This window comes from Dromiciops gliroides, chromosome 2, assembly GCF_019393635.1.
Source record: "Dromiciops gliroides isolate mDroGli1 chromosome 2, mDroGli1.pri, whole genome shotgun sequence".
NCBI classification, from domain to species: domain Eukaryota; kingdom Metazoa; phylum Chordata; class Mammalia; order Microbiotheria; family Microbiotheriidae; genus Dromiciops; species Dromiciops gliroides.
Window position 1 is genome coordinate 675,950,111 of NC_057862.1, and position 144,179 is coordinate 676,094,289.

The 144,179-nt window shown below is 39.3% G+C and overlaps 2 protein-coding genes and 4 pseudogenes across 2 annotated transcripts in view; 4 read left to right on the forward strand and 2 right to left on the reverse strand.

Moving 5' to 3' along the window:
* The first annotated feature begins 16,704 nt into the window (after nucleotides 1-16,704).
* Nucleotides 16,705-23,252, forward strand: LOC122739614 (annotated as a pseudogene).
* A 268-nt stretch (nucleotides 23,253-23,520) lies between these two features.
* LOC122739615 lies at nucleotides 23,521-27,959 on the forward strand (annotated as a pseudogene).
* Nucleotides 27,960-31,052: 3,093 nt separating this feature from the next.
* On the reverse strand, nucleotides 31,053-45,463 carry LOC122739616 (annotated as a pseudogene).
* Nucleotides 45,464-46,704: 1,241 nt separating this feature from the next.
* Nucleotides 46,705-83,519, reverse strand: LOC122739618 (annotated as a pseudogene).
* A 2,335-nt stretch (nucleotides 83,520-85,854) lies between these two features.
* On the forward strand, nucleotides 85,855-92,218 carry LOC122744311 (zinc-alpha-2-glycoprotein-like). The gene is given in 7 exon segments (XM_043989763.1): nucleotides 85,855-85,939; nucleotides 88,725-88,985; nucleotides 89,914-90,180; nucleotides 91,663-91,764; nucleotides 91,767-91,801; nucleotides 91,803-91,941; nucleotides 92,076-92,218. Coding segments are annotated over 7 exon segments (1,032 nt in total).
* Nucleotides 92,219-142,631: 50,413 nt separating this feature from the next.
* The window catches only part of LOC122739619 (zinc-alpha-2-glycoprotein-like), a 16,408-nt gene continuing 14,860 nt past the window's right edge, over nucleotides 142,632-144,179 (forward strand). Inside the window, exon 1 of the mRNA XM_043981284.1 lies at nucleotides 142,632-142,716. Within this exon, the coding sequence (XP_043837219.1) occupies nucleotides 142,632-142,716 (85 nt within the window). The remainder of the gene's footprint in view (nucleotides 142,717-144,179) is intronic.

Consider the following 144,179-nt stretch of genomic DNA (forward strand, 5'->3'; position numbering starts at 1 on the left):
TCATCTCCTTTTTTTGCAGGGCAATTGAGGGTTAAGTGACTTGCCCAAGGGTCACACAGCTAATAAGTGTCAAGTGTCTGAGGCCATATTTGAACTCAGGTCCTCCTGAATCCAAGGCTGGTGCTTTATCTACTGCACCACCTAGCTGCCCCCAGTTCCAGCTCCTTTGGAAAAAATTCTTAACCCTCTGGTTCTGCCTCTAGTAGAAATCACCCTCAAGGAGCTGAAAGAAATTAGAGGCAGTGGGCTCAGCGGACTCTCTCAGCCCTGGCCTTGAGCATGGTCCTCCCCATGGGAGGGTCCTCTCCCTCCTCTAGCTTCCTCACAATGTCTTTTGAGTGTGTCATAATCTAACTTGGGCCCCACTTCTTTGTGCCCATGACTCAGCTCCCTCCCCCAAGGGCACAGACCAAATATCCATGCATCTTTAAACCTTGATTTCCAATCTGGTGGCATCTTAGTGGGCACTATTTATATGATGAAATATTTCTCCTTCAAGTCCCACCTACAAGGACTCTACCCAGAGAAGGAGGAAGCTTGGGCCTCAGGCTACTTCACACTTGGACTTAAAATATCTGCCATGATGCCATGCTTTACCACATACTCCTCCCAACATAGTCCTCTGAATCCCATCCTGAGTCCATACTCCATGTTTTCTGGGTGAGTGAAAACTCACCATCTCTAGTTACCTACCCAGCTACACTCCAACCATCTTCTTACCTTGGAAAACAAGACACTGTCCCCTTCCCCAGCTTACCTCTTGGTTGGGAATAGTAATCAAATTAATACTATGGACAACAGCTACATTCCTTAGACTGGATTCCACTATGGTACCAGGAAACTCAGAATTCTTAGAGATGACATCATTCATTAGAGATTTCATATTCACATTATAGTGGTACTTTCTATACCTTCTGTCCCTCTGACTGAGGATTGGCAAGTGAAACAAAGAACTCCTCCCAAAGACTCCACTTAAGGAAGGCTCCCAGGCCAGCCATGTTTTCATTTCCCACCAGCTGCATTCCTTTGGACTGGACTCTATGATGCCCCCATGTCTGGTACCTTCTCCCTCCCCATTTCCCACCTTTTGACTTCCTTTTGTGAATTGTCTTCCCCCATCAGACTGCAAAATCCTTGAGGGCAAATACTGCCTTTTTTCATATTTGTATCCCTAGCACTTAGCACAGTGCCTGGCACATAGACACTTAGTAAATATTTATTGCCAGGCTATCATTCTTTGTCGATCAGTTGCCCTAAGATTCCAGATCAAAACCTCCTTTTCTAGCCACCATTCTCCTATGTGTACTGTTTTCTATCGCTGAAACAAAAACTATTTGAGTGGAAAAGGACTAGATTTGGGGGGTATTTGTATACCAGTGGTTAGTAATGCCTGGCATATAATAATTTTTTTCATTCATTTCTTCCAGCATCACTTGACATGGAATTGTATGTGCTGGAGGACTGGGGTTTTACTGTGGAGAACAAGGGCAGTACCACCACATCTCCAAGTGTCTGTCACTTTCTTACCAACATCCTTGGGCAAATCATTTACTCTCCTTGTGCCCATACTCTTCGGCTGTAAAATGAGAGGGGGTTCAACAAGATGATCTCTAAGGCCTCTTCCAGTTCTCAAGTGCATATTCTAAGGTCTATAACATCAAAGAGAAATAACTTCTACTTTTTTAGTAAACATTTTTATTTAAAGTTTTGAGTTATAAATTCTATCTCTCTCTTCTTCCCATCCTTCCCCTTTCCCTGAAGCAGTAAAGAATAAGATATAGGTTATACATGTAGAAGTACAATTATGTAAAAAATTTCCATATTAGTCATTTTGTATAAAAAGACTCTAATAAAAGAAAAAATGAAAGAGAAAGTGAAAATAGCATGCTTCAGTCTGTGTTCAATCAATATCAGTTCTTTCTCTGGAGGTGGATAGTATTGTAACGATTGGAATGACGCCACCTGCTGGAGACTTACTGTAGAAGAGTTCTGCCCATGAAGCGAAGGTCTTTGAGGGCAAGACCAGGAGTCTTTTCTTTGGCGTCAGGAAGTGACGTGGGCTAGTGGGAGGAGGAAGGAAGAGACTGGCGCTCAGTCTCACTCTTGGGCCTTTGGACTCTGGTGGAGAGTGGAGCTAGAAATGTGCTCTCCCTTTAATAGATAGGAATCTAGGCCTTTCTCTCTCTTTACCAAATTCTTATTCTCTTTAATAAATGCTTAAAAGTCTAACTCTTGCTAAAGCTTATAATTTATTGGCGACCACTCATTAGATATTTTAGACAGTTTAGCTAGAATTTTAGCCCTTAACAGTATGCTTCATCATTAGTCTTTTGAGATCGTCTTGGATCATTGTATTGCTGAGAACAGCTAAGACATTCACAGTTCTTCATCAAACAATACTGTTGTTGCTGTGTGCAATGTACTCCTGGTTCTGTTCACTTCACTGTGCATTAGTTCATGTCAATATTTCCAAGTTTTTCTGAGATCATCTTTTTTGTCATTCTTATAGAACAATAATATTCTATTACATTCATATGCCACGGCTTGTTTAGCCATTCCCTAATTAATGGGCATCTCTTTGATTTCCAATTCTTAGCCACCAAAGAAAGAGCTGCTATAAATATTTTTGTACAAATAGGTCCTTTTCAGGGGCAGCTAGGTGGCGCAGTGGATAAAGCACTGACCGTGGATTCAGGAGGACCTGAGTTCAAATCCAGCCTCAGACACTTGACACTTGTGTGACCCTAGGCAAGTCATGTAATCCTCATTGCCCCACCAAAAAAAAAGTGATAAGTAGTGAAACAATTGAACCTGGGATTGGAATCCAAATAGGTCCTTTTCTCTTTTTTGGAAGTTTTTGGGATATAAACCTATTGTAGAATCAAAGGATATGCACAGTTTAATATCCTTTGGGCATAGTTCTAAATTGCTCTCTAGAATGGTTGGATTTGATCACAACTCCACTAGCAGTGAATTAGCATCCCAGTTTTCCCACATTCCCTCCAACATCCAACATTATGCTTATTTATCATATTAGCAACTCTGATAGGTACGAGGTAGTACCCCATACCTATTCCACTGATCCACCACTCTATTTCTTAGCCAGTATAAGATTGTTTTGATAGTTACAGCTTTATAATCTAGTTTGAGATATGGTATGGAGGAAATAATTTCTAATTATCCCTGTGGGATGCAAGGATCTGAGCCAATGGTCTTAAGAGGCCAGAATGGGGAGAAGAATAGGATCTGGGCTGAGCCTATACAGAAAATCAAGAGGTCTAGGAGCTCATGGATAATTTGCTAAGGTCAGAAATAACTGAGTATTGTGAGTTATGGGAAGTGGGGAAGGGACCGGGTAGGGAGTGAGGGGAATTTCGTAACCTGCAGCTTTTCCTAGAATGAATAGGTTTTTATTCAGAAAGCCAACAATGACAGAGGCAGAAAAGTGATCTCATCTTCTCTCCCCACTCCATCCCCACAATCCTCAAAACTCCTCCTCTCTCATGCCGAGAGAATCCAATTTCTCTCCCTCCTCCTGAACCACAAACCCCTCTTTTAACCAAAAAGTCCTTCCTCTCAATTCTCCACATTTCTCAGGAAACCTAAACTGTCTCTCTCCATACAACCTATAAGCTTCCTCCTTCAGAATCACCAGTTTGCTTCACCAATCACTCTTGAAATCATAAAGATCATTCTTTTATATATTTTCATTAGATTGAATTGAAGACCTGAGCCGTCTCTACTGTTCCTTTCCTATCAATATGCAGCTGTCTTAGCATCCCTTAGCAGAGAGTCTCCAACTACCAGGACTCCATTCTGCCTCCTCCATCAAGTTAGAGGGGAAGGGGATAAGGGTGGAGGGGTGAAGAAAGGGAGGTCACATTGGGGAATGGGCAGTCAGAAGCAAAACACTTTTGAGGAGGGATAAGGTAAAAGAAGATGGAAATAGAGTAAATATCATAGGGAGGGAAACACAGTTAGCAATAGTAATGGGGACAAATTTGAAGCAGAGGCAAAAGTAATGTAAAATGAGGAACATGATGATGGTGGTGGTACTTACTTTGCTGAGCTATTGTGACGAAAATTCTTTGTCAGGTATAACATACTATATAAATGTTAGCTATTATTGTTGCAATAATCAACATCATGGGTGTTGTGTAAGGAAATTTCCCTTTAAAGTACTACATAAATGTAGTTTACTAAAAAAAAAAAGAGCAGGATGCTATCAGAAAAACCTGGAAAGAGTTACAATGAGTTGATGCAAGTGAAATGTACTGTATACAAAATAACAGCAATATCATAAGATGATTTGCTGCTAACAACTTAGTTATTTTCAGCAATGCAATGATCCAAGACAACTCTGAACGACTTATGAAAAATGCAATCCATCTACAGAGAAAGAACTGATGGTACCTGAATACAGATGGAATTATATGTTGTTGTTAGTTCCTTTCTCTAAAGTTTTTTTCGTCTGCTATGTTTTGCATGATTATACATGTATAACTTATTGAATTGCTTGAGTTCTTAAGGGGGGGTAGGGAGGAAGGAAGAGAATTTGGAACACAAAGTTTTAAAAATTGATGTTATAATTTGTTTTTACATGTAAGGTTGGAGAAATTTTAAATAAATAAATGGATAGATGGAAAGAGAGAGGGAGAAGGAAAGAAACAAAGAAACAAGGAAAGAAGGAGGACAGTCTGAAAACATGTTTCTTTTTCCCTAGGAATAGGGCCAGGACTCCTATAGCTACAATGAGTTGCTTGAATACATCAGTATGCCTACTGATCTTTGCTTTCGGGTCTCTGAAGATGTGAAGATATGGCTATCCATGGCAAGCATGACATTCAGCTGGAAGATCATTTGAGGAAGACCTACCACCTAGCCATGGCATTGCCTCAGAAGCTGATGGAGAGGAACAAGAAATGTTTTTAACAGATTAACTATTAAAAACTACATGGGGGGGGGCAACTAGGTGGCACAGTGGATAAAGCATTGGCCTTGGATTCAGGAGTGCCTGAGTTCAAATCCAGCCTCAGACACTTGACACTTACTAGCTATATGACTCTGGGCAAGTCACTTAACCCTCAATGCCCCTAAAAAAACCCAACTACATTGGGGAATAAGGTATTTCTATGAAATCTTGAGGTGATTGGAGATCCAAGCTAGCACACTGATAGAGAGCCCCCTTCCCATCCCAAGTAATGGAAAGAGGAGGCATGTTCATTGATTGGATAACTATGTAGCATTGCCATTTACCAAAGCACTATCATATGTTGAATGAAGTGAGCAGAACCAGGAGAACACTGTATACAGTGGCAGCAACATTGTGTGACTATCAACTGTGATAGACTTAGGTCTTCTCAGCAGTATGATCCAAGACAATTCCAAAGGACTAATGATGGAAAATGTTCTCCACTTCCAGAAAAAGAACTGATGGAGTCTGAATGCAGATCAAAGAATACTATTTTCACCTTTTTTTGTTTTCTGTGGGTCTTTCTTTTGTTCTGTTTCTTTCACAGCATGACTAATGTGGAAATATGTTTTACATTATTGCATATATCAGATTTCTTGCTGTCTTGGGAAGGGAGCAGGGAAGAGGGGGAGGGAAAAAAATTTAGAACTCAAAATCCAATCATCTTTACATGTAATTAGAAAAATAAATACTATTTTTAAAAGACTTTATATAAATTATCATTTTTGATCCTCACAACAACCTTGTCATGTATTTTTTTGAAATTTAATTGCTATTGGTATATACACAAGTTTTTGCATAACTGTATATTAATTTATCCATATTATACCAGTAAAGAATTGACCTCATGTCTCTCTAACTTCTCATGGTATCAGGCCATGTGGTAGAGAAAGCAGGGAGAGAGCTTCAGCATGCCAGGTGGAGTGAGCAGGAGAAAAGTCCCAAAAGACTCATACTGTCCTAAACAATAGCCCTTTGTGGTTTCTTCCAAAGGTTTTTATCCTGTTTTCACTGAGGCAGGTTATTATACATTTATCAAAACTAACTGGTTAGATCACTTAATTCCATTGGTTGATATGACCTGAAGGAGAATCTATGCTAAAATGAACTCTAGAGATGGTATCAGGAAAAAGAATGCAAAAAACCCTCACTCAAGTTGCTCAAGGTAAAGTCCATCATCTAGGTGTGATTTAATCCCACCAGTCCTTCATTGATCTAGACAAAAGAATCTATCTCCATTTCTTTTGTTCCCTTGAATCTGTACCAGATAAGATTTAATAAAATTTCTCAAGGAGAACTGAACTTTCTGAAGTGGGGAGTGGAAGGGAGAAAGCATTGAGAAACTGATCTCTGAGTATCCCTGTTAGGTAAGTAGAATTTTTTCTCAGACTCATGGCTTCATCAGTGTAGATAGCAATTGTCCTGCCATTTAGAGAGATCCCTGGGGCACTGAGCAGTTAGGTGACTTGGCCAAGGTCACACAGCCAAGAGGTGTCTGAATCCGAATTTGAGCCCAGATCATCATGACTAGGAAGCCAGTGTTGTTCTCTCCAGTTCATGTGTCAGGAATATGCAGCTTAGAGAAATTAAGTGATTTAACTAAATGTCACATGTGGAATTTGTACCCACATCTTCCAAATTCCAAGTCCAGCACTCGATTCACTATATCATGTTGTCCTTCTTGCCCATTCTCATGACACGTTCCTGTGACAAATTTTCAGCTCACTAGAAGCTCTTATAGTAGTTTTCTTTCTTTACCCAAGATGGGGAAGCAGCAAAGTGTGATGGAAAGTGTGTGAAGTTTTAGTCAGAGTCCCTGTCTTGAATTCCCAAACTTCAACTTACTGTGTGTCCTTGGGCTAGTCATTTGACTTCTCTGAAGCCTCATCTGTTTGAGGGGTCCATTCTAGGTCTAAACCAATGGTCCTACACTTTAAGAACTGCATTTTGGATTTCATAGCAGTACTCATCGCAATTGGTGTTGAGATTTTGAGAGCAGAGAAAACAGTCAATCAAAAAACATTTATTAAACATTTACTGTGTGCCAATCGCTGTGCTACAAACTGAGAATACAAATATGAGCAGAAATAAAGAACGTCCTCCCCAAAATGCTTCCATTCTGATGGGGGCAAAGGACATATATGTCCCTATATATGCATCTCAACTATACTATTCTCCTTAGGAAAGTTTCCATCATCTTTTCATCAGTGGTTCAAAAGGATTATAGGACAAAGATTCCTATATGAGAGCAAAGTTGCTGATTAGTCTGGCCATTGGGGTCTTTGAGGATGAAGAAGATTTAGAGCCCACAACTAATATGTCACTAGATTGAAAGACTAATTGAGTGACACCTGTCCCCAATCCAGGAAGAACAGGACTGAGAGGAACATACAAGAGCTTGATATCCAAGGGCTCTGTAAGGAACCCAAGATAGGACTTCAGATTAGGGTGTCCTCAGAAAACTCCAGCTGATATACCAGTGGAGAACCACTATATATCAAGGGGTCAAGAGACTACCAATCTACAAAATGACCCTAGAGAAAGAGTTCTTAACCTGGGACTTGAGAACTTCTGTGTGTGTGTGTGTGTGTGTGTGTGTGTGTGTGTGTGTGTGTGTGTGTGTGCACATATTTGGGGGTTATGTGTGTATATTTAGGCACAGTAGATAGAATACCAGTCCTATAGTCAGGAAGACTCATCTTCCTGAGTTCAAATCTGGCCTCAGACACTTACTAGCTTCATGACCCTGGGCAAGTCACAACTCCGTTTGCCTCAGTTTCCTTATCTGTAAAATGAGCTGGAAAAGGAAATAGCATACCACTCCAGTATCTCTGTCAAGAAAATCCAAAATGAGGTCACAAAGTTCACAAAGAGTTGGAATATGACCAAACAATAATTATAGATACACACACGCATATATAGCTATATATTTGTATATATATATAGTTTATATAATATATATTTATATATTATAAAACTATATTGGGGCAGCTAGATGTCACAGTGGGTAAAGCACTGGCCTTGGATTCAGGAGTACCTGAGTTGAAATCCAGCCTCAGACACTTAATACTTACTAGCTGTGTGACCCTGGGCAAGTCACTTAACCCCAATTGCCTCACCAAAAAAAAACTATATTAAAATACACTGAATTATAATCTTAGGTATTTAGTTATGCTTTAAAAATGTTATTCTGAGAAATGTTATTCTGAGATTTTATCAGACTGCCAAAGGTTAAGAAGCCTTTCTAAACCATGTTGGGCCACTACGAAGAGGACAAGCCCTAACTATTTGCTGGCCATAAGGAAACTAGCTGGGGTCTGGTGAAAAGGGGTCAGAAGCATAGGAAAGCCAAAGAATCAGGCCCCAAAGACCTTGTTTTACATTTTAGCACTAGGGAGTAGGGCATTTAAGGAGGAACTAGGTCAGACAACAGGAAGAGGGAATTGAATTTGGGATACATTTTTCAGCGGGAAAGGCTGCCTCAGATGGATGGAGACCCCTGCCTAGATGGTGGAGAGGGGCTAGGATAAATCCTGGTCACTGCCCTCAGCTCAGTAAGCCAGGCCTGCTCCAAGGTTCATGCCTCTCTGTCCCTTCCATCCCTGTAGTCCATTTGTTAGGAACAAGGCTGCTTGAGGCATCTACCAAGGCAGCCCTGGTGCTTGTAACAAGACATTTCATATTTCTCTTTCTCATAAAGCCAGAGCAATTGTGATTTAGGCACAGTCTAGGATGCTGGGAGCACATGGCGCTCTATTTTTCTCTCTCCTGCAGTGAGTAGCTGTTCTTCCAAGTGCTTTTCTGCTGTAGGGCTTGAAACAAGCAGCTGAGACCTATGCACTGGGGTTGGGGAGGGGGGAATTTTCTGTGCTTCATGTTTTTGTTGCTTACCCAAGCAATGCAGGATGTGGCCTAGCCTTTTCAGGTCACTGGGAGAAGCAAGCATCCTGGGAGAAGAAATACTCTCTGTCTATGCTGATATGAGCAAAGTACTTGCTCGAAAATGTTGGGCTGAGAATCTCTTTTCTATAAGAAGCAGCATTAAGGTGGGACTGCAGATTTTCACCTACAGCATGCTGTGAAATATGACTAATGCAGAAATATGTTTACTGTGATTGTGCATGTATAATCTATATCAGATCGCTTTCTGTCTTGGGGAGAGGGGAGGGAAGGGATGGAGGGAGAAAAATTTGGAACTACAAATCTTATAAAAATAAATGTTTACATGTAACTGTAAAATAATAAAATACTTTTTTTATTTACAAAAACAAACAAACATGCTGTGAACACTCAAAAAGTCTTTTGAAAATTAGCAATGCCAGGAGTCCTCTCTCTCATATTCCTGAGAACAGGTTAAATTGGCTTTCTAAAGCCAATTGTTGAATTTTCAGTGTGAGACTTACACCTCAAAAATTACTACAAATCAGGGCTTGATTTTTTCTTTTGTTTGAAACATAAAAATGGAGAAGAATATGATAATAATTCAGATCAAACTTAAAAATATATCCTGCTTACATTTTGGAGTTGGTTTTTCCCAGAGATCCAGTTGTTAAACGTTAAGCAGCACATACTTGCCTGGCACCCATAGGTCCTGATGCTCAGCTGACTAACCAAGTTATTCTTGTTCTCTGTTCAAGCGACACACTAAAGAATGGATCTGAGGGTAGGAGATTTAGATCATAAAGAGGTTACTGAGGTCATTTAGTCCCTGTAATGCTCTTTCCTTCACTCTACCCATTGACTTCATTGGCTTCCTTTAATTCCCAACTAAAATTCCATCTTCTACAGAAAGCCTTCCACAAGCCCTCTTAATTCCACTTATTTATGGCTTGTTTGTCTATATTTAGTTGCATGTTGTCTCCTGCACTTAATTGTAACCTCCTTGTGGGCAAGGACTGTCTTTCACCAATTAGTGTATCCCCATCATTTAAAAGCACAATGCCTGGCACATAGTAGACACTTAATAAATATTTATTTTATTTATTTTTTGCCAGGCAATGAGGGTTAAGTGATTTGCCCAGGGTCACACAGCTAGTAAGTGTCAAGTGTCTGAGGCTGGATTTTAACTCAGGTCCTCCTGAATCCAGGACTGATGCTTTATCCACTGTGCCACCAAGCTTGCCCTTAATAAATATTTATTGAACTGAACCCTGTCATTTTACAATAAGGAAACTGAGGCAGAGAGAAATGAAATGACTTCCCCAAGTCCACTCAGACAGCGAGCATCAGAAGTGGGATTTAAACCTAGATCCTCTGATGCTAGAGAAGCCACATTTTTCATCTGACAATCTAAATGAGTGATGTTCTTGACTATTCTCCTCACAGCCTCCCTATGGGTGGATAGAATGCGATCCTGCCTCACCTTCATGTCACTAGATGGATGGATGGATGGATGGATGGATGGATGGATGGATGGATGGATGGACCGATAGATAAGAAGGTAGACAGTGAATGATGGACAGAAGGAAGGTAGATAGATAAATGATAGATAGGTGATAGATAAATGGATATAAAGGTGATTAGATGGATAGGTAGATAGATGATAGATACATTCAGATGGATATAAATAGATGAACAGAGGGATGAATATATAGGTGATATATTGATAGATAAATAGATGGCTAGATGATAGATGATAAACAGACAGACAGACATATTGTTGTCCTTTGTTCTCAAAAAGGACCAAAATAACATCACTATATTGGAGTTAAGTTACAGTGTTTTCGATTGTTCATGATCAGACCAATATGAGGTCAGAATGCTCTAGCACAGATTGGACACAAATAGTTCACATGAACATTTGGAGTAAAGATGTGACTAAATTTGCACATCTCGCATTTCTTTTTTTCTGTAATAAATTCATTTATTTAGAATTTTCCCCTAGTTACATGTAAAAACAAAATTTCACATAGATTTTTAAAAAAAACTTTGTGTTCCAAATTCACTTCCTCCCTCTCTCCCCACCCCTCCCTAAGAACTCAAGAAATTCAGTATAAGTTATACATGCGCAGTCATGAAAAACATCTCTACATTGGTCAGGCTGTGAAAGAAAACAGACAAAAAACTTTAGATAGAGGAACTAATGAAAAAAATTTACTTCAATCTGTTTTCAGATACCATCAGTTCTTTCTCTGTAGATGGATTGCATTTTTCATGAGTCCTTCTGATAGCATCCTATTCATCATTTCTTTCACAGTTACTATTGCTAACTGTATTACCCTCCATCTTATTCCCTCCTCTTGATATTTACTCTATTTTCTTTCACCCTATCCCTCCTCAAAAGTATTTTGCTTTTTACTGCCCCCTCCCTTCCTTTGCCTCTCCTCCCTTATCCTCTTTCCCTCTCACTTTCCCACAGAGAAAGATATATTACTATACCCACTTGAGTGTGTATGTTATTCCCTCTTGGAGCCAATTCTGATGAGAGTAAGCTCAATCACTCCCCCACTCCTTCCCCATCTCCCCCTCCACCCCATAATCATTTTCTTGTTTCTTTTATGTGAACTACTTTACCCCCGTCACACCTTTCCCTTTCCCTTTCTCCCAGTGCAATTCTCTCACCCCTTCATTTTATTTTAAAGATGTCATCATAGGGCAGCTAGGTGACACTGTGGACAAAGCACCCTCCCTAGACCAAGGAGGCCCCGAGCCCAAATCTGACCCTAGTTTTGTCATCCCACCCTGCCTGCCTGAAAAAAGGATAAACAAAAAATAAATGCTTTACAGGTATCTTCCATTCCTATTCAATTCACACGTGTGCCATCAGTCTAAGTATATTCCTTTCAGCTGCCCTAATACTGAGAAAGTTCTTATGAGTTAGAAGTATCATCTTCCCACGTAGGAATGTAAACAGTTGAAGCTTTTAACATACCTCATGATTTCTTTTTCCTGTTTGCCGTTTTATGCTTCTCTAGGGTCTTGTATTTGAACATCAAATTTTCTATTCAGTTAAGGTCTTTTCATCACAAATGCCTGAAGGTCCTCTTTTTTCATTGAAGTCCCATTTTTCCCCTGAAAGATTATACTCAGTTTTGCTGGGTAGGTGATTTTTGGTTTTAATCCCAGTTCCTTTGCCTTCCAGAATATCATATTCCATGCCCTCCAATCCTTTAATGTAGAAGCTTCTGGATCTTGTGCTGTCCTGGGTGTTTCTCCACAGTACTTGAATTGTTTCTTTCTGGCTTGACCTGAGAGCTCTGGAATTTGGCTATAATATTCCTGGAAGTTTTCCTTTTGGGATCTCTTTCAGTAAGTGATAGGTGGATTCCTTCACTTTATGTTTTACCTTCTGCTTCTAGAATATCAGGGCAATTTTCCCTGAAAATCTCTTGGAAGATGATGTCTAAGCTCTTTTGGGGATCATGATTTTCAGGTAGTCCAATAATTTTCAAATTATCTCTCCTGGTTCTATTTTCAAGGTCAGCTTTTTTTCCAAGGCGATATTTCACATTGCCTTCTATTATTTCAATCTTTTGGTTTTTCTTTATTGTGTCTTGATTTCTCATAAAGTTATTAGCTTCCATTTGCTCAATCCTAATTCTTAAGCAAGTATTTTCTTTAGAAAGATTTTCGATTTGGCTTTTCAAACTGTTGACTTTTTTCATGACTTTCCTTCATCATTTTCATTTATCTTTCCACTTTTCCCTCTATCTCTCTTACTTTATCTTCAAAGTCCTTTTTGAGGGCCTCTATAGCCTGAGACCAATTATTACTTTTCTTGGAAGCTTTGGATGTGGGAGCTTTGACTTTGTTATCTTCTTCTGAGGGTGTATTTTGATCTTCCTTGTCACCAGAAAAACCTTTGATGGTCCACATGATTTTCTGACTGTTCATTTTGCTAGCCTATTTCTTGACTTTTAACTCCTTCTTAAAGTGGGGCACTGCTTCCAGGATACACTGTCCCAAGCTTCAGGGGGTCCCAGGTGGTATGATTTAAGGAGAGGCAGGTTTTTCACTCACCTGGCCTGTGCTTTTGTCTGTAAGTAATCACAGGCCTGCTTGCTCTTTATCCCAGAAACAAATTTAATTCACTGTGGTTGTAAGCTCAGCATGCCTTTGCCCCTACCCCACTGGGCCACCACCACTTAAGTCTGCCTACTGGTTCTGAATGTGGGCAACATAACAGCATTCCACCTCAGATCCAGCAAAGACCCCTGTAATCTCCCCCTGGCTAACTGCTGGACCCCTTCACCAGTACATGAGCTTTAACTGATATGGATGATATGAGCACCTGTATTTCCTTGGTGTTAGTTGGAATTTTTTGCATGACATGGGAGACACTGGCACAGTACCACCCAGCATGGAGTGCCCTCATCAGAATGAAGTAGCTCAAAAGTTCAATATGCACAAATTTAGAGAATCGAAGCAAAATGTTCATGTGCATTATTTGTGCTCAATCTGTTGTAAAGTATTGTGAGGTCATATGCATCTGATCAGCCACAGAAAAACTCACTGTAACTTGACTCTAATATAGTGATATCATTTGGTCTTCTTCAAGAATGAAGGACAACAACCAACCGACCAACCATTTGTAAGTACTTAGTAGAGTACCTGGCAAATAGTAGGCTCTACACAAATGTTAACTATTATTAGCATTACTATTATGTCATGCTGGCTTTATCTAAAACATATACAAGGTAGGCGGGGATTTATGGAACAGAATACAGGGGAGAGGGAGGAGAACAAAACAAAAATAAAGCCTAATGTATAAGTTGGTACTTGAACCAAACATTATGGGAAAGTGGCAATTCAAGATCTGGACCAAGAAATATTACCCTGGGTACATGAAACAGAGCTGTACAGAAAATCAATATCCCCTAAAAGGTTAAGGAGGGAAATACAGAAAACTGTAAGGTTTTCTCCATGGATTTTTAAACTAACTCTTCTTCCTCCTTGAAGTTCCTTAATACCACACTGAACTTTACTCTGTGGCCAGGTTCTCTCCCAGACCCCTCACTGACGTAGGACTTTGTTCACTGATGATGATAGTGGTCAATGGTTGACTCTTAGATATTGTAACCAGCTCTGAGGCCATCTCTCCACTAGGGGAGGTGACCAGGATTCCAGTGACTACAAAGACCAAGAAATTGGAAGTGGAAAAGAGCTTAAGTGTCAGGAGAATGGCTTCTCAGATCAAGGCCCTTGAGTAAAAAAAAAAAATGAAGGAGAAAGTCTTTCTTTAGTAATTATAGGGACTTTTCTATGTGTTTTAGCAGGGGGAGGGTATAGGAGCACAAGGAAACTGTAGTCTGATTTACTTCCTCCCTTTATCACCAACCATCTCTCCCTCTTCCCCCACTTTCATTTTTGCTTTTGGTTTTTTTGGTTTTGGTTTTTGTTTTTGCAGGGCAATGAGGGTTAAGTGACTTGCCCAGGGTCACACAGCTAGTAAGTGTCAAGTGTCTGAGGCCAGATTTGAACTCAGGTCCTCCTGAATCCAGGGCTGGTACTTTATCCACTGCAGCACCTAGCTGCCCTCCCCCACTTTCCATGAAGCATCCATCACTCTCCTCAAAGTCATGGTTTGTCACTTGAGGTGAGAAAACTTCAGTCTATAGAAATATACAAACAAACTCCATGGGCTCTAAAACTCAGTGTATGTTATTGATTCTTCCTGAGTATTGTGACCATATGTTAATCCAATATTTCTTGAAAATCCATTAATCACCTAGGCCAGAGATATCTACCATGACAGATACAAAAGGAGGAGAAGGCCTGGTCAGCCTTTGTCCTTTAGGAACTATAAGGAAGAAATGATTCACAACATTCCTAAATGGTTAAAATATCTCCATATTAAACAGTGACACTACCTATAAAGGGTCAAAGAGTTAACTCAGGGTAACTTTTTCAGCTCGCAAAGTGTCTACTTATTCTAACCTTAGACAGGAAAATTCCTGTGACCTGTGTCTGACAAAGGCATGCCTCAGATAATAAATAGATAAGAGTGCCGATGGTTCCATTAAAACCTTCACACCAATTGGTGTCCTCTGAAGAATTCAGGCAATATGTAGCATGTACTGGCTTAGGAGGCTTTCTTAGGGACTTACACTAAACTAGGGATCACAAACATAGATCCATAGGGGAACCCATCCAGACCCTCCACAGGTGCACTGCTCTGCTATAAAGAGGCCTGCCCCCAAGCTCTTTCCTCCTTTTATAGGATTATTGACTTTCAGATTTAAAAGGAGCCTCGGTGACTGCCTACTCCACACCAAACTTGAAGAAGAATCCCAAATATAATACACTGACAAATGGTCATCACTCTTCACTACCAAGAACTCAGAGCTGAGTGGATAGAAGTTGTGTGATGGATGAAATGTGGAGGGGAGAGACTTGAGGCAGAGAGGTTAATGAAAAGGTTACTGCAGTGATCTAAGAGGTTTGGGTGTATGGAAGAGAGAAGAGGATTCATATGGGATTTAGAGAAGGTAGAAATGGACGGTATTGACAACAGATTGGAGATGGGGGGAATGCCATGGAGGAGTCAAGGATGACTATGAGGCTGCAAATCTGCAGAACTGAAAAGATGGAAGTGCCTTCAGAAGTAATAATAAGGATGAGAACAGGGGACGATTTGGGGGAAAAATAATTAGCCCTGCCTAGGATTGTGAAAAGTCAGTAGGTAACGCTTTTTACATTATTCTCATAATGCCACCTGCAATGACCCCACAGATTTCAGCTAACAAGCACTGAATAAGCACATACTATGTGGCAAGTGCCATGCTATATGCTAGTAATACAAAGACTCAGGGATGAGCCAGGGTGGCACAGTACACAGTCACAATTGGGAAAGCCAAACATCCGATGGTGAATCTACAAACACTGGCATATGCCATCTAAGATTCAGTGCCCTAATGTTGGAGAATAACCCAGAAGTCTGGGGGCCACAGAGAGAAAATGACAACTAAATAGCCTTGTAACAATGCCAATAATGTCAAGAGAGGTGGGATGACCTCTCTTTGAATTCTGCCGTAGACTTCCCCTAGCAGTGTCATCCTGGAAAAGTTATTTAATCTCTCTCAGCCTCAGTTTCTTTGTGTGAAAAATGAAGATAATAATAACACAAATCTCACAGCAATATTGTAAGGATCAAATGGCATAATATACGTGCAGACCTTTGCCAACCTAAAAGGGCAAGATTTACTGTTATTATACTTAATAGCATTACCTTCAGACTAGTAGATACATATAAATCTGCACCCATAAAATCAGGGAATCCCTCAGGAAAGAGATTCTATCTTTCCAATAGACCAGGGGGTCCCTGAGTGCAGTGTTAGGAAAGAAGGAATGGAATCTTTTTGTCTATTTCTTTCCTCCAGAATGAAATCTCCATGGTGATCCTTTCAGACATCAAAATTTCTAGGTTCAACAAACCTTTAGGAAAGATGACTGGGTGGGTTGGCATTAAACCAGCCCATCTTAGGCCTTCAAGATAATACCTGATGATGACTCTGCTCTGAGGTTTCCTGCCCTCACCACAGACTCTGCTTCACTTCCTGTCTTATACCTGAGAGGCAGGGAAAGTTTTGGCCTAGTAACAGACAACTTAGGTAAAAATGAGAGGAGGGAAGGGCCTCAGCAATGCCAACCCCAGCCTGGGTGGGGATAGAGGAGCCCATGATATATACGTAGGAGACATCGGGTTGCAGTTCTCAGAATATAGGACGGAAAGCCTAAAGCTTCTCCCAAAAGGAGTTTATTTGAAGAGGCCATGGAGCCACTTTCTGAAGATGATGGAGTGTCAGGGGAGGTGGAGGTGGTTCTTTCTCTTCAGCCTGGCTTCTCATTCTAGGGGTATTTGCTTTGAGAGATACCCAAGCAGGTAAGCCTAGGGGGAAAGAGGTCAGGTAGAGAGGGGAGACACCATAGATCTTTGGATCTGATGGGGGAGACTTGGTCACGGTACTGAAGGGGCTTCAGGCAAACCAGGCAGTCAGTCAACAAGAATTTACTAAGCAATTTGTATATCATGCTAAGTGCTAGGGACACCACAAATACATAAAATAAAACCTAGTCCCTACCCTGAAGGAGCAAACACTCTAATGAGGGAGATAAAATAGAAAGAAAAAGATGCCTACAAGATACATACAGAGTAGATGAAAGGGAACTTTGGAGAAGAAATCTCTGGCAATTTGGGGGAACCAGGAAAGGTCTCCTGGAGATGGTATTTGATCTGAGACTTGAAGGAATCTAGGGAAGCCTAGAGGTGGAGGTAAGGATGGAGAGTATGTGAGGCATCGGGAACAGTCAGGAGAAAGGCAGGGGGAGGAGCATAGAGTGACATGTGTAGGGAGCAACAAGAAAGCTGCTGGTGGGTAGATGAATGGATGAATGGGAGTAAAGTGTAAGGCAGCCAGAGATGCTAGAAGTGTCCATGCTCTGAAAGGTTTTAAGTGCCAAGCAAAGAAGGTAAGAGCTGTTGGGGGTTACTAACTAGGAGAATGAAATAGTCAGAGTTATGCTTTAGAGAAATCATGTTGGCAGTTGTGGGAAGGATAGATCAAAGAGGGAAAAGGCTAGAGGTAGGAAGATCAGGGAGTAGGTTATTGCATGTGAGAGGGCCCACACAAGAGTCAGGGCTTCATGAGTGAAGAGGAGAGGATTTATAAGAGAACTAACAATGAATCTGAAAGATCTTATAGTCCAACCTTGTCATCTGACAAACTTGGAAACTGAGGCCCAGAGAGGTTATGTGACTTTCCCAAAGTCGATTAGTATTTTAAATGGGCCAATGCTCCTTCTGCCATTCCATATCATTTCCCTACTGTGTTCCAGATATTATGGTAAGCACTCCCTTCTCCCAAGAAACTTGCATATGATTGGACATAAGTAAATACAAATTAATTTCTGGTTGGGGTAGATCAACTAGCACCTGCAAGAATTAGGGGAAACCTTATAAGAGTTGGACCTGAAGCTGTACTTTAGAGAAAGCTGGGAATTCTGAAAACTAGAAGTGATGAGGGATCACATTCCAGGCAGGGCAGACTGTCTCAGCAAAGGCCTACAGGACGGAGTTTTGGGTGTGAAGAATGGTGAGTGGGGCACGCTGACTGAAATGTTGAATTATGAAGGGGAGGTCTATGAAAAAAGCCTCCAAAGGTAAGCTGGGCCCAGGCTATGAATGGCATTAAAAGCCATTAGCTAGAAAAGTTTGTATTGTATCCCAAAGGTAATAAATAGAGAGCCACTAGAGCTCTTTAGAAAAGAGAGAAATAAGCTTTAACAATCTTAAATGGGAAAATTAGAGAAGACTGGTTAGATAAATGAGAAATCTGAAGAAGGGAAACTAACTAGGAAGAAAATGCAGAAGTCCGGATGAGAGGAGATACGGGCCTGAACTGTGGTAGAAGATGAGTAAATGGAGAGAAAAATGGATTTGAGAGAGATGGTGAAGATGGAATCAGTAGGACTTGGCCATTGGTCAGATATTGGGAGAAGAGGGGAAGAGGGAAGATAGGAGATGAATCTGAGATTAAAAACTGGAGTCAGTGGAATAATAATGGAGTTCTTGATAGCAATAGAAAGTTAAGGAGAGGAGTGGGTTTATGGGTAATGAGTTCTGTTTTTGACACATTGAGTTTCAGCTACCTATAGGCAATCTAGTTGGAGATTTCCAAATTAAGGACTTTTAAAAATAAGCATTTATTAAGCACCCACTATGTGCCAGGCACTATGCTAAATGCTTTAGAAATATCTCATTTGATCATCACAGAAAACCTAAAAGGGAGATGTCATTATTATCCCAATTTTATGGATAAGGAAAATGAAGCTTGAAGAACTAAAGCAACCTGCCCAGGGTCACACAGCATAAATAAATAAAGCTGGATATGAAGTCTTCCTGACTACTAGCACAGCACTGGACCACCCATCTGGTGATACTTAGAATGCAAGAGAGAGAACAAGACCAAGATTTGGATATTTAGATTTTTGAGTCATCTGTATATATTGTCCTTGCTGATGATGGGGGTTGGGGTGGGACAGAGGAAGGGAAAAGGAATGAATGAGAGGAATCACTGGTCCTCTGGTATCCCCAAACCTGAAACACCTTCTCTTCTTTTCCTTCCTATAATTCAGTCCACCATAGGAATGTGGCTCAGGTCACTATAGTGGATACAACACATTCTGTCCCAGAATTAAATGCAATTTGCTTCATGGACGATGTTGAAGTGGCATCCTTTAACAATGCACAACATTAAATTAAGATCAAGATGCCCTGGGTGTCCAAAGCACTGGGAGTCGATTACATTACCCAGGGACATGATTTATTGGTGCACCATTAGCAACAATTCCACTGGTACATCCGATACATAGCAAAGAATGACACTAATCCTAACAGGAAGTGAAATCTACTCATCTCCCCCCTCTCTTTTCATCATACCTTGTTAATTTCTCTTCCAAGTCCAATAGATTCATCCCCAGTAGATCATAGCAGTGAAATGGACGTCCTTGGTCCAGCACACTGTTGTTTACTTCCCTGGAGAAAGAGTTTTGAAGAATTTAGCCCTGATCCTTAGGCTTTACCCAGTTCGGTCACCATTGTCCTATAATTCTTCAACCCAAGAACTTTCACTACTTCTCAAAATTTCTTAATCAATGAACCTGAATTCGTAAGATGGGGGCTCTATACCCTTGGTTAGGCCCTCAATTTAGGGATGGGCTGCACTTGATCCTAGTTACTGATCTCCCTCTGTTCATCTGTCCAAGAGAAACCCAACCCAATGTCCTTTCACAGGAAACTACACGTGGCAGCTCCTTGCAGACTGTGAAATAGACAATGACAGCAAGGTAAAGAGTCAGGTCCATTTAATTTGGGATGGAGAGGAATATTACAGGATAGATGAAGAAGTTGGACACTGGGAGAACTTAAAGCCTGAATTCAAGAATCAACAGCATATTCTGGAGAGCTCCTTCTGGACCAACCTAAGGAAACAATACATGGATAAATATTGTGTTGACTTGATGAGGAAAATCTTTGGTATTCAAGATTAAAGAATAATAGTGAGTGTTTGCATCTCCTCCCAGGAGGCCTAGGTTATCTCCACCATCCTATGCACTAAGTGGAGCCCTAGAAAAACCAGTATGATGTTTGGCTTCTGACCACAGCTAAAACTCACAATGGGAGTATCAGAGAAATGTGAGAAAAATGAAGTTTTTTTTCCTTATTTCTTTTTTCTTCCTTTCTGTTCTCAACTTTTACTTTTTCACTATCTGTCCTTCTTTCTTTCCTACCTTTATTCCTCCTTTTTCTTCTCATCCTTCTTCCTTTACTGTTTTCTTTTTTCACTTTCTACTTCCTTTTTTCTCTCATTTCTTTCTCTTCTCTCTGTCCCTTTTTTCCATGCTTTCTTCCATTTTCATCTTTCTTTTTTCCTATTTTCTTCTTCCTTTCACCCTTTTTGCTTTGCTCCTTTCTTTCAGTATTTCTTTTGCTTAAGTTAAACACCTCCTACTGGTATCTAATCAGGTGTGAGTATGACCCTGGTAGTTTAAAGGCTATGACAGTTGAATATATATTCTGCCCTGTCCTACCAAGTTGGAAAAACTTTATGTGAAGGCCAAAGAATGAAAGACTATGTGTCTGCTGTCTAGTGAGTCATATAGCCAAATTTAGAAAAACACCAGGTAATGTTTTATTTTTATTTTATTGGGTTTGGGGGAAGCAGTGACAGAAACACATGAAGAATAGCCTAGTAAGTATAGTGGGTATGCAATCGACAACAATAGAAGAACACTCACAGATGAATTCATGGATCAAATGAAATACTGACCTGTTGAAGATTCTGTTCTTAATCCATCATAGCTGACCAAACTACTTGTAGATGGTTTTAAAAACTACTAGGGATATAGTCCTTGATACAAACAGATGTTGACACTATAATTAGTGTTTACCTAGCCCTCTTCTAGGTGTCCAGGGAAATACAAACATATATAAGCTATCATGCTATTCTCAAAAACCAAATGACTCTGTTGAATGGGGGATGCTGCATTAAGGAGACTGGGAACATTACTGAAGGCAGAGAAAATGGAAGCATCAGACATTCACCGAGATTGTGACATGAGACCTTCTTTCTTGATCTCTGTTGACAGTGTCCCCTGAAGTGACTTATTATGTCATATCAGCCCAGAAGGAACCATCATTCTCTCCTGCACATCCAGAGACTTCTACCCTCAGTGCATCCTGCTGCATTGGGAGAAGAATGGGAAGCTGGGTATGTGGGGAAAGGAGACTTCCAGTGGTATCCTGCCCAATGTGGATTCCACCTTCTACCTCTGAGTTACCTTAGAGCTCCCACCAGAAGACTCAGGAACAGGTTATACCTGTGTGGTGGAACATGTTGAGCTGAAGACCCCTGCTGTGTATCCATGTTAGTGCTTCAGCCAGACATTCCCATCACATCCCCAGGATGTCAAGGCCCAAACTGTAGTTCCACTCCCTTCCCCTTCTTTCATTGAAACTACAACTACTTATATTCTACCCTTTCTCCCTATAGTCCCTGAAAAGCCCACAATGGAGAAGCCTGGGGTCCTGGAACTGACCATTGTGTTGACTGTCATCCTACTGTTCAGCTGTGCTGGGGCCTTCATAGCATGGAAGATGAAGTCAGGTATGCATGTAATGAGAGTGACAGAAAGGTATTCGATGGGGAGCTCCCAAGGAGACAGGGGATATTACTATTATATCAACCTCAATAACTGGTTGTAGGAAAATGTTCTGAGAAGAGAATCTCAGAACCTTAGAGTCAAAGTGGGACACAGAGACTGTGTAGTCTAAAGTATACCCATTAAAAAAATACCTCAGTAACATCCTGTCTGAATCAAGCTCTCCAAGACTCAGTTTGTTCAGCTGGAAAATGGCTATGATAATACCACTCACTTCACAGTACTATGATATGTATAACGAGCCAGTCAAACCTTGAAGTGCTATGTAAATATTAGTAATTATTAATTATATTTATTAGTAGTAATTGATTATTAATTAATTATTAATACAGTTGGAAACTACTTTGGCCTTTTTTCCTTGTTACACCAAAGCCAAGTGACATTGTTTACTTAAATTAAGCTTTCAGTCCACTAAAATGCCTAGGCCTTTTGTTTATAGAAAACACTAAACGTATATATATATATGTGTGTGTATGTATGTATGTATGTATGCATGTATATGTGTGTATATGTATATATGTATATATATGTGTGTGTATATGTGTATATATGTATATATGTATATGTATATTCTACTTACTGATATTTTCATCTTAACTATAGGACTTAACATTTATTTATATTCCAATCTGATCTCACCAAATGTAATGAGCATTTGTCAGGTATCTATTAGCATATAGCTAGATTCTAGTAGCACAGACAAAAGGAAAACAGTCCCTGTTCTCAAAGAGCTTTCATTCTATTGAGTGACACAACATGTTAAACTCCCATTAAATTTCACCTTATTGTATTCTGCACATTGTTCTGACCTTTAAAGATCTTTTTGGAGCCTGATTGGGTTTTTGGTTTTATTCACAAACATTCAGTGAAATCAGGGACAGCCATGTGGCTCAGTGGATAAAGCACTTGCCCTGGAGTCAGGAGGACCTGAGTTCTAATCTCACCTCAGATACTTACTAACCGTGGGGCCCTTGGCAAGTCACTTAACCCTAACTGCCTTAAACATCCAGAGCCATCTCCAGTCATTTTGATGTATATCTGCCATTGGCCCCAGATGACCTTGCATAGCCCTCCCTCACTTAAATCCAATTCACTGCAAGTCATGACATCACCCTGATGTCATGGTCTTCTTCCTGAATAAAACAACAACAACAACAATGACATTAGCTATCCCTCCTGACTGTGAGTCATCTCCAAAGTTGATGAAGCTGCCATCTATGGCTTCGTACAAGTCCTCACAAACCATGGTGGCTCTTAGTGAACAAACAAGCTGCCCTTGCTGGACATTCACAAGTCAGTCACTCATCTCCTTCAACTCCTTACCACAAATACGTACTGAGTACTTGTTATGATCAAAGTAAAAGGTAGCATAGTATAGTGAATAGAGGCTCTCTCTTAAAGATAGGAATGCCTGGATTCAAGTCTCACCTCTGACACATATTGGCTGTGTGAACCTGAACAAGTCATTTGCAGAACCCCAGGAAACTCTCTAAGACTTCACTGTAAAGGGTTCAAGTATTCACTGGCAGAGGGAGTTCCTCCCTGGGAGTTTCCTACACCCATGACAACATGGGCCAGGACCAAAAAAAAAAGGAAGAGAGGATGTGACTGTATACTTTAGAAACATTTTGTAGAAATATGTTGGGGCAGCTGGGTGGTGCAGTGGATAAAGCACCAGCCCTGGATTTAGAAGTATCTGAGTTCAAATCCAGCTTCAGACACTTGACACTTACTAACTGTGTGAGCCTGAGCAAGTCACTTAACCCTCATTGCCCCGGAAAAAAAAAAGAAATGTGTTGATAATTGCCAGTCCATTGCCTTATGGTACAAAGATTCTACCACTTTCCCTTAAAAAAGTTATGGGCTCATTTGTTCTTTTCCAGACCTACATGTCCTCTTCCATTCACCATTATTCTTCAGAGATCACTGTCAGTAGCTTAGCAATAAATAATCAAAGTGTTTTTAGTACCCTGAGATGTTCTCAATCCAAGTATGGTGACTTAAGTTTATTAAGGATACTCAGAAGCTCTCCAATCAATGTCATACATGGGCTTCTACTCTTTGTTAACCATTTCTGTGATTTATCTCCATGGTGTAATGTCATTTTTCTTTGTAGACACAACAGAATCATTTTCATATCACTTGAAGTTATACTTATGTTAGAAATAGTCATTTGTTCTAGCCCAGTAAAAATGCCGGGCGCAAATTTAGATAATGTGTCCATTTCCCTGGATTCCTTATTCACACTGATAGGGACGTAGCTCTAGTTCTGCCTTCTCTTACCATCATTCAATTCACTCTGAGAAGAGGTCCTCTTCCTTCTTTGAGCTTTCTCTCATGGCAAATGCAGTTTTTAAAAGTACAAAGCTCTTTATAATTGTGCTAAATGTTCATCACCAATTTCAGTTCAACGACCCTAAATTCTCATTATTTGACATTGGCCTCCTTTAGTATTTATTTTTAGTTATAAGATTCTTCCATCTTAAATGTTTTGGAAAAGCTGAGTGGGGAGATGACTACCCTGTATAGCCACATTTCTCTTTCAAATAACTTTTCTCTTTTTCTTCATCACAGTTGTTTGTATCTGTTTTAAAGTACATTTTGTCTGGGGGCAGCTAGGTGGCAAAGTGGATAAAGCACCGGCCCTGGATTCAGGAGAACCTGAGTTCAAATCCAACCTCAAACTTGACGTTGGTCAAGTCACTTAACCCTCATTTCCCTGCAAAAAATAAATAAATAAATAAGTGCATTTGGTCTCTCTTGATCAAATTGCCCTATTAGAATTGTGACCCTTGGCTTCCTACCTATTGTTTCTCTGAAACCTTCCACTCTCTCAAAATCTTTTTTTTTTTTGGGTGAGGCAATTGGGGTTAAGTGACTTGCCTAGGGTCACACAGCTAATGTGTCAAGTGTCTGAGTTCCTAAAGGTTATTCAAGGAGAGTGTTAGCTCTGGCAGGTTCTACCCAGCTGCAAAAGCTCCAAGTGTGGCCCCAGTGTACTTCTGTGCTTCTGTTCTTTGGGTTCTATTCCAGATAAAGATAGAGTTTCTCATCACCAAGAGACCAGGTGATGATTTCCTTTGGCCTCAGCCATTTGTGAAAAGTCTACACACTAAGGCAGGGAGAGACAGTGCTCTGCATCTGTGTAGGAAGTACCCTTTTGATTTCATGTATTGTATTGTTATTATGTTCTTATTTTCCTCAATGAAGATTGTATAGAAATTACCTTGGAAATAATTGGCAAGAATATATTGTTATTTAATAATTAATACTCTATGGAATACTACACACATGACTGAAATAAGTACATTTTGTAGATTACTGAAGGTATTAGAATGTCACTTCATCCCCTGGAGGTTCACTGACTGAATATTTACCATAACTCCAATAGCAAGCAACATGACAGAAATGACAGGCACCTCATCCTATTCCCCACATATTTTCTATCCCCTTTGTTAGGTCTTTATATTTTAAAAGCTTCTAATTCTCATGTAGTTTAGAGGTTATGATGTGGCGTACTGACATCTATTAAAAATGTTATGAAAATTTTTATGAATCAATATTATGTCCAGGCAATTGTGGATAATCATTTGATCTGTGGTCACACTATTATCATTCTTTTATCTTTTATTGTTTGAGTTCTCAAGGATATTTTGAGGTCTTTATTTTCAGGATGTGGATTTATCATGTGTCTGTCCATGAAAAATATAGAGCTTCTTATTCTCACTTTGGTGGTGGTATTTTTATCTTGTTATTCTCATCTTTTCTAGTAGGGCTCATGTAGAAATAGTCTTGAGGCAAGTCAGTATCCTGCTATCTTCCATTATTATTGTTATTACTCTTCTTATTGTTGTTATAGTTCTTATTATCATTATTATGAGAAATGTGGAGGCAAAGGGCACTTTCAGGAAAGTGTTTCAGGGAGGGTTTCTTGGGTGACAGAAAAAGCATACAAATCAAAGAGTTTTTTGAAAACTAAGGAACCCTAGTCAGATTTAGGAGTTCAGCTTCTGAGAACAGGAGTGGCCTTGCGTGGAGACAGAAAATCAAATGAAGTGACTTCTCAAGTGCTTCAACAGATAGTGGATCCTCTGTTAATGGCTCTACTTGTTTGGAAGAATTCAAGAACCAAAATGGGAATACAGAGAATAGTGGTGAAGAGTATGGGATGGAATGGGTAGGATGAAAATTAAGGAAAAATAACTCCATTGGGAAGCAACAAGAATATATGGTTTTATCTAAGTATAAAATTTTCAAAACTGTTGTCTCCTCTTCCACTTCTCCCATTAGCATCAGGCTATGAGCACAGATCAAACTAGAGACCTTTGTTCACAGTTTCATCAGGTCAGTTTGAGGGATGTTTTCCTTTTCCCTCTTCTCCAGCTCTTCCAGCACAATAAAGGAATGGATATACCAAGGACAGAATTCCAGGCAAGTCAATCTCTTTCCTCCTTGGGCTTCCCTGAACATTAGTCCTAATGCTGTCCCTGGCTGATCTCTTTCTACCAGAAATATTTTTGTTCTTTGACACAGGGACGAAAGAAGAACTCTTTGAAAAGTAATAAGTCATGAATATCTGATTTTTATAAATTATTATGAATTTCATTTTAAATAGCAAGCCCACAGAAACATGCATTTACTGCCATTTTACTTAATAACAAATTAATGTGTATAATATGCCCATAACAGTGTATTAGTTTATTCCCCTATTCACTTCAATTCAACATGCATTTCAAAGGCCACTGTGTAGCACAGTTGACAGAGCATTAGACCTGGAGTCAAGAACAACTGAGTTCAAATCCAGCCTCTGACACTTCTGCCTCATTTTCTTTCACTGTGAAATGGAGATAATAATAGCACCTACCTCCCAAGTGAAGATCAAATCAGATCATATTTGTAAAGGGCTTTGCCAACTTTAAAGCATTATATAAGTGCTAGCTCTTATTATCATTATTCTTATTTATTGTGTGGCTACCATGTACTAGGTATCTGGAATATAAATACAAAAATGGAAAGTCCCTGCCCTCAAGAATCTTCCTTTCCATTGAGGGGAGGGAAACAAAATATACCTGCAAGATGAAATTAAAAACCCACACAAAGGATCTATCTTTTCATCTTTTTGATCTAGGTTTGCATTTTTTTCCATTCATAGTGTTGTCCTCCTTCTCTAATGTCCTCTGCTGATGCTTCATTTTAGCATTGGTGATCTAGGCTTCTCCAAGCTTTGCCAGGGGAGCACAAGGCCTGGCAAGTCCTACCAAGCTCAAGAAGCACCATTCATGGGATGAGATGTCTGTAGTCCCAATGCAAGCCTCCCTGGATCCATAAATATTCGGGACCAAGTGTCCACTGGCACAAGCAAATTTCTACCCATAGCAATGGTGAAGATTAGCTATTAATTCATCGAGAACTTGTGGTTTCTGTCAGTAGAAACTGCCTAGACACCCAAGCAAATTACAAACCCTTGATTCGTTGAAGAATAGTTGCAACCAATGTCCTCTGCTGTGTTTTCTTTGGATCCTTGTTTGCAAACTGTTCACCCATTCTAGAGTTTTTCAGTAGTGATTAGGCATTGCACTCGAAGATTCATATATGTTCCCTATCAATTTTATGTTAAGCTTTTATCTTTTATATTTGATGCACATTTTTTTAAATCTGACCTAGATAATTATTGGTTGTTTTAAAAAAGTTTGTAATTTTAAGCAATAAACTCAGCAACCTCAAGACACCATTGCCCGGGCTGTAACCTTCTGGAATAAGGAAATCATCCCCAGATCAAGGAAGAAAAACATGTTCTAATTGAAGCCCATGGCAATAGTCTTTGAGGGATTGTCAAGCATCTTGAGGGTCTGTCTGAAGAAGCAATCATGGAGCTCAATATGCCCACTTCTATTCCCATTATGTATGAGTTGGACAAGAATCTGAAATCCATAAAGCCCATGCAGTTCCTTGGGAATGAAAAGATGCTTTGCAAAGCCATGGAGGTTGTGACAGCCCAAGGCAAGGCCAAGAAGTGAAAGCAGGCTACCAGCATGTGCCAGCAGTAGCCAGGTCCTTCCCTTCTCACTGTCTCCACATAGGTGTTGTGCAGGTGCAGGTGGGGACCAATGGTTCCTTTTCTCATTTCTTCCTCCCTATTTCAGACCAATTCTTTTTTCTCCTGTTGCCCCTGCCCTCAGCCACATTAGTCAAAATGCCTCCTGGGGGATTTGGCCCAATAAGGACCCGGTTAGGGGTTAGGGATGGGGACATAGTAAGAACTGACCAGTGTGGGGAGCTGAAAGAAGAAATTGTTCCAGTTATTCCTATGAGCCAGTTCTGCCAGTAGGACAGCCCTCTCAGGGACTGTCTTAGGAAGCTGCCTATAACCCAGGTGGTCACTTAATGAATCATGAAAGTCTTGTTTGGATGTTTCCTCCCTAACCGAAGAAAAAAATGGATCTGGGAGGTTGGGAGCATGTCCTATTGTTTACTTTTGCAACTGCTTTTGCTTTCACAAAAGACCCTTCCAGACTGGTTGTTAGTGGCTTTTGAAATTAAATTGTCCCCCTTGGTAATAATCAGGGAAGGGAGAGTTCCTTGATTTCTAAGGGGTGGCTGAATACATCCCACTGTGTGTTTTATAGCCCCTGCTCTGTTCAGTGGCAGTAAAATGCCCCTAGATTATGTTGAAATATGTCTCATCCCATTGCCTTCCACCTCATGTCCAGCCCCCTGGGTCCTCATCAGTTTGAGCATAACTGTACTAACCCTGCCCCTCCCCCCTCCTTTTTCTGTTGTTCATTATAATAAAGGAGTGATGCCCAATTAAAAAAAGAAGAAGAAAGTCAAGTATTTCAAAGAATTATTGATGAAATGACTGGATCTGAGAAGAAATTTAAAATACAAACAAGGATTTAAAGATAAACATTTTTTTAAAGATCAATAGAAATGAACCAATGGTAAATAATTTATAAGATGAAGTTCAGCATTGAAATGGGGAGGGCTGGAATTATACAAGCATCATGGGAAAACCATAATGTCATTAGGGGTTATAGAAGGTGTCAAATAAGTTGGAGGGCCTGAGAGTGATTTTTGCTGTATTTTTATAATCTTAAAAGATGAAAGAAAAATAAGGGGAATTATGCACTCTTTATATTAGGTTTGTTTCCCAAGCTGATGTTCTTTCCAATATGTGAGCCACCTGGAACTCCTGAAGGACTGAAATAACTATGAATGATCAGAGAGGAAAGGTATCAGGGTGTATTGGGAAAGTCAATAGACTCAGAGAATGAAGAGTTCTGCCTCTGTCCCATAACTAGCTATGTGACCTTGTACAAGAATCTATACCTTCCTGTGACTCATAATCAGCCTCTTAAAAATAAAATACTAGGGGGCAGCTAGGTGGCACAGTAGATAAAGCAACATCCCTGGATTCAGGAGGACCTGAGTTCAAATCCAGCCTCAGACACTTGACACTTACTAGCTGTGTGACCCTGGGCAAGTCATTTAACCCTCATTGCCCTGCGAGAGAGAGAGAGAGAGAGAGAGAGAGAGAGAGAGAGAGAGAGAGAGAGAGATGATAAATAGATGATAGATGGGGGCAGCTAGGTGGCACAGTGGATAAAGCACCAGCCCTGGATTCAGGAGGACCTGAGTTCAAATCTGACCTCAGACACTTGACACTTACTAGCTGTGTTACCCTGGGCAAGTCACTTAACCCTCATTGCCCCACCAAAAGAACAAACAAAATAGATGATAGATAAATACATACATACATAAATTCAATTAAATTAAATACTGTGTAGTATAGCAGATAGAATGTGGAATTTGTAGTCAAAAACACTTCCTTTCAAATCCTGCCTCAGATGTTTAATAGCCATGTGATCCCAGGCAAGTTATTTACCCTCTTAGCCTCAGTTTCTGCATATGTAAAATGGAGGAAATTAAAGTTCATATCTCACAAGGTTGTTGTGGAAATCAAAAGAAATTTGTAAAGCACTTTGTCAACTTTTAAAGAGCTATATAAATGCTATCCATAATTCTTACCACCTTGATATACACATGTATTCAAATATATGAGAGCCAGCATGGCATGGTAAATAGCCTCAAAGTCAGGAGACCTGATTTCACATTCCACCTCTGACATCTACTTGCCCTATAACACTGAAAAAATTAATTACACTCTGAGTACCCTAAAGAAATCTCTAAGTCTCTAAAATGAAAAAAAAAAAGTTGCCAATAAGCATTGGTAAAGGGAGTCCCTCATCAAGAGTTCCAAATACTAATGAAATCACTGGCTCTGATGAAATACATACACACATACATACATACATACATACATATGTGTATATGTGTGAATACCTAAATATACATATATTCATAATTGTATGAGTATATACATTTGTGTACATATATGTGTGTGTATGTATATACTAATATAAGTATATGTTCTTTCTTCCAAAAGCATGTATTGTTCCATTCTTTGTCTTTGTTTCCCCAGTGGTGTACATGGTGCCAGACATATAGAGGTACTTAATAAATGATTGTTACTTGATTAATTGTGCAAACATCAATACCCAAACCTGACCATGAACTTTGAGAAAGACATCATTAGCCTCATAACTAGTATATAGGGCTTACTATGTACTAGGAACTACAATTATTATCTCATTTGATCCTCACAATAATCCCAAGAAATAAGTCCTACTATCCCCATTTTACAGATGAAGAAACTGAGGCAAACAGAGGTTCACTGACTTGCCAGGATCACATAGCTAGTAATTGTCTGAAACAGGATTTGCACTCAGGACTTCCAGACTCCAAGCCCAATACTCTATCCACTGTACCACCTGGGTGTCTCAATAAGCCATGGACAAGACAGGAACTACACAAGATGGGTAAGAGGGTTTGGGCAAGTTGTGATCTGACCCTACAGAGGCTGCATTCACACTGAAGATGTCAGAGATCCACTGAGGTCTTTAAATATGATTCTCCTATGTCAGTATAAATAAGGGTCTGTGATTCTGTTGGCAGAAGGCCCTGGGAGACTTTCCACAACCCAGGCAGAATTCAACCTATTCTAAAGCTTGGTAGACAGTCTTGGAGAGATGCCTGAGCCTCAAGGGAGTTGGGATTTGCCCACAGTCATTGAGCTATTAGAAGTCAAGAGCAGATTAAACCCAAGTCTCCTGACTCCAAAGCCCCCTGGTACAGCTTCTATGACTGACATAGAAGGAGAACCAAGGCAGGGGAACCAGCAGGAGCCAAGACTCAGAACTGGGAGGGAGGAGCAAGGAGGGAGGGAATGGAGGAGAGACAAGAAAAGGGTCTGACTGGATTAAGACACTTCCTCAAGTGTGGACAGAGCTTCTCCACACTCAGCAGGAATGAGCCAAAAGAAGCTGCAGCTAGTTCTCTGAGGCAAGCACCACAGCATATTCTAGTGTCCTTGAAGGTCCAATTGAATGTCTGGAAAAAATAAAGTGATTCATTTCCCTTTTTCTATATGTGTGCAAATAGTTGTCCTCATCATGGCTTGGCTCTAGAAAAAAAGCTACAAGGGCAAGCTTCCTCTGTGTCCATTTCCTCACTTCCTTTTGGAATTCCCATTCTGGGTGGAGAAGGGTAAAGGAAGAAGGAATCTAGGATTTACACACACACACCATTTCCTTCCAAACTTCTCTTTCTCTGATGGCATTCCTCCCTGACCTGTCCCAACAGTGACAAGGTTTTTGAGAGATGTGTTATGGTTCTTGGTAACACTACATTCTCCTCCTACTCCACTCCCCAGTGTCTCACCTTCTAATGTTACACACTCATGGAAGAAATAGAATTACAAAAAATGCACACCTGAGAGTGCATCTGGAAATGTGGCTCTTACATCCCCCTTTGTCAAGGCAAGAACACACTTGATCTCTGACTGTACCCTCCCCAGAGACAAGGACTGTGTATCTCCCACACCAGAGGAGGAGCTGCTTGTGCACAAAGACTGTCTCCCAATCATATACATCTATAGAATTCCTAAGAGAGATGAAGCAAAAGTTTGGTGTTTTTGAAGAGCGAATTGAAAGATGTTTTTGGAAAAGAAATTAGATCTATGGAAGAAAGAATTGGAAATAGAATCAATAGCTTGGTACAAGAGGTACAAAGCCTTGCCCAAGCAATAAACTCCTCAAAAGTTAGTATATACCAAATAAAAGTTAATGAAGTGAATGAAACAAGAAAAACTAAAAACAAAATAGAATCGGAATAAAAGAAGAAAATCCAAGGTATCTTATAGCAAAAACAAGTGATCTGGAAAACAGTTAGAGAAGAGAGAATTTGAGAATGATTAGACTACCTGAAAATTATGACCAAAAAAAAAAAGAACCTAGACATCAAATCTCAAAAAAAAAAATTATATATATATATATATATATATATATATATATATATATATATATATATATATATAAACAGAGAAGTGCTCAGATCTCTTCAATTTAGAGGGTAATGTGGAAATAGAAATCAAAGCACTTTTTGTTTCCCACACCTTCACAAAGTTGATGAAACATCAATGTCTCCTATCCCTTCCTGACATACTAGTCTTGCCACTTTCCCTCTCTCCCCATACACACACCTGTCTTCATTTTATTCCACTTGATGAAGGATGCAGCACAGCTCAACACCAGAATGGTCAGGGTCGAAGTCCAAGACCTCTTTTTAGGATATACCACATGAACTGCAGCAGCAAAAAAGAGGAGAACAAAGGGAAGAGAGTCAATGTGAGTAGAAATCATTCAGGGGGCAATGGGGAATTGTTTGTTGTGGTTGTTGTTGTTTGTCCTCAATGAAGATCAATGATATCAGGAGGGTGATGTTTTGACTTGCAGGTGAATTGTATTTAAATGAGGTAGGTCTGTGCAAAGTCAACCCTCTCACTCTCTCCTCCAGGGTCATCTGAGTCCAGTGGCAGAAGATAAGTCAGGACAACTAGAGATGATCCCAAATGGAGTGGGAGATGTTGGCCTTTTTAAGCTGTCTTTCCCAGGTCTGAGGCAACACCCATTCAGTGATTTCAGTGATTTAAGGCTAGATAAGAAATGAGTCAAAAGATGTGACAGTTTGCTTACTCAAAAAAAAAAAACTGGGAGGGGAAGACCCTCAGAGTTTCTGAACAGAACAGAAACAATTATGTGCACTCACTCTGAGTCCCAATGGGCTTTATCAAAGCCTGCTTTTTTGGTGCTTCATTTCAAGAAATCATAAATGAAGCTACATTGGACAAAAGAGTTAATTGTCAGTTTGTTCCCCTTGGAAGCCTTTCCTGTGGTTCTATTTTGAGGAAGTTAAAAGAAAGGGGAGGGATCAACAGCATTTAGGGCCAATCTTCTTGAGACTCAGCTCAACCAACTCAGGATAAGCACTCACCAGGATATACTTTCAGTGTGCCCAGCTCAATATGGTCCACTACACAGTCATAATAAGTCAGTGTCCTCTGTTGGGAGCTCAATGGTGATTCATTGGTAGAAGGTAGAATCAGCATTAGGCAAGACACCACTGGAACTCTCCTTCCCAGCCACAATCATCTCCTTCCCCTTCTGCCAGTGCAAGAGGATAGAGCTAGGGTAAAATCCAGTAGCAGAGCAGGATAGGGTAGTAATGCCACCCATGGTCTCACAGCAGGACACTGTCACCTCAGGTGGCACTAAAGGTAGAGGTCAGAAGAAAAGGTATTATGTTCAAATCTCAGTAGTATTTTCTGTTCCCCTTGTCTCTCCCTTTCTTCATTTCTCTTGTTGCCCGAACATCTAGGACTTAGCAGTCATAAGGTCTTGAAGGGCAGAGTACTACATGATTCATAATATACTTTCTCAGTGTCTATTTTATATCTCTCAAGTGTCCTCTACACACAGTTGATCCTCAAAAAATTGGTTGATTTATGACTTCATACACTTCCTAGCTGTGTGATCCTGGGCAGGTCACTTAACCCTGTTCGTCTTCATTTCCTCACCTATAAAATAAGCTTTAGGAGAAAATGGCAATTTGAGCTAGACTGATATGCCTTCAGCACTCTAGAAGAGTAGATTTCAAAGGCTTCAGAGAAAAGCTAGTGTCACTTATTGAAATTCTGCAGAAATCAATCCAGGAGGAAAGGGAGTCTCTAAAATGAAATTTTGAAGATATCAATTCTGATGAAAAGGAAAGGGGGGAATTTGTCTGAAGAGACTAATGTGGATGCATAGGTAATTCACTAACCAAAAGATTTGAAAATAAAAAAGAAATATACAGAGCATGGAATCTGGGGCAAGTAATAGAGGATGATAGTACTATCCTTGGAAACAGTGTCAGAAGGGCTAAGATAAAAAATGAGGAAAGAAATGTACAACAAAAAAAGGAGGGTTTTTAAAGCAGTATTGGGGAAGAGAAGATCCTCAAAGTAGGCATAATATGATTTCTGTTGAGAGCAGATAGGATGATCATAAGTCATAACAGAAAGGAGACAATGATGCTTATTGTTTTCTCTGCCAAGGAGAATCACTTTTGCACTAGAGAATAAAAAACAAAAATGACTAATAGTGAGTAGGAGCAAAAGATCAGAATGACTAAATTAAGAGAATACCTAGATTCTTTATTTTTTTTAAATGGTGGTGGTGGTGGTAGAAGTAGTAGAAATATTAGTAGTAGTGATGGTTATTTTAGTAGTAATAGTAGTAATAACAGTAGTAGTGATGGTGGTTGGAGGAGGAGGAGGAGGAGGAGGAGGAACAGGAGGAACGGGAGGAGGAGGAGTGGTACAGATGTCATGATCATCACAATTGAACCTGACACAAAGCTGAGGTTGGGGGAATAATTAACACATGGAATGACAGAGTCAGGATCCAAAAAGTTCTGGACAGGCTCAACATTGGTCTGAATATTATAAGGTGAAATTCAATACAGATTAATTTAAATGGCCTTATATAATCAAATTCACTAGAGAAAATAGGAAAAGACATGTTTAGAAAGTAATTCCTATACTTTAGAAGATAAGTCTTCATGAATAATTATTGCAATAGAGTATTTTTATCATCCATTACAGAGTGTTCCCCTCCCCTTTGATGATAATCATCTCCACCTTTAGCTGGGATAATTATTGAAAAAGAGAGAGAAAGAGACAGAGATGGGGTAACATATTCTGTCTTTGGGTCTTGGTTTCCTTAACATGATGAGGCTAAGCAGAGCTTGTGCTTAGCAGGCACAGATGTAGAGACCTCAGGGTCACCTCCACACACTATAACATATAAGAACGTGACCACAGTCACACAAAATAATAATTCTCCTTTATCTGGTGCTGACTTTTCCCATAGTGAGTGGAGATCAAGCCAGGACCCAGTTGTTTGAATTCCCACACACACCAGAGCATCAGCTACTACCAAGAAGATAGGAAAGGTTGCTCTGGACATCCTAATGGGAAGGCGGTTGGAAGACCAAGGACTCACTATTCTTCTTTATACTCGAGTGCTGCAGGATTTTCTTCATGGTGGTAATACAATATTCTTGCACGTAGTGTTCCCTCTGAGTGGTCCAGAGAGTACTTGTCAAAAGGGCTTTGAAGAGGGGCAGCTAGATGGCGCAGTGGTTAAAGCGCTGGCCCTGGATTCAGGAGTACCTGAGTTCAAATCCGGCCTCAGACACTTAACACTTACTAGCTGTGTGACCCTGGGCAAGTCACTTAACCCCAATTGCCTCGCTAAAAAAAAAAAAAAAAAAAAAAAAAAAAAGGGCTTTGAAGGGCTCAGCTTCAAGCATTGAGATAATCCAATTCCCCATCTTCTCATCCAGGAGGCAAAAATTCTGACAATCCATAGCAATCTGGATTCATTTCCTATTTGCTTGTCCCTCTCAATCTCACAGAGTACAAAGACCTATACCACATGGTTCACTGTGGAGGGAGGTTGGGAGATAACGTAATAAAGTGAATACTGGACCTGGAGTCAATAGGACCTGAATATGATTCCTAGCTCTGACATTTACTATTTGTATAACCTCAGGAAAATGATTTTACCTCTATTCCTCAATATTTTCATTCATCAAATAGAGATAATGGTGATTTCCCTTCCTACCTACAATGTTATTGTGAAGGAAATTATATATTAAAAGCAAGATAGAAATGTGAACTGTTATACTGATGTCATAGGAAGGCATAAAGGGAAGCAGGGAACCTTGGGGTGTCCAATACTGCCAAGGGTTATCTTTTGGGATCTCTAAGGATGACATGTTTATGTAAATTTCTTGAGTTATTATGGGAGGCAGATGCTCCCTCCTGTGAATAATCATGATCAAGGTAAGATGGGGAAGAATCACTTAGGATCTTGATAATGTCAGTATGGACAAATAACAACCAACATTCTATGAGTAAGAGTTGCTCCACTAGGGACCCAACTGGCAAGCTCCAGTTGAGCAATGCAGCTCCCTCTCTCTCTCCCTCTCCTTCCTCTGTTGACCTGTGAGTGTTCTTCCCAAAAGAATATAATTCTCAATTTTTTATCCCTCACAAGATGTCTTGGGGTGTACCACCTAGATTTTCTTAAAGAGCATGCCCTAATCTGAAATCACTCTGACTCTCATAAATTGGCCAACAGTACGTCCCAGGCCAAGCCTCATTGGCCATCATTGAGCTCTTTATGACTCAGAGTGAGTTCAAATGGCTCAGAGTGAGGGGGAAAAAAGCAACTGTATTTAGCCTTGATATCTGTTACTGGCTATACATTTCTGTGTAAGATAAGATCCTTTATTTCTTATAATGGTACTGGGATAATTAGGCAAATAATGAAAAAATTTTTGAAACCAGGATTTGATTTTGTTATTTGGTTAATATCACAATTGTCTCAGTTATGTGTTAAGGAAAGAATATCAGCATAGCTTGTGGTCTGTTTTGCAAATGCCTTAAAGAGATATCCACTTTTATTAGGTATTATTCTTTTCAACATGACTAGAAGATGAAAATGTTTCAATGATTTATTTGATGTGCACTGTTGCAAAAATAATTACTTAATGTATTTTGTATATCATCCCTGAACTTTTTTTAAAAAAACTAAAAATAATCTGGCAATTTTTATATGGATTCATTTTTGTATTGAAGTTCATCTTCTTAGAAAAAGGATTCTGAGGTGTTTTTATTGAGATCTCATCCTCCTAATGGGGGATTTAATAATGCCAAGTGAAAAAACTGGGTTCCAATTTTCTGTTTGCTTCTGAGTTTCATATGTAACAATTGGATAACCTAAAATTGCAAAAGCCCCTAGTCTAAAAGGTCCCAAAGTTCATTCTCTAATGATAAAGACATAAGGTTTCAGCTAACTTTCATTATCTAACCTGGTTATTGGCAAAGTAATAAAAACACGTGTTAAGATCAATTTTGTAGAAGATTTTTAATAAAGGGAAATGATCAGGGCAGCTAGGTGGTGCAGTGGATAAAGCCCTGGATTCAGGAGGACCTGAGTTCAAATCCGGCCTCAGACACTTGACACTTACTAGCTGTGTGACCCTTGGCAAGTCATGTAGCCCTCATTGCCCTGCCAACAAAAAATAAATAAATAAAATAAAGGGAAAGGATCTCTATAAGTAACCTGAGTCTAAGCAGACAGTGAACTGGATAACTTCTATGAGATCACATCTAGAATAGAGAGCTGCACTTAAGAATCCAAAGGACTGTATGAGATAAGACTCCTGAGACTTAAATGGACATTTTTTCATTGTTTATTTTTCCCTTTGTGTATATTATTTCTAAGGTCTACTTACTAAAGGGCCACCCCCTTTGATTTTATCAAAGTTTTGCTCAATTTCTCCCCTTTTTCCCTTCACATAGTTACCCATCATAAGCCCCATAGGTAAGAACCCTTGATAAAGTATTTCTAACATCAGTTAGTGATTCATTTAGATTTTATCTCTCAATAAAATCAAATGGGGAGGTGAGAAATAAATAATAATAATCAATACCTTGGGGCTACCCAGTGTTCTCTCCTTTCTTAGTCCTCCCCCCCAACTCCAAAGTCCACTTCATCTGGATCAACCCCAACCCAAGCTTACAAAGAATCTTGGGTGAAGACAAATCTCTTTATCTAGATAGCTGAACCACTTTACTGATGAGATTTAGCCTATACAAAACCGCACCTAGGTGGAAATCATTGTGGCCCCATCAGCTTGGGTGGGATTTGCATTCTTTCTCTGTCCTCTTTTTACCAAGATTTAAGTGACCTAAATCACTTATCCCCACACTTCACTTTAATATAACACACCCCCAAATTGTGTCAACCAATTAGAGTTGATTGCTATGTGATGGACCTCCTACAATTAAACGGGTATATAAATTGTGACTGCACCACCATTAGAAGTCTTTGGTCAGAGAGAGACATCCAATGAACATCCTTTTATTAATAACCTGCTGGCCTATTAATAAAATGATTAAATTACCCATAAACTGTGCCTTTCATGTTTTTAATCATCACAGGGCCTTCCCCTCCCAGAATTCTTTTTCTTTCTTCCTTTCTTTCTTTCTCCTTCTTTTGCCATTAATTAATTAATTTGTTTTGACTAGGTAAAGGATGTCATTCTTTGCTTCATTTCTTACCTAGCCTTACATTGCCTCAGGCAAACTGAGACCTAGGAAAGACCTTAGCTTAAAAAGGCCAAGGTCTCCTACTGTATCCATGGCTATCTCCAGCCCTCCTGATGTATATCTTGCCACTGGACCCATATGGCTCTGGAGAAGAGAATGAGGCTGATGACTTTGCACAGACCTTCCTCACTTAAATCAAATTCATTGACATTCATGACATCTCCTCCTGATGTCATGGTCCTCTTCAAGAACAAACAACAATAACAAAGAGTCTGATCCTATTATATGAGCTTCCAGTCCTCTTATCTTGTTGTATTATTTAAGAATTTGTATATGCCATTTTTTTCTTGTGAGTAATCCCTAGGGGGTTAAAAAAACTGGTGGTTTAGAGTGTGTAGAGGCAGGGTGGGGAAGGACAGAAGGAAGTCACTGCTATAATTAGGCATTGAAATACAGTGGCAATGGCAAAAGAGGAAGACAAATAATGGTAAGTTGTTTACTTTATATAGCAGATCTCTGAATTCAGAAATCATGTAAGAACCAGGGGTTAATTGCTTCAAAATGAAGTTTAATGATAGAGAAAATATTGAGGGTAGAGGAAAATGGTAAACCTTAGTAGAAAGACAAAGGACCCTTGGAGTGCCTGACACATAGAAGGCCCTTAATAAATGTTTATTGAGGGGGCAGCTAGGTGGTGCAGTGGATAGAGCATTGGCCCTGGAGTCAGGAGGACCTGAGTTCAAATCTGGCCTCAGACACTTACTACTTACTAGCTGTGTGACCCTAGGCAAGTCACTTAACCCCAATTGCCTTGCAAATAAATAAATGACTGTATAAATAGATAGATAGATAGATAGATAAATGTTTAGTGATTTATTACTCATCCAGTTCCAAGAGAAGGAGACAATTCCCTGGGGAGCTGATATTGTTCAAGCAGAACCAAGTCTTTCTCTTCTTTCTAGAGTGCCCTGAGATCCTGAACCCAATGGCATGGCCTCTTAGAAAGGGACCAATGGGCTTGATGAAGACAGAGAGAAAGGAGAGTGGGAAGAAAGCATGGGAAAAGGGAAGAGGGGCTGACTTACCTTCATGCTTGGTATCATTCCACATCAATTTCTTCAGGAACCAGAGGAAAGAAACTCTTTTCATGATCCACTAACTTCTGCTGAGTTGTTGCTATGAACTTGGCCCCTAGGACCTGGGAAATCCAAGCCTCCTTTGCCATAAGCTGCTGGTTATGTTTGTCATAGAAGAACACCTGAACATCATCCAGAAAATCCACCATAAAATGGTCCAAGAGTGAGCTTCCTGTACCCACTATTGTGAATTGTATCACATGCTTGTGGTTAGCTGCAGGACAGGAAGGGATTGGGAGAGAAGAGAAGAGGAGATTAGGTTGGGGGGGAGGGGTCCAGAACCCATACCTTTTTCCACTCATCACTTGGTCTTCCTGCTCCTTGGTAAGCAGCTAGGCTTCCCTAGGCTCCCTGGTGAAGAGGGTAGCCACAGTGGATTTAGGGTCAGAGACCCCAGTTCTAATTCTGGTTCAGATACTTAGCATCTTGTCACCCTGGGCAAATCACTTAACTTCTCTGTGCTTCAGGTTACTTATCTATAAAATGAAGGTGTCACACTTGAAAGACTCCAAGTCCCCTTCCAGCTATGACCTCTGACTATCAGAAGTCAAATTGGATTGGGAGAACAAGGTAATCCAGATTTGGACAAAACAACCAGCATTCCTTCCAATCAGTGCCTAGTATAGGACTGGGCATAGGGAACGGTTCAGTAAAGATTTGGCTAGTTTCTGGAGCAGTTAATCATTCATGCTATAAGCACTGTGCTGGCCCAAACTCTTTCCTGTCTCCATATTGAGACAGGTTTAGAGATCACAGACGACAGTGTGAAAATTAGGGGTGTTATAATGGAGGGAGTAGTAGACACAGCTTAATTGGGAGAGTGGAAGCAGAGGTTGTACAAAGACATTGATGTACGAGAGGTTTCTCTCCTTAGCTGTCCTAGGAATGGCCAACATTTCTAGAGTTTTTAAGGTCTGAAAAGCATTTGATACCCATTCTCTCATTTCATCCTTATAGCAACTCTTGTAGGTGGATACTACAAGTGTAATTATGCTGCTGTTGTTGTTGTTCAGTTGTTTTCAGTCATATCCAACTCTTCATCACCCCATTAGGGGTTTTCTAGACAAACATCCTGAGGTAACTTGTTTCCTTTTCCAGCTCATTTAACAGACGAGGAAACTATGGCAAATGGAATTAAATGACTTGCCCAGGGTCATAAAGAAGAAGTAAGTGCCTCAGGCCAGATATGAACTCAGAAAGCTGAGTCCTCCTGACTCCAGGCCTGGCACTCTATCCAATGGCACCACCTAGCTTATAATACCACATATTCATAAATATGTAATATGTAATAGACCATACATATAATAAAATTATACCATATTATTACAAAATATGTATATAAATATACACATATATTATAAAGCACTGGGCACCATGCTAAGCATTGTGCATGCATGCTTGCATGGGCACACACACCCACACATGCAAAAGTCAGTCCCTACCTTAAAGGAACTAGAAACTGAATAGGGAGACAACAAGAAAACAAATATATACAAAAAAGCTACATATAGGAGAAATAGAAAATAATTAAGACAGAGAAGGTAAATAGAATTAATAAGAGTTGGGAAAGGCTTTGTATAGAAGATATTTTAGTTGGGACTTAAATTCCAGGATACTGAAAAGAGAAAATTTGGGGTTCACTGCCCAAAGTCAAGGCAGCTAAAAAAGAATCAGGTAATGGGCCCCATCAAATGTACCAACCCATCCATTCAACTTCTACACATTAATGAATTTAAGGGGGAAAAAAGCTTTTCTTCCATCAGTTTATTAGTCATAAGGCCTGTCTTTTATTTCTTTGCCTCCATATAAAGTGCCTTGAAAAATTCCTAATCTGCCTCTACTCAACTAAAAAAAGTGAATATGTAGAATTTGTCTCACAATAGGAAAAAAACAGAACCAACCTGCCCCCTGGTGGATAGTCATTTTCATGAGAGCAGAAAGCCTCCACTGAATTCCAGCACAAATTGATAGTACCCAGGTTTAATTTTTTCTTTCTTGAACTTTCAGCATGGAAGCTTCCTCCATTTATGCAGATGAACAACTAAGCTATAACATTTAGTGATGGGTTGTTACCTGGAAGACTGAAAAGCTAAATAGCTTGTTCCTGATCATGCAACCACTATCATCCAAGGTAGGCATTAAACTAAAGTAATCCTGACTCCTGAGGCTGACTAGCTTTCCTCTTACCCACACTACTCAAGTGAATAGAGAAGTGAAAGCTCAGGAAGGGTAATCTGGAACAATGTAGACATTGAGTCCTTCCAATTAGTGGTTTGCCTATGGCTGCCAGGTATCATCTGCATGTATAATCTCTATTTTTCTCTCTTGGCTTGATGCTGGGATGAGCTCTAAACTCACCAAGAAGGAGCCATGGGCCAGTTATTTACTTCCTTATGACCTTAGGACAGGAAAATGGAGTCAAGATGGTGAAGTGAAAGGTAATAATTTAGCCCTATCTTCTCAACAACCTCCTCTACAATGATCTAGAAAACAGGCCAAACAATTCTAATAATAAAAGACAAAAAGAAATTATAGTAAGTTGTTTTGCTGTCTTAGCACAGTTTAAGAAGAGAAAGAGATAGAGAGGTCTAAGGACTCTGGAATCTGGGCTAGCCAGGAGCCCAGTACCAACAACAGTGCCACAGAAGGCTGTGGTATGATAACAGTATCAGGAAGAAGGCCAGGGCTCAGGGACAATGAGGTAAATGAATGCCTGAGCAGAAAGAGGTTGCATGGGACTCCTACGCCAGCACTGGGAACAGGAATAGGCACCATTTGGCACTCCTGTCACTCTTTACTTCATTCCAACTTGCAGTTCCAGGTGTACAGAGTAAGGACAAGTTCCAGTACCATACCTGTGTGACTCCAAGCCCAAGAGCAGGGTGGGGACTCAGTTCTTACCTTTAGCCCTCACATAAGCCTACAGTGGAACAAATTAGGACAGGAGACCAAGACCAAGGGAAAATCAGCTATTCAGTGGCTCTGAATCTACAAGACCTCCCAGCATAGCATAACTGAGTCCAGCAGCAAAATATGGAAACTCAACCACACACAAACCAAAAGACCTAAACTGAGTCAGGAATTTGTGAAGTGCACATCAAGAGGGCAGCAAAGAGATAACTTCCCATATTACACCATTTTGGAAGTACCAAATAACTTACAGGTCCCCCAGACAAAATTGTGAAATCAGCAGACATGCATAAAAGATAGAAACTCAGGCCAGTCTTCTTCCCCCAGAAGTGAACAGAGACCAACTCTGACACAAAGTTCAAAGGCAAGAATAGGCTGGGGAAATAAGCATGCACATGCACTTGAGCACATACACACAAACACACACACACACGCACGCACGCAAGACCTTGCCATAAAAGGCTATCACAGTGACAGAAAAGTTTAAGACAAAAACTCAGAAGAAGACACTGACTTGAAAACATCTACAAACAAAACCTCAAAGAAAAAATACAGATTGGACACAAACCCAACAAGAATTCCTAGGAGACTTCAAGAGATTTTTGTTAAAGAAGCAAGAAAATCATTTTGAAAATCAAATAAGAGTAGTAGAAGATAAATTGCAAAAAGAAATAAGAGCTATGCAAGAAAAATGTGAAAAGAAAATAGCTTGGTAAGAGAGGTACCAAAAATACTGAAAAAATAACTTCTTAAATATCAGAATTGGCCAAATGGTAAAAGAAGTAGAATACAACACTGAAGAAAAACACTTTTAGAATCAGAGCCTAGCAAATAAAAAAAGAAGTGAAAAACCTCATTGAAGAAAATATCTCCTTAAAAATTAGAATTGGAAAAGTAGAAATTAACAACTCCATGAAACATTAAGAAACCATAAAACAAATTCAAAAGGCTGAAAAGGTAGAAGAAATATTAAATGTCTTACAGAAAAAAACAATTGAACTGGAAAATACATCTATAAGAGATAAATTAACCATCATTGAAATACCCAAAAGCTGGGGGGAAAAAGTCTAGGCATATTTAAAGAAATTAGAAATGAAAGCTACCCAGATATTTTAGAACCAGATGACAAAGTAGAAACTAAAGTAGGAACTTAAAGAATCCAACAGTCACTTCCTGAAAGAAATCCCCAAATGAAAGCTCCCAGGAATATTATAGACAATATCTAGAACTCCCAGGTCAAGGAGAAAATAATGAAAAAAATGGGAAAGTAATAATTCAAATACCACACAGCCACAATCAGGAACATAGAAGGATTAGCAGTTACTACTATGATGAAGCAGAGGGCTTGAGATATGATCTTAAACCAATCAGTTTACTTCTCGGGGTCTCAGTTTCCTCATCTTCAAAATTAGGAAGCTGAACTAAATAACCTTGAGTCCTTTCCAGCTCAAAATATAAGTTCAGGATCCCAGGATCCTAGAGAGGCCCGTGATCTACCTTGAAGCAAACATGAAAAACCCTGAGTTGCTTCTTTCTCATGAAAAACTCAAATTTCTTCCACTGGTGGGGCTGCTCTGTCAACTGCTTCTGCATCCCAAAGATGAATGGGGGTATAATGACATTGGCTATAAAAAATAACTCCCATATTTTGGTCAGCAGGATCCAGCCTCTAAGAGTTAGGCAACCTTAGACCTGCCCCAATTACCTTTTGTGGTAGTATCCCAATATCCCTTTATGGAGGAACCAATTTGTCTCTCACTTGTTCAAAGCCTTGGAGAATAATTTCTTTCACACTCACCATCACCATGTCATCATCTCAATCTTCTCAACTTTTTCAATAATATTCAGATAGAAATTATCATAAGGCAAGTCCAAAGCTGACTCACATCCCTGTGTATTTGACATGCTGGGAACTATTACACACATGTATATAATAATTTTTACGTGAATAAAATTAGAATGATGTGAAGTCATCCAATGCAGGCTCACTGAAAGCAGCTTCAGTATGGTGCCAGCAGCAGATGGGACCACACAAGTGTCATGCCTTTCATCCTGTTGGTGGTGGGGGAGCAGAAGTGGATATAATCATGATAATACTAATAGAGGCAGTATGGTACAGTGGAGAGTCAGGCTTGGAGCCAGGAGGATCTGGATTCAAGTTCTGTCTCTCACCCATACTGGCTATGTGATATTGTTTAAGTCATTTGGCCTTTCAGTGGTCAAGGCAATGTCTTCCTGAGACTCAAAGTTTGAAAACAGGTGCTGATCTGAGTTGATAGTGGGAGATTCCTCCTCAGGAATTCTAGAGCAATGAAATTACATATCTAGAATAAAAGTAACAGTCACTGAAATTTCTATGGTGCTTTGAAGAGTGAAAAATACATTGTTTGAATTGTCTCCTTTGAACCTCTCCCACAATCCTGTGCAGTAGGAGCTAGTTGAACAATGGAGATGCATTTGGTTCAAAGAGGAATACTCACCTCAACACAAGGTGAACCTAACAAAAAAATTAAATAAAATTCTTTTCCATAAAACTCCAAGGAGACATCCAGTGAAGTGTGCTTCTACCTGTGAAATATCATCCCTAAGTCTACTCTTCCCTCTGTAAATCCCCTCAAAGTTGAGTAATTTTTCCTTCTTCATCTCCCCCTTCCTTATTTGACAGCCTGGGAGTTCCCATCTTGCCCTCTGTTGAAGATAATGACTTAGGTTTGATTCTTTGGGTCCTTGAGATCTCAGAACCTTAAATGAAGACTTTTAACTCCCATTCCTCTCTTCTTTACCCTTGTAGCCTTGTAGCCTTGGCCCCTACCTAATCCTAAATCCTTTCAGTTCTTACTTAGAAATAGACATAAAACAGAGCCATATTCAGTCTCTGTGGTTAAACATCTCTTTCTCCTTAAAGATTTCTCTGAACCACTACTTGGTTCAGTAGAAGTGAATAATCCCATTAGAATTATCCCTTGCCTTTATGGTTCTAGTCATTATGTCCTTGTTAATTTGCCTCCTTGGGTGTCTTCTGTCAATACCAGGAACTAAGGAGATCAGATCCAGACCACAATGCCTTCCATCCTTCCTCCCACCTGCTTCCCTAGACTCACTTGCCTGGATCTCCATTAAAGAAAGTACCCCCATAATGAGTAGCAATGATGAGAAAGACCCCCTCCTCCTCTTTTTCCTTCTCCTTTGACTAGCCATCCCTTTCCACAGGTGATTGCCTGGCATCTAAAACCACTCTCTAGTTAAAGGGGGCTCCACTCTCCAAACTCTGTGCCTCAGTAATGTCCAAAAGAGAAGGCCCCTATATAAACACTGGCTCCTTACACGTTATTCCTACCCTATCTTGGATTGACCCTGTCCAAGACTAGCCTTCCTACTATCATTGCTGGCCGGGATATCTGTTGCTAAGCAGAACCTGAGACTATCTGACAGCATTAAAAGTAGAAAGGAAATGGAGTCTGTGGTGAGGACAGGAAACACTAGAGCAGAGTCACTATTAGGTATTGCTTGGAAATTGAGGTTGGGGGTAGTGACACACAGTACCATGGACACATATGACATTTATAAATGTTGTTTGATTTAAAAAGTGCTAGGTCTCATGCTGGACATGAAGGCCCATGCCATTCTAGAGGACCTTCACTACAAAAGAATGGGCTCCTTTAGGGGTGTGTGTGTGTGTGTGTGTATGTGTGTGTGTGCGCATGCACGTGCACGTGCGCATGCATGCATGCGTGTGTGTTTTCCTTTAAAGCCAACAAGGCTTACTTCTTCCCATTTCTCCTGCAGGCAGAAAAGCTCAGCACTAAAAGGGACCTCTGTAGTGAACCAATTCAACTGGATTCTGACCAAGGATCCCTTCTATATTATCCCCAACAAGTGTTCATCCAACCTCAGCTTGAAGTTTCTGATGCTCTCTCTCTTCTGGGATATCCCATTCCATTGAAGGATTACTCTAGTTATTAGTAAAGTGTTTTTTTTCACTGAAGTGAAATGTCTACAATTCTCAACCATTGATCCTAGCTCTCTCTTTCTGGGACTAAATAGAAAGCTAATTCCTCTGATCATACCCCATCTCTCACTGTCTAGGACACATAGTGGATCATAGATATAGAGAAAGAAAGGGAGCAATTAGGTTATTTAGGCCAACTTTGTCATTTTGCATTTGAGGAAACTGAGGTCTTTTTCAAGGTCACACTAATAGTCAATGGTAAAGTCAGCCCTTTGATTGCAAATCTAGAGCTGTTTTCACTGCACCACACTGCTCTCTTCAGCAAAACTCCCTTTTCACCTTTCCCTTTGAACCTTTTAACAGGGTAAAAAAAATGATTCAGTAAGTTTTCTCTTCCTCTGAATGCCTTACCATTTTGGTCTCTGTGGTCACTTTAATCTTCACCACCTTCTCCATCAAAGAGAATCCCAATGCCTGGGGATTCCCCCATAACTCACTGGTCTGTTGTCTAGTGACCTCAGTAAGGGAAATGAACAGAATCAAATGTAAAGGTGTTTATCTGTGGTGGAACCAAGTCACAGACTGTGGTACAGAGTGAAAAGGAGAACATCAAAGAAAAATAGTTCATTTAGTAATGTGTCGTTAGAAATATTTGGGGAAAGCCTGTCTCTGTTCTAAGTTATTGGAGAACTTAGCTGGCATTTCTAATATATTGCTACCTATAAATTAATGGTGATTGCACCAGTTTGGGGCTTTAAGAATTTATTAAATGACATTAAATGTTAGTAAAGAGTGGACTGCATTTAACACAAGCTGAAAATCCCAGCACCAGAGAGAGAGAGAGAGAAAGAAAGCGCACATGGCTCCAGAGTTCAGAAGCCCTACATTCCCTAAAGAGAGAGAGGAGAATGGGTGGCTGGTTCCCTCAGGCTCCCAGGCAGAAGAGCGCCAATCTCCTGCAGACCAGAGGAGAGGCTTCTTTTACACACTCCTCAAAGCTAATTGGCTAGCATCACTCAATTCCATTGGTTGACATGACTTGGGGAAGCCCACATCAAAATGAGCTGTACCATGCTGAGCTCAAGGTCTAGTGAAAGACAAACCCTCTGAGGGCAAAGGCTTTCAGGTAAGTGTGGTCTTAATCTCTAATGAGAGTAGGATTTCTAGTTTTTGTTTTTTAGTGAGGCAATTGGGGTTAAGTGACTTGCCCAGGGTCACACAGCTAGTAAGTGTTAAGTGTCTAATGCCGGATTTGAACTCAGGTCCTCCTGACTCCAGGGCCGGTGCTCTATCCACTGCGCCACCTAGCTGCCCCGAGACTATGATTTCTAATGCACCTCTGGGGCTGGCTCTAAGAAACCAGCCAGAGTTCCTGAGTGGGGTTAGGATCACTGGGTCTCCTCAAAAACCCATTATTAATCATTATTTTCTCACAATAATTATAGGATTTATGTCTGGAACGGACCTTAGAGGTCACCTAGCCTAACCTTCTCACTTGATGGCCAAGGGAAAGGAAGCCTAAAGAGGTAAGTACACAGAGGTAATTGGCCTTTGTGAAAGGGCAATGCGGTATTACCCTAACTTTTGTGCCTGACTGTAAGATAATATTACGCGGCAGTGTAACTATGATTAAGATAGACCAGACTCTGTCAACTAAAGATATGATACAATGTATCTGGGTAGAGGGTTCCATTGGGTCTCTTGACTTTGCAGGAACACAAGTAGAGGATTTGGGCTGTCCACTGGCTACACCTTGCTCTCTTTGAATGACTGGCCTACTATTGTCTAATCAAACTTGTCTATGGGGTGACTTTTATACCACTTATGCTCCAATTTTTATTTGCAGTATGGTTCAGGTGGGTTCACCTTGCACTGCTCCATTGCTCATTTGGTGCTTCATTAATGCTTCAGACACTCTAATTCCATGGGTCAAGGCCACACAACATTACCAAAATAATATTAGTGCTAAAAGAACAGGGCCAATTCCAGGAGAAGTTTGGGGTCAAAGAATGTTGCAATTTCCCAAAAACCAACCAATCTAGACTTCTATTGAACTTTGGCCCCAGACACTGGGTCAGTCTCAAATATATGTGACCAGAAGCTGGGGACTATTACAATCAAAGAAGAATGGGTTGAGCATATGTTTCCCCTTCTCCAATTGTTGAGGTCTTCCCAGAACTTTCATTCAGGAGAAGGGCCCAAACCAGTCGTCCCCCATCCATTGCCCCCTCCCTCAACCCTGCACCCTTTTCAGCTCTTTAGGTGTCATATTTCCCCATCACATTGTAAGGTCCATGATGACGGGGATTATTTCTTTTGGCTTATATTTGTATCTCCAGCTGCCTGATATGTAGTATACTTAGTTAATGTTTGCTGACTGATGGACTTGTGACATTTAAAAAGTTTGAAAGACATACTTTCTGGGTAATTTAATCATTTTATTAACACTTCCAGCATGTTTATTAATAAAAAGGAAGGTCATTTGACTGTCTCTCTGAGACCAGAGATCCCTCCTGACGGTGGACACACAGTTTCTATGCTCTTAGAAAAGCAAGTGTTCCTGAGCATGCAATCAACTCTGATTGGTTAACAATTGATGAAAGAATAAACATTACCATAAGAAGATGAGCTATATTCCAATGAGGTTCTTGAGGTACATTACTTGGATCACCCAAATCTTTGTCAAAAAGACATCAATTTCCTTATAACCTGCCTGACAAAAGGGAGATCCACATTTTCCCAGACCTCTCTGAGCAAACACAATGAGCAGGAATTCACCAATTAGCCTAAAGTTAGAATTTCTCCTATTGTCATTGATTAGATCTCAGCCATCCTTTGATTTCTGGATGAGGAAGGTCTCAATACAATACAATAATTATTTGTTAACACAAGAGAGAAATGATCATTTCAATACAATAATTAGTTGTTAATGCAAGACAGAAATAATCATTTCTCTCAGGCTAATTATGTTCAGCCCCTAATTAAAGTTGTGAGGGATATGAGATAAGTAAAAGACCTCTTCAGTCCATATCCTTAAGAGGTCTGTGCTCTAGTTAGGGAGAAAAGAGCTGCAGTTTTGAAACAATTAATACTTCGCTATTTTGAGACATATGTGATCTAATCCATGTGAGTAATCCTTCCCATGGAGCAGATTGCAACCCATGCATTCCTATTCCTCCTGTATGACTCCTGGCCATGTTCTCTCATAGATCCTTACCAATGGATTCAACTTTTTAAAGCTATAATTATTAAAATTTTTCCATAGAATTAAACCTAAATATGTTGTCTCTTTTCTACATCCACTTATTTTTTCTGGTTCTGCCCTCTGAAGCCAAGCAGAGAACATCTAACCCAGGCCTCTTCTCAAGGAAAAGGTTCTTTGATGTGCCCCAGAGAACTTCTGGGGTGCTATGGGCCCATAACAGAGTCCAAAATCATTGTAGTTCCCACTTCCGTAATTTCCTCCTCCGTAGTTGTCATAACCACCTCAATAGCTCCCACCCTGGTTGCCATGGGCAGGTCCTCCTCTTTCTCCTCCACAACCAGGACGACCTCCAAAATTGCTACCTCCTTGCCCTCCTCCATGTCCATTGTAACCATCTCCAAATCCACAGCCATTTCCATAGGCATCAGATCCCCCTCTGAAATTGCTTCCTGGACCTGATCCAAAATTCCCACCACCACCATGGGAATCCCCATCACCAAAGTTCCCTCCTCTTCCACTCCTCAAACTCTTAACTTCCTGCATGGCTTGTCCAGATAAGATTTTTCTTACTTCTGCATTATGGCTGTTGGTGGTGTGGTACTTTTGCAAGACAATTTTATCCACAGGATCATGGTCGTCAAATGTAACAAAACCACCACCTTTTTTTTTTAACCAGACCGTCCATCTGTAATTATTTCAACAGTATGAATTTTCCCATATTCCTCAAAGTAACCTCTAAGATGATGTTCCTCAGTGTCTTCTTTAATTCCACCAACAAACAGTTTCTTCAGAGTAACAGAAGCACCATGTTTTCCAGATTCCTCTCTGGCTACCTTTTAGTCTCTGGATGAATGGGGTCTGACAGACACTGCTGCATTCACTTCAGCCATAGATGAAAATGTTACAGAGTCGAATCACCTTGATCTTTTGCTGGCAGGATCATCACACACTTTTTGTGAGTTTTCCCCATTGTTCATTGTGGTTTCTCAAACTTTCTTCTGTTGTTTCAAAACTTAGGCCTCCAATAAACAGTTTAAGGAAGTGTTCCTTTTCTCTCCACCGCGGCGTGGGTCGATTCAGGCTGGGGCCCCCGGTAACAGAGAGAGTCAAGACGGATCTCCGTGGATAGACGCGAACCGTACGGGTCCTGGCGCCGGTGGGGGTGCTGCAGTGCCGCTGCCGGGAAACCACACCGCCGGCCGCTGGGCTCAGGGTCTGAAGCACGGAGAGAGAGCGAAGGCGGCGGGCGAGGGCGGCGAAGAGCTAGAAGAGCAGGCGGAGGTGGCAACTCCAGCGGCAGCACTGCTAGATCATGTTATATTCCTGTTGTATAAGAAGACTTGAATAAAAGAAAAAAAATGAAAGAAAGTGAAAATTAGCATGCTTCAGTCTGTGTTTCATCAATATCAGTTCTTTATCTGGAGGTGAAGAGTATGCCTCATCATTAGTCCTTTAGGATTGTCTTGGATCAATGTATTGCTGAGAATAGCTGAGTCATTCATAATTCTTCATCAAACACCATGCACAATGTTCTCCTGGTTCTGCTCACTTCATATACATCAATTCATATAAATCTTTCCAGACCTCTTTGAAATCATCCTGTTTTTCATTTCTTGTAGCACAATAATATTCCTTTACAATCATATACCACCTCTTGTTTAGCCATTCCCCAATTGATGGCATTCCTTTGATTTCCAATTCTTAGCCACCACAAAAAGAGATGCTACAAATATTTTTGTACAAATGTGTCTTTTACTTTTGGGGGGAAGACTTTGTGAGGGGGTACCTCAGTTGTTTTAATTTGCATTTCTCTGATCAATAGGGATCCAGAGCATTTTTTCATATGACTATAGATAGTTTTGATTTCTTACTCTGAAAACTGCCTCTTCCTATCCTTTGGCCATTTATCAATCAGGGAATGATTTGTATTTTTGTAAATTTGACTCATTCTCTATTTATTTGAGAAATGAGGCCTCTATCAGGGATACTTGTTGCAAAAATTTCTTCCTAGTTTTCTGCTTTCCTTATAATCTTGGTTACATTTGTTTTATTGTGCAAAAGCTTTTTTATTTTATATAATCAAAATTATCTATTTTACATTTTATAATATTATCTATATCATCTTGGTCATAAATTCTTCCCCTGTCCACAAATCTGATAGATAAACTATGCCAAGCTCTTTTAGTTTGCTTATGGTATCATACTTTGTGAGTAAATAATGGACCTTTTTGACTTTATTTTAGTATATGGTATGAGATGTTGGTTTATAAAATTTAGTACTTCATCTCAAGAGCTCAAACTGGAAAGGGGAACAGGATCTGGGCTGACCCTACACAGAAAAGAGGTCTAGAGCTCTTGGACAAGACTGCATCTTCTAGAGTTGTAGTGCTATCATATCATCTCTTTTATCTTTTTTTAATTAAATTTATCTTCTATAATAGATATGAGCCAAATCCCTCTAAGTCTCAGTGATATCATGATATTGATAATATTGATAATTCATAGAGATTTTAGAAATAATCCAATGCATCCTCATTTTAAATATTGAAAAAATGTCCAGGGTTAAAAATAAATAACAGATCTAGAATCAGGTGAATTTTCTTTACACAAAATCTAAAATTCTTAACACTAAAATGTTGGTAAGATTTGATTTGCCCCCTTGTAAATATGTTTTTCCTGACATGAGAAATTCCAAAATGCTTATCTCCTTTGTCTCTACTTTTCAAATAAACAGGTAGATAGCTAGGGTGGGAAAGGAGATGTAAAAAGAAATTAACCTAGCAATCTTTTCCCACAGGTATAAAATGTCAGCAAGAAGTATCTTCTCCTTCTCATGTTTCCCCTGCTGCTCCACAAAGGAGGAATTATTTTTAGCAATGTCATTAACATCTCTAATTGTTTTAATTAATATCTAGCACACTTGAATATAGTCATACGAGACCAGTGACTATTCTTTGTTCTGTTTTGGGAGTTCCTGGGTAGAGCCAAGATGGCAGAAGACAAGCAGTGACTCCTTGGAGCTCTCTGCCAAATCCCTCAAAATCCCTTCAAATAATTCCATAAGACAATTCCTGGAGCATCAGAACCCATGAAAGGATGGGGTGATATCATTTTCTAGCCAAAGACATCTTAGAAGGTTGGCAGGAAAAGTCTGTTATACTGGGGTGAGAGTGGAGTGTAGATTCGGGCCACACTGCACAGACCCAGACCCAGCTTCAGAGAATCAGGCTGCCGGAACCTTGGAATCAGCTGAGGCAGCAGCTACTTCTGGAACTCAGCTCACAGACCCAGTGAGGAGTTGAGTGACTGGCCAGGGGAAGATTGCAGGGGTCTCTGCTGGTGCTGAGGCAGAACTGTTGTGTTGCCCATGATCAGAACAAGGAAGCAGTCTTGAGTGGCAACCCAGGTGGGGGAGGATCACAGGCTCACCTGGAGTTTGCAACCACAGTAAAACAGAATTCTGTTCCTGGGTTAAAGAGCAAGCAGTCCTGTGGTTACTTACAAACAAGAGCAAAGGCCAGAGGAGTGTAGAATGTGCCTTTTCTTAAATCATACCAACTGGGACCCCCTGAATCTTGGGACAGTTTGCCCTGGAAGCAGTACCCCACTTTAAAAAGGAATTAAAAGTCAAGAAATAGGCTGGCAGAAATGAGCAGACAGAAAAAAATGTGGACAATAGAAAGTTTCTCTGGTAACAAGGAAGATCAAATACACCCTCAGAAGAAGATAACAAAGTCAAAGCTCCTACATCCAAAGCTTCCAAAAAAAACTATGAATTGGTCTCAGGCCATGGAAGCACTCAAAAAGAACTTTGAAGATAAAGTAAGAGAGGTAGAGGAAAAATGGAAAGAGAAATGAGAGTGATGCAGGAGGGCCATGGGGAAAAAAAGTCAACAGCTTGAAAAGCCAAATGGAAAAGGAGATACAAAAGCTCTCTGAAGAAAATAAGAATTAGGATTGAGCAAATGGAAGCTAATGACTTTATGAGAAATCAAGACTCAATATAACAAAACCAAAAGGATGAAAAAATAGAGGGCAATGGGAAATATCTCCTTGAAAAAAAAACAGCTCACCTGGAAAATAATAGATCCAGGAGAGATAATTTGAAAGTTATTGAATTGTTTTTGGATATTGCCTCCTGTAAAACACTGGATATTCTACTAACTAGACCATACTCTTTGTAATTTCTGAATGATTGTGGAAATATATGTTGGCATTTTTTCATTCCCACTTCAATTTCAACTTAAATTCCCTTTGATCTGATACCCAAACTCCAAGCAACTCTATTTTACCCAATCTCATGTAATGATTAGAATGATGCCACATGCTGGAGACTAACTGTAGCAAATCTCTGCCATGAGGAGAAGGCATCTGAGGGCAAGACATCCAGCTCTTTGGCATCTGGAAGTGATGTTTGCTTGTGGGAGGAAGAGGGGGCAAGGCTAGCACTCTCGGGCTCTTTCCTCAGGACTCAGGTGGATAAGAGAACTAGAAATGTGCTCTCCCTTTAATAGATAGATAAATCTAGGCCTTTCTCTCTCTTTTCACCAAATTCTTATTCTCCTTAAAAGTCTAACTCTTGCTAAAGCTTATAATTTATTGGTGACCACTCATTAGATATTTTAGACAGACTAGCTAGAATTTTAGCCCCTTACACTCATTAGATGTAATCCATTCATAGTCAGAAATCCATTATTTCTACATAAATATTAATCTTGTTCTGCTAAGTTTCTTTTCTCAGTTAGGAACAATGAAAATGCCAAAGATTTTGTCACTAAGAATAATCATAGATTTTTATCATAGAGGAGAAAATGCATAGGTAGGACTTGATATTGTTTGTATATATAGCACACAGAACAAGGATCTGATTTATTTTTATATCCAGAAGAGAGAAAGAAGTAGGAGCAATGGGTAAAAGTTAGAGAGGTGAACATTTAGGTTCCTCATAAGGAAACTTTCTTAAATTAGAGCTGTTCCAAAGGGTAGTGGGCTAACTCAGAAGGGAAGGACTTCTGCATTGCTAGAGGCCCCAAAGAAGAAGCTGGATGACTGCTTGGCAGGAATTTTGTCCAGAGAAGTCCAGTTCAGGTAAGGGCTATACTAGATAGTTTCTATGGTTTCTTCCAGTTCTAAGATTTCATGAGCATATAGACCCATGGAGTCTTCAGTTTCCAGATGAGTACATCTTGGTCTTAATGAACTATCCTGTAAAGTTGCTATCTAGCCATACTGTCTAAAAACTTAATGAGTGGTCACCAATAAATTAGAAGCTTTAGCAAGAGTTTAGAATTTTAAGTATTTATTAAAGAGCATTAGGATCTAATAATCAGAGAGAAAGGTAAAAATCTAACTATTTCTAAGAGACTTCATCATCCGACCTGCCATGATGAGGTCAGGAACAAAAAGGACCCAATGCTTCCTTCTTCCTCCCAGAAGCCTCTCGTTTCAACCAGAAATATCAAATATCACTTCCTGACGCCAAGGAACTGACCTCCCAAGCCACATGGCTTGCCCTCAGACACCTTCTCCTGATGGAGAAGTTTTCCTACAGGAACTCTCCAGCAGGTGGCATCACTACAATTGTTACAATCCTATCTAGAGGTCAAACCTCTAGCATGGTGTGATTGATATCATGCGCTAACTGAACATTACCATAGGTATATGGCACCATAAGCTTCTACATAAGGTGAGCTATTATTGTTTCTCCACAGAAGTGCTATTATTCTGATGTCACAGTGGGATCTGGAGGTGACCTGGGGTTTCTAGAGGTTATTCAAAGAGGGTGTTAATGGTGGCAGGTTCTACCCAGCTGGAAAGGCTCCAATTATGGCCCTAATGACATTCTGTGCTTCTGTTCTTTGAGTTCTATTCTAGATAAAGGTAGAGTGTCTCATCACCAAGAGGCCATGTGATGATTCCCTTTGGCCTCAGCAATTCATTAAAAGTCTGTCTACTGAGGTAGATAAGAAGTATCTTAGGGTGACTCTTAGTGATCAAAATGCCCTTGCTAGATGCTCACAAATCAGTCATTCATCTCTTCTAACTCATTACCACAAATATTTGTTGGGCACTTGTGATCAATGTAAGAGGTAGCATGGTATAGAGGCTCTGTCTTAAAGTTAGGAAGACCTAGATTCAAGTCTCACTTGTGACACATATTGGTTGTGTGACCCTGGACAAGTCATTCTCAGAACCCCAGGAAATTCATTAAGACTTAACTGTGGAGGTTTCAGATCTTCACTGGTACAGGGAGTTCCTCACTGGGATTTTCCTACACATATGACAGCATGTGTATATGAAGAGGGACTGTATACCTTAGCGATATTTAGTGGAATTGTGTTGAAAATTGAAGTTCAGAATTTCCAGATCTCCAGGTCCTCTCCCACTCACCATTATTTTTCAGAAATTACTGTCAGTGGTTTGGCAATAAATCATCAAAGTTATGGGGTTTTGTTTTTCATTTTTTGTACCCGAGATGTTCTTATTCCAAGTCTGGTGACTTAAGTTTATTAAGGATACTCAGAAACTCTCTAATCAGTGTCCTACATGAACTTCTACTCTTCATTAACTATTTCTGTGCCTTATCTCCATGCTCTAATACCATTTTTCTTTGTAGATACAACAGAAAATTTTTCATATAATTTCAACTTATAAATATGTTAAAATGGTCATTTGTTCCAGCCCAATAGAAATGTGTGGTGAAAATTTGAATAAGGTGACACTTCACTGCTTCCTTATTCACACTGATTGAGACCTAATTGTAGTTCTTCCTTCTCTTGACATCATTCCATTCACTCTGAGAAGTTGTCTTCTTCCTTCTTTGAGCCTTCTCTCATGTCAAATGCTGTTTTAAAAAGTCCAGTTCTTTATGACTGTTCTAAGCATTCATCCTCAGTTCAGATGAGTGACCCTAAAATGATCATTATTTGACATTGACCTTCTTTGGAATTCATTTTTAGTTATCAGATTCTTCCATCTTTTATGAATGTTTTTAGAAAAGCTAAGTGGGGAGATAAGTGCCCTATGCATTTATCTTTTAAAGAACTATCCTTTTCTTCTTCATTACAATTGTTCATGTCTCTTTAAGAAAGCATTTTGTTGGGGCAGCTAGGTGGCGCAGTGGATAAGCACCAGCCCTGGAGTCAGGAGTACCTGAGTTCAAGTCCGGCCTCAGACACTTAACACTTACTAGCTGTGTGACCCTGGGCAAGTCACTTAACCCCAATTGCCTGACCTAAAAAAAAAAAAAAGAAAGAAAGCATTTTGTCAAAAAAAATAAAATAAAATAATAAAATAAAATAAAATAAAAAAGAATGCATTTTGTCTCTCTTGGTTGAATTTCCCTAGTAGAAATGTAGGTCATGAGATGCTACCTACTGTTTCTCTAAAACCTTTAAGTCTCTCAAAATCTGTGATACAATTAGACAAAGTCTCACTTTCATCTCCTCTATCATGAATGGTAGGAAGGTGTTCTCACTGCCTCTAGGATTCTCATCAATTTTACTTCAACAAAAAGTTTTTTCTTTTCTATTAGTCAGAATGAGGGATGTAGAAGAGGTTCTCTTGACTTCTGAAAGAAATTATCTATGGAGGAGTGGCAATAGATATCAGTTGAGGAATAATTGACATCAAAGAGATCTCTGACTCTTCTAAGTACTGAAGTATATTATCATTATTCAAAATGTGATTGCTCTTTTGATTAAAATTCCAGAAACAATTCCAAGTCATTATAGCATTCAACTCTTCAGTTATCATAATGATAATTCAACAAAGATGACAAGGATTTGATTACATAAAAGTTTTTGTAAGAAAATGAATTATATTAAGATGAAAATATGACCAACCATGGCCCCAGACTGCAAATAATTAAAATTATTTCCTTCCTTTCTGCAGCAGGTTGGGGAAATATGGGATACACTGGATATCAGATACATTGAAATCTCAAAAAAAAATCAGTAAGGCAAGAATTTCTCATCTGCTGTATTTTTAGCATAAGGTCTCCAATAGTTATTGTGATAAAGGTGCCCATTACTAGCAAATTATGACAGTGTGCCATGTGTATATTCTATTTCCCAATCATGTTATCTATTTCTTGTTTCTAGCTATATGGTCTGTAGTACACTCATACCATGATATTCCTTGTGTTTCTCCCTCATTGGTCATCATTCAAATGCTCCCAAGCATCACAAGACTGAATCTTTTAGACTTGCAGTGATAATTATACTATCATCTCTTTTATCTAACTTTTTCTTTTTAGATTTACTTTGTATTGTAGGTATGAATCACATTGCTCCAAGTCTCAGTGATATAATGATATTTATAAAAATTTAGAATTAGATTTTTGGTTTTTGGTTTTTTAAGTAATAAACATTTTTATTTATAATTTTGGGTTCCACTTTTTATCCCTCCTTCCCTCCCTCCCTTCCCCTCTCCCGGAGGAGGGAAGCAATCACATATAGGTCATACATGTATGATTATTTAAAACATTACAATATTAGTCATTTTGTATAAGAAAATGAATAAAAGAAAAAATGAAAGTTAAAAACAGCATGCTTCAGTCTATGTTCCATCAATATCAGTTCTTTCTTTTGAGGTGTATAGTATGTTTCATCAATAGTCCTTTGGGATTGTATTAGATTATTGTATTGTTGGGAATAGTTAAGTCTTTCACAGTTCTTCATCAAACAATATTGCTGTCTCTGTGCACATTGCTCTCTTGGTTCTGCTCACTTTACATCAGTTCCTACAAGTCTTTCCCAGCCTTTCTGAAATCATCCTGCTTCTCATTTCTTATAGCACAATAATATTCCATTACCATAATATACCACAGCTTGTTTAGCCATTCCCCAATTGATGAGCATTTCTTTGATTTCCAATTCTTAGCCACCACAAAAAGAGCTGCTAGAAATATTTTTGTACAGATAGGTCTTTTTCTCTTTTGGGGGATGTCTTTGGGATATAAACCTACAAGTGGTATTGCTAGATCAAAAGGTATGCATAGTTCTATAGCCCTTTGGGCATAGTTCCAAATTGCTCTCCAGAATGATTGAATCTTTTCATAACTCCACTACATTAGCATCCCAGCTGTCCCACATCCCCTCCAACATCCAATATTTTCCATTTTTGTCATATTTGTCACTCTTAAAGGTGTGAGGCGAGACCTCAGAATTGTTTTAATTTTCATTTATCTGATCAATAGTGATCTAGAGCATTTTTTCATGTGATTATAGGTAGCTTCGATTTCTTTGTCTGAAAACTGCCTTGCGTATCCTTTGATCATCTATCAATTGCAGAATGACTTGTATTTTTATAAATTTGACTCAGTTTTCTATATAATTGAGAAATGAGGTCTTTATCAGAGATATTCTTTCAGTTTTCTGCTTCCCTTTTCATGTTGGTTGCATTTATTTTGTTTCTGAAAAACTTTTTAATTTTTTATAATCAAAATTATCTATTTTACATTTTGTTTTACTCTCCCTATCTTCTTTGGTCCTACATTCTTCCTTTGTCTATAAATCTGACAGATAAACTATGCCATGCTCTCTTAATTTGCTTATGGTATCATCCTTTATGTGTAAATCATGTATCCATTTTGACCTTATTTTACTATATGGTGTGAGATGTTGTTCTATACCTAGTTTCTGCCATACTGTTTTCCAGTTTTCCCAGCAGTTTTTGTCAAATAATGAGTTTTTGTTCCAAAAGTTGGGATCTTTGGGTTTATCATATACTATCATACAATAGTCATTTACTATAGTGTAATTTGTACTTATTCTCTTCCACTGATCCACCTCTCTATTTCTTAGTCAGTACCATACTGTTTTGGTAATAATCACTTTATAACACAGTTTGAGATCTGGTACTGCTAGACCACCTTCTTTTGTATCTTTCATTGATTCCTATGATATTCTTGATCTTTTGTTTTTCCATATGAATTGTGTTATTATTTTACATAATCATATGATTTCTGTTGGGTTTGTTATTTATATGGTCAATTATGCTAATAGTTTTCCTAATATTGAACCAGCCCTGCATTCCTGGTATAAATCCCACCTGTTCATAGTGTATGATCCTCGTGATGTATTTCTGTAATCTTTTGCAAATATTTCATTTAAAAATTTTGCATCAATATTCATTAGCTATATTGGTCTATAATTTTGCTTCTCAATTTTGGCTCTTCCTGGTGTGGGTATCAACACTATATTTGTCTCACAAAAGGAATTTGGTAGGACTCTTTCTTCACTTATTTTTTCAAACAATTTATATAGTACTGGATTTAATTGTTCTTTAAATGTTTGGTAGAATTTGATTGTTAGAATTAGATTTTAGAAATAATTTAGTACATCTTCATTTAAAATATTGAGAAAATCAAGGCTTAGATGGAATAAGTGACTTCTTCAGGATTAAAAAAAAACAATAAATAACAGATCCACCACTAGGACAATTTTTTACTCAAAATCCAGATTTCTTTACACTAAAATACTGGTAATATCTAATTTGCTTCATTGTAAAAATATTTTTTCCTCATATGAGAAATTCCAGAACTCTTATCTCCTTTGTCTCAACTTTTCCCATAAGCAAGTAAATAGTTAGGGTGGGCATGGAGATAAAAAAAAAAGAGATGAACCTAGAAATCTTTTCCCACAGGTATAAAAGGTCAGCTAGAAGTGTCTTTTCCTTCTCATGCTTCTCCTACTGCTCCACAATGGAGGAAATATTTTTACCAATGCCATTAACATCTCTAATTGTTTATAATTCACATTTTGCACACCTGAATATAGTTATATGACACCTCTAACTTTATTATTTCTCCTCTTCTTGGATGTTGTCTCTTATAAAACACTGAATATTCTACTAATTAGATCATATCTGCTAGTCTCCGTAACTTCTGAATTATTGGGGAAATATATATTGGCATTTTTCTCCTTCCCACTCCAATTTCAACTTAAAGTCCTTTTGATCTGATACCAAAACTCTAAGAAACTATATTTCACCAGACCTCACTGGTTGTAATCCATTCTGAGTCAGGAGCCCATTATTCCTATAGAAATACAAATCTTGTTCTGCTAAGTTTCTCTTCTCAAGCAGTAGCAATAAAAATGCGAAAGATTCTGTCACTAAGAATAATCAGAGAGCTTTATCATAGAAGAGAAAAGGCTCAGGCTGGACTTGATATTGTTTCTATCCCACAGAACAGGGATATGACCTGTGCTTGTCTCCAGAAGATAGAAAGAAATAGGAATAATAGGAAAAAATTAGAGATTCCATTTAGGTTCCTCATAGGCAAATCTTCCTAAATTAGAGCTGCTCGAAAGGGGAGTTGGCTAACTCAAAAGGGAGAGACTTCTGCATTGCTAGAGGCCCCCAAGAAGAGGTTGGATGGCTGCTTGGCAGGAATTTTGTACAGAGAAAACTAGTTCAAGTAAGGGTTGAACGAGATGGTTTCCATGGTCTCTTCCAGTCAACCTAGAGACTTTTATTTATAGTCAATCAACCTAGAGACTTTGGTAACAGTTTTGTCAGGTCAGCTGGAAGGATCTTTTTCTTTTCCCACTTCTCCCATTACTCCTACTACTCTACCACAATAAAGGAATGGAATATACCAAAGACAAGACTTCAGGCTACTCAATCTCTGTGGTTTTTTTTTTTTTTGTGGTTTCCTGAACACTAGTCTTAATTCTGTCCCATTTTTTACCAGAAAGATTTTTGTCCCTTGGCACAGGGGCCAATGAAGAATCCTTTGAAAAGTAATGGGGGCAGCTAGGTGCCGCAGTGGATAGAACACCAGCCCGGGAGTCAGGAGTACCTGAGTTCAAATCCCGCCTCAGACACTTAACACTTACTAGCTGTGTGACCCTGGGCAAGTCACTTAATCCCAATTGCCTCACTAAAAAAAAAAAAAGCAAAAAAAGAAAAGAAAAGTAATGGGTCATGAATATCTGATTTTTAAAAGTATTATGCATTTCATTTTAAATAGCAAGCCCAAACAAACATGCATTTACAACCATTCATTCTATAACAAATTAATGTGTATACTATGCCCACAACAGCGTATTAGTTTATTCCCCCATTCATTTCAATTCAATGTGCATTTTAAAGGCCACTATGGTGCACAACTTACAGAGCATTAGACCTGGAGTCAAGAATGACAATTCAAATCCAACCTCTGGCGCTTTTGCCTCATTTTCTTTCATGAAAAATGTAGATAATATCTCCTACCTCCAAGGTTATTGTGAGGATCAAATGAAATCATCTTTGTAAAGGGCTTTTCCAATTTTAAAGCATTATATGTTCTAGCTATTATTATCATTATTGTTATTTATAATGTGGCTACTATGTATTGGGTACCTAGAAATAAATTAAAAAATGAAAGTTCCTGCCCTCAAGAATTTTCCTTTCCATGACGGGGAGGGGAACAAAATATACATGCAAGATTAAACAAAAAAAATCCATATAAAGTGTCTATCTTTTCATCTTTTTTATCTAGGTTTGCATTTTTTCCTTTTGTACTATTATCTTCCTCGATTAATGTTCTCTGCTGATGCTTCATCTTAGCATTGGTGAGCTAGGCTTCTTCAAGCTCTTTCCGTAGAGCACAGGCCCTGGCAGGTCCCACCAAGCTCAAGAAGTTCCATTCATGGGATAAGATGACTATTGTCCCAACACCAACATCCCTGGATTCATAAAGATTCAGGACCCAGTATCCACTGACACAAACAAATTTTTACCCATTGCATTGGTGAAGACTATCTATTAATTTATAGAGAAGTCATGGTTTGTATCAGTGAAGTAATTGCCCAAACTCCCAAGCAAATCACAAACCACTGATTGATTGATAATAGTTGTATTCAATGTCCTCTGCTGTGCTTTCTTTAAGATCCTTGGTTCCTTGTTTGCAAATCGTTCACCTACCCATTCTAGAGTTTTTCAATGGTGATTAGAAATTGCACTCAAATATTCATATATGTTCCTTATCAATTCTATGTTTTTATCTTTTTTATTTGATGCACATTTTTCAAATCTGACCTTGATAATTATTGGTTGTTTTGAGAAAGTTTGTAATTTTAAGCTATAAACTCAGCAACCTTCATCTGCTCTGATATCTAATAATTAAAAAGTAATTGGTTTCATATAATTACAATAAATATATTATTCTCTTTTCTTCTAACCCATTCAAGATTGATTATCATATTTTTATTTCAATAATCCAGATGGAATTTGTTGGAGCTTATGGTGCAAAGATCAGAATTTCTGTTTCATCATATTGTTCTCCCAACATTAATGAACTCAGGAATCTTTCCCTCACTTTTCACTTGCCTACATTTTCATCAAACACTAATATTTTGTGTTTGTTTGATTCTATTTCTGGGATCCCACATTAGTAAAGACAACATCTACTGATTTATATATATGGATAGGAACTGAACTTGTGATTTCAGTAAGATAAGGAACTCCTTCTACTAATATATGTAAGCACCTGATTGGCATTTTGGTCTAGGAGAGTGGACTTATGGCAGTGAAAAGTTAGTTAACTTTGTCCAGAGGTCTAGAAGTTGAACTTGAACCTAGATCTTCTTGGATCTGAGGCTATCTCCCTATCCATTATGCAACACTGCACCCATATATGTATATAAGTGCTTCATTATCACATAGAGATACCCCTGGGTTCTTGAAGACTATGCAATGGAATGCAAGCCCTTCCAAATTGTAGACCTTTCCAGTTTGGCCCAGTGATGGACCATGTCTGGTGATGGCCAAGCTATATCCAGAGAGATCAATCAAAAAGTTAGGTAAAGGGGATGAATATTTTGGCCAACCACACTCTGAAGGCTCTCTGATAAGGCATTGTAGCATTAGACTCCATGCCATTGGAAAGAGAATCAATATCTATTAAATAATAATCATTGAAATACTGAAGGAAGACTTGTTTCACATGAAGTGTGTAAGTTTTCATATACAGAAATTTTGGCACCATAGGAAAGAATCAAGAATCAGCCTTCAAGAGTGAAAAAGCAAACTGTACTAATGCATTGTTGCTGGAGCTATAAATAGGTCCAGCCATTCTGGGAAGCAATTTGGAATTATGCAGATAAAGTGACTAAAACCTCTCTCTAGCCTTTGACAAAATGATCCCCACTACTAGGCATACATATATACTCCAAAGAAGTAAAAGATAAAAAGAAAGCTTCCATATAAGCCAAAACAGTCATACCAACACTGTTTGTATTGCAAATAAATGGACACACCATAGATGTTCATGTATTAGAGATATATTGGAATATTACTGTGTTGTAATTAACAATGAATATGAGAAATACAGAGAAGCATTGGAAGACATAAACTAATGCAAAATGAAGTAAGTAGAACCACTTAAATCAATATACCTAATGACATTTTTGTTGTTGTTTCCCATTGTGTCTGACACTTCACAACACCATTTAGGATTTTCTTGGCAATAACACTGGGGTGATTTACAATTTCCTTCTCCAACTCATTTTGCAGTTGACAAAACGAAGGCAAACAGTGTCATTTGTCCAGGGTAAAACAGCTATTAAGTGTCTGAGGCCAGACTTGAACTCAATAAGATGAGTCTTCCTGACTTCAGGCCTAGCACCCTATGCACTGTGCCACCTAACTGCCCCAAAAGACTACACCACAGCAAATGGAAAAACCCCAAAACAATTGAAGTTATAATACCAAGCTTGACCCCAAAGCAGCATTAGAAGGCATTTCCTCCCTTTATTTACAGAGGTGGGGGAGTATAGATGTGAATAACAATGGATAATGTCAGACTTTTTCAGCATGTTGGCTAGTTTTTTGTTTGTTTTTGCAGGCAATGGGGGTTAAGTGACTTGCCCAGGGTCACACAGCTAGTAAGTGTCAAGTTTCTGAGGCCGGATTCGAACTCAGGTACTCCTGAATCCAGGGCTGGTGCTTTAACCACTGCACCATCTAGCTGCCCACATGTTGGCTAGTTTTACTGAACTGTTTTTTTTTTCTTTTTTGTTTTCTTTGTTATAAGGTTTGGTTCTCTGGGATGGAGAGGGGGAACCAAATTTAGGGAACTGAAGGTAATATAAAAACAAAATATATCAACAAAAGTTTACTTTAAAAAAGACCTTTGTTCCAATTGTCATTTGTGATGTGAAAATAATAAAAGAAATAAAGAACATATTAGTTAAGCAGGTAGGGAAATCAAAAGTTACAATGCATTCCGTTCTGGTAAGGAAATTTAGGTCTTTAATTTTTGCACTCTCTAAATTCCTGTGCTCTAAGACACAGACTCTACATATACACAAGCACATGCACATGCACACACATGCACACACACACACACACACACATACATACACACTTATTCCTCTACTTTGTCTTACTAAGAATGTCTATTTCTGTGAGGCAAAGGTAGAGACTTTTCTTGCTCCCCTCTGCCCTTCTCTTCCCTAAGAGATTGTCTAGCCTCAGGTTAGGCACACTGGAGTATTCAGTAACTCAATATTGAGTCAAATTGACTGGAATCTTATTCTTAAACTTTCTCTAGGAAAGATCCCCTTTGGGCCTCACTGAGAACACCTGGCAGCACCTCATTTCTAGGGTGTCCCTCTCTCACTGAAGGCTGTTTCACTTCTACCCACATCCTCTTTGGGAAAAAACATGTTCTTCCTGTCAGCAGGAGGACTGGCAGTGACAAATGGTTAGAACCAATCCTTAGAGGAAAGATCACTGGACTAAGAGCCAGAAGAGAGCTGTCTATGATTTACATCCATGGCTAGGGTCAAATCTTTTATATTTTCTGGCCCTGTTTCTTCATCTGTAAAATGGAGATAATAAGCATGTAGTACCTGCCTCGCTAGCTTAGCATAACAATGAAAAGGGACATAATCATAGATGCAAAGCATTTGGCAAACTTTGAAGTGCTTCCTAAGTTGGGATGGAGGCAGGACCTGTGATTCATTGTATAGGGAACTCCCAGGACACACTCCCCATTCATGGATATCGGCACTGTCTCAGCAACTTATATGTGTAAATAATTTCCTCACATACTGCATGTGACTTGCCTAGGTCATACAGTTAGTATGTGGCAGAAGGAAAACTTGAATATTAACCATCCTATCTCTCTATTCACTCCACCACAATTACTCCATGTCATAAGTGCTATGTATAATCCCAAATAGTATGGTTGGGAGGAGAAATCAGAAGGTTAATAGGAGCAATGCTCTCTCTCAAATCCTGAACCTATAGACTGGGATGCTCTGAGGAGTTGAGGAAGCAAAGCCTCTCACATTGGTATGTTGGTAAGAAGATTGAGGGAGCCAAGATGGGGGAGAGGAATCAGCAAGATGCCTGACCTCTCCTTCTGTTCCCTCAAAAAGAACACTAAATCAAGCCTCTGCATGGATTCTGAAACTACAGAAGCTGCAAAGAGACAGAGAGACACAGTCTTCCAACCAGAGATAATTTAGAAGACTTCAGGAAAAGGTCGGTCTGACTAGGGCGAAAGGGAGGGGCAGCACAGGGCAGCAGCCCAGCGCTGAGGGGGTCAGGGCAAGTCAGCAGGAAGCTGTGGGCCACAGCCAAACAACTGAGGCCCCTGGAACCTGGCTCAAAAATCTGGTGTCCTAGTAGAACAGTGGAAAAACCTACCTGCACCAGCCAAGAGGGCAAGTTGCCAGCTGTAGGGCCATGAACAGGACAGGCTTGACTAGGACAACTGATCTAGCACACTCAGACAGGAAGTGCAGGGGGGGCGAACTGCACACACTATAAAGGCCTCAGAGTAAAAAGCCGGTCACACAGCACCTATACCCCTGCACAAGAAGCCCAAAACAGGGACCCTGGTGCCCCCAGAGCAGACCTCAACTTAAAAAATAAATAAATAAGCTGCAATAATGAGTAAGAAGCAAAAAAGAGCCCTCTCCATTGAGAGCTTCTGTATCAATAGGGAAGAAGCAAAAACAAACTCAGATGAGGACAATACCCTCAAATTGCCTACATGTGAAGCCTCACGAGGGAAGGTGAATTGGTCTCAAGAACAAAAAGCCTTCCTGGAAGAGCTCAAAAAGGACTTTAAAAATCAATTGAGAGAGGTAGAAGAAAAAATGGGGATAGAAATGAAAGCAAAACAAGAAAACTATGAAAAAAGAATCAGTAGCTTGGAAAAGGAAGCACAAAGATTGACTGCAGAAAACAATTCTTTAAAAAATTCATCTTGCCAAATGGAAAAAAGGTGCATAATTTCACTGAAGAAAACAATGCCTTAAAAAATTCATGTGGCCAAATGGAAAAAAAAAAAGGTGCAAAATCTCATTGAAAAAAACAATGCCTTAAAAATTAAAATTGGACAGTTGGAAGATAAGGAATCCATGAGACACCAGGAATAAGTCAAGCAGAATGAAAAGAATGAAAAAATAGAGGAAAATGTGAAATACCTCATTGGAAAGACAAGTGATCTGGAAAACAGATCGAGGAGAGACAATTTGAGAATCATTGGACTGCCTGAAAGCCATGACCAGAAAAAGAATCTAGACACCATATTCCAGGAAATTATTAAGGAGAACTGCCCTGATATCATAGAATCAGAGGATAAAATCATCATTGAAAAAATCCACCGATCACCTCCTGAAAGAGAGGTGAAAACGCCAAGGAATATTATAGCCAAATTCCAGAATTATCAGGTGAAGGAGAAAATACTCCAAGCAGCCAGAAAGAAGCAATTTAAATATCATGGAGCCACAGTCAGGAATGCTCAGGACCTGGCAGCTTCAATATTAAAGGACTGCAAGGCTTGGAATATGATATTCCGGAAGGCAAAGGAGCTTGGATTGCAGCCAAGAAAATACTACCCAGCAAAAACGTGCATTCTCTTTCGGGGAAAAGATGGACATTCAATGACATTGGGGATTTTCAATGTTTCCTGAGAAAAAGACCAGAATTGAATAGAAAATTCGATCTTAACATACAAGACTCAGGAGAAGTTTAAAAAGGTAAACAGAGGGGGAAAAAATGTTATTCAATTAGGTTAAACTGTTTACATCCCTACACGGGAAGATAATACTCATAACTCTTAAGAACTGTGAATGTATTTGAGCAGAGAGAAGGACTTTACACAGAGGGTATAAATATAAATTATCTTTGATGTGATGATACAAAGAAAATTAAGGGGTTAAAAAGGGAATCTATGGGGAGAAGATGAAAGGGGAGGTGGAATGGGGTGAATTATATCATATGAAGAGGTGAAAAAAACCTATTACAATAGAGGGGAAGAAAGGAGGGATGAACATTGTTTCAACCCTACTCTCATTAGATTTGATTCAAAGAGGGAATAACATAAATGTTCATTGGGATAAAGAAATTTAGCTCATTCTTTAGGGAAGCAAAAGGGGAAGGGAAAGGGGGGACTGATAGAAGGGAGGACAAAAGCAAGGGAGAAAAGGGTAAAGAAAAGAGAGGGGGTGATAAAAAGGGAGGGCAGATTGGGGGAGGCAGGGGTAAGAAGTAAAACATCAGTGAGGAGGAATAGGGGGAAAGAAGGGGGGAAAGTATAAAGGGGGTAAATAGAAGGGAGGGGAATAGACAGTTAGTAATAATAACTGTGAATGTGAATGGGACAAACTCTGCTATAAAACAGAAGCGAATTGCAGAGTGGATTAAAAAACAGAATCCTACAATATGCTGTTTACAAGAAACACATTTGAAGCAGAGAGATACACACAGAGTAAAGGTAAAAGGTTGGAGCAGAATACATTATGCTACAGCTAAAGTAAAAAAAAAAAAGCAGGGGTAGCAATCCTTATCTCAGAAAAATTGCAGGCAAAAATAGATCTCATTAAAAGAGATAAGGAAGGAAACTACATCTTGCTAAAAAGTACTTTAGATAATGAAGTAATATCAATATTAAATATGTATGCACCAAGTGGTATAGCATCCAAATTCTTAGAGGACAAGTTAAATGAGTTACAAGAGGAATTAGACAATAATACTATACTAGTGGGGGATCTAAATCTCCCCCTCTCAGAATTAGATAAATCTAGCCACAAAATAAATGAGAAAGTGAAAGAGGTGATTAGATTACTAGAAAAGTTAGACATGATAGATGTCTGGAGAAAACTGAATGGGGATAGAAAGGAATATACCTTTTTCTCAGCAGTACATGGCACATTTTCAAAACTTGACCATGTATTAGGGCACAAAAACATCATAGTCAAATAAAGAAAGGCAGAAATAGTAAATGCATCCTACTCAGATCATGATGCAATAAAAATTACATGTAAGAAAGAGCCAGGGAAAAGTAGAATGAAAATCAATTGGAAACTAAATAATTTCATTCTAAAGAATGAATGGGCCAAACAACTGTAACAATTGGAATGACGCCACCTGCTGGAGACTTACTGTAGAAGAGTTCTGCCCATGAAGCGAAGGTCTTTGAGGGCAAGACCAGGAGTCTTTTCTTTGGCGTCAGGAAGTGACGCGGGCTAGTGGGAGGAGGAAGGAAGAGACTGGCGCTCAGTCTCGCTCTTTTTCCTCTGGACTCTGGTGGAGAGCAGAGCTAGAAATGTGCTCTCCCTTTAATAGATAGGAATCTAGGCTTTTCTCTCTCTTTACCAAATTCTTATTCTCCTTAATAAATGCTTAAAAGTCTAACTCTTGCTAAAGCTTATAATTTATTGGCGACCACTCATTAGATATTTTAGACAGTTTAGCTAGAATTTTAGCCCTTAACAGATGGCTGACCACGAAGAGGAAAGCTAAACCTCAGTCTTCTGATCTTCTGGTTGGGTAAGGCATTTTCTCTACCCTCTCCCTTTAACTGCTAAGTACTGGCGTACTGGCTGTGTTTTCCTTTAAATTTTTTCAAATGGACCTTTTAAACTCCCTAATTACCCTATTTTTTATTTTAGTCTGTTTAACCAGACGAATGGGAGATAAGATCATGTTAATGCTTTGTTTTGGGGGATTTTCTATTTTTCTTTTTATTTTTGTTAGAAGAGCCAGCAACTTACTCACACAAGGAAATATCTCTCCCTCTCCCAACCATGCTTTTTCAGAGAAACCTGAAGAGATTCCCGCAACTTTTCCCAGTTCTAACACTAATTGTTGCTTTAATTTTGCATGCCTGGAGGCAATGACCCACCCTCTAGAAGCTTTTAATCCCCTAGCACCTGGAGGCAAAGTGGGGGAAGAGGAATCCAGGCCTGAGTTCAAAATCAAGTCTGATTCAAATTGTCCTGGTCCCTCCCCTCCTCTCCAGACCCCACCCTCTACTCCTCCCATGGCCAAGCCCATTGCTTCCCCTGCCTGGGAAGTCCAGAGATCTGATGTGCATGCTCAACTTTGTCTAACTACATTTTCAGCTTCAGGCTCAGCCCTTCCCCAGCCTGGCTGTGCTTCTGAGGCAACCTTAGAAAACCCTTTAAATTCCAGATATGCTCGTTTTGTTCATAATTTTGCTAACCTGCTTTTGTCTTTAATTAGTAATCTTATAAAGCATTTGTATGGTGAAAAGACTGACAGACAATATAGAGGGATTAAAGAAGAAAAACTTAAGCTGAATAAGAATGACAATCATCAACATAGTTCAAGACTCCACTTCTTTTGCCATGGAAGGGTATATATTTCACAGAAATGTAGCAGTAAACAGCAAGGTATTGATATGAGTATTGGGGATTTTAGATATCGGAATCAAAAGTGTTCTGAATTCACTCAAAGTAATAGTATCAGTTCAGAGGTTACATAGGATTTCTATGCTATTACATATGCATTTTGAAATTAATGGTATGGGTTTATTTTCATAGAGATTTTCATGTTTTTGAGATTGTGTCTTATACTTAGTTTCTAAAACAAGGAGAATATTTGTAAAAGCTTTATATAGTCATGTGATCAAGTTTATATTTTCTAATACTCTTATTAATATTAAGTTCATATTCATTTAGATTTCCTTAGTTTGAATTTCATTGTCTTTTATTGTTCCATGTGTATTTTCTTCTATTCATTTGTCTATCTAATTTTGAAACATTGCAAGATGGTTTTGATTTCATAATACAATGTTAATTCTAGGAGTATTGTGCTCCCATATTCTGAGTTGGTTTTTTTGTTATTTTTTCTCAACTGATTATTTGATCAAACTCTTTAAAGCATTTACTTGGCAAATTGGTTGCCATGGCAAGTGTAAATTGATTCTAGAAGTATTATTTTTGATAAGCATATTCAAAAAAAAAAGAGGGGAACGGTTGTAAAAGTTTTCTTGTTTCAAAAAAAATGTTTTCTTTGAGATTCTGTTGTGCTTTAACTTGTATTTAAATGTTTCGATTTTTCACAAAAGTAATTGTATACTAAGTAAATAAAAGGGGTATTATTTGAAATTGTTGCATAATTATATATTATATTCTGAGTCAAGATGTATTCACATTTTTTGCAATCATTTATTATCCTCAATTTTTAAATCCATATGAGACTTGGATTATGGGAACTTATCATTTAAGACATTAATTGCCTTTATTCTGAGTTATCAGATGCCAGTTGGCCAAGATGCCATCCAATCACAAGAGGAATACATGCAAGAGCAGACACTGAACTGTCACATGAGGGGAGACATGCATGAAGTCAAGGTATGGCCGAGAGAACGGCTTTTGACAAATGTTGAGGTTGGATTCTCTTGGTTTAATATTTTATTTTCTTTTTCCCCACAATATTGTATGGATGGCTGGAAGTATTGATCCCACCCATTTCACTTCTACACCTGGCTTCTATGCTCCCTCCTATATGCCTGATGCCATGGACATCTCAATCCCATGCATCTGATTAAGTCTGACTCAGTTTCCTCCAATATGTTCTGTGGCATGGAAATATAATCCATCCACCTATTTTAAGCCTGGCATACTGCATGGGCAGTACATATTGCTCAAGTGTGGGAATGCTCATATCCCATCATTTCTCTGTTCTTTTATGGTAACCCCCATAATTATCTCAGGTGTCATGATAAATACAGTGTTGAATTTGGCCTTGACATCTGTTACCAATTATATTAGATTTTCTAATTTCTCATAATGGCATGAGGATAATTAGGCAGATGATGCAAAAAGTGATGAAACAAAGATAAAAATTATTTTTAAAAATTAATATCACAGCAATTGTCTTCTCAATTACCCTCCATAAGGGGGGGACTATAGTAATATTATAATTTTAAAGAATGTTTCAATTTTGTTTTATTATATGTTTCATGTGTAACAACTAAGATTCTGAATTCCCTTAGACATGTTTTTGAGAACTTTCCTTGTTTGATTTGATTATTGATAAAGCTCTTTTAAAGTTGTGTTAAGCTCAATTTTGTAGGAAATTTTCCTGGCTGATTACCAGCATCCACACATCAACCCCTGAAAAGACTTCCTTCCATGATTACACCTAGAGGACATCTGAGAAAAGACTTTCAGAGACTTTAAATGAACAGTTTTGATTTGTTGTTTTTGTTGGTTTTTTTCTCTTTCTGTTATAATATACACCATCTGTAACATGTATTCTCTGCAGAGGCCCTCCCTTTGCAAGACTAATGTCAAAGCGTCGGTTCATGAGGACAAAAAAAAAATCGCCCCTCTGGACAAAACTTTCCTCTCTTCCTTTTCTATATTGTTGTTCACATATTATTAGTTAGCAATAGTTATTATATTCTTTTTACTGTTCCGTCAAGGAAACATTTTGTTTCTTGAGGAACAACAGGGGGGACTGTAATGATTAGAATGACACCACCTGCTGGAGACTTACTATAGAAGAGTTCTGCCCATGAAGCGAAGGTCTTTGAGGGCAAGACCAGGAGTCTTTTCTTTGGCGTCAGGAAGTGACACCGGCTAGTGGGAGGAGGAAGGAAGAGACTGGCGCTCAGTCTCGCTCTTTTTCCTCTGGACTCTGGTGGAGAGCAGAGCTAGAAATGTGCTCTCCCTTTAATAGATAGGAATCTAGGCTTTTCTCTCTCTTTACCAAATTCTTATTCTCCTTAATAAATGCTTAAAAGTCTAACTCTTGCTAAAGCTTATAATTTATTGGCGACCACTCATTAGATCTTTTAGACAGTTTAGCTAGAATTTTAGCCCTTAACACAACAAATCATAGAAACAATCAATAACTATATCCAAGATAAAGACAATAATGAGACAACATACCAAAATCTATGGGATGCAGCCAAAGCAGTGCTTAGGGGAAAATTTATAGCTTTAAATGCTTACATGAATAAAAAAGAGAAAGAGGAGATAAATGAATTGGGCATGCAACTTAAAAAGCTAGAAAAAGAACAAATTAGAAATCTCCAATTAGATACTAAACTAGAGATCCTGAAAATTAAAGGAGAAATTAGTAAGATTGAAAGCAAAAAAAACTATAGAATTAATTAATAAAACTAAGAGCTGGTTTTATGAAAAAACCAATAAAATAGATAAAATATTGGTTAATTTGATTTAAAAAAAAAGAAAGAAGAAAACCAAATTACCAGTATCAAAAATGAAAAGGGTGATGTTACCACCAATGAAGTGGAAATTAAATCAATAATTAGGAATTATTTTGCCCAACTGTATGCCAATAAATTTGACAATCTAAATGAAATGGATGAATATTTACAAAAATACAAACTGCCCAGGTTAACTGAAGAGGAAATAAAATCCTTAAATAAACCTATATTAGAAAAAGAAATTGAACAAGCCATTAATGAACTTCCTAAGAAAAATCCCCAGGGCCAGATGGGTTTACTAGTGAATTTTACCAAACATTTAAAGAACAATTATTTCTAATACTATACAAATTATTTGGAAAAATAGGTGAAGAAGGAGTTCTATCAAATTTGTTTTATGACACAAATATGCTGGTTATACCAAAACCAGGCAGAGCAAAAACAGAGAAAGAAAATTATAGACCAATTTCCCTAATGAATATTGATGCTAAAATCTTAAATAAGATATTAGCAAGGAGATTACAGCAAGTGATCACCAGAATAATACACTATGACCAGGTGGGATATATACTGTGGTAAAAAAATATGAAAGTTTTTTTAACAGTCGGTTAGGATAACTGAAAGATGCCAGTTTTTGAAGGACCACCCTTTTGGGGAGGAGACCAACGGCATGAGCTACGCATGCCAGTCTGCCTGCTGCGCACGTCAGACTGCCTGCTAGCACTCCACTTCCAGGGTGTGAGCTTAAAAGGCAAGGAGAGAAGGGAAGTGGGAGTTTTTTCCTGCTCTGCTAGTCTCCTGACTGTGCTGCACAGGCTGATGCTGATGAGAATTCGAGTGGGCCCAGCTCACAGTTAGCAGCAGCACTCGCTTGACACGGTCTCTCTCTCCCCAAAGGTGGCCTTCTCTTTTGGTGAGTTTTATACAGAATATAGACTAAGCTTAGACTTAAGACGATTTGTATTGTATTTCTACTTTCCTATCCTTCTAATCAACATCACCTTGTGACTACCATACAATAAAAGCTCTAACTAGAAAACCAGAAGCTTCTTCCATTTACTAGTCTGGGAGATAAATTAAGGGAAAGGTTAAAGAGGGGAGATTTATGATCTAATATCCAATTTTAAATCTCACAATACCAGGACTGCAGGGCTGGTTCAACATTAGGAAAACTATTAACATAATCAACCACATCAATAAGAAAACCAACCAAAATCATATGATTATCTCAATAGATGCAGAGAAAGCTTTTGACAAAATACAGCACCCATTCCTAATAAAAACACTAGAGAGTTTAGGAATAGGGGGAGCTTTCCTTAAAATAATAAACAGTATCTACCTAAAGCCATCAGCAAGTATTATATGCAATGGAGATAAATTAGAGGCCTTCCCAATAAGATCAGGGGTGAAACAGGGATGTCCATTATCACTCCTATTATTTAATATTGTCCTAGAAATGTTAGTTTTAACAATCAGAAAAGAAAAGGGAATTAAAGAAATTAGAATAGGCAAGGAGGAAACAAAACTATCAATCTTTGCAGATGATATGATGGTATACTTAAAGAATCCTAGAGAATCAACTCAAAAATTACTTGAGGGGTAGCTAGATGGCGCAGTGGATAGAGCACTGGCTCTGGATTCAGGAGTACCTGAGTTCAAATCCGACCTCAGACACTTAACACTTACTAGCTGTGTGACCTTTGGCAAGTCACTTAACCCCAATTGCCTCACCAAAAAAAACTTTTTTTAAATTACTTGAAACAATTAACAACTTTAGCAAAGTAGCAGGATATAAAATAAATCCACATAAATCATCAGTGTTTCTATACATGACCAACAAAGTCCAGCAGCAAGAGATAGAAAGCAAAATTCCATTTAAAGTAATGGTAGATAATATAAAATACTTGGGGGTCTACTTGCCAAGACAAACCCAGGAATTCTATGAACGCAACTACCAAACACTCTTCACCCAAATCAAATCAGATCTAAATAATTGGAAAGATATCAATTGCTCATGGATAGGCAGAGATAATATAGTAAAAATGACAGGGGCAGCTAGATGGCGCAGTGGATAGAGCACCGGCCCTGGAGTCAGGAGTACCTGAGTTCAAATCCGGCCTCAGACACTTAACACTTACTAGCTGTGTGACCCTAGGCAAGTCACTTAACCCCAATTGCCTCACTAAAAAAAAAAATGACAATACTACCTAAATTAATTTACTTATTCAATGCCATACCAATCAGACTACCTAAAAATTATTTATAGAGCTAGAAAAAATAATAACGAAATTCATCTGGAAAAACAACAAATCAAGAATATCCAGGGAAATAATGAAAACAAATTCACAGGAAGGAGGGTTAGTGGTACCAAACCTGGATCTTTATTATAAAGTGGCAGTCATCAAAACTATCTGGTACTGGCTAAGAAATAGAGTGGAGGATCAATGGCATAGACTAGGCACAGGAAACACAGTAGTAAGTGACACTAGCAATGTAGTGTTTGATAAATCTAAAGACTCCAGCTTCTGGGATAGGAACTCAGTATTTGACAAAAACTGCTGGGAAAACTGGAAGATAGTATGGCAGAAATTAGGCATAGACCAACATCTGACACCTTATACTAAAATAAGGTCAAAATGGATACATGATTTAGACATAAGAGGTGATACCATAGGTAAATTAAGAGAGAAAGAAATAGTTTATCTATCAGATCTTTGAAAAGGAAAACAGTTTATGACCAAACAAGAGATAGAGTATATTATAAAATGCAAAATGGATGATTTTGACTACATTAAATTAAAAAACTTTTGTACAGACAGAAGCAATGCACCCAAAATTAGAAGGGAGGTAGAAAGATGGGAAACAATTTTTATGGCCAGTACTTCTGATAAAGGCCTCATTTCTAAAATATAAAGGGAACTAAATCAAATTTATAAGAATCCAAGTCATTCCCCAATTGAGAAATGGTCAAAGGATATGAACAGGCAGTTTTCTGATGAAGAAACCAAAGCTATCTATTCCCATATGAAAAAATGCTCTAAATCTCTAATGATTAGAGAGATGCAAATTAAAACAACTCTCAGGTACCACCTGACACCTATTAGATTGGCTAAAATTACAAAAAAGGAAAATAATAAATGTTGGAGAAGCTGTGGAAAAATTGGAACACTAATGCATTGTTGGTGGAGCTGTAAACTAATCCAACCATTCTGGAGAGCAATTTGTAATTATGCCCAAAATGCAATAAAGCTGTGCATACCCTTTGACCCCAGCAATTACCACTTTTGGGTCTTTTTCCCAAAGAATTATGGAAAGGAGAAAGTGACCCACATGTACAAAAATATTTATAGCTGCTCTTTATGTGGTGGCAAGGAATTGGAAGTTGAAGGGATGCCCATCAATTGGGGAATGGCTGGACAAGTTTTGGTATATGAATAAATGGAATACTATTGTGCTGTAAGAAACAATGAGCAGGAGGAGTTCAGAGAAACCTGGAGGGTCTTGTGTGGGCTGATGATGAGTGAGATGAGCAGAACCAGAAGAACATTGTACACAGTATCATCAACATTGAGTGTTGATCTACTGTGATGGGACTATATTCTTCTCACCAATGCAATGGTACAGAAGAGTTCCAGGGAACTCATGATAGAAGAGGATCTCCAAATCCAGGGGGAAAAAAGAACTGTGGAGTATAGATGCTGAATGAACCATACTATTTCTTTTGTTTTGGGTGCTGTTGTTTTTCTATTTTGAGGTTTTTCGTCATTGCTCTGATTTTTCTCTTGTGACATGACTGATGCAGAGATATGTTTAATGTTGTTATGTGTGTGTGTGTGTGTGTGTATATATATAACCTATGTCAGATTGCCTGTTGTCTAGGGGAGGGGGAGGGAGGGAGGGGAGGAAGAAGTGTCTGAGATTGGAGAGCTTGTATAGACAAGAGTTGAGAACTATCTTTACATGTGGCAGGAAAAAAATGAAATACTTTATTAAAAAAAAAGATTGAGTCATTACATAGGGTATGGGTCATTAATCATTCAATAAATTAAAAACCTATTATGTGTTTGGCACTATGCTAGATATTGGGGAAACAGAGATGAATGTAAAATAGTCCTTGCCCTCAAGAAGCTTACATTCTGTAGGAGAAAATAACATATTCATATATATATATATATATATATATATATATATATATATATGAAAAGTGTTCTGGGATTGGGAAGAGGCACTAGCAGCTGAGGGATCAAGATGGCTTTTATGTTGAAGATGGAACCTTGAACTGATTGTGAAAGGATGGTGAAGAGAGGTTGCATTCCAGGTATTAGAAACAACCCAGATAAATTCATAGTAATGAATCTCAGGTTCAATAACAATGGATATGGCAAACCTAAACTAGGGTCAGCTAGGTGGCGCAGTGGATAGAGCACCGGCCCTGGAGTCAAGAGTACCTGAGTTCAAATCCCGCCTCAGACACTTAACACTTACTAGCTGTGTGACCCTGGGCAAGTCACTTAACCCCAATTGCCTTACTAAAAAAAACAAAACAAAAAACAAAAAACCTAAACTATTCACATTTCCTAATAAACATTCCCAATGACTCCCATTTGGCACTGTCAATAGCTTCACCAACCCAGGACCAACTGGAATAACTTGAATCCTTCCCCTGCCTTTAAATGATAACCCTAGAGAATTAGCCATTGTGATAGAGTAGGAGGAACCTGCCCAGTCTGTGCCCCCAGTCCACGCCCCACTTACAACTATTCCAACAATAATCTCTGAAGAACATCAATAAGAGAAGAAGCTGTTGCAGGTCATCTTTCTAGCTTAAAATCACAGGCTCTAACTAGAGGCAAATGATTATGGCAGGATCTAGGGAACAGGGGTGGTCCAGAATCACAAACTCAGAACCCAGACATCCTAGGCAAGCCAACAGCATATAGATGGACAACAGGACTGATTTCAGATTCAGCCCTGGAAATTAAACCAGCAAATCAGGGTCTCTAAGAGGGACTCAAATTCTGGACTCAGGGCCCAGAGCCCTTAGCAAGACATTCCCCAAAATATATTTTGGACTCAGTCCCTTTCTCCTACAACAATATCAGAGTTCCCAGCTAGATGGTACAGTGGATAGCCTGTAGTCAGGAAGATGTATATTCAAATCTGATCAGCTATGTGACCCTGGGCAAATTATTTAACCTCAGTTTCCTCAATTGTAAAATAGAGAAAAGGATACCACCCACTTCCCAGGGTTGTTGTAAAAATCATATGAGATAATGTTTGTAATGTGATTAACACAGTTCTTGGTAGAGAGTTAGGGCTTAAATGCTTGTTCCCTTTCCATTCCCCTTGCCAGTCAGATCAGCCATCTTTAATTGTGCAGAGCAAATCACAGACTCAACCTTTGACCCAGAACAGTGCTAAGCAAGCAACACTACTAAAGAACACCAGAGACTCAGCCCTAGGCCCAGAACATAACCAAACCAGAAGCGTGATTATTACTCCAAACTTACTGAGCCTGTCAGTTAGATGACAGGGACAATTTGACTATTGTCTACTCCAGCACCACCGAAGGGTAAGTCTACACCTGTGTAGACTAATATCTGAAAGCCATGACCCAACTAAATCCTTGGATATCATATTTTAAGAAATCATGAAAGAAAATTGATCAGACATATTAGTCAATAAACATTTATTAAGAACCTACTATGTGCTAGGTATTATGCTAGGTCTATAAGATGCAAAAAAAAAAGATCAAAGACCATCTCTATTCTCAAAGAGCCCATAGTCTAATGGAGGAGACAACAAGTAAATGATTTTCTATAGATTAGATATGTACAAGGTAAATTGGAGATAAAAGAGGGAAGTCACTAGAATTAAGAGGGATCAGAAAGGGCCTTCTGTAGGATGTGAGACTTTAGCTGGGACTTGAAGGAAGCCAGGGAGGGGAGGAGGTGGAGATGAGGAGAATGATTGGGACAACAGGACAAAGTGAACATAGAAAGTATCCACCAATCACCTCCTACAAGAAACTTCAAAAGAATAGTTCTTTGACCTGAAAAGATCAAAGGGGAAAAAATACTAAAAGCTGCAAAATGGAAAGAATACCAAGAAACCACAATCAGGACCACACAGGAGTTAACAGCTACCACTATGAAGGAGGAAAGAGTATAGGATAAGATATTCTAAAGGCAAAAAGATACAAGTTTAGCATCCAGATCAACTACCCAGTAAAACTGAGTATAATCCTGTGGGCAGGGGGTGGGGGTAGGAATGAACCTTTAATAAGAAAACATGGGTTTGTAACCTGGGGCCTAGGAACACGTGTGTGTATGTGTGTGTGTGTGTGTGTGTGTTTATATACATATACACAAATAGATATATATCCTACATATACTTGTATTTATATTTATATATTAATATATGTAATATACACATATTAGAATATATACTTATAGATGGTATATATACATATACTTATGTATATAATATACATATGTGCGTGTTTATATATACATTTATATATGATTTTTCTAATATATATATAAAAAACTGTATTAAAATACACTAAATTATAATCTTATGTATTTACAAAATTCCTTCTGAGAACGGTTCTGTAGGTTTATCCAGACTGCCAAAAGGGTACATAGCACAAAGGGTTAGGAACCCCTTCCTAGATGATGTTGGGCTCCAAAAAGAGGAATACCCTATTTGCTTCCTATAGGAAAAATAGCTGGGGTCTGGTGAAAAAAAATGTCTGAAGCATATGAAAATCAAAGAATCAGGACCTCAAAGACCTTGTTTTTTAGTTTTAGCCAAACAATTAGCACCAGGGAACAGGTCAACCAAGGAAGAGCTAGGCCCAAATGAAAGGAAGAGGAACTTAAGCTTGGGAATACATTTTTCAATGGGAAAGATGGATGGATGGATAGATGGATGGATGGATGGATGGATGGATGGATGGATGGATGGATGGATGGATGGATGGATGGATGGATGGATGGATGGATGGATGGATGAACCTGCCTAGATTGTGGAAAGGGGCTAAATCCTAGTCACTGCCCTCAGCTAGGTAACCCAAGCCTGCTCCAAGGTTCTGCTTCTCTGCCCCATCTTTTCCTGTAGTCCATTAATTAGGAACAAGGCTGCTTGAGGCATCTTCCAAGACAAGCCTAATGCGTATAACTCTAACCCTAGTGATTGTGAATTGGACTGAGTCTGGAATGCTGATAGCACGGCATTCCATTTTTATTGCCCAAATCTACTGAAGCAGTAAGAATCAAAGGTGGAGGAGACCTAGATCATCTGACTCTAAAGCAGGTGCTCTTCTCATCTGATAACCAAAACAGGTGATGCTTCTGCTTGAAGATTCCCCTTACAACCTTCCTGTGGATGGAATGGAGTAAAATACAATACCACCTAACCTACGTGTTTACTAGATACATATTGGATGGATGGATGGATGGATAAGTAGATAGATGGATAATAGATGTTGAAGAGATAGATAGTTTGGTAGATAAAGATAGATGAAAGATTATTGATAGATAGATAGATAGATAGATAGATAGATAGATAGATAGATGATAGATAGATGATAAATAGATGTTCATACGCATATTTGTGTTATAGGCTTATTTGTATAAAACATGTTGTGATGAGTAAAACAATCATGAGACAAAATTCTAGGTAAATTATAATCATGTTAATCAATCACAACTGGTAAGAGATGACAAAGATGGCTCTTAACCTCTCATGTGTAACGATTGGAATAACGCCACTGCTGGATACTTACTGTAGAAGAGTTCTGCCCATGAAGCGAAGGTCTTTGAGGGCAAGACCAGGAGTCTTTTCTTTGGCATCAGGAAGTGACGCGGACTAGTGGGAGGAGGAAGGAAGAGACTGGCGTCACTCTCGCTCTCTTCCCTTTGGACTCTGGTGGAGAGCGGAGCTAGAAATGTGCTCTCCCCTTTAATAGATAGGAATCTAGGCCTTTTTTCTCTCTCTTTACCAAATTCTTATTCTCCTTAATAAATGCTTAAAAGTCTAACTTCTTGCTAAAGCTTATTAATTTATTGGCGGACCACTCATTAGATATTTTAAACAGACTAGCTAGAATTTTAGCCCCTTAACACATGGTAGGAAAGAAGGAAGGAAGGAAGGAAGAAAGAAGCACCAGCCTTGCTACTCTCTTCAGGTTTTATACTTTTGGGGGGCAAGAGGAGGTCCATTGAGAAGCAATCAAATCTGATTGGTCAAATTAATTGAAGGTAGGCTAGACTGTCACCAGACCCACCCACAACTTTTGGCTAATGCATATGCTTCTTTCAAATAAATAACCTGAATAACCACTCATTGGAGGAGAGGTCTTCTATCTAAAACAAAAGTTCTGTCTCCTTAGCGGACACAGTGGTAACTTTCATCTCAGACCAAATTTAATGGCCTTAACCAGAAATGAGATGGGTCAATGGTATCTTAATGATTCCTAGAGGTTTATAGCTGTGACAAAGGGTCAAGGAGAGTATCTTATCTTATCTAGAGGTTATATCCTAACTAGCACCAAGGAGAATTGACTTCATTTTATCAAAAAGACTTTGGAAGGGGCAGCTAGATGGCGCAGTGGATTAGAGCACCGGCCCTGGAGTCAGGAGTACCTGAGTTCAGGTCTGGCCTCAGACACTTAACACTTACTGGCTGTGTGCCCTGGGCAAGTCACTTGGCCCAATTGCCTCACTAAAAAATAAATAATAAAAAATAAAAAAAAGACTTTGGAATAGAAGTTAGGATAGAATCTTCAAGATATAGGTTACAAAAATTAATTTCTCATAATGGTCTGAACCTCCAAGATATTAGTTACAAAGCATCGTTTTTCACAATGAATATGCATTATTACATGTGTATATATGTGTGTGTGTGCATGTGTGTCTGTGTGTGTGTGGTTAAACCATGATGCCTAAGGAGCTGTTTCTGGGCTTTCATTCAGATGTTTTGTAGCATCCTCTGACTCTCAGATGCCTTTCTATGGCTACTTTCTGTAGTATCACCCCATACTAACAATACTGTCACTACATGAAGGAAGCAGGAACAACTGAACTGGAGGGGCAATGAGCAGCAGCTGCAAGCAATAACTCTGGAGGCTGGGCCAAATTCTCTTTCTCTCTAAGACAAAACTAGGGTGAGTCAGAAGCCCAAGGTTGGTTTTCATGATTGGCCCTATACCCAGTGACTTGAAGAATTGGTTTCCTTGAAGGAGCAGAGCAAGACATAGAAGATGCTCACTTAACTACCCTTACTGAATTCAAGTCACCTGGCCAGATGGACTCCATCTTCTTGCCTTCCATTTCCATCTTTCATCTTCCATTTCAAAAGGAAAGGGAAGACCCTGTTGTGGAACCATTTGCAATGATCTTCAAACCGTCAAGGTTCTGCAGGACTGATGATGTGAAATGTTTTCCCAGTTTCCAAAAGAGGCTGCATATGACTGGCCAATGAGCTTGACTTCATCCAAGGGACTGGAGGGGAGACTCACATCCCACTGAGATTAGTGGGATGGGTGGTGAGAATGCATACAAAAAAATATAGACATAAATATACGTGCATATAGGGAGAGCTTATCTAGAAGACTGCCTTATATGTAGAAGGTAATCATTAACTATTAGTGCTGAATCAAATTGAGAAAGCCTGCTTATTTTTCTAGCCCTGTTTGTCTGTCCATACCCATTAATGATCGAATGGCAATTCAACATTTATCCCTTTATTGGAATCAGCAAAGGTGGTCAATAAATGAGTTAGGTGTATTAAGTGCTTACCAAAAACAGTCCCTGATTTTGAGAGTGTATCTTTTTTCTGTGTAAACTAACATGAAGTATGTTCATAATCCACCCATTTTTTTTAATGAAAGGAATTTCAGTGACCATGAAGTCAACCCCTCACCTTTAGAAATTAGGAAACTGAGTTCCAGGGAGATTTAAGGGGCTTGCCAGGACATAGAGAGGTAGGATTTAAATTCTGGTCCTCTTGACTTCAGCTGTGTGATGTAATGGATAGAGTGCTGGGTCAGCAGTCAGAAGACTTGATTTCAAATGTGGTTTCAGACACTTCTTAGAAATGTGACCCTGGCAAGACACTTGGCCTCCATTTGGCTGAGTTTCCTCAGCTGTAAAATGTAGTACAGCTCCTACTTCCTAGTATTATATTGTGAGGATCAGATGAGATAGAATTTGCAAAGTATTTAGAAACAGTCCTGGCAAATAGTAGGACTATATAAATGTTATCTATTATCACTATTATAATAATAGTCATGATGGCTTTATCCTGGGAGGGAGGATAAGGGTGAGGGAGGATACCAAGGAAAGTCGAATGTAGAAGGTGGTACTTAAGCCTAACATTATGGGGAAATTGGCAATCTAAGATGTGCAACAGATCTTGCACTTTCAGGTGGGTACTGAAACAGAGCTGTACTGAGACTCTATATAAACCCAAAGGGGTGGGGAGGAAGGTAGGGTAATTAGTAATGTTTTCTCCATGGATTTTATAAACCTAACTCTTCCTCTTCCTTGAAGTTCCTTAATCCCACACTGAACTTTACCTCTATAGCCAGGTTCTCTCCAGACACCTCCTTGATGTAAGACTTTGTTCCACTGATGATAATGACAGTAGTTACTGGCTGACTTTCAGATATTGTGACCAGCTCTGAGGCCATCCTCTCCACTGGCAGAGGTGACCAGGATCTCAGGGACTACAAATTCCAAGAAATAGGAACTGGAAATGACCTTAAATGTCAGAAGAATGGCTTCTGAGATCAAGGCCATTGAGGGGAAAAAATGAAGAAACAAAGTCTTTTCTTTATAATCATAGGGACTTTTCTCTATGTCCTATCATATATCAACTTCATTCTGATGTACCTTCTTCCCCCTCTCACCAACCATCTTTCCCTCTCTCCCACTTTGCACGAATCATCATCACTATCCTCAAAATCAATAATTCATTTGTGACTTGAGGTGAGAAAAATTCGGTCTAGAGAAATATAGAAACAACTCCATCGGCTCTAAAACTCCGTGTGTCACTGATTCTCTCTGAGCACTGTGACCATATGTTAATCCAACATTCCTTGAACATCCATTGTTCATCCAGGCAGAGCTAACTATTGTGAGCGATATAAGAACTATACAAGATACAAGAGATACCTAGTACATTTCAGGTACATGGGTGAGAACATGCAGAGGCAGCATTAGGAAGAGTCAAAGTGAGAAAAAGGGGAAACAGAGGCGTATGAGAGAAAATAGTCAAAGTGGGAACAGATTTCAGTAGGAATACCACAAAATGCTCCATGAAGAAGTCCTCCAAGGTAAATCTTTGCCATAAACTGATGGAAAGACATGAAACAAGGATAGTTAGGGATGAATAGCTTGGATCAAATCATGGAGTGAAATCCAAATTGATGAGATCTAAATCATTTTGAATATTTGAGACAGGATCATGAATTTGTAAATATTCCAAAGCAAGGGAAAGTAACAGAAGGTATTTGGTTTTAATTAGAGGTGCCATTCTGTGGTGACTTGGAGCGAATCTTTTAATATTTCAGTACTCCAGGAACTAACATTATAAGTTTTAGGGGAAAGTGTTGACCAAAATAGAGGGAGTTTCCTAATATCCAAGGACATATGGTAAATGTTTAACAACTACATTTCTAAAGTGAAAAAATGTATGCATTGTATATTCATATAATTTCAGTTGAATCTGCACTATTAACTTTGAAGTTTTCTTAATGGTGGATCATATGGAGAGATTTACACAAAGCAATTGTAAATAGAGGACCTACAGAGTCTCTGAGAAGTTGACTATGTAGAGAAAGACTGCAGAGTTATATGCATGGAGCTCATAACTGAAGACTAGGGATAAATGTAAGATAATGCTTTCCAGAGCCAGTGACACAGGTCCAATGAACTGAGACACAGACCAGGAATGTGCCAGGATGGCATAATATATAGTCACAATGGAAGGAAGCCAAATATGGATGGCAAGCGACAAAACACTGGGACGTGCCATATAAAACTTCAGTGATTAACCTGGAGAACAACCCGACAGTCTGGGGAGAGCTTGAAAGGATATAACAAACTAATAAGCTTTGAATAGCAGTATGGAGTAGTGTCAAAAATGTAAACATTGGGGGCAGCTAGGTGGCGCAGTGGATAAGAGCATGGCCTGGAGTCAGGAGTACCTGAGTTCAAATCCTGCCTCAGACACTTAACACTTACTAGCTTGTGTGACCCTGGGAAAGTCACTTAACCCCAATTGCCCTCACTAAAATAAAACTTAAAAAAAAAATAAAAAAAATGTCAACATTGCCAGGATGACCTCTCTTTCAATTCTTCCTTAGACTTTTTCTGGTGGTATCACCCCTGGGAAAGTCATTTAATCTTTCTCAGTCTCAGTATCCTTATCTGAAAATGAAGATTATAATAGTGTCTACTTCACAACATTGTTGTGAGGATCAAATAGGATAATATATGTGAAGTATTCTGTCAACCTTAAAGGGCAATAATTACTTTAGGAATAAAGGCAGAGTGATGAAAAGAAAATGTAATCACATCCTGTTTCTCCCCCTCCAAATTTAAATCCTCATGGTGTTCCTTTCAGACCTAACAATTTCTAGGTTCCACGAAATTTAAGAATGATGATTAGGTGGTTGGCATTGAACCAGCCCTTGTCCTAGACCTCCCAGACAATACTTGATGATCACTGTGCTCTGAGGTGCCCTGCCTCACCCACAGACTCTGTTTCACTTCTTTCTTATATGTGCTAGGCAGTGAAAGTTTCAACCTCCTAACAGACATTTTAGGTGATGCTGAGAGGAGGGCAGGGCCTCAGCAGAGGCAACCCCAGCCTGGGTGGAGATAGAGGGTAGGGTTCATGACCCTATACAGAGAGACCTCAACTCTCATTTAGATTACTGCTGGGACACCGTATATGGGGCCTAAAGCTCCCCCCCAACTAGACTGTGGTTATCCTGGCACATAACAACCTTCTGAAAGATCATGGAGTGTCAGAGGAGGTGGAGACAGTTCTCTTCAGCCTGGCTTCTCATTTTGGGAGCACTTGCATTGAGAGATACCCAGGCAGGTAAGTTAGGGGGAAAGTAGTCAGGGATAGTAGGGAGAGACCATGGATTTTGGGGTCTGATGAGGAAAACTCAGTTGTTGTTATCAAGAGGCTTCAGGTAAGTAATTTTCATACCCTAGCTAATGTGCTAAATGCTAAGGACATCAAAAAACAAATCAGATAAACCTAGACTCTGCCTCCAGAAATTCACATTTTAATGGGGCAGAGAAATATAAATAAAAAGATTTCTAAAAGATACATACTTACAGAGTAAATGAAGCTAAACTTTGGAGAGAAAAGCTCTGGCAATTGTGGCACAGGAAAGGCTTGCCAAAGATCGCATTTTATCTGAGACTTGAAGGAATCCTGGGAATCCAGGAGGAGAGCTAAGGATGGAGAACATTCAATGCATGGACAAAGTCAGGAAAAAAGGCAGGAGGAAGAGGGAAGTGAAGAATAGCAAGTAAGCTAGTAGTTGAATGCATGGAGGGGAGTTAAGTAATAAAACAACTAGAATGGCTGGAAGTACCCATGCTCTGAAAGGTTTTAAGTGCCCAGCAAAGAACTTTATCCTGGAGGTAAGATAGAGCTATTGGGGTTTACTAAGTAGTAAAAGTGAGATAGTCAGAATTATGGTTTAAAGAAAGCATGAAATTGGGGAGAAGACTTTATAGAAGTTTCTCAGATAAAGGTCTCCTATATCAAATATATAAAGAACTTTGTGAAATGGTATAAAAATAGGAAACATTCCCCAATTGATAAGTGGTTAAAGGATATGAAATAGGCAATTATTAGATAAAGAAAATCAAAATAACTTCACATATAATGCTTTTAAATCATTATTGATTAGAGAAAATGCAAATAAAACACCTATGAGATTGACTAAAATGATTGAAGGGGGAAAGATAAATGTTAGAAAGAATATGGAAATAGGGACACTAATTCATTGTTGGTGGAATTGGAACGATCAATCATTTTGGAGAACAATCTGGAATTATGCCCAAGGAGTTACTTAAGCTATCTATAACCCTCTGACAGCAATACCCCTACGAGATCTATTTCCAAGATGAACAGGGAAAGGAAAAGAACCTCTGCTCTTTGTGATAACAAAGAACTGGAAATTGCAGGGATACTCATCAACTGGGGAAAGGCTGAACAAGCTAAGGTATAAGATTGTGATGGAATACTACTGTGCTATAAGAAATGATGAGCTTGATGATCTTAGAAAAACATGGATAGAATTCCATGAAATAATAAAGAGCAAAATTAGCAGAACCCAAAGAATGTTGTATACAGTAACAGTAATATTGTTTTAAAAAATTACTTTGAGTGAATAAGTCATTTTTCTATTATAATAACCAAAATAATACAAAGAACATATGTAGAAAGATGATATCTGCATCCAGGGAAAGAACTCATAAATAGAAGCACATATAGAATGATTTTACATATGTACGTATTTGTGTCTAGGGTGGGGATGGGGGAAGGGAAGAAAAGGGAAAAATTTACATGATAACTTTATTATACATTTTAAATGGAATAGCAAGTTATAATAATAGAATTTGCTGTTTTGTGTGCAATCACCATTTTTATTATACTATGTTATGGAAAAGCTTGATTTAGTCCATAAATTAAAAATAAAATAGGTTTTCAAATGACATAGAGGGCCACTACAGCTCTTTAGAGAAGGGAAGTGATGAGCTTTAGCAATATGAAAAGGGAAGATTGGGGGGGACTGATTGGAGAAGTGAGAAATCTGAAGAAGGAAAACCAATAGCAGGAAATTGCAAAAGTCCAGAATTAGGCCCTGAATTAGGATGGGCGATGAGTACATAGAGAAGAAAATGGATTTGAAAGAAGTTTGTGGGGGTGGAATCAGTAGAACTTGGCTATTGGTCAGATATGGGAGAAGAGGGAAGAGGGAAGATCGGAGGATGCATCTGAGATTGCAAATCTGAATCATTGGAACAATAGTTGTGTTCTTGATATGAACAGAAAGTTAAGAAGAGGAGTGGGTTTAGGGGGTAAAGTAATGAGTTTCAGATACCTATAGCCAATATAATTGGAAATATCTAGAAGGAAGGGTTTGTTTTTTTAATTTTATTTTTATTTGTGATATATAATTATATTTTATACATATATCAAACATAGATATAATATACACATACACACATATGACATATGTAATGTAAACTTTCTACATTATTGCATTTAGATATACCTAGATAGATTCTAATACATATAACTTAGTATTTTAAATATTTAAATAGTTGTTTTATAAATATCATATACATATCAATTTATATAAATAATATATATGACAAATTTGTTTAAATATAATTATTATATAAACAAGACCTAAATAACTCATATAGGCAGAAGTTTTTAGTAGCATTTATTAGGCCCCTACAATGTGCCAGGCACTGTTAGGTGCTTTACAAATGTCTCATTTGATCATCACAAGAACCCTGAGAGGTAGGGGTCATTATAATCCTCATTTTATGGATAAGGAAACTCGGGCTTAAAGAGCTCAACGTTCCAGGTCACACAGCCTAAGTGTCTAAGGCTAAATTAGAACTCAGGTCTTGCTGACCACAAGCCCAACACTCTGTCCACTGCACCACCTACCTAGTGATGCTTAAATTCAAGAGAGACTAAGAGTTGGACGTTTCGATTTTGGAGTCATCTGTATAGTTATCTTTACTGATGGTAAGGGAAAGGGGAAGGGCAAATGAATGGATGATCCTCTGAGTACACCCCCACCCTGAACCTGAAACAGCATGTTCTCTTCTTTCTTATAATTTAGTCCACCACAGGCATGTGGTTCAGTTTACTGCAGTGGGCACAATCCAGTCTCTTTTGGAACTAAATGCAATTAGCTTCTTGGATGATGTTGAAACAGTATCCTACAATAAAGTACAACAGGAACTTATCTTCAAGATACCCTGGATCTCCAAGGTATTGGAAGTTGATTCCATTACCCAGATGCGTCGTTTATTGGTGGACCATGAGAAAGATTTCCACTGGAAAATCCAACACTTAGCACAGAATGACACTAACTCTAACAGTAAGTCAAATCCATTCATCTCCCAAAACCTCTTTCCATCACACCTTGTCAATTTGTCTTTAAAGGCAATAGCTCTATCTCTAGTAGATCATACCACTGAGATAGATGTTCTTGGTCCCAATCCACTCTTATTTATTTCCATGGAGACAGATGTAAAAGATCCAACCATAAGCCTTAGGCTTCACCCATTTGGTGTCACCCATCTGGGTCACCATCCCCTTCTACAATATTTCTAAGACACCTCTGCCTTCAGCCCAATGACTTTAACTACTTCCCAAACTTTCTTAATCAATAAACCTGAACTCAGAGGATGATGCTATATGCACTTTTTTAGCCCCTGAGTTTAAGAATGGCGGAAGTCCATCCTGTTTACTTATCTCCACTCTATTCACCTGGATTTTAGAGCCTATTACAAGGTCCAACACCCTTCATTCTCTTTTACCCTGCAATTACACACAACAGTGGTATTACAATCCAAAAGTGGTATTTTCTAGTCTTTGTTTTAAAAAGAAGAGAATACTCAAATTCAGATACAAAGGTCCCTAAAGCATTAAGAGCTTAAAGCTACACTAAGACTTTGGGAAACACACTGTATAACATACCAATTCAAATTTCATGTTGTAGAAAATATGTGGTCCCAGAATGAAGAGAACCCAACTCCTAAGTCAGTTCTATCTTTGTACAATTCCCTATCTGAATTTTGCTGGTATTCTCCAGAGACAGGGAGTCTTACTTGATTGTTGTCACAAGAAAATTTAACCCAAAACATAAGGTTAAATATGTGTGTATGTATGTATGTATGTATGTATGTATGTACATATATATATCACCTTTCCTAGAGGTCCCCCAAAGATGGGTCTCTCTTTCAGGTTCCCTGCCCCTGTCTCCTTCCCTCCCAGAGGAAAAACACCCCAATGTCCCTCCACAGGAAACCACACATGGCAGGTCCTTGCAGATTGTGAAATAAACAATGACATCAAGTTAAAGAGCCATGTCCATTTAATTTGGGATGGAGAGGAATATTACAGGATTGATGAAGAGGTTGGGCACTGGGAGACCTTAAAGCCTGAAGTCAAGAAATACCAGTACTTTCTAGAGACTCGCTTCTGGACCTACATAATGAAACACTACATGAAACGATATTGTGTTGACATGATGAGGAAAGTCGTTGGGTACTCAAACTTAAGAGATAATGGTGAGTGTTTACTTCTTCCCATCTCCTTCCAGGAGGTCCAGGTTCACCTTCATCATCCTGCACAGTAACTGTAGCCCTAGAGAGACAGGCAGAATCCCTAACTTCTGACCATAGCTCCAACTCACGATGGGAAAATCAGAGAAAAGTGAGAAAAGGTTGAGGATCTTTCTTTTTTCCTCCTTTCTTTTTTCTTACTTTCTTTTCTCATTTCCTTCTTTCTTTCTGACTCTCCTTTTTCTTTTCTTTCCTTTTTTCTGTCTTTCTCTCTGTCCTTTTTCTTCCCTCCCTCCTTCATTCCTTCCTTTTTTCCTCTTTCCTTCCTCCCTTCTATCTCCTGTGCTTGTTTTCTTTGTTTTTTTTCCTTCCATTCTTTTGCTCATGTTAAAGTCTTCCTCAGCTTACCTCATCAAGGCATGGAGATAACTTTGGGAAATCAAAGGCTATAGTAGCTGAATGAAAACATACTCTGACATCCTACAAAGTTGGGAAAACTTTGGCAAAGGCCAGGCATTATGGACTATGTGTCTGCAGTCTAATGAGCAGTCTAACAAAATTGATAACACCACCAACAAGGAGGTAGGTAACCAGGTAATGTTTTCTTTTTATTTTGTTGGGCTTTGGGTGGGAAGTGACAGAAACACATGAAGGATAGCTTAGTAGCATGGTGGGGTCTGCAATCTACATCATTAGAAGTCATCCCACTGAGGAAATCATTGATCATATGGAATATTGACCTATTGAAGAAGATTCTGTTCTTAATCCATCATAGCAGACCAAACTACTTGAAGGTGGTTTAGAAACCTGCTGGTGATGTAATCATTGACACCAATAGATGTTGACTCTGTAACTAGTGTTTACCTATGTAATGATTGGAATGACGCCACCTACTGGGAGACTTGCTGTGGAAAGCTCCACCATGAGGAAAATGCCTCAGAGGCATTGTGGCTTTTCCTTGGCGTCAGGAAATGATGTTTGCTCATGGGTGCTGTCTATCAAGGCTACCAGCCAATCAACTTGAGGAGCCTCCTATGGTCTGGGAGGAGACAGGAAGGAGGAAAGGGAGCCTGCGCAGAGAGCGCTGGCCTTTTTGGTTTCCTGACTTGATGGTGGTGGCGGCAGAGGACTTCACAGGAAATTGAGGAAAGATAGGAATACCAGGCTGTAGAATTCTGTTCTCAATCTTTTTCTTTCTATTTTCCAATAAACCCTTAAAAACCTAAACTCGTTTTATCAGTGATTTTTAGTCAGTTTCCCCCAAACTGGGGGAACAGATTAGAATCCACATTAGAATCTTAAATTACACACCTACCACTCTTCTAGGTGTCCAGGGAGATACAAAGAGTTATAGGCTATCATGATACTCTCAAAAACCTGATGGGTTCATTGGGTCCAATAGGATAGAGGATGCTGCATCAAGGAGACTGGGGACATCAGTGAAGGTAGATTATGACATGAGGCCTTCTTTCTTGATCTCTGCTCCAGTGCCCCCTGAAGTGACTGTATCCCACCATGTCAGCCCAGAAGGCAGCAGCATTCTCTCCTGCACAGCCAGAGGCTTCTACCCTCACTCTATCCTGCTGCACTGGAGAAGAATGGGAAGCTCGGTGTATGGGGAAAGGAGAACTTCCAGTGGCACCCTGCCCAATATGGATTCTACCTTCTACCTTCAAGTTACCTTAAAGCTCCCACCAGAGGACTCAGAGAAAGATTATACTTGTGTGGTAGAACACAGTGAGCTGAAGAGCCCTGCTGTGTATCCAGGTTAGTGTTTTCAGCCAAGCAATCTATGATTCAATCACATTCTCAGAAGACCAGGTCCCAGAATGTAGTCCATTCTCCTCCTCCTCCTTTCATTGAATCTACAACCACTTACATTGTACCCTTTCTCCCTATAGTACCTGAAAAGCCCAAAATGGGGAAGCCTTGGGTCCTGGCACTGGGTATTGTGTTAGCTGTCATTCTACTGTTCTGCTGTGCTGGGACCTTCATTGCTTGGAAGAAAAGGAAGTCAGGTATGCATGTAATGAGAGAGAAGTGACAGAAAGGTACTAGATGGGGAGCTCCCAAGGATACAGGAGATAGTGCTATTATAGCAACTTCAATAACTACTTGTAGAAATGTTTGAGAAGAGAATTCCAGAATCTCAGGCACAAAGTAGGACACAAAACCTATATAGTCTAAATAATACCTGGTCAAAAAAACTCTTCAATAAGATCCTGGGCAAATCAACCTCTCCAAGTTTCAAGTTGCTCATCATTGAAAGGTGAATAATAATAGCACTTAACTAATATGACACATATAAAGCACAAGTCAAACCTTGAAGTCCTATATAAGTGTCAGCAAGCAATGCTTATATTATTATTATTATTATTATTATTATTATTATTATTATTATTATTATTATATGATGATGATGACTAACATTTTTGCAGGGCAGTGAGGGTTAAGTGACTTGCCCAGGGTCACACAGCTAGTAAATGTCAAGTGTCTGAGGCCAGATTTGAACTTTTGAACTCAGGTCCTCCTTAATCCAGGAATGGTGCTTTATCTACTGCAACACCTAGCTTCCTCTAATTAATTAATTTTAATACAGTTGGAGACTACTTTGGCCTTTTTTCCCTGTCACACAAAGGTGAAGTCACTTTTCTTTATAGAAAACTTTGTTTTTGTACGTATGTATACTTTTCATCTTATACTTACTATTATTTTTAACTCAACTATGGGACTTAACATTTATTTATATTCAATCTGATCAATCAATCTAATAAACAGTTATCAATGGCAGATTAGTGTATTGCTGGACTCTTGTAACACAGAGACAAAAGAAATTAGTCCTTGGTCTCATGGAGCTTTCATTGTATTGGAGTGACACAAGACGTAAACACCTATTAAGTTTGATGTTACTATATTCTTCCCCTTGTTCTATACTTTAAAGATTTTGTTGGGTCCCAATTTGACCATTGATTTTACCTATAGTCATTCAGTGGTGTTAGCTATCCCTTGTGGCTTTTAATCATGTCCAAATGAGATGAACATACCATTTATGGCTTCATCCAAGTCATCACAAACCATGGTGGCTCTTAGTGATCAAACTGCCCTTGCTATATGCTCACAAATCAGTCACTCATTCTTTTCAACTCATTACAACAAATAGTTATTAAGTACTTATTATCATAAAAGAGGTAGCATAGTATAGTGAATACAGACCCTAAATTCAACTCTCTTCTGTGACCCTGAAAAAGTCATTTTCAGAGCCCCAGGCAACTCTCAATTATAAAGGGTTCAAATTTTCACTGGCAGAGGGAGTTCCTCGCTGGGATTTTCCTACACCCAAGACAGCATGAGTTTGGGCCTCAAAAAAAGCAGAAGGGAAGGGACTATATACCTTAGTAAAGTTTAATAGACTTGTGTTGATAATTGAAAGTCCAGTTCACAGGCTTATAGTATGAGAAATCTATTGCCTTCCTTTAAAAATGCATTGGTGAGGGACAGCTAGGTGGCGCAGTGGATAAGCACCAGCCCTAGATTCAGGAGGACCTGAGTTCAAATTTGGCCTCAGACACTTAACACTTACTGCTGTGTGACCCTAGGCAAGTCACTTAACCCCAAAAGCCTCACAATGAAAGAATGAATGAATGAATAAATTTTTAAAAAATAAAACGCATTTGGTCATTTGTCCATTTTCTAGACCTGCAGAACCTTCCTACTCACCACCATTTTTCAGAGATCACTGCTAGTGACTTGACAATAAATTATCAAGATCTTCATTTATAGTACTCTGAGATGTTCTTAATACATGACTAGTGTTTAAGTTTGTTAAGGATACGTCAGAAGCTCTCTAATCAACTTCCTTACCTGGCTTCAACTCTTTGTTAACCATTTCTGTACGCTATGTTCTAACACCACTTTTCTTGGTAGACACAACAGAAGCATTTTCATATCATTAAAAGTTATAATTATTTTTAATGTGGTCATTTGTTCCAGTCTAATAGAAAATATATGGTGCAAATTTTAATAATGTGACCACTTCGCTGGATTCCTATCACAACTGATTGGTACATATCTGTACATCTTTCTTCTCTTACCATCATTCCATTCACTCTGAGTAGTGGTCTTCTTTCTTCTTTGAGCTTTTTCTTATGTCAAGGGCAACTTTTAAAATACAAAGTTCTTTACCACCATTCTAAGCATTCATTGTCAGTTTCAGCTCAGTGAGTCTAAAATCATTCTTATTTGATATCGGCCTTCTTTTTATATTCATTCATAGTTATCAGATTCTTCCTTTTTTATAATGCCTTTGGAAAAGCTTATGGAGAGGTGAGTACCTGTGAAACCACATGTTTCTTTTAAATGACTTCTTTCCTTTTATTATTCATCACAATTATTTGTGTTGTTTTAGAGTGCATTTCATGTCTTGATAGAATTTCCCTAGTAGAATTGTACACCATGGGATGGATGCTAGCTATTGTTTCTCTGAAATCTTTGAAATTCCACTCTCAGAATCCATCATTGAATTAGACATGGTCTCACTTTCATTTCTTTGTCAATCATGAATGCTTAGGAAGGTGTTGCACTACCTTCCAAGATCATCATCAATTCTACTTCAACAATCAGTTTCTCCTTATTTACTTGGTCAGAATCAAAGATGTAGAAGTGGTTCCCTTGAACTCTGAAGAATTATCCTTGGAGGAGGGGCAAGAGGTATCAGTGGAGGAATAATTGACAACAAAGAAATCACAGCTTCTTCAAAGAATTGAAGTATATCATTAATATTCCAAATATGGTGCAGCTTTTATTAAATGCCAGAATCATTCTTTTTTTTTAGTGAGGCAATTGGGTTAAGTGACTTGCCCAGGGTCCTCCTGAATCCAGGGCTGGTGCTTATCCACTGCTCCACCTAGCTACCCCCAGAATCGTTCTTGCTTAGAGAGTATCTCCAATCTTATGGCATTCAACTCTTCAGTTATAATAATGACAATTGAACAAAGGTGACAAGAACATTGATGATGAATTTTCTTTCAATAAGTATGTCAGTACTTTTTCTTAAAGTTTTATTAACATCATTTCTTTTTTCTGTACAAGAAAAACTTTAATAAAAGAAAAAAATGAAAGTGACAAATAGCAAGATTTAGTTTGTGTTTCATCAACATCAGTTCTTTTCTTGGAAGTGGAAAGCATGCTTCATCAACAATCCTTTGGGATTGTGCTGGACCATTGCATTGCTGAGAATAGTAAGTCATTCACAGTTCTTCATCAAACATTGTTGTCTCTGTGCACAATGTTGCCTTGGTTCTGCTCACCTTCACTATACATCAGCTCATACAAGTCTTTCCAGTCCTTTCTGAAATCATCCTGCTTGTCATTTCTTATAGCACACATAATATTCCATCACCATCATATACCATAGCTTGTTAGCCATCCCCCAATTCGAACTTTTTTAAGAAGATGAATTATATATTAAACTGAAAATATGACCAATCATCCCCAGGTAACATATAATTAAAACTATTTCCCCCATTTACATAGCAATTTGGGGGACTATGGATACACTGAATATAAAATGCATTGACACATCAAAAAAGAAAGAAAAAAGTTATTTATTAAGCAAGAATTTTCATCTGCTATGACATTATAAGAAAGATCTCCAATATTTATCCTGATAAAGTCCCCCAGCAATAGAATGACAGTGTGCCATGTTTATAATTTATTTCTCCATTATCTATTTCCTGTTTCTGGTTTGCCGGTCCCACCATAAAAACTCCTTGTGCTTCTCCTTCCATTGATCATCACCCAGATGCTCCTAAGCTTGCTCCAAATTATGAATTTCATCAAAAGACTGCATCTTCTAGGTTTATAATGCTATACTATCTTCTATTTTATCTTTTTTCTTTTTAATTGGATTTTTATTTTATTGCAGATATGACCACATCCCTCCAAGTCTCAGTGATATCATGATTTTATAAGATATAGAATTCAAAGAGATTTTAGAAATAATTTCAAAATATCCTCATCATGTTAAATATTGAGTAAAGTGATACTTGGAATGAGTAAGTGACTTGCTATGGGTAGAAAATAAGTAATAAATAACAAGCCCTAGCATTAGAACAATTTTTTCACATCAAAATCCAAAGTTTTTTACACTAAAGTGTCTATTTTGCCTCCTTGTAAATGTATGGTTTTTCTTGAAATGAGAATTCCAGAACTCATATCTCCTGTGTCTCTACTTTTCCTATGAGCAGGTAGATAACTAGGGTAGGCATAGAGATATTTAAAAAAAGATTCATTTAGAGACCTTTGCCACAGGTTTAACAGGTCAGATAGAAGTGTCTTCTTATTATTATTCTCCTTTGACTCCTCCACAATAGAAGCATTACATTTACCAATTTACATCTCTAATTTTTTATGACTCATATTTAGCACACTTGAATACAGTTCTATGAGACCACTGCTTTGTTGTTTCTTCTCCTTAGGTATTGCCTCCCATAAAACACTGGATATTCTTTTTTTAATTTTATTTATTTTGTTTTAATTTTATGGCATAAAACAAACATTTCTATAATAGTGTAATTTTTAAAAGATTTGCACATGAAACTATAAATCTATTATGTACACTTTTATCCCTTCTAAATATATAATAAATTTATCATATAAATTTCTTTTTTTCTTCCTCGACCCTCCCTGCCCAAGAGATGGCTGCCTTTAGATACAAATATGGATGTGTATGTATATATATATATATACATACACACATACATATATATATAAATATATGTAAAATCATTCTATACATACTTTCCATTTATCACTTCTTTCTCTGGATGCAGATAGTGTCTTCCTTCATATGTCCTTTGTAATTAATTTGGTTTATTTATAATAGCCAAAATGACATTCACTCAAAGTTGTTTTTACAATCATATTGCTGTTATTATTTACTATGTTCTCTTGGTTCTGTTCATTTTGCTCTTCATTATTTCATACAAGTCTTTTCATGATTTTCTAAGATCTTTGAACTCATTATTTCTTATAGCACAGTAGTATTCCATCACAATCATATAACACAATTTGTTCAGTCATTCCCCCAACTGATGGGCCTCCATGCAATTTCCAACTCTTTGCCAGCACAAAAAGAGCTGCTACAAATATCTTAGAACATATATGTGCTTTTTCCTTTTTTCCCTAATCATCTTTGGAACTAGACCGAGTAGTGGTATTGCCGGGTCAAAGGGTATAGGTAGTTTAATAACTCTTTGGGACATAATTCCAGATGGCTCTACAAAATGGTCGAATCAGTTCACAATTCCACCAAAAATGAATTAGTTTCTCCATTTTTCCACATCCCTGCCAACATTTCTTGCTTCCTCTTCAATTGTTTTAGCCAATCTGATAGGTGTAAAATAATACCTCGAGGTTGTTTTAATTTGCATTTCTCTAATCAATAATGGATTTAGAGAATGTTTTCATATGACTATGTGTTTTGATTTCTTCACTGAAAAACTGTTTTAATCATATCCTTGGACCATTTATCTATAGGGATGGATGTGTATTCTCATAGATTTCACAAAGTTCTTTATATATTTGAGATAGGAGACCTTAATCTGATAAACTTTCTATAAAATTTTTTCACAATTTTGTGCTTTCTTTATGATCTTGGCTACATTTGGTTTTTTTGTACAAAAAAATGAAAACTATGCTCTCTTCTTTCACTTCTCCCATTAGCATGTTGGATGGGCTAGGTTGGCATGGAGCTATGAGGAAATACTAACCTAGAGACCTCTATTCACAGGTTCAACAAGTCAGCTGGAAGGAGCTTTTCCTTCTCCTGCTTCTCCTACTCCTCCACCACAATAGAGGAATGTAATATTACCAAGGACAATACTCAGGCAAGTCAATCACTGTGCCTTTTGAGGTTCCCTGAATATTAGGCTTAATGCTGTCCCTGGCTTGATCTCTCTCCACCAAGGAAATTTTTATCCTTTCACAAGTAGCCAAGGCAGAATTCCTTGGAAATAGGTCACAAATATCTTTTTTTTTTTCAGTTTCCCAGTTTTATTGCAATACTGTGGGTGACCCCAGGGAAAGAATCAGAATATTGGAAAGGTATCTCTCATATCTATTTTCTATTTAATTATTATGCATTTCATTTTAAAATCGTAAACCCAAACAAACATAGATTTATAACCATTATACTTATTTACAAATTCATGTTATAATGTGGCCCATAAAACAGTATATTAGTTTACTTCTCTATTCATTTCAATTTTAACATGCATTTTAAAATCCCCTGTGTAACACAATTTACAGAGCATTAGACCTGGAGTCAAGAACAACTGAGTTCAAAAGCAGCCTTTGACACTTTTTGCCTCATTTATTTCACTATAAAATGGACACTAATAATGACACCTACCTCCCAGGTTATTGTGAAGACCAAATGAGATCAGATTTGTAAAGTGCTTTGCAAACTTGAAAGCACTGTGTAAGTGCTAGCTATTGTTATCATTATTGTATTTATTATGTGGGCTATTATGTACTAAGTATCTCAGAAATAAATACAAAATAGGAAAGTCCCTGCCCTCAAGAATCTTAATCTCCATTGAGAGGAGGGGAACAAAAATATACGTGGCAAGATTAAATGAAAAACCCAGATAAAGTCTTTTTATCTTTTTTATATAGGTTCGCATTTTTTTCCTTTTGTGTTGTTGTCCTTCACTAATGTTCTCTACTGATGCCTCATCTTACCACTGGTGATCTAGGCTTCTCCAAGCTCTGTCAGTGAAGCATAAGCCTAGCAACTCCTACCAAGCCCAAGAAGCTTCCTTTGTGGGATGAGATGGCTGTTGTCCAACATCAGCTCCCTGGATTCATAAAGATTCAGGACCAAGTGTCCACTAACACAAGCAAATTTTTACCCATAGCAATGGTGAAGATTACCTATTCATTCACAGAAAAATGTGCTTTGTGTCAGTGTAATAAATACAAGCAAATCACAAACCCTTGATTGATTGAAGAGAATTTATAATCAATGCCCTCTGCTGTGCTTTCTTTGGGTCCTTGTTTCCAAACTGTTCAGGCATTCTAGAGTTTTTCATTGGAGATTAGGCATTGCACTCAAATATTCATACATGTTCCTTATAAATTTTATATATCATTTTTATCTTTTATATTTAATGCACATTTTTCAAATCTGACTTTGATAATTATATGTTGCTAGAAGAAATTTGTAATTTTATGCAATAAACTCATCAACCTTCATCTGCTCTAACATGTTCTTTTTGACTAATAATTATAAATGAATTGGTTTGGGGGGTGGAGCCAAGATGGCAGAGGAGAAGCTGTGACTTCCACAAGCTCCAGATAAACCCATTCACTTACTCCCAAATAATGCCATAAAAAAAAAAAAACACAAAGAAGCCTAATGCACACAAGAACAAAGCGAGACTATTTTTCAGCCAAAGACGGCAATTGGATCACCTGCTGATTGGGCTGAAAAAGGAGCTCAGCACACCATCTGGACCCAGCCAGGAACAGCCAGTGCTTCCGATGGCTCAGAGTCTTCAGCTCCAGTGCCTTCTTCCGAGACTCAGCTCACAGACCAGTGAGGGGGTTCAGCGGTTGGCCAGGGTGAAGTGGCTGCAGTCTTTGCTGAAGTTGGGGCAAAGTGCCCTGGTGCCAAATGGAGTGGTGGCAGCCACAATGCGGGAGGGCCACAGGCTCACCAGAGTGAAACAGATTTTTTGTTTTTAGGTTAAAGAGCAAGTAGGCCTGGGGCTATTATAGACCAGAGCATAGGCTAGGTGAGTGAAGAACCTTCCTCTCCTTAAATACAACCACCGGGACCCCTGAAGCTTGAGAAAGTATGTCCTGGAAGCAGTGCCCCACTTTAAGAAGGACTTAAAAGTCAAGAAATAGGGAGGAACATGAACAAACAGAAGAAGTTGTGCACCATAGAAAGTTTCCTTGGTGACAACGAAGATCAAAAAACACCTTCAGAAGTAGATAACAATTTCAAAGCTCCTACATCCAAAGCTTCCAAGAAAAATATGAATTGGTCTCAGGCAATGGAAACACTCAAAAAGGACTTTGAAGATAAAGTAAGAGAGGTAGAGGGAAAAGTAAGAGAGAAGAAAAAAATTGAAAGAGAAATGAAAGTGATGCAGGAATGTCATTTAAAAAAAAGTCAAAAGCTTGAAAAGCCAAATGGAAAGGCTGTCTGAATAAAATTATTGCTTAAGAATTAGGATTGAGAGGGGTGGAGCCAAGATGGCGGAAGAAAGGCTGTGACTCCCCCAGCTCTGGAAAACCTGTCCAAATACCTCCAAAAATAATGTGATAAGACAACACTTGGAGCAGCATAACCCACATAAGAACAGAGTGAGCCTCTTTTCCAGCCAAATACTGCTTAATTAGGTGACTGGGATCACCTGCTATTCAGGCTGAGAGAGGAGCACAGCATGGGGAGCAGGACCAGTCTCTAGCAAGCAACACCTCCACCCAAAGCCTTGGAAACTTCAGCTGCTTCTTCTGAAGCTCAGCTCATGGACTGTTGAGGGGGTCCAGTGGTTGGGGGGAATAGCTGTCGTCTCTGCTGGAACTAGGGTGGGGCACCCACATTCTAAACCAGTAAGCAAAGTTGAAGGACAGCCACCCAATGGGGGAGGGGCACAGGCACACCAAGCTTCTGACCATAGAGAATCAAATTTCAATCAGACTTCTGTTTCTGGGTAGAAGAGAAAGCAGGCTGTGGTTACTCACAGTCCAGGCAGGCTGAGAACAAGCCCAGTAAACCCCTGAGTCAAGCTATAGCTCAGAATAGTGTTTCCTGGAAGCAGCACTACACTTTAAGAAGGAGTTAAAAGCCAAGAAATAGTGGATCAAGATTAGTAAGCAGGAAAAAGAGCAGACCATCAAAAGCTGTTTTGGAGGCAAGCTAGGACAGAATACACTGTCAAAAGAAGATAATAACAAAGTTAAAGTTCCTACATCCAAAGCTTCCCAAAAAATATATAAATTGGTCTCAGGCCTTGGAAGCACTCAAGAGAAAGTAGGAGAGATAGAAGAAAGATTTAGAGAGGTGGAGGAAAGAATAGAAAGAGAAATGAGAGTGATGCAGGAAAGTCATGAGAAAAAAGTCAACAGCTTGAAAAACTAAATGGAAAAGGAGATACAAAAGTTCTATGAAGAAAATAATTGCCTAAGAATTAGGATTGAACAAATGGAAGTTAGTGACTTTATGAGAAACCAAGACACAGTAAAGCAAATCCAATTGAATAAAAAAATAGAGGGCAATATGAAATATTTCCTTGGAAAAACAGCTGACCTGAAAAATAGATCCAGAAAAGATAATTTGAAAATCACTGGACTACCTGAAAACCATGACTAAAATAAGAGCTTAGACACCATCTTCCAAGAGATTGTCAGGGGAAATTGCCCTGATATTCTAGAAGAAGAAGGTAAAATAGAATTTGAAAGAATCCACTGATCACCTCCTGAAAGAGATCCCAAAATGAAAACTTCCAGGAATATTATAGGCAAATTCCAGAGCTCCTGGGTCAAGGAGAAAATATTGCAAGCAGCCAGAAAGAAAAAATTCAAGTACTGTGGAGCCACAGTAAGTATATCATAAGATCTGGCAGCTTCTACATTGAAGGATTGAAGGGCATGGAATATGATATTCCAGGGGGCAAAGGAATTGGGACTACAACCAAAAAAATCACCTACCCAGCAAAACTTTGTATAATATTTCAGGGGGGAAATGGTACTTTAATGAAAAAGAGGACTTTCAAGCATTTGTAAAGAAAATACCTGAACTGAATAGAAAATTTTACTTTCAAATACAAAACCCTAAAGAAGCATAAAAAGGTATACAAGAAAAAGAAACCATGAGGAAGCTTAAGAGGTTAAACTGTTTACATTCCTACATGGGAAGATGATACTTCTAACACATAAGAACTTTCTCAGTATTAGGGCAGCTGAAAGGAATAAATTTAAACAGAGGGCACATGTGGGAATTGATGATGAAGGGATGATATAGGTAAAACATTTATTTTTTGTTTATCAGTTGTTGTTTTTATGGTGCAGTCAGTCAGGGTGGGGTGGGTTACCCTGGATCAAGCAGTGGGTGAGTGGCTTGTGTCTGAAGCTGGATTTGGATTCAGGTCCTCCTGGGTCCAAGGCAGGTGCTTTGTCTACTGTGTCACCTAGCTGCCCCATGATGACATCTTTAAAATAAAATTAAGGGGTGAGAGAATTGCACTGGGAGAAAGGGAAAGGGAGAGGTAGAATGGTGTAAAGTATCTCACATAAAAGAAGCAAGAAAAAGCTAATGGAGTGGAGGGGAAGATAGGGGAAGTGGAGTAGTGAAGAAATCTTACTCTTCAAAATTGGCTCAAAGAGGGAATAACATACACACTCAAGTGTGTATAGTAATATATCTTGCCCTACATGGAAGTGGGAGGGGTAGGGGGATAAAGGGAGGGCAGAATGGGGGATGGGCAGTCAGAAGCATAACACTATTGAGGAGGAATAGGGTAAAAGAAGATAAAAAATAGAGTAAATATCATGGGAAGCAAATAGGATGGAGGAAAATACAGTTAGCAATAGTAACCGAGGGAAAAAGATTGATGCAGAGGCAAGAGCAATGCAAGATGATGGTGGTGGTGGTGGTGGTGATACTTTACTGGGCTATTGTGAAGAAAATTCTTTGTCAGGTATAACGTACTATATAAATATTAGCTATTGTTATTGCAATAATCAACCCCATGTGTGTTTTGCAAGGAAATCTCCCTTTAAAGTACTATATAAGTGTAATTTACTATTTTTTTTAAAAGATGAGCAGGATACTATCAGGAAAACCTGGAAAGAATTACATGAGCTGATGCAAAGTGAAATGTACTGTATACAAAATAAGAGCAATATTGTAAGATGATCTGCTACAAATGACTTAGTTATTTTCAGCAATGCAATGATCCAAGACAACTCTGAAGGACTTATTAAAAATGCAATCCATCTACAGAGAAAGAATTGATGGTATCTGTATACAGATGGAAGTATATTTTTGTTGTTGTTAGTTCCCTTTTCTAAAGTATTTTTGTCTACTATGTTTTGCATAACTGCACATGCATAACTTATATTGAATTACTTGAGTTCTTAAGGGGGGATAGGGAGGAAGGAAGAGAATTTGGAACACAAAGTTTTAAAAATTGATGTTAGAATTTGTTTTTACATGTAAGGTGGGAAAAATTTGAAAGAAAGAAAGAGAGAGAGGGAGGGAGGGAGGAAGAATAAATAAATTTGTTGTTAAAAAATGAATATGACAAATAAAGGGAAACTTTAGAAGACTTATATAAATTAAAGTAAAATTAATTAAATAGAACCAAGAAAAAATATACGTAATGACTTTTTTTGTTGTTCAATTGTTTTCCACTGTCTGACTCTTCCTGATGCCATGTGGGATTTTCTTGGCAAAGCTGTGAAGCAATTTGCCATTTTCTTCTCCGACTAATTTTACAGATGAGGAAAGTGAAGCAGCATGAAGTGACTTGCTCAGGGTCACACAACTGGTAAGTGCCTCAGGAAGGGTGTCCCTGATTCCCAGGCCCAAGTCCAGCACTCTGTCCATTAAACTGCCTCACAACAGATGGTTTTAGAATCTGAGTCCTCTAAGGCTAAAACTGTTTTAGTGATATTTCAGTCACATCTGACACTTTGTGACCTCATTTGGAATTTTCTTGCCAAAAAATACTAGAATAGTTTACATTTCCTTCTCCAGCCCTTTTTACACATGAGGAAACTGAGACAAACAGGATTATGACTTGTCCAGGGTCACACAGCTAGCAAGTGTCTGAGGCCATATTTGAACTGAGTTCTTCCAGACTCCAGACCTGGTCCTCTATCTATTGCATCACTGGATATGCTCCTCCTGCTGAAGGCAGAAAATATATCCAGGATGAAAAAGCCCACACTTCAGCCAGACTGTTCTATTCAGTGTCTATATGGCAGTCTATCCTTATGAAGCTTCTTTAGTGTTGAGGAGTGTGGAGGGGGAGGTGGCACACTGTTAAGTCTGGGGCTTTGTACAGAGGTTCCCCTTTGGTTTTCCCCACATTGTGGTACAGTCATTTAGAACAAACACTTGCTCAGGATGAAATAAAAATCAACTTGTCTTTATCTGGAGACAAAATAATTATTATTATTATTATTGTTGTTGTTGTTGTTGTTGTTGTTGTTATTGTAACAGTTACATAATGGTGATTTAAAATTGGCCAAAGCTTTACCTATTTTATCTCATTTGACACTCACAATAACCCTGTGATTAGGTGCTATTATTATGTTCATTTTACAACTGATAAAATTGAGGCAAGGTTCAGTGCACAGGGTCAAATAGCTGGTGTTGGAGACAGGATTTGAATTCAGGTCTTCCTGAATCCAGTTCTAACACTCAGTCTAAGATGCCACCCAGCTGCCAGTTATAAAAATACAAACAGCAAAACACTATTTAAGAGTAAGTGATATTCATTCATCCAGTAGAATGTGTCAAGGGAGGGAAACAATGGGTTACCATTAAATCCTAGTACAGACAAAGTAACAAAATTCTGTCCCAGACAGATAACTTCTTAAGAAGATCAATAAAACTAATGCAAGTTCAAACCATTCATGATTCTGTTTAGTTAAAGGTGCCGTGGCTGCTGGTACTGGTGTGCAGCTGCACCCCCTGGCTCCTCTCCTCTCCAAGGAACACTGGTGTCCCCCCAATTCTCCCTTCTGTCATCCTTCAGTCTCTCCTTAAGTCTAGAAAAAACAAAAGTAAACTAAATTTCTTATCAGCCCTCTTACCTATGACATTGGATGTTTTTCAGAATCATCTACATAACTGTTGAGAGCACCCTTGGGGATGATATTAGTTAGGAAAGGCAGGCTCTCACAAGCCACATGCCATATTGGACCACATGTTCACTATCACAAAGTTGGGGGTGTAGGGTGTGTTCAGGGAAGACTAGGTCCTCTGCTGTGAGGGCTGCCAAGTCCTTTCAGGGCTATTTTTCACCTTCGGTCCACCTGAGCCACCTAATTCTCACCTGTGGCTCCAAGAAGCTGGAGCATGTGCAGTGACCACACCCCAGTAAATCATTTTGGCAGATGGGATAAACCAGACTGAGGGTAATTGCGGGGTCTCACACCCATCAGTGAGTTGGGGGGGGGGTCTACCCCAAGCATATAAAGGCTGTCCCTGGTGGAATGGGCTGATGAGAACAATTTGTTCCAACAGCCATGAAGGCGACTGAAACAGGCACCGTGGAGCACTTAGAGCTTCCTTAGACACCCAAGACACCGAGGTCACCCACTGCAGCTCAAGCCATCACCAGTCATCTTGACTCTGTCCTGCCACTGGACTGTGATTTTTCTGGTAGAGAGAATGAGGTCAACAACTTTGTGCAACTCTGCCTCACTTAAATCCAATTTCTGCATGAGTCCAAAGACATCACCCTTACCTTTTTACCATTTTTACCTCTCTCTCTCTTTTTTGTGGGGCTATGAGGGTTAAGTGACTTGCCCAGGGTCACACAGCTAGTAAGTGCCAGATTTGAACTCAGCTCCTCCTGAATCCAGGATCAGTGTTTTATCCACTGCACCACCTAGCTATCCCCAATTTTTACCTATTTCAAAGTTCTGTGGTGACAGGCAAGTGACAAAGCAGCAGGTACAGATACACTGGGAGCTATAGTCACAACTCTACATACAGGTGGCCCAGACCATAGGGTCTTCTTCTCGTTGGAAGAAGCAGTGGGATTTGGCAGCCCCCTGGGTGTCTGAGCAGTCTTTTAAGGACAACACTGCTCACCTCCTCATGTGAGGAAGGGGCTATAACAGTTGCCCAAAATTGTCTGCTTGCCCAACCCTGACCTGATTACCATGGTAAGTGGGGATCCTGCCATGGGGTCAAAACACAAAAAAATGTACAAAAACTTCAGCAAAGATGATTCCACTGGCCATCAGTACATGGAATGTGTGCACACTTATGGACAACACAAAATCCAGCAGACCTAAAAGGCAAACAGCTCTTGTTGAGAGAGAATTCAGCAGGTATTGCATCCAAATAGCAGCCCTGAGTGAAACAAGACTGGCAAATAAGGACCAGCTTACTGAGATTGGAGCTGGATACATGTTTTTCTGGACTGGCCACAGTGAAGGGGAGTGTGTGAATCTGGTGTAGGTTTTGTGATCAAAACTAATCTTGTCAACAAACTTGTATGTCTACCAAAAAGAGTCAATGACAGGCTCATGACAATGCCATTGCCACTTGCAGGAAAACACCAGGCCACCATCATCAGTGCCTGTGTTCCCACCGTGACAAATTCTGATGAGCTCAAAGAAAAAGTTTATGAAGACCTGGAGACCGTTATCATCAATGTCCTAAAAGAGGATAAGCTTGTAATTCTGGGTGACTTCAATGTTAGAATAGCTTCAGCCTACCAGGCATGGCTGGTTGTTGACAAAATGAAACTTAGATCCTCTGCTTTCCAGAGCTAAGGCCCAGCAAGAAAACTGAGCTTGGCAGGACAAAAATCCTTTATGATCACCCTCTGGGCTAGTTATATAATTCAAAAAGTGTTCTCTGATCAAAGACAATTACCAGACCAACCTGGAAAGTCCTTCAGTGAAACAAACTTGTCCCATGCTTGTTGCTCCCTCATTGTCAGGGCTACAGCTCACTGGACAGCCACTAGTATAAATATTGAGCTCTCCCCACACTGCCTCAGTTCCCCCCACTGCAGAGCCCCAGTACACATGTGTATGAGTCCTCCTTGCTTGCAAGCCTTTTTCTTCACCCTGAAAATAAAATTATAATTCCTGACTCTTCTGGCTCTGGCCTGCTCTGTTCAGCTCTGGACATTTACAAGTTAGAAGCTGGTTCTCATCTGGTTGACAGTGTCTTTGGGAGGAATGGAGTTGGAAACAGAAACAACAATGGTCCCTTAGTACTGAAGACCTGTGTATCTCATGAACTCATCACCAACACTGTCTTCTGTTTACAAAAATGCAACAAAAATGCAATAAAACTCTCACAACAAACATTGGCATTGAATAAACAATGTCATCCTAAGGAGATGAGACAGACAGGATGTGAGAGCTATGAAGGCAATGTGTAACTCTGGACAAAAGCAGTAGCCCAAGGCAATATGACTACCAGAAGATTTAATGTCAAGAGATTAGAGAACTTCTCTGAGAGGGAAGTTTGTTGCTAACTTGGAAGGAAAATGAGCCAACACAAGGTGGGCAACAGTGAAGCAAAAAAGGAGTAGGTAGCTTTCAGAGGTCTGGTATATGGCACTGCATTTGCTCATCTGGGTTAGAATACTCCCACTAGTTTGATGAAAATGATAGGGAAATTCAGAAGCTACTTAATAAAAAATGAGAATTCCACAGGGTTTACCAGCAAGATAGTTCATCTGTGTCTGAGAAGGCAGCATTTAATTCCATCAAAAGTAAGGCACAGGGGCAGCTAGGTGGTGCAGTGGATAGAGCACCGGCCCTGGAGTCAGGAATACCTGAGTTCAAATCCAGCCTCAGACACTTAACACTTACTAGCTGTGTGACCCTGGGCAAGTCACTTAACCCTCATTGCCTGCCCCCCCCCAAAAAAGGCACAAGCAAAGGTTAGAGAGATGCAGAATTCTTGGCTCCATAAGAAGGCAAATGAAATTTAGTTTTATCTAAAGCATTTTTATGATGCCCTGAAGGCTATTTGTGGGCCAAAAACATATGGTGTATCTCAAAAACTCAATGCTGATGGAGCCACATTGATTAGTGATAAGGACATGATCCTGGAGAGATGGGCTAAACACTTCCACAGTGTTCTCAAAAGAACATCATCAATCAATGCTGATGCATTGACTGTTTACCTCCAGTTGAAGTCAATCTCTCTCTATAACTGAAGAATACCATTAAGCTCCTCTCCTGTGGCAAAGCACTTGGTGTTGATTCTATTTCAACTGAGATTTACAATGGGTGTTCATTGCTCATACAAAAGTTGAATGAAATCTTTCAGCTTATATGGCAAGAGGTTATCCCCCAGGAGTTCAAGGACTCCTCCATTGTCTATCTCTATAAAAGTACAGGAAATAGATTGTCCTGTGACAATCACAGGAGGTCCTTCTCTTAGTCATGCTGGCAAGATTCTTGCCAGAGTTCTCCTTCGCCTAGAATATCGTCATCCACCTGAGAGCCAGTGTGGCTTCAGAAAGGTTTAAGGAACAAGTGATATGGTGTTTGCTGCCTGACATGCCAGGAGCAAAACAGAGGTCTTTACACAACATCGATAGACCATAGACCTTTGATACTGTACGTTGTGAGCATTTATGGAAAATTATGTCAAAAGTTGGTTGCTCAGAGAAGTTTATCAGTATCCTACATCAGTTTCATAACAGCATGCTTGTCTGGATTCTGGATGATGGACAATGCTCTCTTGCTTTCCTAGTAACCAATGAAGTGAAACAAGTCTATGTGCTTGCTCCCATACTTTTTAGCATGATGTTTTCAGCCATGTTGTCAAATGCCTTCAATGAGGATAAACATGGCATCAAGGTCAACTACCACACTGATGGTAAATTCTTAAATTTGTAAAGGCTACAAGCCAAAACTAAAGTGGAAGGAATGCTTATGCATGATTTTTTGTTTGCAGATAATTGTGCACTCAATGCAGCCTCTGAAGTTGAGATGCAACAGTGTATGGACCAATTCTCTTCTTGTGATAATTTTGGTCTAACAATTAATACCAAGAAAATGCAGGTGCTCCATCAAACAGCACCACACAATCCATATATGGAACCATCAGTTACGGCAAATGGAGAAGTTTCAAATACTGTGGATAAGTACACTTACCTCGGCATTATATTTTCCAGGGATATACACATTGATAATGAGGTTGACACACACATTGCCAGAGCTAGCTCAGTAATTTGGAGGCCCTAAAGGAAAGTGTGGGAAAGAAGAGGTATTAGATTGACTACCAAACTGAAGGTCTACAGAGACATTGTGCTGAATTCATTGTTGTATGCCTGTGAAACTTGGATAGTATACCAGTGCCACACCAGGAAGCTGAACCACTTCCATTTGAAGTGCCTTAGGAAGATTCTGAAGATCACCTAGCAGCATAAGATGCCAGACTCTGAGGTCCTCTCTTGACCTAAACTGCCAAGCATTCAAACTCTACCAAAGAGAGCACAACTCTGATGGGCTGGCCACATTGTTCGAATGCCAAATATACACTTGCCTAAAAGACTGTTTAATGGAAAATTCACAGAAGGTTAGTGCTGGTCAGAAAAAGCAATATAAGAACACTCTCAAGGTCTCTCTTAAGAACTTTGGAATTGATTGCATGACATGGGAGACACTGGGACAGGACCACCCAGCATGGTGTGCCCTCATCAGAGAAGGTGCCATGCTCTATGAGCAAAGTAGAATTGAAGTAGCTCAAAAGAAATGCTAGATGCACCAATTTAGAGACTCCAACCCAAATGTTCAGGTGGATTATTTGCACCCAACCTGTGATAGAGCATTCCAAGATTGTATTGCTCTGGTCAGCCAGTTAGATACACTGTAATTTGACTCTAACATAGTGATGCTATTTTGGTTCTCTTCAAGAATAAAGGACAACAACCATCATGGACTTGATTGAAAAGAAAACAGAAAGAACAACAGCATATGGCAGGGATGAACTACCTTTGAGAAATTGAAATGCTCTATTAATAATCATAAACTTCTCCCAGAAACAAAGGGAATCTTTTCATACTATTCTGTGAGTGTTTTGTGGCTGTGGGCAGTGTGAATAGGAAGGGGAAAAACCAATAACCACCAGCAATTGTCAGAGAATACTATGCCATAAATTTCTTGGTAAAAATGATTTTTAGCAAAAACTTACACTAAGAATGCTCAGTATTATGAGGGGGGGAGTCTGTGATGTGGTTAGAAAAACAATGTTCCAACCATTGTTGAGACCTTTTCTAAGGGTCCACAGAATGCCCCCATTCTACAATCATGGACCCCACGAGATGGTTCTGCTTGTCTCTGTTCAACAGCATATAGCATCAAAGTGTTATCAAGTGTGTCATGTGTCCTTATTTTAAAAGCTAATGCTTCAAGATGTTGTCAGTGACCACCCACAAGACACAAGGGCAGATAGTAGATCAGCATTATCAAAGGCAAAGATTCCCATACAACCATCCCTTGGACTTATTCTCTCAACTCACATGTTCACTAAGAGTCTCAAAATCTGTCTAGCTCCATCTCATCCTGAAGGACAGTGAAGTCATTTATTTAATGTTATCAGATCAAGCTTCCATTTCAGGGTGTCTCTTCTGTTAATTACCAGTTAATTTTTATTTAAATTCATTTTTTAATTTATGGAATAAAACAATCATTTCCAGAACATAGTACAATAAAAAACATTATTACACATGAAACTGCAAATTCACCATATACAACTTGCTATTCCTTTTAAGTACACAAGTTATCTTGTAAATTTTTCCCCTTTTTTTTCTCCCTCCCCCACCCTCAGAGATGGCTACCATTATACAGAAATAGGAATATATAGGGTGTGTGTGGGTGTGTGTGTGGGTGTGTGACACATATGCATGCCCATATATGTGTATGTATGTATATATGTATGTGCATGTATGTATGTAAAATCATTCTATGCATACTTCTATTAGTTCTTTCTGTAGATGTAGATAGCATTTTTCTTACATGTGTCCTTTATATTTAATTTGGGTATTGATAATAGTCAAAATTACTTATTCACTCAAAGTCATTTTTAAAACAATATTGCTTATGGAAATGTTTTGCATGACTACACATGTAAAACTTATATTGAATTGCTTGCCTTCTTAAAGGTAGGGGAAAGAAGAGAATTTGAAACACAAAGTTTTAAAAAGACATGTGAAAAATTATTTTTACATGTAATTGGGGGAAAATAAAATTTTAAATAAACAAAAAAAGAAAAAACAATATTGCTGTTACTGTTTACAATGTTCTCTTGGTTCTGCTCATTTTGTTCATCATTATTTCATGGAAATCTTCCCATGTTTTTCTAAGATCATCAAGCTCATCATTTCATATAGTACAGTAGCATTCCATCATAATAATATACCACAACTTGTTCAACCATTCCCCAGTTGATGGGCATCCCTTCATTTTCCAGTTCTTTGCCACCACTAAGAAAGCTGCTAAAAACATTTTAGAATACATTTTTTTTTTGCTTTTTCCCTAGTCATCTTTGGATTTTAGACCTAGTAGTGGTATTGCTGGGTCAATTTCCTAATATTATTGATGCCAATTATTGTTTTTGTTGTTGTTGTTCAGTCAGTCAGTCAAATCCAACTTTTCATGACCCTGTGGACCACAGCATGCCAATGCTGTCCATGAGGTTTTCTTGGTGCAAAACCCACAGAAGAATGTTCTGAAATCATCTTCTAACCAAGAACAGCTTGTAATGTCAGAAGGAGGGAGCTGCTGTGCTGATACAGGAGTTGAGCCCAACCCCACAGTCACCCTGACACAGATCTAGTCCCAGAAAGGCCTCACCAGAGAAGCAGACCCCCAGAGCCTCTGAATCAGCTGAAGCATCAATGTCAACTGGAACTAAGCTCACAGTCTGGTGAGAGGACTGAGCCCTTGGCAGGGGGAGACTACAGTGGTCTATGCTGGTGCTGAGGCAGAATTTGGGTTCCCTCCTGGGAACCAGGAGGTAGGCTTGAGTATCAGTGGCCCAGGTGGGGGAGGGGCACAGGCTCCTCGGAGCTGACAACCACAACACACAAAGCTGGTTAATTAGCAAGTTGGTCTCAGGTCATCTACAGACCAGGGAACAGGCCAGATGAGTAAAGAACCTTATCCTCCTTAAATCATACCACCTGGGACTTCTGAAGCTTGGGATACTGCAGCCTGGAAACAGTGCTCCACTTTAAGGATATAAAAGTCAAGTAAAAGAAAGGCAAGATGAGCAGACAGAGAAAGGTGAGGACCATAGAAAGTATCTTCAGTGACAAGGAAGATCGAGGTGCACCCTCAGAGGAAGATGTCAACATCAGGGTCCCTATATCTAAAGCTTCCAAGAAAAATATGAATTGATCTCAGGCCATAGAGGCCCTCAAAAAGTACTTTGAAGATAAATTAGAGAGGTAGAGGGAAAAATGGAAGAAGAAATGAGGGTGATGCAGGAAAGACATGAGAAAAAAGTCAACAGCTTGAAAAGCCAAATTGGCCAAATGGAAAAAGGAGGTACAAAAGCTCTCTGATGAAAATAATTGCCTAAGAATTAGGATTGAACAAATGGAAGCTAGTGGCTTTATGAGAAACCAAGACACAATAAAGCAAATCCAAATGAATAAAAAATAGAGGGAAATGTGAAATATCTTCTGGGGAAAACTGCTGACCTGGAAAATAGGTCCAGGAGAGATAATTTGAAAATTATTGGTCTGCCTGAAAACCATGATCAAGGAAAGAGCTTAGACACCATCTTCCAAGATATTTTCAAGGAAAATTGCCCTGAAATTCTAGAAGCAAAAGCTAAAATAGAAATTGAAAGAATCTACTGATCACCTCCAGAAAGAGATCCCAAAAGGAAAACTCCTAGGAATATTATAGCCAAATTCCAGAGCTCTCAGGTCAAGAAGAAAATATTGCAAGCTGCCAAAAAGAAAGAATTCAAGTACTGTGGAGCCCCAGTCAGGATAGCACAAGATCTAGAAGCTTCTACATTAAAGGACCAGAGGGCATGGAATATGATATTCCAGAGGGCAGAGGAATTGGGATTACAATCAAGAATCACCTACCCAGCAAAACTGACCATGATCTTTCAGAGGAAAAAATGGGACTTTAATGAAAAAGAGGACTTTCAGGTATTCATGATGAAAAGAGCTGAACTGAATGGCAAATTTGACTTTCAAATACAAGACCCTAGAGGTTTTCTTGGCAAAGATACAGGAGTGGTTTGTCATTTCTTTCTCCAATGGATTAAAGCAAAGAGGGTTAAGTGTCTTACTCAGGGTCACACAACTAATAAGTGTCTGAGGCCAGACTTGAACTCAGATCTTCCTGATTCCAAGATCAGAGCTCTACCCACAGAGAACCCTAGCTGCCAGTGATCAACATCTCAGTATCATTTTGACCAATTGATATCTCCTCAATATTATCAATAACAAATTAATATAAATTAGCCTTTATAAGATGATATTCACAGAAAGCTATAGCAAGAGTCAAAGTATACAAACTTCCCCCAAAATCAGGGCACAGTATTCCTTCTAAACCTCAATCCTAGGAAGAATGGGTTCAACCCTAAAGAGGTGACTTCAAAGTGTCACTCGGCCCACTAAGTTCACTTCCAGGCACAGTATAACTCATGTACTATTTTACTTAAATTTGCACATGAAATGACAAGTTGTCCACTTATTTGCAGTTCATGGCATCTTAGGGTCAATCTATTGGAACAAGGTGGTTGCTTCTCAGGGAAGTGCTGGTCCCTCACCCAGCTTGGATGTGATGACTACAGCAGAAAAAGAGAAAGCAAACAGTCACAGAATACTTATAAATACTCTTCATTGGAGCCAATGGCTGGAGAGTTAGCTTCTCCCATTAATTTATTTCTTTTTTGTGGGGCAATGAGGGTTAAATGACTTGTCCAGGGTCACACAGCTAGTAAGTGTCAAGTGTCTGAGGCTGGATTTGAACTCAGGTCCTCCTGAATCCAGGACTGGTTCTTTATCCACTGCACCCCCTAGCTGCCTCCCCCATTAATTTCTAAGAGTAATGTTGTATCTCTTCCTCTGCATAAAACTTTCTCTAGCCTACCAAAAGAATCTAACTAAAATTGAAGTTTTCTTTATTCCATTTTTGTAATGTTATTCTAGATAAATTTCATCCCCATGAGTAGAAATATCTTCCTCTGCTGCCATCTTATAGGTCATAACCTAGTGTTCTATTATAGCACTCTATAATACACCATTGGCCCTGAGATCTTCCAACCAGGGATAGGGAAAATACTCTTCCCATCTTCATAGTTGTAACAAGCACAGGGCAACTGGGGCCTAACCTCTGGATGGCATCATCTTAGATATGCAATCTCCCTTCCCTTGAAAGTCCCCTAGCTCACCATCCCTAAATCTCACAGTCCTCTGCCAGACTTTGCCACAACTGCTCCTGCTCTCTATGTAGCTGGTATTCTAGGATGAACCCTTACACTGCAGCTTTTGGATGGGGTTATGGTCAGAGAGAAAGAAAAGGAGATGAGACATCTTCCTGGCAATTATAGTTTTCTGGTATCCCTGAGCAAACTTCCTCTATGTTTATGTCTCCTTCTTTCCTGTGTATTCCTGGGGAAATCTCAAAAGTTGAGGACAAAGTCTTGAGTACAAACAATGCTAAAAGGATTTGGGTAATGATGGCTCTGTGTGACAAGGTTAGTGATGGTTATATCTCTTAAAAACAGATCCTCTGATCCTATTGTCTTGAGGATGACTGTGATTTCCTTTAATCTCTCAGGTTGGTCTTTTGTGTACCAAAGTATTTAAAACAACACACTTTCTAAGAACTTATGTTCAGTACCACAAAGTTTAATATTTATCATTGTTTTGAACTATTTCATACCTGTGGATCTTTTATCACAACTAGAGTATAAGCTTCCTGAGGGCAGGGAGTGACTGTGTCATCATTGTCTTCACCACCACCTCCTCCTCCTCCTCTTTCTTCTTCTCTTGTATCCTTCACAGGAGTTAACTAAGAGATGGACACACAGTAGTAGCTAAGCATCTACTTCATAGATAACTGTAGGTTGAATGGATAGATGGTCCAATGCTTAAGAAATGATCAATCACATACTATAAGATTCAGAGGCCATGTAAAAATGGTTCAGCTAATACCCATATGCCTTTTCTTTTGCTTTTCTTTTTTTTTAATTTTTACTATGAATTTAAGAAATGTAACAAATTCACTATACATAGGAAAAGATATGATTAGCCATTGTGAGCCCTAGCTGTCATGATAGCACCCATCTCTCTTCCCTCCTTCCTTCTCCCTACAAGAAGCAGAAAAAATGAGAAAGCTGGCACACTGTCCTGTCTCTTCCTCCTTGGCTTTTTGGGATGAGATTCTCCTTTAGTCTCCTCTCCTCCTTTATCTTCCTCCCTCAATCTCTAGAGCAAAGCTTCTTAAACTGTGGGTCACCACCTGATATGGGGTGGCATAACTGAATAAAGGGGTTACAAAAAAATTGGCAATAAATGTTTGATCTGGGAGGCAGCTAGGTGGCATAGTGGATAAAGCACCAGCCCTGGATTCAGGAGGATCTGAGTTCAAATCCAGATTCAGACACTTACCACTTACTAACTGTGTGACCCTGGGCAAGTCACTTAACCCTCCTTGCCACGCAAAATAAATAAATAAACAGATAGATAGATAGATAGATAGATAGATAGATAGATAGATAGATAGATAGATAGATGGATGGATGAATAAATGAATGAATAAATAGATAGATAGATAGATAGACAGACAGACAGACAGACAGACAGACAGACAGACAGACAGACAGACAGATAGATAGATAGATAGATAGATAGATAGATAGATAGATAGATAGATAGATAGATAGATAGATAGATAAATGTTTGATCTGGGGCAGCTAGGTGGCAAAGTGGATAAAGCACTGGCCCTGGATTCAGGAGGACCTGAATTCAAATCTGGCCTCAGACACTTGACAATTACTAGCTGTGTGACCCTGGGCAAGTCACTTAACCCTCATTGCCCAGCCCCCAAGAAAGTTTGATATACATAGCTATATGATATACCTATATATCCAGGTCATGTAAAAGTTTCTCAGGCAAAGGAGGGGGAGGTCTCAAGTGGAAAAAGTTTAAAAAGCTATGAGCTAGAGACTGGGGGAAGGAGAACAAGCTTCTTTTTCTCTCCTGCTCAACCACCTAGAGATTACAACCCATACAAATGGAAAACAGTTCCCTTTATCTTTTCGAAATTATTTCTCTAGAATCAGCAAATGTGAAGGGATTTTTCATTCTTTTTAGGCTTGTGGTCTGTGGAATAGACAGAAAGGAAGTCCTAGTTTCAATTCAATTCTACTCTTGAAAATTTAGTTCTAAAACATACAGGCTAGGTGCCTCATAAAATATATTTTCAGGTTTTCCCCTTGACCACCAAGCCAGAAGTGGTGTCAAACTCATGGGCCTCAAAACTCCCGAGTCCTGCCCAAACCACACTAAATGTAATTGTGACATGTTTAACAAAATACATAAAAATATAATGCAACATAGATAATACTAATTTTTACTTTTTAAAGGCAATGCATAGCCCACAGGGATCTGTTTCTATTTAGGTTTCATACCACTGTACCTCAGGTAGAAGTTATATGAAATATAAAAGCCTCTTCATAGCCATATACAAGCATTAAGATGGCATTTACAGGCATACTCAGCAAAACGTGAAGAATGCACTCTATCTAAAAGAAGCAAGCTGGGGCAGCTAGGTGACACAGTGGATAAAGCACCAGCCCTGGATTCAGGAGGACCTGAGTTCAAATCCAGCCTCAGACACTTGACACCTGCTAGCTGTGTGACCCTGGGCAACTCACTTAACCCCAATTGCCTCACCAAATAAATAAATAAGCAAACAAATGAGTGAATAGATAAGTAGGTAAAAGAAGCAAGCTTATTAACAACAACCAAATTACCTCTCCCCAGTGCAAGACCCAAAAGGCAAGAGAAGGCTCCCAGACCCAGAAGAAGGAAGAAAAGAGCAAAGATGCCCTCAGCCCCTTGCCTTTATAGCCAAGATGGAATCATCCATCAGTTCTGCCCTCATTGTGGCCCTCTCATTGGTGTTCTGGGTGCCAGTGCCCGCTCTGCCTGAGATAGACATCTGATCTCCTTCAAATAGTCTCTGATCTATCTTCAATGACCATCTCTCAGTGTGCCCATATGATATATGATGACCAGATCTCATACTCTTGTCCCTGAGCATCTAAGTAGAAGAAATCCCTCCTTACAAGAAGTACTCAGTCCCTGGATGCCTGTGGGAAGGAAAGATTACACTCAGAAGCCATGATCTTCTCCCAGATGACCTCAGGTAGAAGTTGCATCATCTCCATCTACATATTTATGGAGAGAGCAATGCTTACGTACACAGTAGAGGAAGTAGGAGAAAGAGAAGGAAGTAGCTCCATTAGCTAATATTCTTACAAGGAAAACAAAGGGCATATATACAATGAAAAAAATACAAAGTAGTAGGGAGGAAGGAAGACTGAGGAAGATCAGTAAAGGCTTCATGTAGATGGTGGTCCTTGAACTCAGTCTCCATGGAAACTAGTGATTCCAAGAGGCAGAGAGGAGGAGGGAGTGCATTCCAGGCATGGAGCATAGCCAGAGGCAGGAGATGCTATGTCCTGTGTGAAGAAGAACAAGAAAGCCAGTTTGGCTGAATCACCAGAGTCCATGGAAGAGAACAATGGGTAATGAGGCTGAAAAGGCAGAAGAGAGGCAGGTTGGGGGAAGCTTTAAATGCCAAACTAAGCAGTTGATATTTGATGTTAGAAGTAACTATGATGCTAGAGGCCTCTAGGGTCCATTGAAAAGAGGGCTGACACGGTCATACCTGTGCTTTAGGAAATAGACAGTGACACACTCAATAGATCTGCTTCCTACCCTTATTAACACAGAGAGAGAGAGAGAGAGAGAGAACTGCAGGAGGAATAAAGATGAAACAATAGTGTCCAGAGCCAGTGGGCCAAGCCTGTGCCCAGGCTGAAATTGAGGAATGAGGTGTGGAGTGGTGTCACTTAGCTATGGGGAGAAAAACAGGCACCCAAATTATTGCACACTCTCCAAGGCTTCAGAACTCCATCTTGGACAATACCTTTACAAGGTAAGGGGCCAGATGACCCAGAAATAACCCTTGACAAAAGGGCTACTTCACTGACTATTCACTGATTATTTCTAGTACCTACTACAACATTTTATGGCAAAGTCATAACTAGCTCAAATGATGTAAATCTGGGGCAAGTTTTTTGGGATGAACAAAAATGGTTAAAGGAGAGAATGGTCCAACTCTAAATGTATTCATGCCAGGAGGGGATGGCAGAGTCTTTGAGAGGTACTATGTTTGAACCCTGGAAATGGCACCTGCAGATAGGTGCCCAATGTGTCATAGCAATACTATGTGGAGGACAATCCTTCTGGTGGGAGGAAGACTACACTGTCAGAAAAGAATCAAGGCCCCCCAGAATGTTGGTACTGTGGGACAAATACCTGTTCACCTCAGGCTAGTTACAGTTTTGCTGACCAGTAGGTGCTGACCATACCTAAAGGTTTGCTTAGGTTGAGAGCTAATTGTTAAATTTTCAACGTGAACATTTACACATTAAAAATCAATAGACATTAGAAATCAGGGCTTGATTTATTGTTTTGATTTCCAGTTGTTAAGAAAGTGAGAGGGGAAATATTAACAGGGCAAATTAAAATTAAAAATGGGTCTTGGAAACATTCTTTTTGGGGGGAGAGGAAGTCAACTGTTAAACATTTGCCAGCACGTTTCTGCTTCCTTTCAGATGTATTCTACAGTGATGGTTCAGGGGCATGCACAGGTCCCCATCTCTACATCACCAGCCAGCAGAAAATTGAAATGTGAAAGTAAAAACACCTTGTTAGTGTAAGTTCAAGGACAGAGACAAATGGATATGCAAAGGGATCCGTATTTACAGATTAGAGTCCCCCTGAAACTGGAGCATGTGTGGCCAATTCTGCTATCACAATGGAGGCTGCCTGGGGATAAAGTCTGTGTCTGTCCACCACACTGGAGGTGTGATGTCTAAGGAAAAGTCTGTTATTTGGGGATTTCATAATTCAACCTAATTTGCGCAATACTTGTGAATGCCAACTGTGTTCCTGGAAATTTTGCAGTTCACCCTCCTCTACCCCTTTTCTCAAAACACCTGAGGGAAATTACACTTGAGGTTTTCCTTTCCTCACCACAGACTCAATTTCATTTCCACTCATGCCTGGCAGGCTTGGACAGGTTCTGCCTGGAGACAGATGTCCCAGCTGGTAAAGATAAGCAGATAGGACCTCAAAACAGAACCCATCCAGACCAGAATAGGGAAGGAGGCTAAAGAAAGAGTGTGTATAAAAGGGCCTCCTTTACCTTTTAGACATTAGCAGGGGCATGGGGATTGGGACTTGTGGCTTCACAAACTGAGATATTGTCCAAGATACCAAGGACCTTCACCACAGGATGGAGGATCAGAGGATGAAAGGATTATTACCACCCTGGCCGCTTCTAGTGAACTTGTTTGATGTGAGGGAGGCCCAGTAAAGTCAGGGAAAACAGGAGGGAGGGAGGACACAGAGCCCCTGGTGTGATGGGGGGAACAAAGGCCATTGCCCTCATGTAGCCCCAGGTTTGATAGGAGGGATGCATAGGACCTGCCTTGAGGGAACCCCTGGTTTGATGCCTTCAGGGAGCCCCTGTTTTTCTGGGAGAGACCCAGCCCCTGACTTAATGGAGGCCATGGTCTTCTAGGGGAAACAACTTCTGCCCATGGGGATTCCCTTGTTTTGGTGGTGAAAACAAGCCTTTTCCCTCAGGTCTCCCATGATCCAATGAGGAAAACACAATCCCAACCCCTAAGGAAACACTGCTTTGATAGAGCAGAGAAGTGGGGCAGCTAGGTGGCGCAGTGGATAAAGCACTGACCCTGGATTCAGGAGTACCTGAGTTCAAATCTGGCCTCAGACACTTGACACTTACTAGCTGTGTGACCTTGGGCAAGTCACTTAACCCCCATTGGCCCACAATTTAAAAAAAGATAGAGCAGAGAAGTTATTGAAAAAATAAGCAAGCAAACAAGGACATTCCTAGGAATATGTATGAGCACACACCTACAGCCAAGAGTGATGGTGCACCTCTTAAGTGACCTCAGCCAAACAGAAGCCATCAGAGAACACTTCCAGGAGGAAAATGACTGATTCCAGAGAGAACTGGCCAATCAATCAACAAGCATTGATCGAGTCCTTATGATGCACTCTCTATTTTGCAGTGGCCTTTCCTTGGTTTATGGCTAATTCCTAGAAAGAAAAACCAGGCTTGTAGGACAAGTGTGGAGACAGGACAGTGTCAGGAAGAGAAGAATGAGAGTTCAAAGATTCTATTTCAGACTCTTGAATATCATGGACCTCTAGGGATGTACTTTATATATTGTATATCCAGAATGAGCCTGGGGCTAGGGGTACCAATTTCACCACAGGATGGGTGACAGAGTATGAAAGGATTACCATCACCCTGGCCACTCATTCTGAGATTTCTAATCATAGGGAAGCCCAGGAAAGTAAACCTGGAAAAATAAGGGGTGGGCAGGGGAAGGGAGAGAAGACTGTCACATTTGGAGAAGGTAGGAAGGAAGAAAGATTGGACTCAGGAAGGGTTTTAAAAACATTCAACAATGGGGCAGCTAGGTGGTGCAGTGGATAAAGCACTGGTCCTAGATTCAGGAGGCTCTGAGTTCAAATCTGATCTCAGACACTTACTAGCTGTGTGACCCTGGGCAAGTCACTTAACCCTCATTGCCCTACCAAAAAAAAAAAAACATTCAACAAGAAAAACAAAAAATGAGGTAAAGATGACCTCTAAAATAAGACATAGAGCAAATTTTTTACTGGATATTCACTTTGGATCTTAACTCTATATATATGAATTACTTTTCAGTTTTGTTTTGTTCACTTTTTTTTAACCTTTAGAGATCTTCAGTGTTTAATCAGGGCCAATTTGGGGGTAGGAAATAAGGTTTTCCTTGGGTGATCAATAAGCCAAGGGGGACAGTTGGGTTGGCAATGCCCAAATCCTAGACACAGAGAAGTAAGGACACCATAAAGAAAATGTTACCGTGATTAGTGCTGATATTTTATGCTAGCTGGGAAGGCTGGTGTCCTGCCTAGCCAAAGAGGTGTCATTCTTTACAAAGAGCAAGGTGAAGGACACAGCAATCATTATAAAATGTCACCATATTAGAGCTAATCTAGCCCTCCTCTTTCCTCCTCTCTGCCCCTAGTCCATTGAAGTCATTTTGGAAATTGGACCCAGCCATCTGATATATCATCTATCCTCTCCAATTTAATATCTTCTACAAACTGTCATGCTTTCTTGTACTGGTATCCCCAGTGCTTAGTACAATGCCTGGTACACAGTAAGTGCTTAATAAATGCTTTTTCATTTCTTCATTCAGATTTGGTAAATATGTCATCTAAGCCAGGTGGCACAGAGAATAGAGAGCTGAACCTGGAGTCAGGAAAAGCTGAGTTCAAATCTAGCCTCAGACAATCAGTAGCTATGTGACCTTGAACAAATCACTCAACCTCATCTGCCTCAGCTTCTTCACCTGTAAAATGGGGATAATAACAGCACCTACCTCCCAGGGTTGCTGTGAGGATCAAATAAGATAATAATTGTAAAGCATTTTGCAAACCTTAAAATACTGTATAAATGTTTCTACTGTTATTATTATTCTTTCAGCTAATCAGCCTTTGGCATAAAGAGAGTTCCAGGGGCAGGTAGGTGGTACAGTAGATAAATCACCCACCCTACATTCAGGAGGACCTGAGTTCAAATCCAGCCTCAGACACTTGACACTTACTAGCTCTGTGACCCTGGGCAAATCACTTAACCCTCATTGCCCCCACAAAAAGGAGAGAGAGAGAGAGAGAGAGAGAGAGAGAGAGAGAGAGAGAGAGAGAGTTCCAGTAACTGTCCTCATTGTTGAAGGCCTCTATCTCTACTACTGCTACATGACAGATTAGTAACCTGTTTCCAGAACTCATCTTCAATTGGTTCCAATGACCAGAGGCTTTGTAGTATACTTCCATAACATATGCACATTGTTTTCTATCTCCATTGACCTTTGCCTAAATTTCTCCCCCATGTTTTTCACTCTCCCACATCTCCTTGATTGGCTTCCCATCCATACTAACTCTAGTAATGGACAAGACCCTACTCCTCACTAAACATTTATTAAAACCCTGAGATATAAGAAAGTCATGATTGCAAAGCTGCTGATTACATCAAGAAGCAGTCTCTGGGGGCAGCTGGTGGCTCAGTGGATAAAGCACCGGCCCTGGAGTCAGGAAGACCTGAGTTCAAATCCGGCCTCAGACACTTGACACTTACTAGCTGTGTGACCCTGGGCAAGTCACTTAACCCTCACTGCCCTGTCAAAAAAGAGGGGAGGGAAGTAGTCTCTGTATTTTTTTTTGGCAAGGCAATGAGAGTTAAGTGATTTGTCTAGTGATTTGTACATTATGCCTTTTATCCTAATTTCTCTCCTTAGTGACCTCAGAGGTGACCATTGGCTGCCATGATGCCACAGATGGGAGTGTTACCTTCTCCTGAACAGCCAGGGGTTTCTTCCCCCACCCCCCACCCCCGCATCAATCCTCCTTCACTGAGTGAAGGATGGCCAGCTAGGTATATGGTAGAAGGAGATCTCCAGTGGTACCCTGCCTAATGCTGACAACACCTTTTATCTCCAAGTCACCATGTAACTTCAGCTGGGAGACAGTGAAGCATATTATACCTGTGTGGCAGAACACAGTAAACTGTCAACACCTGCTGTATACCGAGGTAAATCTTTCTTCCAAAAGAGCTGAGCCAATAGCCAATAGTGCTGGCTATGTAATCCTACTGCTTTGTCTTGATCCTCTTCCTTTTCTGAGAAAAGATCTACAAGGGAGAGATCCAAGTGGACAAACCTTCTTTGGTCCCTGTGGAGATTTCCACAGACCTCAGTTTACTTGATTGCCCTTGACTTGCTGTCATACCTAGGAAAGCCTTGAACAAAGCCTTGAGCATCTTAGCGGTTTTCATCCTGGTGCTGAGTTGTATTGTGACTTTTACCATATGGAAGAAAAAGACAGGTGTGGATATTGGGAGACTAGGAAAAAACCAGGGGAGTGGGGCATGGGGATCACTAAGAAAGATGCCATTCTAGAAACCTAGCGAAGGTGTTATCAGTTATCAGTTTAATCACCAGGTGTTATTACCAGCCACTAGCCTTATGTAGTACTGTGGCATGAGTTACAAGGGTTTGTGGTCAAAGTGGGCAAACCATCCTGACATTAACTAGCTATGTGACCTTGAGAAAAATCATTTAAGTTCTCTGAGCCTCAGTTCCTCATCTATAAAATTAGATTATTTGGTTATTTGCAATACAGGGTCTCAAAGGTCCCTAAAGGTTCTAATCGGATGGTTCTAGATCCCAGATTGATATATGATTCTAAACTTCCTCTGGATGATTTATAGCTTATTTCTTTTCCTAAAATACAGAAATATTCCATAATAGAAGTCCATATTGTCTGACTAGATCAGGATTCAGAAGGACTATAAGCTCCCTTTATTTTTATTTTTCCTGACTAAGAAATGTTCTCTGCCTCATCTCTTCTCCTAGTACACGGAGAGAGCCTGGTTTAAGGAAAAAAGAGCTTGAGTTGGAGGGAAGAAACCTAGATTTCAATCAGGAATATGAACCTGTTAGCTTTGTGACCACAAATAAATCTCTTAACTTCCACAATTTTCTCTTTTTCTCCCCACTATTGTTGAAAAAATTTCTAAGTCGTAGTGTTAGACAAAGAAAAACCCAGTCTCCAAGCCAAAAAAGGCGAAGGGGGAGGTTATTGAGACAAAGATCCTGTCTCACAATAAAGCCAGTCTCAGGTTTAGAACCCAAAGACCCTGAGCCTCAGGATCCATGGATATTTATACACCAGGACTCCTCCTACAAATTAACATAATCCAAGGGGTACAAATAAAATAAGTATGCAATAAGAAGAAAGAAACCATCAGTCATATACTAGTACAATGACTTGCCATTCTATATATCCTACTTAAAATAGCCCTGTTACTAACAGGCTCATAACATAAGAAGTTATCTATCTGCTGTATTGTGTCTTTGCCCTCTCAGATATAGCCTCTCTGGCCTCTTTCTCTGGGTTGTTTCTCAGCTATCAATACTTTCAACCATATTGGTTAAAACTTGGCTTTTCAACTTCTCTCCCACTCTGATTGATCCCTTATAGCTCAGAAGTTACTATTTTAGGTATCTGACCTTTAAGCCGATTGGTAATTATACCTAACCACAATTGGAAGTTAAATAGTTGAACATTTGGTTAAGTTTGTAGAGTAGACAAGTTAACATTTGTCTTACCTCCTTTCAATATCTATCTTACTCTTAAGCCACTAAAGAATATCTAACTATATTAACTCTTAAGCTACAAAAGAATGTCTAAATAAATATTTTAACTCTTATGATACTAAGGGAAAAAATAAAAAAAAATTTAAAGATATTAAGGAATATCTAAAAATTTTAACTTTTAATTTGTCATCTTTAAACTAATTAGTAGTATAGTTAAATCACTTGTATTTAAGGGGTGGGGGAAATCTCATTCACATTGCATTGTTGGGATGAAAGTTTCCTGTAAAATTTTAAAGCATTAGGGAAATAGAAATTACTCTTCCTTTCTCTCCATCTTCAGGGTTTTGCTCAGGTTTTGCCAACTTATAGTAATGCTTTAACCTTCTGAGATCCATGATTCCCTGCACTGTGCAGGCTAACATCAACACACACCCTCTCCTCCCATGCAAGAACCTGAGGTCCTTTCCTGGTTCCCCCATGGAGATAGGTTTGAATTAAGTGGAGATTGTCAGTGTCTTCAGGCTCTTCAGATTTACCCTCTCCAGAATCCGTGCAGTAGACACTCTTCAGTGTCTACTCTCATCTCATCTAAACTCAGTTGAGGAACTTTACACTTGCCCTGAATTTATCTGTTACTCATCACTGTATAATTTGGAGCTGATGAGATCATTGAAAAAAGCAAGTCCTTGCCCATTCCTTGTAAGATATTTCTATTTGGGGTTGGAAATCGTGCCACCAAGTTGCAAAAGTTGCCATGGCTTCAGTTCATTTCATGTACACATGTGGCTTGCCATCTGAAGTGGTCAGCACCATCTGCACAAAAGCATTGCTAGCAGGTGGAGGGTTGGGTTTTCTGATTTGTTGTGATATATCTTGCCTTCTTGTCATATTGTAATTGCGGAGAAAGCCCATGAAGAAAAGTTAGCTTTGTCCCAGAATACCAATTATCCTCCCTTATTTCCCAGGTCTTTAGATAGCCTGAGGTTTCAGTATGTCTATGTCTTAGACACCAGTCTATCATTAACTATCTAGAATAATTGTCCATAGCAATAAAACCAGCCATAGGCCATATTCCTACCCACTTTTACTGCTCTGTATATCACATACGAAAGCCTAGAACTTCTCAGCAGAGAGACCTGTCGTTTATGTTAACTGAACATGATAATGCTTCCATAGAGCTATGATCTCATAAGGGTGGGTACTCTGGCTCTCATTTGACAAATGAGCCTAAAATCTATCAAAGAGGGAGCTAGTGGACCATAGCCATTCCATAGTGAACCAATTTATAAAAGGGGGACCCTCCTCTATTACTTCCCTGTTGTGTTTTGTGCCATCAACAATGCCTTGCTCCTGGATAATAGAAACTCTATGAAATTCCAAAACATTGTTGCCTTCTGAATTTCTTTCGCTCCATCTGCCCAATCTGTCTCTTTTGCTGTGAGAGAAATGATTACTAATAACCAGTGATTTAGGGACATTAAGTGTTCCCCCTTTTTCCTTTATCCACATTTGAAGACCTCAGTCTCTGAAGGTTGAGCTAACTTCCTCATTCCAGACCCCACCCAAGTGCAGCCATTGTGTTCTGCTCAGGCTTGGGTGGGGCATAAATTCTTTGAATAGAATGCCCAAGGTGCCCCCTCTTCCCGCCCGGCACAAAGGGAGGACTTATAAATGTATAACATAATCAAAGTTCAGGTCCAGCCCCTCATTGTAATATTCATTCTCTCATTGGTTGTTGACCAATCAGAGTTGATAGCCACCCTGGGGTATATTCCTCTTCCAAAAGAGGATATGAACTGAGAGACTGCCACCATGATTGTCTTTGATCTAAGAAAGAGATGGGTAAATGACCATCCCTTTATTAAAATGCTGGCATTAATAAAATAATTAAATTACCCAGAAATTATGCCTCTTGAAGCTTTTTAAATGTCACAGCTGGTTCATCATTCATTTCTGCCTCATAAGCATGGGTATCCCCCAGGATTCTGAGTCTTTTTCTCTTCTCTCTATACCTCCACTCTTCCTGATCTTAACAGCCCTCATTTTAATATAGCCCACCTCCAATTATCATTTACCAATCAGAACTTATCAATGTTTGATGAGGCACCTACAGTTTGGAAGGTTGTATGAATTGTAAGTGAGCTGCCCATGGACCCCTACTCAGATTAATATTTTTAATTCACAAACTATATATTACAAAGGAAACAAATTATATTAATATGTAGTTATAAAAATATTTGCAAAAACAAGTTCAAAGACCCCATGGGAAGAAGCAATGAGTTAGGAGAATTCATCACTGATTGAATGACTAGACCCCAAGTAGACATTAATAATCCAATAACAACCTGGAAGGAGGTCTCCTGCAGAGTACCCCAGGGAGCTATGTCTAGTTTTTTTTCTATGAAAATGACTTTTTAACTGAAACATAGAAATATATATGCATACACATACATATATATGTGTATATATATGTGTGTGTATGCATGTGTGTATGTGTGTGTGTGTGTGTGTGTGTATGTCCCAGTTCAATTTAATCTTATTAGATGAATTGGTTCTTAGGGCTAATAGTTACTTTGCTTAATAAGATGAAATTCTAGCCTATAAACATCTTTGGGAATATTATTATCCAGAATATTACCTATTCATCACAACTTCATATCACTGTCCATGGTATCTATGCCTTCATTCATCTATATTACTGAATTTTTTAAGAACAGATATAAAGATAGATACCTGGGGTCCTCTAATGGAGAATGCCCTAATTAATATTGCTTAATTAATCATTCCTTTGGTGCCAATCATTTAGCCCCTTCTGAATGCACTTGACTGTGTTATCATATAGATGTTTCTAATGATTCTATCCATGAATATAGCATGAGACACTTCGTCAAATGCCTGGGGAAATCTTAGTATATGAGGTCTACAGCATCCTCCAATCTCTATTAACAAAAGAAATGAAGTCAGCTTGCATGGAAAAGACTGTGCTGTCTTTTAATAATCACTCATTTTCTTCCTAAATCCTCAAAAATCATCATTTAATATAATACATTCTGTCATTTTCCATATAGTTTACAGAATCTACTCTTTCTTCAAAAGTGGGGCGGGAAGTGGGAGGAGGGAATATTATTTTCCCTCTTCCAGGATAGTGATACCTCTCATGTTCTCCAAAATTTCTCAGTCAATCAGTTAATAAACATTTATTAATTGCCTATCATATGCCAAGAGGTCAGCTATATGGTTCAGTATATTGAGTGCCAGGCCTGGAGTCAGAAAAACTCCTGTTCCTGAGTTCAGATCTAATCTCAACCATTTACTACCTGTTTGACTCTGGACAAGTAACTTAACTTTGTTTGCCTCAGTTTCCTCATCTATAAAATGGGCTGGAGAAGGAAATAGCAAACCACTTCCATATCTTTGCCAAGGAAACCTCAAATGGGATCACAAAGAGTCAGACATGACTGAAAATGACTGAGCAACAACAAACAAAAACTATATGCCGGGAACTATACTAAGCACTGGGAATACAAAAAGAGCCAAAAGACAGTCTCTGCCCTCAAGGAGCTTACAATCTAATGGAGGAGACAACAAGAAAATGAGTGGGTACAAACAAGCTATATACAGGATAAAAAAGGAAATCATTGAAAGAGGGAAGACACTAGATTTAAGAGGGGTTGGGAAGAGCGTCCTGTAGAACATAGGATCAGAGATCAATGGCAGGAGGTCATTGATTGCATCTTCAAGTTCTTTGAGAACTTTGAGATCTAAGGACTTGAGGGCAGCTAGTTACTGCATGGCCAGCTCCTCACGTATCTTTGGTTTAGCTCCATGTCAACCTTTTTCATTCTATCCTTCTCATTCCAAAGAGCACTTTCATTGAAACCATATAATTACAGTATCACAGAACCTCAGGGTGAGAAGAGACCTCAAAAGCCAACTCATCCCCAAACAATAATCCATTCTACAATATTTTTTTAAATTTTTTTCTAAAGTCAGGCAGTTGGGGTTAAGTGACTTGCCCAGGATCACACAGCTAGTAAGTGTTAAGTGTGTGAGGCCGGATTACTCCTGACTCCAGGGCCAGTGCTTATCCACTGCACCACTTAGCTGCCCCCATTCTAAAATATTTTACAAAATCTGTTCTAAAATGTTTTTATTGTTCTATTGCCATGCCCTTCCTACCAGTCTATCCTCTCCTTAGCTAACAAAATGATCTCCCCAAAGTACAGGTTTCACCATGCCCTCCCACTTCCCTCATTCAGTAATATCCAATGGCTCCTTATTACCTCTGGGATCAAATACAAAATCCTATGTTTGGCTTTTAAATCCCTTTATAGCCCCTTCCTGCCTTTTCAGTCTTCCTACAGTTTATTCCCCTCTACATACTCTGCAGCCCAGTGACACCAGCTTCCTTGTTCCTTGAACATAACACCTCTCCCAAATGCAGGCATTTTCACTGGCTCCCTCCCCTGTTCCTGGAATGTGCTCTCTTCTTATCTCTGCCTCTTGGCTTCCCTAACTCCCTTGAAGTCTCAGCTAAAACCCCACCTTCTGCAAGAAGGCTTTGCTGGTTCCCTTTAATGTTAGGGCCTTCCCTATGAGACTGCCCTCAGTTGATCTTGTATATGCCTCATGTGTACATAGTTGTTTGTATATTGTCTCCCTATTACACTGTAAGGTCCTTGAGGACAGGGACTGTCATTTGTCTTTCTTTGTATCCCCAGGGCTCATCACAGTGTCTGGCACATTGTTGTTATTGTTCAGTCATTTCCAACTCTCCATGACCCCATTTGGGGTTTTCTTGGCAAAGATACTGGAGTGGTTTGTCATTTCCTTCTCTAGCTCATTTGACAGATGAGGAACTGGGGCAAACAGGGTTAAACGACTTGCCCAGGGTCACACAGCTAGTAAGGGTCTGAGTCTGGGTTTGAACTCAGGGAGAGGAGTCTTCCCTCACTCCAGGGCCAGCACTCTATCCACTGAGTCACCTAGCTGCCCTGTCTGTTACATAGTCAGTGCTTAATAAATGCTTGTTGACTGACTGTGACTGATTCTAATGATGCCTCATTTGTAAAGGGAAAGTTTAATGTTACAAAGAAACGAAGAGGGGCGGCTAGGTGGCGCAGTGGATAAAGCACCGGCCCTGGATTCAGGAGTACCTGAGTTCAAATCCGGCCTCAGACACTTGACACTTACTAGCTGTGTGACCCTGGGCAAGTCACTTAACCCCCAGTGCCCTGCAAAAACAAAAAACAAAAATCAAAGAGACAGAGAAAGATCTGTTACTTACTAAGTACTAGAGAAATGTATGTGAAGAAACGTAGTTTCAAGGGCACAAAAAAGAGAGACTACAACATTGAGAACTCCAAGGCTACAAAGCATCAGCTAATGTGCAAGTGACTGTTTTATGTCTAAAGAGTAAAACTAAGAAAATGAGAAATCATATAAACATTTGGAGACTGAGACACTATTGAAAAGGGAATGTCAGTTTGAGGAGAAATGTGTGGGGTTGTGACTTTTTTGAGTAAAAGGTGATTTCACTGAGAGTCAGGAAGTTGTCACTTAAGCCACTGAAGAGCAATAGGAAGAGAAGGGTGAGAAAATGAAAGGGAGAGGTGGAATGGGATAAAGTACCTCACTTAAGAGAAACAATAAAAAGTTTATACAGTAGAGGGGAAGATGGGGGAAAAGCTGGGGAGTGAGTGGACCTTTCTTTCATCAGAATTGGCTCAAATAGGGAATAACATACACCCTCAATTGGATATAGTAATATATCTTACCCTGCAGGAAAGTAGGAGGGGAAGGGAATAATGGGGAGGGGGGCAGCATGTATAACAGAAGAGAGGGCAGATTGAGAGAGGAGGCAGTGAGAAGCAAAACAATTTTGAGGAGGGACAGGGTGAAAGAAGATAGAAAATAGAGTAAATATCAAGGGGAGGGAATAGGATGGAGGGAAATACAGTTAGCAATAGTAACTGTGAAAAAAATTTGAAGCAAGTTTGTCTGGCAAGCCTCATTTCTCAAACACATAGGGAACTGAGTCAAATTTGTTAAAATAAGAGCCATTTCCCAATTGACAGATGATCAATAGATATGAAGTTTTCAGATGAAATAATCAAAGCTACTTATAGCCATATGGAAAAAAATGCTCTAACTCACTATTAATTGGAGAGATTCAGGTCAAAACAATTCTGGCTACTACCCCAGACCTATTGGATTGGATAATAGGACAGCAGAGGAAAATGATAAATGTGGGGATATGGGCAAAATGAGACATTAATACACTCTTGGTAAAGTTGTAAAGTGATGCAAACATTCTGTAAAGCAATTTGGAACTATGGCCAAGGGGCTATAAAACCATGCATACTCTTTGACCTAGAAATACCATTACTAGGATGGTATCCTAAAAGAGATTTTTTTTAAAAAACAAGTTGAATTTGAGGGGCAGCTAGGTGGCACAGTGGATAGAGCACTGGCCCTGGAATCAGGAGGACCTTAGTTCAAATCCAGCCTCAGACACTTAATACTTACTAGCTGTGTGACCCCGGGCAAGTCACTTAACCCCAATTGCCTCACCAAAAAAAAAATTTTAATTAAAATCATTTTTTTTAAAGTTAAATTCAAAATTGGGGTGATGCCCATAAATTGGGGAAAGGCTGAACAAATTGTGGGATGAAATTAGGATGGAACACTATAGTGCTGGGAGAAATGATAAGCAAGATGCTATCAGAAGGACTTATGAAAAATTCAATCCATCTACAGAGGAAGAACTGATGGTATCTAAATATATGTACATATGTGTGTGTGTGTGTGTGTATATATATATATATACACATGTATATCTATGAATATTCATATACATGCTCATACACCAACACACATACACACAAACCACACACACACAAAGTCATACTTCATGACTGAACTGAAACACCAGTGGCAGATGGTTTACCAGCCCAATAAGACATAGGCTGCCATCTGGTGGGAGATCATGAGAATTACAGGCAAGGAAGTGCGACATGAGATATAATTCAATTAGAAAACTGGAATGTGTCGATAGAAAGAAAGTATGGAGAAGCCCCATAAGAATGTTGCAATGAATAAGAGTGACTGAGATGACACTAGCCTCTTAACAAACAAGGACATTCATTGATGGGTACTGTTATTTCCTAGGGTCTCTAATCCAAGTAAATAAATCTGCTCATAGTGGAACCTTCTGAGGTAGTGGGTAAAACTGGGTGACCACTATATACTTCTGATAATTCATACAGGCATAAATCATATTGCTGAGATGAACCAGAAAGCATTGGCACATACTATGAAGCTGGTACTGACCTTACTGTCCTTCAAATAAGGCACTCCATCTCTCTGCTAAGAGTGTCTTCTCTGGCTGTCCCCCATGTCTGAATGTGTCCTTCCTCATCTCCTCCTCTTGGCTGCTCTGGCTTCCTTCAAGTTCCCAATTAATAGAAAGATAGGTGGTGCAGTGGATAGAGGACTGGCCCTGAAGTTGGGAGGACTTGAGTTCAAATTTGACCTCAGGCACTTACTAACCATGTGACCCTGGGCAAGGCACTTAACCCCAGTTGTCTTAAACATCTGGGTCCATCTCCAGTCATCCTGATACGGATCTTGCCACTGGACCCAGATGTTTCTGAAGGAGAAAGTGATGTTGGTGACCTTGTACAGTCCTTCCTCACTTAAATCCAATTCATTGCAAGTCATGACATCACCTCGATGACAAAGGACAAACAACAACAACAAAATCCCACCCTCTACAAGGACACTTTCCTCCTCATTAACATTACTGTTTTCCCTCCATGGTAATCACCATTTTATCATATATTTGTGTAACAATTGGAATGACGCCACCTGCTGGAGAGCTACTGTAGGAAAGTTCCATCATGAGGAGAAGGCTTCTGAGAGCAAGCCATGTGGTCAAGGTCCTTGGCATCAGGAAGTGATGTTTGCCCGTGGGTACTGTCTATCAAGGCCACAAGCCAATCAACTTGAGGAGCCTCCCATTTCTGGGAGGGGGACATGAAGTAGGAAGCAGACGCTGGCAGAGGGCTTTTGTCTCTTTTGGTTCCTGACCTTGCCATGGTGGGTCAGATGATGGGGTCTCTTAGAAATAGTTAGACTTTTACCTTTCTCTCTGATCCTAATGCTCTTTAATAAATACTTAAACACTTAAATACTCTTGCTAAAGCTTATAATTTATTGGCGACCACTCATTAAATTTTAGATAGTATAGCTAGAATTTTAGCCCCCTTACATATGTATATGAACATTGTATATAGATATATATGTATGTATGTACGTGTGTGAACAAGCCATATATCTATATGTATATGTATATCTGTATCTGTATCTATATCTATTTCTATATCCATGTCCATATATTTATGGCTTGTTCATACAAAGCTGTTTGTGTGTTGTCTCCCCCATTAAACTGGGAGCTCCTTGAGAACAGTCCTTCAAAGTTGTTTTCCTTCACATTATTATGGCATCATGGAAACAGTTCTCCTTTCTTGTATTTTGTCTCCTGTGTACCTACTGCTTTTCTTTCCACATTGCAATTACTTTATATAAAATCTAGTATCATTGATAGATAAGAGAAGTTTTCTTCCTTTCCCTTTCTTTTCAGTTAAAGCCTTTTTTGGGAGGTGGGGCAATGAGGTTTAAGTGACTTGCCCAGGGTCACACAGCTAGTAAGTGTCAAGTGTCTGAGGTCGGATGTGAACTCAGGTCCTCCTGAATCCAGGGCCAGTGCTTAGTTGGCCACAGGGCCACCTAGCTGCTGTTAAGGGCTAAAATTCTAGCTAGTCTGTCTAAAATATCTAATGAGTGGTCGCCAATAAATTATAAGCTTTAGCAAGAGTTAGACTTTTAAGCATTTATTAAGGAGAATAAGAATTTGGTAAAGAGAGAGAAAGGCCTAGATTCCTATCTATTAAAGGGAGAGCACATTTCTAGCTCCGCTCTCCACCCGAGTCCAGAGGAAAGAGCCAGAGACCGAGCGCCAGTCTCTTCCTTCCTCCTCCCACTAGCCCGCGTCACTTCCTGACTCCTGGTCTTGCCCTCAAAGACCTTCGCTTCATGGGCAGAAGTCTTCTACAGTAAGTCTCCAGCAGGTAGCGTCATTCCAATCGTTACAGTCCCCCCTGTTGTTCCTCAAGAAACAAAATGTTTCCTTGACTGAACAGTAAAAAGAATATAATAACTATTGCTAACTAATAATATGTGAACAACAATATAGAAAAGGAAGAGAGGAAAGTTTTGTCCAGAGGGGCAATTTTTTTTTTGTCCTCATGAACCGACGCTTTGACATTAGTCTTGCAAAGGGAGGGCCTCTGCAGAGAGTACATATTACAGATGGTGTATATTATAACAGAAAGAGAAAAAAAAACAAAACAAAACTGTTCATTTAAAGTCTCTGAAAGTCTTTTCTCAGATGTCCTCTAGGTGTAGTTGTGGAATGGAAGTCTTTTCAGGGTTTGATGTGTGGATGCTGGTAATCAGCCAGGAAAATTTCCTACAAAATTGAGCTTAACACAGCTTTAAAATAGCTTTGTCAATAATCAAATCAAACAATGAAAGTTCTCAAAAACATGTCTAAGGGAATACAGAATCTTAGTTGTTAACACGTGAAACATATAATAAAACAAAAATTGAACCATTCTTTAAAATTATAATATTATTATAGTCCCCCCTTATGGAGGGTAATTGAGAAGACAATTGCTGCAATATTAATTAATAAAAATAATTTTTATCTTTGTTTTATCACTTTTTGCATCATCTGCCTAATTATCCTCATGCCATTATGAGAAATTAAAAAATCTAATATAATTGGTAACAGATGTCAAGGCCAAATTCAACACTGTTATTTATCATGACACCTGAGATAATTATGGGGGTTACCATAAAAGAACAGAGAAATGATGGGATATGAGCATTCCCACACTTGAGCAATATGTACTGCCCATACAGTATGCCAGACTTAAAATAGGTGGATGGAATATATGTCCATGCCACCGAACATATTGGAAGAAACTGAGTCAGACTTAATCAGATGCATGGGATTGAGATGTCCATGGCATCAGGCATATAGGAGGGAGCATAGAAGCCAGGTGTAGAAGTGAGATGGGTGGGATGAATACTTCCAGCCATCTGTACAATATTGTGGGGAAAAAGAGAATAAAATATTAAACCAAGAGAATCCAACCTCAACATTTGTCAAAAGCCGTTCCCTCGGCCATACCTTGACTTCATGCATGTCTCCCCTCATGTGACAGTTCAGTGTCTGCTCTTGCATGTATTCCTCTTGTGATTGGATGGCATCTTGGCCAACTGACATCTGATAACTCAGAATAACGGCAATTAATGTCTTAAATGATAAATTCCCATAATTTAAAATCTCATATGGATTTAAAAATTGAGGATAATAAATGATTGCAAAAAATGTGAATACATCTTGACTCAGAACACAATATATAATTATGCAACAATTAGCCCGCGTCACTTCCTGACTCCTGGTCTTGCCCTCAAAGACCTTCGCTTCATGGGCAGAACTCTTCTACAGTAAGTCTCCAGCAGGTAGCGTCATTCCAATCGTTACACTGCCCCCTAAAGCTTTTTTTTATTAGGTTTTCAAGACCAAGGAAAGCCTAATGTAGAAGGTGGTACTTGAATCAAACATTATGGGGAATCTGGCAAATATAAGAGGTGGGCTAAAAGATCTTGTACTTTCAGGTTGATGTCTAAACCACAGCTATACAAAGACCCTATATATCCCAAAGGAATAGAGAGAAAGGTAGGGTTAATTGTAAGGTTTTCTTCATGGAGTTTATGAACTAACTCCTCCTCCTTAAAGTTCCTTAATCTCACGCTGAACTTTAGAGACAGGTTCTCTCCAAGATACCTCCTTGATATAGGACTTTGTTCACTGATGATGATGACGGTGGTCACTAGTTGACTCTCAAATATTATGACCAGCTCTGGGGTCATCTCTCCACTGGGTGAGGTGATTGGGATTCTGGGGACTACAAATGCCAAGAAGTAGGAACTGGAAATGATCACAAATGTCAGAAGAATGCCTTCTGAAATCAAGGCCGTTAAAAAAAAAAAAGAACAAGGTCCTTTCTTTGGTAATCATAGGGAATTTTCTTTGTGTTCTAGCAGGGGCAGGATATAGGAGTAGAAGGAAACTTTAGTCTGATCTACTTTCTCTCTCTCTCTCACCAACCATCTCTCCGTCTTCCTCCACTTTGCATGAAGCATCCTTCACTCTCCTCAAAGTCTTCAGTCTAGAGAAAAATAGAAACAAATTCCATGAGCTCTAAAACTCAGTGTATGTCACTGATTCTCCCTGAGGATTGTGACCATATTAACATATAATCTAATATTTCTTGAACATCTTTTGAGCACCCGGGACAGAGCTAACTACTGTGAGGTATACAAGAGGAGGAAAAGGCTAGGTCAGCCTTTGCCCTTGAGGAGTTATAAGGGGAGAAAAGATTCACAATTTTAAAATGGTTAAAATAACTCCACATTAAGCAGTGACACCACCTATAAGGGGTCAAAGAATTAACCCAGGGTAACTTCTTCAGCGCACAAAATGTACTCTCATCTCAGGTTGAGAGTCTTGTGACCTCTGTCTGACAAAGGCATGACTCAGATAATAAATAGAGAAGAGCTCCAAGGGTCCCATTAGAATCTTTACTCTAAATAGCCTGGCCACAATAGCTCACTCTCTCCTAGGCCAGTTGGTGACCAGTGATGAAGAAATCAGGCAACTCGCAGCATGTACTGACTCAGGAGGCTTTCTTAGGGACTTTGGTAAAATAAAGGATCACAAGTATAGACCCATAAAGGAACCCATCCAGACCCTCCAGAGGTGCACTGCTCTGCTGTAAAGAGGGCTTCCAAAGCTCTTTCCTCCTTTTATAGACACATAGACTTTCAGATTAAGAAGGAGCCTCAGTGACTGCCCGGTCCAAACCAAACTTGAAGACAAATCCCAAATATAACACAGTGACAAGTGGTCATCACCCTTCACTGGTCAGAATTGATTGGGTACAAATAGAGGTTGTGTGTGTGTGTGTGTGTGTGTGTGTATATATATATATATATATATATATATATATATATATATATATAAAGGAGAGTAATCACAAGCTAAGAAAATTATTTTATTTCTGCCTAAGATGTAGGTATGGTGGGAGGGAAAGGGGATAAGGAGGAGGGGTGAAGGAAGGGAGGGGAGATTGGGGGAGGGGCAGTGAGAAGCAAAACAGTTTTGATGAGGGATAGGGTGAAAGAAGATAGAAATAGAGTAAATATCAAGGGGATGGAATAGGATGGAGGGTAATTCAGTTAGGAATAGTAACTGTGAAAAAAATTGAAGCAAATTCGTCTGATGGGTCTCAGTTCTCAAACACATAGAAAACTGAGTCAAATTTGTTTAAATGAGGGCCATTCCCCAATTGATAGATGATCAAAAGACATGAAGTTTTCAGATGAAATAATCAAAGCCACCTATAGCCATATGAAAAAAAAGTTCTAACTCACTATTGATTGGAGAGATTCAGGTCAAAACAATTCTGGGTACTACCTCAGACCTATTGAATTGGTTAATAAGACAGCAGGGGAAAATGACAAATGTTGTGGGCAAAATGAGACATTAATGCACTCTTGGTAAAGTTGTAAACTAATTCAAACATTCTGTAGAGCAATTTGGAACTATGGCCAAGGAGCTATAAAACCATGCATAATCTTTGACCTACTAATACCACCACTAGGTTGGTATCCTAAAAGAGATTTTTTTTAAAGTTGAATTCAAAATTGGGGTGATGCCCATCAATTGGGGAAAGGCTGAACAAATTGTGAGATGAGATTAGGATGGAACACTATAGTGCTATAAGAAATGATGAGCAGGATGGTATCAGAAGGACTTATGAAAAATGCAATCCAGGACAGCTAGGTGGTGCAGTGGATAAAGCACTGGCCTTGGATTCAGGAGGACCTGAGTTCAAATCCAGTCTCAGACACTTAACACTTACTAGCTGTGTAACCTTGGGCAAGTCACTTAACCTTCATTGCCCCACAAAAAAAATTTTAAAAAGCTAAAAAAAAAAATGCAATCCATCTACAGAGATAGAACTGATGGTATCTGAATACAGATTGAAGTATCTTCTTTATTAGTTCCTCTTTCTAAAGTTTTTTGTCTGTTTTCTTTCACAACCTGACTAATGTGGAAATGTTTTGCATGACTGCACATGTATAACTTATATTGAATTCTTTGAGTTCTTAAAGGGGGGTGGGGAGGGATGGAAGAAGAGAATTTGGAAAACAAAGTTTTAAAAATCGATGTGAAAATTTCTTTATACATGTAACTTGGGAAAAATTCTAAGTAAATAAATAAATGATTGAATGAATAAATAAATTGATGAATGAATAAATAGATGAATAAATGATAGACAAATGAATGAGTGAATAAGTAAATAGGTTAATGAATAAATAAATAAATAAATAAATAAATAAAAGATGTAGGTATGAAAGGCTGTGGAAAAGCTTGGCTTACCTACATGTATTCCAGGAAACACCTACATCAAAGCATCTCACAATATAATGAGCACTGTGCTAAGTGCTTAGGGGTAAAAATAGAGACAAAAGACAACCCCTGCTCTAGAGGAGCTCACAGTCCAGTAGGGGAGACAACATGTAAGCAACTGTGAACATATATATATTTATATATGAGAGATTGGAAGTTGCCTCAGGTAGAGGGCACTACGATTAGGGAGAACTGGGAAGGGTTTCTTGAAAAAGATAAAACGCAATGCAAATTTAGAAGAAACAAAGGAAGATGGGGGTAAAGGTACAGAAAGAGAGGCTTCCAGACATCAGGAACATACAGTGCAAATGCTCAGAGGCTGAGGTTGGTCTGAGGTATGAGAACAAGAAGACCAGTGTCATTAGATTGTTCCTGGAGGACAATAAGATGTAAAAAGATCATAGAGGTGACATGGAAGATCAATTCCATGGCTGAGTCAGAATGGACTGAAGTGGAGAAAGCGTTGAGGCAAAGAGACAATTATCAATAGCCAGTTGTGAGGAGATGAGGACCTGGACCTGGGTGGTGGCAGTGCCAGAGGAAAGGAGAATGTGATCAACAGCATCAAATACTACAGAGAAGTCAAGACTCCTAGAGAGTCTGGCTAGAAAAGATTGGGGGCTGTGGAAGTGTGGGACTCTGAGATGAAATGTTCAAGGAAATTAGCAACATGATCATGAGCCCAGGCACTAAGAACAGCAGAAGTAATCCTTTGTTCAGTAAGCCCCATGACCACCCTAGACATGTGGGTCAGAAGAAGACAATAAGGAAGAGAAGTTGTTGAAATTATTGACTGGACCACTTTGGCAGCCTGATAAAACCTACAGACCCTTTTCAGAATAATGTTTGTAAAAGCATTAAATAAAATGTATAGGATTAGCATTAGGGATCCATTAGGGGACTGGTAGAGGTCCAATAGTTGGGGTTTAGGAAGGAAATTAATGTGAAAGAGTTATAAAAAAAATTTAAACAAGTTCTTTCACCCCATGTTAAGAGCCTGTACTCTAGGGCAATCTTGTAAACTACCTTCAGTAGTCTCTACTACTTCATACATAGTGACTCTCCATTGATCCCATAGCTTGAGTTTTCTGAGGACATCATGATCTTGTTTCAATATTATAAGCCCTGGATAAGGTTCGTGAGAAAGAAACCAAGGATTAGACCTTTGTTCATTTCTCCTAGTTATTGCCATCCTCTTCCTCTTCCTTCTCATTATTATTATTATATGACAATTTTAAGTTTGCAAAGTGCTTTATAAATGTTATCTCATCCTATTCTCTCAACAACCCTGGAAAGCAGGAGCTATTGTTATCTTATCCTCAATTTGAAGATGAGTAAACGGAGACAGGCAAGTTAAGTAACTCGCCCAAGTTCACATATTTAATAGCTGTTTCAAACTGAATTTATTTTGTTTTCTGGTTTTTTGTTTACTTTTTGTGGGGCAGTGAAGGTTAAGTGACTTGCCCAGGGTCACACAGCTAGTAAGTGTGAAGTGTCTGAGGCCTGATTTGAATTCAGGTCCTCTTGAATCCAGGGCCAATGCTTTATCCACTGCTCCACCCAGCTGCCCCCTTTCAAACTGAATTTGAACTCAGATCTTTCTTATTTCAAGTCCAGTGTTCTGATTTACCTACCTACTCCTATTCTGCTAGTATGGGGGACAGGCATCCCCCAACAGGTGTCTCAGTCAAACAACAGAATATTCTCTCTAAATCTTCCCCCACCTCAGAGATTCCAAAGCCCAGACAAATAAGCAGCCTGGCTCTCACACAGATATTTTTTGCTTACAACCCTCAAGAACTACTGATGAGCTGGAGACAGAGTCTCTTGTAAGAAGAAAGTTAGACTCTATAAGCTTATGTGGGCTCATATGGTGCATTCTTCCTCATTAGAATGTAAGCTCCTTGAGAGCAGGGACTGTTTCATTTTAGTTTCTGTATCACCAGCATATAGCACAGTATTTGTCATGTAGTAACTGCTTAAGAAATGCTTGTTGATTGATTAGGTGAAATTATACAGTGTAAAAACTGTGGGGTCATTGTATGTGGCATTGTGTATATGTAGGCATAAAGTCACCTACTGGCTTTCCAAAGTCCAAGGAAGAACTAAGGATCTTTCTCCCCAAACCCTCCCCTGCTGCCACCCTCACTATTACTGTTTAAGTCACCTCCAACAGTTCCCCAAGCTGGCAGCTCCAGGTACATCCTTGACTCCTCCTAGCATTCATGCCACATCTCCAGTCTGTTGTCAATACTGGCCATTTCTACCTTCTCTCCATCTCATATGAATTATGTTCTCTCCTCCATATACCCACAACCCTTATACAGGTCTTTATCACCTCTCACCTAGATCATGGCAATAACCTTCTCATTGACCTCCCTTCCTCAACTTTCTCCCCACTACATTCCATCCTTCACACAACTTCCTAATACAGATAGATTTTTCCCAGGGCACAGGTCTGACCACAGGACTTCTCTACTTAATAAAACTCCTATACCTTCCTATGACATAACTAAACAGAATGTGCAACATAAATCCACTGTAGATAGAAAGTAACCTTAGGTTACAGTAGCAGATGGTGTTGTAACAATTGCAAAGTACTATGAGAAATTTGAGGAAGGAAAGATTACTTTCATGGGAAGGACTGGAGTTCAGGGGAACTTTCATGGAGGTAGTGACATCTGTATTGGATGGAGATGAAGGATGTGTGCATTTCTGGTACATGGGAGAAAAAAGTGTGATCAAAGGCAGAGTTCAGAAGAATCAGGATAAGAAAGGGGGAAACAGAGGTGTGCGAGATAAAATCGCCAAAGTGGGAACCAGATTTCAGTAGAACACCACAAAGTACTCCATAAGGCAGGCCTCCAAGGCCACTGCTCCAAGGTGGAAGAAGCTTTGTTATAAACTGATGAAAGGACATGGACAAGGGTCACATGGGATGGTTAAGGATGGATGGGTTGGAATCAACTCAATGGAGTGAAAATGCAAATGGATGAGATCACAAATCATTTGAATATTTGAGATGTGATCATGGATTTAAAGATATTAAGTGGCAATGAAGAGTCACAGGAGGTATTTGGTTTTATTTGAATTAAGAGGTGGTCTCTGTGTGACTCTGAGCAAATCATTTCTTCTTTTAGTACTCTAGGCAATTAAAACCGTAAGTTTTAGGGAAGACATTGTCCAAACTAAAGAAAATTAGCCAATGCAACCAAAATTATAAGCAAAGCAGAAAACTGGGGGAAAACACTTTTGGAATAAATATCTCTGATAAAGGCCTCATTTCTCACATATATGGAGAACTGAGTCAAATTTGTAAAATTACAAATCATTCTCCGATTGATAAATGGTCAAAAGGATATGAACAGGAAACGTACAGACATGTCAAAGCTAATCTACATGTGTGAAAAATGCTCTAAATCGCTATTGATCAGAGAAATGAAAATTAAAACAATTCTAAGGTTCCATTTCATACCTATCGGCATGGATAATATGGAAAATAAGGAAAATGTTGGATATTGGAGGGGATGTGGGAAAAATGAGACACTAATGCACTGTTCACAGAGCTGTGAACTGATCTAACCATTCAGGAAAGCAATTTGAAACTATGCCCCAAAAAGCTATAAAACTGTGCATACCCCCTTCATCTAGTAATACCGCTATTGGGTCTATATCCCAAAGACATCCAATAAAAAGGAAAAGGATGTATTTGTACAAAAATATTTATAGCAGCTCTTTTTGTAGTGGCTTAGAATCGAACATCAAAGAGATGCCCATCAACTGAGGAATGGCTAAAGAAACTGATTGTGAGGCAATGTTATTGTTCTATAAGAAATGAAAAGCAGGATGATTTCAGAAAAACCTGGAAAGACTTACATAAACTAATGCATAGTGAAGTGAGCAGAACCAGGAGAACATTGTACACAGTAACAATATTGTTTAATGAAGAACTGTGAATGTCTTAGCTTTTCTCAGCAATACAATGGTCCAAGACAATCCCTAGGGACTAACAATGAAACATGCTATCTGCCTCCGTGAAAGAACTGATAATAATTTATGTGAAGGCCCCTGCCAACCTTAAAGGGCAATATTTACTGTTATTATAAATGGTCACATACTTTCAGACTGGTAGCTCAATCAAAATCTGCCCCATTAGACCAGGGACTCCCTGAAGGCAGAGAGAAGAAAGAAGGAATGGGATCTCTTTCCTATTTCTCCCCTCCATGTTGAAGTCTCCCTGGTGTTTCTTTCAGACCTACGTTCTACATTCAACAAACATTTAAAATGATGACTGGGTGATTGGTATTGAGCCAGTCCATCTCTGGGCCTTTCAGATAATGTTTGCTGATGAGTATGCTCTGAGGTGCCCTGACCTCACTATAGACTGTTTCACTTCCTCTCTTCTACATGCTAGGCAGTTTCAGGCTGGTGATGATGAGAGGAGGGCAGGGCCTAAGCAGAGCCGACCCCAGTCTGGGTGGGGATAGAGGGTAGGAGGCCATGATCTATACAAAGGAGACCTCAGTTCCCATTGAACACAGGATGTGGGACCTAAAGCCTCCCCCAGCTGCGGTGTGGTTGAAGGGGTCAGGTCTCTACCTTCTGAAGATCATGGAGTGTCAGGGGAGGGGGAGATGGTTCTCTTCAGCCTGGCTTCTCATTCTGGGGGTATTTGCTTTAAGGGATACCCAGGCAGGTAAGTCTAGGGAGAAACAGGTCAGGGAGAGAGGGAAAAGATTGTAGATCTTTGGGTCTTATAGGAGAAACTCAGTAATTGTCCTCAAGGGGCTCTAGGTAAGCATTTTTTATTCCTAAACTAATATACTGAATGCTAGAGATATCAAAAATAAATCAAATAAAACTTAATCCCTGCCTCCAAGGAGCTCACACTATAATGGGGCAGAGACAACATGTAAATAAAGTGATGCTTACAAGACACACACAGAGTAGATGAAAGGAGACTTTGGAGGGGAGAGCTCTGGTAATTGTGGGCCCCAGGAAAGAGTTCCTGAAGACAGCATTTTATCTGAAACTTGAAGGAATCCAGGGAAGTCTAGAGGTGGAGGTAAGGATGTAGGGCCTGTGAGGAAAGGGAAACAGTCAGAACAAAGGCAGGGGGAGGGGCATAGAGTGGCATGTGTAGGGAACAGACAGTAAGCTGCTGGTGGGCAGTTGAAGGAGTGGAGGGGAAGAAAGTGTAAGACAACAGGGATGCCTGGAAGTGTCCATGCTCTGAAAGGTTGTAAGTGCCAATCAAAGAACTTTATCCTGGAAGTCAGAGAGAGCTGTTGGGGGTTACTAAGTAGAAGTGAGAGATAGTCAGAGTTTTGCTTTAGAGAAAGCAGAAAATGGGGGGGGGGGCCTTTATAGACAATTTCTCAGATAAATGTCTCATATCTCACATATAAAAAGAACTTTGTAAAATCTATAAGAATAAGAGACATTCCCTAATTGATAAATGGCAAAGGATAAGAACCAGTAATTTTTAGATAAGGAAATCAAAATAATTTATAGTCATATAAAAATTGCTCTGAATTAGAGAAATCCAAATTAAAACAACTTTGAGATATTATTTTACACCTAACAGATTGACTAAAATGACTGAAAGGGAAAGAGATAAATGTTGGAGGAGATAGAAAAATTGGGACACTAATTCCTTGTTGGGGGAATTATGAACTGATCCAACCATTTTGGAAAGCAATCTAGAACTATTTCTAGAGTTATTATACTACCTATGCCTTTTGACCCAGCAATATCACTACCAGGTCTATTTCCAAGGATGATTAGGAAAAAAGGAAAAGAGCCTATGTGTTCTAAAATATTTATAGCAGCTCTTTGTTGGGATAAAGAATTGGGAATTGCAGAGATGTCCATCAACTGGGGAATGGCTGAACAAGTTAGGGTATAAGATTGTGATGGAACACTACTGGACTACAAGAAATGATGAGCTTGATGATCTTAGAAAAACATGAGTAGACTTGAATGAAATGATGAAGAATAAAATGAGCAGAATCAAGAAAACATCACAAACAGTAATAGCAATATTGTTTTAAGAACAACTTGGAGCAAATAAGTCATGTTATTATAAATACAAAGGACATATGAAGGAAGACACTATCTGCATCCAGAGAAAACTGATAAATAGGAGTATGTGTGAAT